Source organism: Salvelinus namaycush, chromosome 35 (assembly GCF_016432855.1).
Source record: "Salvelinus namaycush isolate Seneca chromosome 35, SaNama_1.0, whole genome shotgun sequence".
NCBI lineage: Eukaryota > Metazoa > Chordata > Actinopteri > Salmoniformes > Salmonidae > Salvelinus > Salvelinus namaycush.
In genome coordinates, this window is record NC_052341.1 from 24,376,551 (window position 1) to 24,520,729 (window position 144,179).

General features: G+C 44.0%; 4 protein-coding genes across 10 annotated transcripts in view; all 4 read left to right on the forward strand.

Moving 5' to 3' along the window:
- The first annotated feature begins 1,127 nt into the window (after positions 1 to 1,127).
- LOC120029518 (LLGL scribble cell polarity complex component 2-like) lies at positions 1,128 to 28,247 on the forward strand. Of its 4 annotated transcripts, XM_038974773.1 has the most exons (27): positions 1,130 to 1,412; positions 12,154 to 12,263; positions 12,406 to 12,503; positions 13,161 to 13,242; positions 14,257 to 14,372; positions 14,636 to 14,794; positions 14,968 to 15,130; positions 15,208 to 15,340; positions 15,483 to 15,537; positions 15,675 to 15,829; positions 15,908 to 16,119; positions 19,900 to 19,967; positions 20,141 to 20,294; positions 20,506 to 20,610; positions 21,224 to 21,319; positions 21,457 to 21,653; positions 21,780 to 21,927; positions 22,077 to 22,224; positions 25,388 to 25,504; positions 25,621 to 25,787; positions 25,931 to 26,195; positions 26,332 to 26,482; positions 26,590 to 26,612; positions 26,877 to 26,921; positions 27,257 to 27,299; positions 27,384 to 27,442; positions 27,578 to 28,247. In XM_038974773.1, the coding sequence occupies exons 2-26, from the start codon at positions 12,189 to 12,191 to the stop codon at positions 27,439 to 27,441; spliced, it is 3,033 nt and encodes a 1,010-aa protein (XP_038830701.1). In that variant the 5' UTR covers positions 1,130 to 1,412; positions 12,154 to 12,188; the 3' UTR covers position 27,442; positions 27,578 to 28,247. The 4 variants fall into 4 exon arrangements, 3 of the variants coding, with proteins under 3 accessions (XP_038830703.1, XP_038830701.1, XP_038830702.1); XR_005473590.1 differs by having other exon boundaries at positions 26,877 to 27,299; XM_038974774.1 differs by lacking the exon at positions 26,877 to 26,921.
- A 3,596-nt stretch (positions 28,248 to 31,843) lies between these two features.
- On the forward strand, positions 31,844 to 63,727 carry LOC120029655 (unconventional myosin-XV-like). Its single transcript, XM_038974937.1, has 58 exons — positions 31,844 to 33,520; positions 33,728 to 33,904; positions 34,462 to 34,526; positions 35,045 to 35,108; positions 35,235 to 35,344; positions 35,541 to 35,615; positions 35,738 to 35,935; positions 36,052 to 36,115; positions 36,214 to 36,327; positions 36,482 to 36,661; positions 36,862 to 36,975; positions 38,483 to 38,541; positions 38,663 to 38,786; positions 38,976 to 39,071; positions 39,211 to 39,468; positions 39,569 to 39,635; positions 39,668 to 39,890; positions 39,989 to 40,034; positions 40,129 to 40,253; positions 40,464 to 40,578; positions 42,881 to 43,056; positions 43,184 to 43,274; positions 50,577 to 50,648; positions 50,786 to 50,843; positions 51,059 to 51,279; positions 51,516 to 51,751; positions 53,024 to 53,193; positions 53,378 to 53,624; positions 53,739 to 53,919; positions 54,121 to 54,184; positions 54,289 to 54,321; positions 54,483 to 54,664; positions 54,858 to 54,962; positions 55,376 to 55,454; positions 55,568 to 55,826; positions 56,170 to 56,257; positions 56,444 to 56,714; positions 56,897 to 57,000; positions 57,106 to 57,165; positions 57,249 to 57,324; positions 57,456 to 57,574; positions 57,735 to 57,853; positions 58,004 to 58,145; positions 58,271 to 58,382; positions 58,498 to 58,828; positions 59,028 to 59,164; positions 59,423 to 59,499; positions 59,630 to 59,706; positions 59,797 to 59,927; positions 60,138 to 60,232; positions 60,321 to 60,398; positions 60,487 to 60,583; positions 60,785 to 60,933; positions 61,066 to 61,190; positions 61,394 to 61,527; positions 61,672 to 61,805; positions 61,982 to 62,122; positions 63,143 to 63,727. The coding sequence occupies exons 1-58, from the start codon at positions 31,844 to 31,846 to the stop codon at positions 63,230 to 63,232; spliced, it is 9,012 nt and encodes a 3,003-aa protein (XP_038830865.1). The 3' UTR covers positions 63,233 to 63,727.
- A 3,596-nt stretch (positions 63,728 to 67,323) lies between these two features.
- On the forward strand, positions 67,324 to 105,385 carry LOC120029874 (transmembrane protein 94-like). Its single transcript, XM_038975181.1, has 30 exons — positions 67,324 to 67,427; positions 68,507 to 68,891; positions 80,952 to 81,071; positions 81,411 to 81,538; positions 85,789 to 85,925; positions 86,106 to 86,320; positions 87,096 to 87,247; positions 87,768 to 87,870; positions 87,966 to 88,052; positions 88,219 to 88,335; positions 88,442 to 88,498; positions 89,751 to 89,855; positions 94,765 to 94,941; positions 95,379 to 95,588; positions 95,714 to 96,023; positions 96,158 to 96,331; positions 96,523 to 96,625; positions 96,943 to 97,151; positions 99,448 to 99,629; positions 99,769 to 99,984; positions 100,109 to 100,208; positions 101,540 to 101,648; positions 101,847 to 102,036; positions 102,105 to 102,182; positions 102,371 to 102,456; positions 102,550 to 102,631; positions 103,031 to 103,289; positions 103,467 to 103,560; positions 103,724 to 103,894; positions 104,152 to 105,385. The coding sequence occupies exons 2-30, from the start codon at positions 68,868 to 68,870 to the stop codon at positions 104,222 to 104,224; spliced, it is 4,068 nt and encodes a 1,355-aa protein (XP_038831109.1). The 5' UTR covers positions 67,324 to 67,427; positions 68,507 to 68,867; the 3' UTR covers positions 104,225 to 105,385.
- Positions 105,386 to 135,378: 29,993 nt separating this feature from the next.
- The window catches only part of parp9 (poly(ADP-ribose) polymerase family member 9), an 18,090-nt gene continuing 9,289 nt past the window's right edge, over positions 135,379 to 144,179 (forward strand). Inside the window, exons 1-2 of one of the 4 annotated variants that reach the window (XM_038974871.1) lie at positions 135,379 to 135,546; positions 144,047 to 144,179. The exon at positions 144,047 to 144,179 is cut by the window's right edge and continues 800 nt beyond it. In XM_038974871.1, the coding sequence (XP_038830799.1) occupies positions 144,086 to 144,179 (94 nt within the window). In that variant the 5' untranslated portion in view covers positions 135,379 to 135,546; positions 144,047 to 144,085. Of the gene's footprint in view, positions 135,547 to 141,208; positions 141,244 to 144,046 lie in introns of those variants that run through there. The other 3 variants (XM_038974868.1, XM_038974870.1, XM_038974869.1) reach the window with 3 other exon arrangements.

The window sequence follows — 144,179 nt, forward strand, 5'->3', positions numbered from 1 at the left end:
GGATCGCATTATTCCATACGGGTCATCAGGAGGGATCAGCCAATTAATTATATTCGTCAACCTTGGGTTTATACCTGTTCAAACAACATGCTCTAGGTGACAGTATGCACGCTTTCAGCTTGTTTGCCTTGTTTGCCAACTCATAGAAGTAGAAGAACAAGAAAATGGACTACTTCAAAAATGGAGATGGCCTCAACGGCGCTGCCCATGCTCAAACAATTGCCATAATGGGCCAGATACAATAATGTGATGTCTATCTAAGTATATGGAGAGGAAAGATGCCCGGTTGGAAAACAACCTCTAGCCCCTTCCTCCTTCCCCCATCTACTCAGCTCGCAATGCATCTGTAACTTGCAGATCCAAAGGAAACATATAAAGTATGTGGTAGGATTATGGTCATGGCTTTACTATTATCCTTCCAATACTGTTTTCAGTGTTTTGAATGAACTCAAAAGCAAATGAATGAATTCACTAGCTGTATATTTATCTCTACATGGGCGATACAGTGGATCCCCAACTTTCTACATCACAACTCCCTCACAAGGAGCTGAGGTCCTGAGCTTATGAAGAGCAAACACTGTGCATTTTTCCATTATGTACAACTTGACCACAAAAAAAGCACATTCCTATTGATTTGCAGGGTCTTTTGTTTGCAGATGTAGCAATGTTTAATCAAGCAGATGGGGTTGAAATGAGCAGGTAAAGCAATCTTTTGTATGACTTTTCTTCAGAGTGCCTTAAACTATCATGATTCTAATACAGTTAATTATTGCCAAGCACTAAATCAAGTGAAGTATAATCTCTTGTGGTTGCATCTCAAAGACTGTTATGTTGTATTATACAATTACTCCGAAAAGTGCCATCAATATGAGATTATTGTTTACACTAAGTAATTCTGCAAAATAAACAGAATGAGTTTGATACCTTATACTTCATGCAACATCTGTTCCCAATGTAACATTACTTTCTGAAAATGTACTAGGGGAAATTCCAAAGTTTACTTTAAATTAATAAACATCTGAATCTTTATATTTGGAGCCAAACCTATTTGTATGGTCATGCTTCACTCCCTTGCTGATTCGTATTGCGGAAGGGGATGTGAAGGGAGGAGTCTCAGCGGAGGCTAGCCAGTCAAGTTGCGCTTTGCGGGTCTGGGGCATCATCACCTCGAGGCTGCGGAGACAGGGCAAACGAAAGATAGGTGGACTAGCGAGCCTCCAAACAAACCAACACAGGATCTGCATTTACATACTTCAATACAAGCAGACGACGTGCTTTGGATTCTGATTTGAAATTGGTTTGGGAAGTTGAAACGTGGCAAACTGGACGCCGACCAAGCTTAGTGAATTAGCGGGCGAAAGCGTATTGCTAAGTTATTGGACACAGCTGGGGCAACGGCCGTTGGGAGTCAGGTGAGTTTCGAAGGGCCCGAGCGAGAGAGGAGTGTCGCTTCTACAGGTGTTGTAGCATGTCGTTAGTTAACCAGCTAAAATGCTAATACTTAACCTTACTGCTGAAGTTTAATTTAACTGGATAACACTCGCTAGTTAGCACGTCAACAGGGCAACGTTAACCTCGAGATATTAGTTACTGTGTTAACTTGACTAACGTTAGCTAGTTAGCTTGGCAGTGTTGTTGGTGAACCGCTGCCAAGCCTTTCAGATTAATTTCCATTCGACCAGGAATTAAAGGGTCTATACACTTTAGACATAGATTAAATAATCATATTAACTTTTGGGTACACCGGACTGAAATACAAGTACCTATTAACGTTAGTTAACTTGCTGCACACGTTTATGAAATAGCTAACGTTGGCTAGCTACCTAACGTTAGCTAACTCAGAACGCTACTGTAACAAACTCGCTAGCAGTCGCCATGTCTGTCTATTAGCCAACTAAAAATATTCACCGTTCAGGGCCATCAACATCACGAACCATTCACCACGTTTTTAGTCAGCTGAGCTAGCTAACTGTTGCATAATGATGGAAAGGTAAAACTTTGGCAACAGGAAAGAGTAGGTGGGAGTAAGGTGTCTTCCTCGTCTCGCAGGTAGTTTGAGGCAACGGTAGAGTAGGGTTTCATCAATGAGTAATTGTTTGGGGAGGGGGCGTATGGTTTGTGGTAAGAAGTCATCTGTTAGACCGGTTTGACCGGTTTCAGAAATTCACGACCAAAATAAGACAATATTGTCTTCATTAGAAATGTAAACGAGTGTTTTGGGTTGTCAAGTATTTAGTCAGTGAAGAGTATGAGGCTTACTGTACCTTTTGGACAGTGTTGGTTTCTATCCAGGAAAAAAAGACTGGGACAGACCAGCTACTACTGAAGGACAGACATTCCACTGACACTGCCCAGTCCTTCATTCCCACCTGCAGTTGTGCTAGCCAAACAACACCCCTTTGTTCCCAGCAGACCTCTGCCATTGGGACATGATAAACTTCCACCTGAAACTACTCCCCAGTTTTTAGGCAAAACAAGCACCTGTCCCAAAATGTACAGGTAACTGCCAAAATAAAAAAACAGGAGTGATACAAAGTGTATTAAAAGCAGGTGCTGCCACACAGGTGTCGTTCATGAGTTAAACAAATAAAGTCCCATAATGCTTAGGGTCATGTATAAAAATTTCCAGTATTTTGGTTGCCATGACTAGAAGGAGCATAGGGGGATTAGGCTGTGTGTGAACATTTTGTTCCAAGAAAGTCTCTTCTTATTATTGGTGTACTTTAGCAGTGGTTTCTTTGCAGAAATTCGACCATGCAGGTCTGATTCACGCAGTCTCCTCTGAACAGTTGATGTTGTCTGTTACTTGAACTCTGTGAAGCATTTATTTGGGCTGCAATTTCTGAGGCTGATTTCTGGGGCTCTAATGAACTTATCCTCTGTAGCAGAGGTAACTCTGGGTCTTCCTTTCCTTTGGCGCTCCTCATTAGAGCCAGTTTCTTCATCAGCGCTAGATGGTTTTTGCAACTGCACTTGAAGAAACTTTCAAAGTTCTTGAAATTTTCCACATTGACTGACCTTCATGTCTTAAAGTAATGATGGACTTTTGTGTCTTTGCTTATTTGAGCTGCTCTTGCCATAATATGGACTTGGTTTTTTACTAAATAGGGCTATCTTCTGTATCCCACCCCTACCTTGTCACAACTGATTGGTTAAAATGCATTAAGAAGGAAAGAAATTCCACAAATTAACTTTCAAGAAGGCACACCTGTTAATTGTATTGCAGGTGACCTCCTCATGAAGCTGGTTGAGAGAATGCCAAGAGTGCAAAGCTGTCAAGGCAAAGGGTGGCTATTTTGAATAATCTCAAATATAAAATATATTTAGATGTGTTACACTTTTTTGGTTACTACATGATTCCATATGTGTTATTTTCATAGTTTTGATGTTTTCACTATTATTCTACAATGTGTCAACTTTTGTCTGGTATTGTAAATATATATTTTTGCTACTCTAGGTAGCAGTAGTCAGCTGTACCTGCACTAAAACTCCAGTATTTGTCATCCTAAAACTTATTTTCTATCTTCTTTTTAAGTAGTGAGGCTGCATGTTTTAAGCATTTTTATTTCCCGGACTGATCCAAACTCGTTTTCTCAGGCTCTCTGTCTCTCTGCAGCAGAGATATAGTGAGCAGTATGTTTGGCGCATCAAATCGCAATAGAATTACAGTATTGAATCATTATAGAATCGCAATACATATCATATCGTCACCTAAGCGTTGTGACAATATCGGACCTTGAGGCCCCTGGCAATTCCTAGCCCTAAGTAATGCATCAAAATGTATCTCAACAACAGTTAATAATGAACAACTAGGAAAGAATGTGACAACAATGTGTTGTTGCATAGACTTTATTTTTCTATTCAAGTCGGTGCACTTTGTATAGCTTTTGTCCTGACGGTTGCACAGCCTTAGGAGCTGCTTGAAACATGAAACCACAATAAATAAATAAAATCCTCAAGGGGATGATAATAACAGAAAGTGCACTCTACTCCACACAGTAGGTTATGAGCAATAATACAACCAGTAGCATTGTAACTAAACAGCCGTGAGGCCAGTGTAAACTGTTGTCCTGTCTGTGTGATTACAGGAGAGAGGGGAATGACATCCTGTCGACCAGACCCCCAACAATATTTTATTTCTGTCCAGACAGTGGCAAGAAAAACATCTCTGCTCTGAGTCCCATGAATATATTCTTCCTTGAATCCCTGTAAGCAATTATCCTTATCACTGATTGTAGATGTGGAATTAAGGTTATGGTGTTATTGGTGTCACAAATCCAACCTTACTGGCAGATCAGTGATGAGATCCATTTCTAAAGTATTTGAGGAGTCCGGTCCCATCCGTTGATGCTGAGTGTGAGAGGAGTCATCCCTAAGAATAGGCCTAGCCCTGCAATGAGTGGTTATGGATCAGCCTGTACCAGCGTGACAGCCTACACAGCCGCCCTTCCCTTTTCTGTCTTATTCTCCTTTTTGGACGTTGAGGCCTAAATTTAATTTGTGTGCTGCATTGTCATGCAGGCCGACTCAGTATGAAGGTCTTCTAAACTTTCAGTCCTATGCTCTTGCGTCTTAGGACAAAGGTTAAGAGTCTGTTTGCAAATTCACTGAGAAGCGTGACTAAATTATTTGGGGTCAGTGAAACTCAAATGTCCCACTCTTCCATAGTGAGAGAGTGCAGGAGAGGAGGTAGCTGAGCCTCTGTATGCCATGAGCGAGGGAAGAGAGTGGGAGGAGGACGGGAGAGAGGTGTAGTCTCGTCTCAATGTTTTCATGATCACACCACGTTTGCCAACACAGCTAATTCTCCTTGGCTGTTTTGTCTCCTGCACTCGTCAGACAGGTTTTCTTATTGTTTGTGTGTGAGTGAATTAGGCTTTTTAGTTTTATAGACACACTTTTAACACCAAACATGAACTCCCTCTTCTCGGTTAATTAACTACCGGTACTTGTTTTTGCTTATCGGCCGGTTTCATGGGAGTGACTTATTAGTCGTTTTTTTTTCTACAAGCTCTGACATAGCTGGTGATTGCATAAGAACATAAGTAGAATATTTCAGATGCCAGGCATTTTTCCTGGCCACTCGGTCTGAATTACAATGCCAGCTATGTTTAAAGACAGGGCTTAATGTAACTGTCCAGTGTTTCCAGAATTCTATGAAATATGACCTATAATTAATTACAATATGAGTGAAATGTTTTCCTTCCCAAAAAAATGGTAATTAAATCTGTTAAAGCAGCTTTTCTGTGTTGGAATTGTGTGAGCATACCCCAACAACAGAATGGGGTACATGTATACCGGTCATAGAAAAATATGAATGTGAGTAGACTGCTGATTGGTCATCCCTGATGAGGAATATTTTTTTTAAACGGTCTGTTTTGAGGTTGGGTTTTTGAAGTGTTTTCTCTCCAATTTATTTGTGATTTTGGGGGGGGAGAGTTGATAGTTACATATCTGGATATTCTTTTTTTACGGTATATCAACAATATCGCAATATTTTGGTGCTAGTTGGCTGTACCTGCACCAGAACTTCTTCATAGCTTGTTCTCCTTTTTAAATATGGAGACACATTGTTTTCTGCCGTTTTATTTCCATGCTTGATCCAAACTTGTTTTCTCATGGCTCTCTTGTCCCTCTGCAGCAGATATATGGTGAGCAATATGTTTGGAACATCGAATCGTAATACAATCACAGTATCGAATTGCAATACATATAGAATCGCAATGCAGATCATATCGGCAGCTAGCCTAAGTATCATGATAATATTGTATTGTGAGCTCTCTGGCAATTCCCAGCCCTACAATATATGGGTTGTCCACACATATGAGTATAGAATGAGTCAACAACTTTATTTGAGGACGAGTTAGCCTAACAGAATATGAACTTTTAAAATTGAGATTTTCACTGTAGCTCTAGCAGTAAGTTACTAAGTCTAGTTTACATCTGATGCCCTGTCCAGGCACGTTTGTGTGTATTTTCTTCCCTCTGTACATCCCTCTCATCTCTGATGGTTTGAGTTGGTAGAATGCTGGGAGTTTGATGTCACAGGTGAGTGTTAACTTCTCTGGGATAGGTGGGACGGTAGCGTCCCACTTGGCCAAAATCCAGAAAAAATGTAGAGTGCCAAATTCAAATATACACTGCTCAAAAAAATAAAGGGAACACTAAAATAACACATCCTAGATCTGAATGAATGAAACATTCTTATTAAATACTTTTTTCTTTACATAGTTGAATGTGCTGACAACAAAATCACACAAATTATCAATGGAAATCAGATTTATCAACCCATGGAGATCTGGATTTGGAGTCACACTCAAAATTAAAGTGGAAAACCACACTACAGGCTGATCCAACTTTGATGTAATGTCCTTAAAACAAGTCAAAATGAGGCTCAGTAGTGTGTGTGGCCTCCACGTGCCTGTATGACCTCCCTACAATGCCTGGGCATGCTCCTGATGAGGTGGCAGATGGTCTCCTGAGGGATCTCCTCCCAGACCTGGACTAAAGCATCTGCCAACTCCTGGACAGTCTGTGGTGCAACGTGGCGTTGGTGGATGGAGCGAGACATGTTGTCCCAGATGTGCTCAATTGGATTCAGGTCTGGGGAACGGGCGGGCCAGTCCATAGCATCAATGCCTTCCTCTTGCAGGAACTGCTGACACACTCCAGCCACATGAGGTCTAGCATTGTCTTGCATTAGAAAGAACCCAGGGCCAACCGCACCAGCATATGGTCTCACAAGGGGTCTGAGGATCTCATCTCGGTACCTAATGGCAGTCAGGCTACCTCTGGCGAGCTACCTCTGGCTGTGCGGCCCCCCAAAGAAATGTCACCCCACACCATGACTGACCCACCGCCAAACCGGTCATGCTGGAGGATGTTGCAGGCAGCAGAATGTTCTCCACGGCGTCTCCAGACTCTGTCACGTCTGTCACATGTGCGTGTGAACCTGCTTTCATCTGTGAAGAGCACAGGGCGCCAGTGGCGAATTTGCCAATCTTGGTGTTCTCTGGCAAATGCCAAACGTCCTGCACGGTGTCGGGCTGTAAGCACAACCCCCACCTGTGGACGTCGGGCCCTCATACCACCCTCATGGAGTCTGTTTCTGACCGTTTGAGCAGACACATGCACATTTGTGGCCTGCTGGAGGTCATTTTGCAGGGCTCTGGCAGTGCTCCTCCTAATCCTCCTTGCACAAAGGCGGAGGTAGCGGTCCTGCTGCTGGGTTGTTGCCCTCCTACGGACTCCTCCACGTCTCCTGATGTACTGGCCTGTCTCCTGGTAGCGCCTCCATGCTCTGGACACTACGCTGACAGACACAGCAAACCTTCTTGCCACAGCTCGCATTGATGTGCCATCCTGGATGAGCTGCACTACCTGAGCCACTTGTGTGGGTTGTAGACTCCGTCTCATGCTACCACTAGAGTGAAAGCACCGCCAGCATTCAAAAGTGACCAAAACATCAGCCAGGAAGCATAGGAACTGAGAAGTGGTCTGTGGTCACCACCTGCAGAACCACTCCTTTATTGGGAGTGTCTTGCTAATTGCCTATAATTTCCACCTTTTGTCTATTCCATTTGCACAACAGCATGTGAAATTTATTGTCAATCAGTGTTGCTTCCTAAGTGGACAGTTTGATTTCACAGAAGTGTGATTGACTTGGAGTTACATTGGGTTGTTTAAGTGTTCCCTTTATTTTTTTGAGCAGTGTATTACTATAAAAATCAATCTTTCATGAAATCACACATGAAAGACACCAAATTAAAGCTACACATGTTGTGAATCCAGCCAACATGTCTGATTTCAAAAAGGATTTACGGGGAAAGCACACCAAACAATTATGTTAGCTCAGTACATAGCCACAGAAAAACACAGCCATTTTCCCAGCAAAAGATAGTAGTCACAAAAAGCAGAAATAGAGATAAAATTAATCACTAACCTTTGATGATCTTCAGCAGATGACACTCATAGGACATCATGTTACACAATACATTTATGTTTTGTTCGATAATGTGCATATTTATATCCACAAATCTCGGTTTACATTGGCGCCGTGTTCAGAAATGCCTCCAAAATATCCGGAGTAATTGCAGAGAGCCACGTCAAATAACAGAAATACTCATCATAAAATTTGATGAAAGATACATGTTTTACACAGAATTAAAGATACACTTGTTCTTAATGCAACCGCTGTGTCAGTTTTTTTTATTTTTTTATTTTATTTTAAATCTATGTAAAAAGCACACCATGCAATAATCTGAGGCGTCGCTCAGATTTAACAACATTTCTCCGCCATGTTGGAGTCAACAGAAATACGAAATTACATCAAATATTCCCTTACCTTTGATTATGTTCATCAGAATGCACTGCCAGGAATCCTAGTTCCACAATAAATCGTTGTTTTGTTCGATAATGTCCATTACTTATGTCCAATTAGCTGCTTTTGCTAGCATGTGTAGTACACGTGTCCAAACGCTCGCGCCGATGCAGGCAAACGTCGGACGAAAACTTCAAAAAGTTATATTACAAGTCGAATAAACTGGTCAAACTTAGTAGAGAATCAATCTTCAGGATGTTATCATTTATATCCAATAAGGTTCCAACCGGAGAATTCTTTTCAGTCTCTATAAGTAATGGAACGCATGGCGATTATCATGAGGAATGCGTGTGACCAAGAACTGGCAATCTGCCAGACCACTGACTCAAACACCTCCCATCTGGTCCCACATCACAGTATAGGCTTCATTCAGCGTTCTACAGACTGTTGACATCTAGTGGAAGGCGTAGGAAGTGCAAACAGATCCATATATTACAGGGAATTGAATAGACGATGAGTTTAACAATGACCAGTCTCAGAATTCTCACTTCCTGTTTGTATTTTTTCTCCGGTTTTTGCCTGCCATATGAGTTCTGTTATACTCACAGACATCATTCAAACAGTTTTAGAAACTTCAGAGTGTTTTATATCCAATAGTAATAATAATATGCATATTAGTATCTGGGACAGAGTAGGAGGCAGTTCACTATGGGCACGCAATTCATCCAAAAGTGAAAATGCTGCCCCCTATATCAAATAAGTAATCGAACCAGGAGTGTGATTTTCCTCTCATTCAGTTTGTTTGATCTTTGTCATCAAGAATGACATCATTGTTGTATAAGAGCGAGGCCAGGTAATAAATTCACACCAATGTCAAAACTTCATTGTCTTGTAAATCCTTGACCAAGTTTCTTAACACTGTAAACGGCCCTTGCTGGTTAGGATAATTGCTGTGTGAGGTGGGTGTCTGTCTGTGTACCTATTTCTCAACAAAAGGTCATTGCCCTGCTCTGTCCAAATGGAATTCCTGGGAAAATCCATGTTGGATTTCGCTCAGTTAGTGTAATAGAATGGCTATACTGTCCACTCACTGACACGGTGGATGTTTGCCACTTAGTTTCTGTGTCACTGACTTCAGCATAGCATTGTTTTTCCAAGTAATGAACAAATCCGTGCCCTTTGGGGACTTCCCCTAAGCCTTATTGCCAGAATACTGTCCACAGGGTGTTATGAATGGAAATGTAGGCTATGTCTGTTAGGATATGTCATGTGACATACTGCACATGATTCCCTGGCTCCAAACCTGTCTAACTGTACTGTAGCCTTGAATAAGTCATTTTCAGTTTGCTCCATTTTCCAAGCCTTTTGTACTCTGAAGAAAAGAGCGCCGCAAGGAAGCAACAGGAAGAGGTGGAACTTGTTGTTTGAATTGACAGTTCTAAACACTACTGTTCTGATAGTGAGGTTCTAATGGGAGCGTATGGGATGCATAATCACTGGGTAGCCCTTGCCTAACTGTCACACTGGTTGAAATCCTACAATTAATCACCATGTTGTCTGTTTCAGTAATGATGTAGGCTATGGCTTCCTTGGGTCTGTGTTAACTTTGAGCACTGCCATAAGACTGCCGGGTAGTCCTCATATGATGAAGCCATGGTCCTGCTTTTCCATACTGCGGTGTGCCTGCATGTGCGTTATGTGTGTTCCTCCTACAGCTACCCTCAGTTTTCGTCAGCAGAGCAGATTCTTGTCCGTGCCTAGGAAGCCATTCTGTGTGTGAAGCCCTGAAGAGGACCTCCCACCCAGCCTTTGTTAGCAGGCTTAGAGCACTGAGCTGCTTCTTTCTGCTCTGCTGGGCCCTTGGGTCTACATTGGCGGAGTCAGAGGAACAGAATGGGTACTAGACCAATGGGTACGACACACATTTAACATGGAACTCTCTTCTATGAAAAAAAAAAAAAGTATATTACATTTATTTAGCACAGATCTGGGCTCAACTAGGGTAAGCCTACCCTCCCCAAATCCTTAAGCATGCAACTTCATCCCACTCCCTTAGTCTGCAGGATCCAAACGAGGAAGTTTACTTGGTGAGGGTGTGAGTCAGTCCTCCACTATCCCATAATCCCTCACACGCCTAATGACTAACGGCATCTTGCCGCTGATATCAGGGTAATAATAACAAAAGTATGTCTCACTCTGTCTCGAAGACTGAGTCGGCCAAGACAGAAAATACGGTCTCATATCTTATCCCGGCTTGCAATATTATAATTTGTAGTTTTTATGAAATCATTGGTTAAATTTTTTAAATGTTTACTTTAAAATCATCAAGGACTGAAACACTGGCCTGTTTTTGTGTAGTTTTTTTTTGTAGGTCTTTTGAGGGGAACATTTAATTTTGGTCATCACTTAGGGAGACACAGCTTTGAGTTTGAGTTCAGTCAGAGTAGACTGAGGCTTATATGCTGACCTCAACGCCTGCGTCGCAAAATAAATTTACACATGCATGTTATTCAATCATTGCACCCACATTTCTCGCGCGTGGCTGTGTAGTCAGGCTCTAAAATAGAACATGGTTCTATTTGTGACGCTTGATGCACTGCAAGTCCCCCTCCCATCTCCTCGTTGGTTTTTAGGAGCATGTACCCAAAGATGAACTGCGGTCCACACTCCAGTTGATGGTGGTAATGCACCTTAAAGTTGGTTGCCATCCGCCATATCAAGTCTGAAGAAGAAGCCTGGAGGAGGAGAGCTAGAAACTTACTCGGTTTACCCTTTTATCTGTGGAATAATTGTCGGAGTAGAGGACCTTGTGCATTTCAGGTAAAATAACAACCCAATGTTTATATCCCAGGACAAATTAGCTAGCAACAGCAAGCTAGCTAGCTAAATTGCCAAAAATGTTTAAAGCTTTTCGACATATCCCCAAATTAATATAGTTGTTTCAGAGTTAGTTTAGATTTTTCAACCTGCGTGTCCTGATCGCGTCTGGTGTGGGTGGACAAAAACCAACACGCGTGAGCGGTCTGGTCAGCATGTTAGACCACTGACATTTATGGTCTAACCAACCTGTGGCTTTAACCTCTCCTTCATGGAGTGGGCTAAGGGAATGTGTTGGTATGTGTAGAGATTAAGAGAAAGCTATCCAGTACTCTTCCTTCCTCTTTAGTGAAATGAAAGTCGGAGTCCAGGGGTTTTAAATTGTCTGGAAAAGAGAGGAGAGTTGTTTTTAAAAGGTTGTGATCGGGTCATGGTTCGTTATGCCCTAAACGTCGCGCAAATGTTATTGATAAAGGAAAGAATGAAAAGCAGACACTAGTTCTTTCTCTCACCTTTCCTCTTTCTCCCTGAAGGGCCTATTTGTTAATGGCATGTGTGACAGGTGTTTCCATCAGTGTGTAGGAGTAGAACAATGGTCTCTAGTTGAGCCTCCAGTGACCAACCCCTAGCTCTTGTCTGAGATGAGCCTCGCCCCCTCAGGCAGTGTGTGTTGACCATAAACAAGAAAGCGAAGAGTAGGCCATGCTCCTCCCATGGAATTCCTTTCTCTCATCTGCCCGTCTCTGTCAGTGGCCAACACACACCATCTGAGCTGAGTTTTTCCTGGAGCCCTGGTTTAGTTTTCTGCTCTGTCTCTTCACTCTCTTTTTCTCCTTTTTGTTTTGCTCCAGGAAGTTTTCTCCATCTCTTGACCATCTCCACGCCCACGTTCTTCAGATAGTCGAGTGACTGAGAGAGGAAGAGAGTGGAGACTTGTGAATGCCTGTCGTCCTATTAGGCTATTGCACTTTCCCCCCCTTCATGAATCTCCTCTCTCCCACTGTCTCTCTCTGTAGAGGTGTAGCAGTTGGGCCTGTGTGCTCCTGAGAGGATGAAGAGGTTTAGGAGACATGGCCAAGAGTCCCAGAGAGAGCGGATCAAACAGGAGCTCTACGGGTTCAACAAGGTAAGACTAGTGACAGTCAGTCTGATCTGACAAGGCTTTGATCTCTGGTCTCGACAGGAAGGCTATGATCCCAATTCCAGACAATTATCAGGGAATTTGTCTTGCCAGTTTCCATAATTCTCTCGCTCTCTCACCCACCCAGACAGTGGAGCATGGTTTTCCTCACCAACCCAGTGCTCTGGGCTTCAGCCCCAGTCTACAGCTCCTGGCCATCGGCACACGCTCCGGAGCCATCAAACTGTATCCTCTTCAATAGACACGGGAGAGGTCTGTCTGGTTGTGTAGGAGTGCAGGATTTAAGTGTTCACACGTTTGAACCAGTTTGTCTCAGTCTCCCCTCTGCTATAGCTGTCTGTGGTTAGTGTGTGGGTACATGTGGAGTCATTTTTATATTCCCAGGTTGTTGCTCAACTCTGACTACCAGACAGGCACAGTTGCTGTGTCTATCTCTGTCGTAGTGTGTGTGTTTGATTCATCTTACACAATCGTACTCATTGACAGTGTGGAACCAGTCAGTACACTCCCACCATTCACTCCCAGTCACTATGATAACCCTTGTCTCTCTCTGTCATTATAATTAATTCACACAATAGGGGAAATTGTTCTTTTGATAACACAATAAATTCTATGAATGAATGTATTATTAGCCAAGGGCAGGGCAGCCAGATAAGACACAAAGAAAGACAACAGAAAATCTCTTCTTTCTATAGATGCATGTGGACCGTTTCAGTACAGTAGAAAAATAAGAACCTGTGTCTATGAATGCGTTGGCGGGGGGCCTGTGTGTACACATCATGCTTTGTGTGTGTCTGTGTTTGCTGCGCATGTGTGTACACTGTGTGTTGGTGTGCCATGCTGTGTGTGTGTGTGTGTGTGTGTTCTTTAACCTGTGGTCAGTTACGGTGGTCCAGGTGTAGAGTTCATGGGTCTACATGATGAGAACGCTGCCGTCACACAGGTCCACTTCCTGCCACACCAGGTGAGTGACTGCTCAACACACACGTTGGCAGCACCTTATCACATGCTCCATTCACACCTGCTACTGAAATGATCTTAAATCCAATCGGGCTGGGCGATATGACCAAAATATCATATTACAGTTAAAAATAATAATAATACAAATTACTATTTTATGTTTTTGAATAATTAAGAAACATGAGCTGGCACACACCCAGAAAAATAGTTTGTGTGGAGGTGCTGACTAATGGCGTATAAACTATCAAAATAAAGTCGCACACACTCCATATATAAGCTCTCAGTAATTTATTGCGTATTTACCACTGTTTCGGCATCACTGTGCCTTCCTCAGGGTAATGTCATGAATACTTGAACCAGGTTATGTAGACAAACAGCACTATAACTAGCTACGTTTGCTCCGACTAAGTACATTTATTTGCTAACTAACAATTAGAATTAGTGGTAACAGGTTTTAGGCCCCCTTTCTAAGACACACTAACCTTTTGCAGATGTAAGAAACACAAGCTAGTGGTGTAATTCTGGAATGTTAGTGGATTTATATTAAAAAGCAAAGTGAACATAGCATTGTTATCAACATTGTTGCATGTTCTGTATTAACCATGTAGACTGAATGCAAGTGTCTTGTAGTTGAGAAACCACAAATGTGCTCCTTGAGTGACGGGACGGGCCTAGTTCTGTGTGGAGAGAGATGACTCAAGTAGCAACTTAAACTATAAAATGGACGTTACACACAGCGTATCACATTTAACAAACCGAACATTCAAATAATGTTATAGAAAGTAATATTAAAAACCCAAACCGGTCCGTGCATCAATACCGCGATATCATAAAATACAGTATACCGCCTAGCCCTAGAATCCAATATGTGGATCTAATCATTGCTGGAAAGGTTAGTAGTAAAGCTCTGGCTAACAGCCCCAAAACGTCCTCCTGACAGTCATAACGTGTTCCTAACGTCCTCATAACGTGTTCCTAACGTCCTTTTTAACATCTCTAGTTGCTCTCTCTTGAACAGGTGGAGCTGGTGACTCTGTTGGATGACAACAGTCTCCACATGTGGACCCTCAGAGCCCACCATGGTGTCTCTGAGCTGCTGGAGATAGGACGCTTCACACTCTCTGGACCCCCGGGGTGAGAGACACACCACCACCACCCCACAACTTCTCTCCTACCCCTCTCAAGCTTTTTTATTTTCTTCACACACTAGCACTCATTGGATTGCCCCGGTAAGAGCACCCACTGTGAGACATGCACAGAACTAGAATGAGATTCTATTTCTATGGTGACATGCACACTTCAGTGGCGAACACGTATGCACCTTAAATAGGATTTTTCTGTCTGCCACATTCAACCTGTTTAACTTCATCCCATCTTTCTCTCGTTCCCTCCATCAGTGCTCCCCCCAGTGTAACTCATGTAACAGCGGTGCTAGCCCACTCTTCTGGGGACCTGTTGTTGCTAGGAACAGAGGGAGGACACGTGTTTGTAGTGAAGGTACCAGGCTTCAGAGAACTAGAGGAGAGGAACATCAGCCTGGAGAAAGTCACCAACAGGTACTAACACACACCACACACACTTCCTTTTCATTGAGTCACTAAATTGGAAATATTGGTATCCTAAACAGACGGAAACAACTATTGATTAATGTTTTAAATGGTTCCCACACACACGTCACAAACGTATTTGATGGATAATTGTGCTAAAACGGAACCCCCTCATTCCGTAGTGTACCAGAGGATTACGGAGGTCGTAGGAGCCTGGAGCATGTCGAGTCCTTACAGGAGAATCCCGTCAACCCACGCCAGGTTCTGATTGGCTACGGACGAGGCCTCATGGTCATCTGGGACCTGGACAGCCAATCAGCTGTCAAACACATCCCCGCTACACAGGTATACAATGTGTGTGTCTGTGTGTTGGTGTCTGGATGTTGAGAGCTCTGATCTTGACTCCCTGTTTGCGTCTGTAGCAACTGGAGAGCGTGTGGTGGACGGAGGACGGTGGCCATGTTCTCAGTTCCCATAGCGACGGCAGCTACTGCCGCTGGAAGGTGGCTGGGGATGACCCACAGAGCGAGCAGGAGAAGTCTGAAGTACCGTATGGTGAGGACCCCCAAAAAGTCAACAGCACGTTCCTCTCTGTGGAAGCTGACAAAACACAGCAACAAGGATGTTGTTATTGATTGAATGATGAATAGGTTAATTGATGATTTGATAAATTGATTTGTCTCTCTCCTTTGTGTAGGCCACTTCCCCTGTAAAGCCATCTCTAAAATCATCCAGCTGCCGACAGAACAGGGGTGAGTGAGTCTCTCTTTCTCTTCCCTCACTCTCGCTCTGCCTGCTCTGTCAATTCATATTTCACATCCTCCATTCTTACACATGAATCCATCTGTAATTGTCTTCTAACCTGGTTCTCCTTTATGTCTATATCCAGGCCTCCGTTCCTGTTCCTCAGTGGCGGCATGCCCCGGGCCAGCTACGGCGACAGACACTGTATCAGTGTGATCCACAGTAAAACACACGTGGCTCTGGACTTCACCTCCAGAATCATCGACTTCTTTGTCATCAGAGACGGACCAGACCATACAGGTAGAAAGGCAGGGGGATACGCGTGCACACACAGGTTCAGAAACACACACACAGGCTAACCCCTCTCCCTCTGTCCAGGCGAACCCAGTGCGTTGGTGGTCTTAGTAGAAGAGGAGTTGGTAGTGATAGATCTTCAGACTGAAGGGTGGCCAGTCATCCAGACTCCATACCTGGTGCCTCTCCACTGCTCTGCCATCACCTGCTCCCACCATGTCTCTGCTATACCCCTGAAGCTGTGGGAGAGGGTCCTGTCTGCCGGGGCACTGCAGAACACACACTACTCTAAGAAGGTTGGTGACACACACACTACCCAAGCAAGTTCCTGCACCACACACAAGATTTCACTCCACACTGCCTTCACCCAGGAATACCTATGTAAGAATGCTGTTCATTGACTGCAGCTCAGCGTTCAACACCATTGTTCCCTCGAAGCTCGTCACCAAGCTTAGAACCCTGGGACTGAACACCTTCCTCTGCAACTGTATCCTGGACTTCCTGATGGGCCGCCCCCAGGTGGTGAGGGTAGGCAACATCACCTCTGCCACGCTGACCCTCAACACGGGGGCCAGTCAGGGGTGCATGCTTATTCCCCTTCTGTAATCCCTGTTCACCCACGACTGTGGCCACGCAAGACGCCAGTACAATTAAGTTTGCTGACGACACGGCGGTGGTAGGCCTGATCACCGACGGCGACGAGACAGCCTACAGCAGGGACTTTCAACTATATTCAGCCACAGGCCAATTTCTTCTTGAGCGTTTGGTCGTGTGGGGCCGGAACGCAATCACAAATTATTTGTGGACTGCAAATTAACCACAAGAAGCCCAAACAGAGATGTTTCCCTGAATCATAATACTTTAAAACTTTTCTAACATTTGTATATGATCACGAATACTTGGGAACAGATTTCTTAAATTGAAGTCACTTGGAGCTGATTTCCTGGTGTTTTTACAGTCCAATGCAAATCCTCCCACCCCCCACCGAAAACTTTGGGGGCCAAATAATACCACCGACGTCAGTGCCAGGACAACAACCCCTCCCTCAATGTCAAGACCAAAGAGCTGCAGTGGAGTGACGTCATTAGGACGACAGGGCTGCAGTGGAGCGGGTCTAGAGCTTCAAGTTCCTCTGTGTCCAAATCACTAAGGACTTAAAATGGTCCGCACACAGTCGTGAAGAAGGCGCAACATCCCTCAAATCCTCAAAACGTTATACAGCGGCACCATTGAGAGCATCTTGACTGGCTGCATCACTGCTTGGTATGACAACTACACTGCCCTCAGTCACAGGGTGGTACGGACAGACCAGTACATCACTGGGACCAAGTTCCCTGCCGTCCAATACCTCTATCAAGTGGCGTGAAGGGAAGGACCGGAAAATTGTTCGACTCCAGCCACACACTTAATTTGCTCACACACATTCATACTGACTCTACACACTCACATACAATCATCATCATACACTGCCACCACACTGTTAATGATATTGTATATCCTGATGCCTAGTCACCTAACCCCTATACATACAGTACCATTTAAAAGTTTAGACACACCTACTCATTTTGCTGTGTTTTTTTCTGTGTGGTCCTACTGTTTTCTACATTGTAGAATAATAGTGAAGACATCAACTCAATGAAATAACACATATCGAATCATGTAGAACCAAAAAAGTATTTTAGATTCTTCAAAGTAGCCACCCTTTGCTGTGATCAACTTTGCTCACTCTTGGCATTCTCGCAACCAGCTCCAACCTGAAATGCTTTTCCAGTGGTCTTGAAGGAGTTCCCACATATGCTGAGCACTTGTTGGCTGCTTTTCCTTCACTCCGCGGTCCAACTCATCCCAAAACATCTCAATTGGGTTGAGGTCTGGTGATTGTGGTGGCCAGGTCATCTGACGCAGCATTCCATCACTCCTTCTTGGACAAATAGCCCTTACACAGCCTGGAGGTGTGTTGGGTCATTGTCCTGTTTAAAAACAAATGATAGTCCCACTAAGCGCAAAACAGATGGGATGACGTAATGCTGCATAATGCTGTGATAGCCGTGCCGGTTATGTGTGCCTTGAATTCTAAATAAATCACTGACAGTGTCACCAGCGACGCACCATCACACCCCCACCTCCATGCTTCACGGTGGGAACCACCCATATGGAGATCATCCGTTCACCTACTCTGCACCTGAACAAAGACACGGCGGTTGGAACCAAGAATCTCACATATAGACATATAGACCAAAAGACAGATTTCCACTGGTCTAATGTCCATTGCTCATGTTTCTTGGCCCAAGCACGTCTCTTCTTCTTATTGGTGTCCTTTAGTAGTTGTTTATATGCAGCAATTTGACCATGATGGCCTGATTCACACAGTCTCCTCTGAAAAATGTATGTTGATTTCTGTTACTTGAACTGTGACGCATTTATTTGGGCTGGAATTTCTGCAGCAGAGGTAACTGGGTCTTCCTTTCCTGTGGCGGTCCTCATGAGAGCCAGTTTCATCACAGCGCTTGATGGTTTTTGTGACTGCACTTGAAGAAACTTTGAAAGTTCTTGACATTTTCTGGATTGATTGACCTTCATGTCTTAAAGTAATGATGGACTGTTGTTTAGCTTTGCTTATTTGAGCTGTTGCCATAATCTGGACTTCGTCTTTTACCAAATTGTATTATCACTTATTTATTTTTTACTTTATTTAACTAGGCAAGTCAATAGGGCTATCTTCCGTATACCACCCCTACCTTGTCACAACACAACTGATTGGCGCAAATGCATTTACCTCTTAAGGATCGGACCCTTTTTTCAATTTTCTCCTAAAATGACATACTCAAATTTAACTGCTTGTAGCTCAGGACCTGAAGCAAGGTTATGCATATTCTTGATACCATTTGAAAGGAAACACTTTGAAGGTTGTGGAAATGTGAAATTAATGTAGGAGAATATAACACATTAGATCCACTAAAAGATAATACAAAGAAAAACGTGATTTATTTTTTTATCTAAAAAAGGCTATAATGTAAACTCAGCAAAAAAAGAAACATCCCTTTTTCAGGACCCTGTCTTTCAAAGATAATTCATAAAAATCCAAATAACTTCAGATCTTCATTTGTAAAGGGTTTAAATACTGTTTCCCATGCTTGTTCAATGAACCATAAACAATTAATGAACATGCACCTGTGGAACGGTCGTTAAGACAGTAACAGCTTACAGACGGTAGGCAATTAAGGTCACACTTATGAAAACTTAGGACACTAGAGGCCATCTACTGACTCTGGAAAAACACCAAATGAAAGATGCTGCTCATCTGCGTGAACGTGCCCTAGGCATGCTGCAAGGAAGCATGAGGAATGCAGATGTGGCCAGGTCAATACATTTCAATGTCCGTACTGTGAGACGCCTAAGACAGCGCTACAGGGAGACTGGACGGACAGCGGATCGTCCTCGCAGTGGCAGACCACGTGTAACAACACCTGCACAGGATCGGTACATCCGTTGACAGTGAATTTCTTTTTTTTCTGAGTTTTTTCTGGGGGGGGGGGGGCACCGATCCCGTAGAGTTTCAAAGAAGGAAAGAAATTCCCCAAATTAACTTTAAACACAGCACACCTGTTAATTTAAATGTATTCCAGATGACTACCTCATGAAGCTGGTTATTACATGATTCCATATGTGTTATTTCATAGTTTTGATGTCTTCACTATTATGGAATGAGTAGGTTTCCAAACTTTTGACTGGTACTGTATATAACCACTCCAGTATCCCTGCACATTGTAAATATGGTATTGGCACTGACCCTGTATATAGCTAGCTTACTTCGTGTTCTTCTTTCTATTTCTGTTTTTTTATATATATGTATATTTTAACTTTATTTTCTAGTTCTACTGATATTGATTACTGCATTGTTGGGAAAGCGCTTGCAAGAAAGGCATTTCACTGTGCATGTGAAAATACATTCTGGTAATTGGAAACTTGAATTGATGGAGCACAAATTGAATTGACTTAAATTCTTTCTCTTGCTTTCATCCTTTTTTTGTTTGTTTTTTTGCACCCCCCTCTCCCTTCTCTCTCCCTCCGTCCAGCCGTGGCCTATGACAGGAGGACAGAACCTGGCCCCAGACCCCCCTCAGAGAGACTTACTGCTCACAGGGTCGGTAGACATCCACAGCTCGTTCATTTCTATTCAGAGTCCTCATTTCAATCCAAGTTATGATCTACATTTTAATGTTGTTGTATGGGGACTGCGAACAGGGTTTCAAAGAGTCAGTCATGTTTTTGTTCCTCTGATTTGTTGATCCTCACAAATGTCTTCTCCTCTCACAGGCACGAGGACGGTACGGTGCGTTTCTGGGACGCGTCGGGGGTGTGTCTGTACCCCATGTACAAGCTGAGCACAGCAGGGGTGTTCCTCACTGACTCAGACCCCAATGACAACCTGAACCAGGGCACAGAGGGAGAGTGGCCACCTTTCAGAAAGGTGTGTATCTGTATAAGTAACATGTAAAGCATTTCCACCATTCGGTTGTGTGTATAATCACATACAGGGAGCACAAAGGTCTACAGGGACTCCACTCTACAAGGTGTAGGTGTGTTTTGTTAGAGAATGTGTCTAGTGAATCAGAATAGATACACTGTCTCAGTGTGTGAATCGGCTATGAAACGTGTCCCCATCCTCTTCTTCCCTCCAGGTGGGTTGTTTTGACCCGTACAGTGACGACCCTCGTCTCGGCATTCAGAAAATCCACCTGTGTAAATACAGCGGCTACCTGACTGTAGCTGGCACTGCTGGACAGGTGAGTTTACCAGGGGAAAACCAACCACTACCCCCTCTGGTGGCCAGTTAGCCTAACTGCCGTGTCTGACATTTTTGGACATTACTGGTATAAATCCAGTCTGTTTTTGTCTTAATTTTACGTTCTTTGGCACGTTCATTTCCTGAGGGTATTTGGGTCACGGACGGTCACACATTCAGTGAACGACACATCTTCCAGACCAGGTCATGGCTGCATAGCTCTCTAGTCATTATATAATGTAGTGTGATGAATAAGCCACCTCCTTTAATCAGAATGTGTGGAAATTTAAAGTGATCTCATTCTTTATAGAGCCCCGGATCATCACCGGGAACTCTTATTCCCCTCTTTAAATTATCATCTGTTATTAATGAGGGTGGTCTGATTTAGTTGGCTGGCACATATATACACACACACACACAAGAATCAAACCCACTATTCTGGCATTGCAAGTGCCATGCTGAGCTACAGAGGTCCCCCCCCCCCCCCCCACACACACACTAAGAGATGTGAATGTCTGAGTGGTTCATATAAGTGTCCGATAAGACTGCCTGTTGGTCCAAAACATTACATGTGATGTTACGGTTTGTCCGTCCCTCACCTCTCCCCTCCATAGATCCTGGTGTTAGAGCTGAATGATGAGGCAGCAGAACAGACTGTGGAGGCCACCGTAGCAGACCTGCTTCAGGGACAGGAGGGCTTCCGCTGGAAGGTAAACGACAACAAACAAAAAAATTACATTAGGAGTGTGTGTTTAAAAACTGCAGTGCAATTTTGATTTAATTGGATTTCTGTTAGCATAAAGAAAAGGGTGATCGATACTTTTCTGTAACAGTCTCTCCATGTCAGGGCCACACGCGTCTGGAGGTGAGGGAGGAGCCGGTGACGTTCCCCCCAGGTTTCCAGCCCTTTGCCCTGGTCCAGTGCCAGCCTCCGGCCGTGGTCACTGCCCTCACCCTGCACTCTGAGTGGAAACTAGTAACATTCGGGACCAGCCACGGCTTCGGACTCTACGACTACCAGCAGAAAAACAACGTTCTCGTCAGGTAAGTGTGTGGGGGGGGCGTGTTGTGTGTTTGCATGTTTCTGCCTGTATGACTTCAAAATAACGGAAGGTAATGGAGATCGTATATAGACATGTGTGTTAACCCTTTCCTGTCACTCTCCTGTAGGTGTACTCTGAACCCCAGTGACCAGCTGGCTATGGAAGGTCCTCTGTCCAGAGTGAAGAGCATTAAGAAGTCTCTCCGCCAGTCCTTCAGAAGGATAAGGCGCAGCCGTGTGTCCCTACGCAAACACCATGTCAACAACGCAGCTAAGGTAAACAACTACAAAAATGTATTCTTGGGCCCCAAACATTTACTGCATAAATCTTAATAGAAAGTTCCTAAAGATCACCATTTTTTTGTGCGGTCTGGTTCTGCATTCATCACCAACCCAGTGTATCTAAAACGGGCTTCTGTCTCTAGTTGCAGCAGGCCAATGCTCGTCTAGAGGCGGAGCTAGCTGAGATGGAGTTGGCGCCCGTCCAGAGAAAAATAGAGCCTCGATCCCCTGACGACTCCTTCACCGGCCTCGTGCGCACGCTATACTTCGCTGATACCTTCCTTTCAGACAGTAAGTCACACTAACAATTTTGACTTGACTCTTGAGGTTAGTTTTAGTCAGTGGTACCCACTTTCACTTGAAAGTCACCCAGTAAAATGCTACTTGAGGAAAAGTCAGACTTTTTTGGTTTTAAATCTACTTAATTATCCAAAGTAAATGTAATTGCTGAAATATACCCAAGTATCAAAATAAGTTTAAATTCTTTATTAATTAAGCAAGCCAGGCGGCATCGTTTTCTGGTTTTTATTTTATGTATAGCCAGGGATATTCAAACACTCAGATATCATTTACAAACGCCAGATCAGAGGCAGTAGATGGCCAGGGATGTTCACTTGGTAAGTGCTTGAATTGGACTGTTTTCTTGTCCTGCTAAGCATTCGAAATGTAATGAGTACTTTTGGGTGTCAGGGAAAATCTATGGAGTAAAAATGTATTTTCTTTTTGAATGTAGTGGAGTAAAAGTTGTCAAATTTAAATAGTGAAGTACACAGACCCCCAAAAACTACAAAAGTAGTACGAAAGGTACAGTGCCTTAAAAAAAAGGTACAGTGCCTAAAGTATTTACACCCCTTGTATTTTTCCACATTGTTGTCTTACAGCGTGAATTTACACACACTACCCCGTAATGTCAGTGGACTTATGTTTTTCGAAATGCTTACAAATTAATAAAAAATGTAACGCTGGAATGTCTTGAGTCAAGTATTCAACCCCTTGCATGGACTCAGTGGTTAACATGATTTCTGAATCACTATCTCATCTCTGTGCTATCTATCTGTAAGGTCCCTCATTCAAGCACTGAATTTCAAACACAGATTCAACCACATAGACCAGGGAGGGTTTCCAATGCCTTGCAAAGAAGGGCACCTATTGGTAGAGGGGTTAAAATAATAAAAAGCAGACATTGAATATCCCTTTGATGGTGAAGTTTTTAATTACACTTTGTATCAAAACACAGTCACTACAAAGATACAGGCGTCCTTCCTAACTCAGTTACGGTAGAGGAAGGAAACCGCTCAGGGATTTTACCATAGATTTCTAGAAAACCGTAGACTATATTGACTGAAACTGGTGTTGAGAACAACGTGGTGTAGGCGGGTGGCAGCGGAGTGAGAGGAAAGGGAGGAAAACTCACCGTAGTTATGATAAACTGAATGGTGAAAATATTGGAGCTGGGGTTCACATACTTTTGGTTAGTTAGTGTATTTAGTTAATTGATCTCCGGCAGACAAGTAGAAGTGGTAGCTAATTAATTCGTTTGCTCATCTATCACCGATCAGAAACATTTAGCATGCGATACTGTAGCCTAAATCAAGTGTTATTTATCTATCGACTCACGAGCCTAGGCTATTTTCCTATAGTCCCAATCCCATTGAATCCTGACTCCTGTTTCGCATGAAAATACCTAACTTTATTCTGTATTCCATAGGTTGCATTATCAAAGCACATCTCACCTATGCATGTCAAAATAATACTATAACTTTCCCCCGCTTCTGCGCTGTCTCGTATTGCTGCCCATGTGAGAGCTTCTGTAGAGAATGTGTGATCAACAAACGGTATAAGAGTACATATGGATATTTCTTCTTTTTTTTTAACTGTTACCTTGATATTTAAGCAATTTTCTCTCTTCTCCCCATTATTCATGAGTTGATCTGATATATGTATAATCATCAACTTGATTTAGCCAAGTAGGAGATATTGTCATTCTTTGGAGGTTATCTAACAAGCTAGGCAACTTTGGTCATTTTTACTTTTGTTAGACTGCCGTTACAAAATTTGTATGAACACTGTAGCCTACTCTGGGTGCGCTCTGTGTCGCGATGTGGCGGCAGGTAGCCTAGTGGTTAAGAGCATTGGGCCAGTAACCGAAAGGTCGCTGGCTCGAAACCCCAAGCCGGCTAGATGAAAAATCCTTCAGCAAATTCGCTCTGGATAAGAGCGTCTGCTAAATGACTAAAATGAAAAATGCTCTGAATTCATAGAGGAACATAACGCTCTGAATTTATGATCAGCCTGTTTCGCAATTCACAAGAATGTCATCGTCTATCAAAGTTATTCATTACTAAGTATCAGTTTCATTTACTGTGAAATCTTTACAAAGGGGCGCAGCCAAGCCAACGTTGTGGTGCAACACCAATCTTATTTTGGGAGAACCCTGGCACAGTAACCATATCTTGGGTTTAAATGGGCACTTCCAATTTCCGCTGTATTTCCTGGGACTCTGGATAAATATTAATTATTTCCTGTATTGAAACTTATAAAATATTCATCCCTATTGCTGCATACCACTCTCCATATTTTAAAGCATAGTTGTGGCTGCTTCATGTTATGGGTATTCTTGTAATCGTTTAGGACTGAGGAGTTTTCATGATCAAAAATAAACTGAATGGAGCTAAGCACATGCAAAATCCTAGAGGAATACCTGGTTGTCTGCTTTCCACTAGACACTGGGAGATTAATTCACCTTTCTGCAGGACATTAACCTAAAACACAAGGCAAAATCTACACTGGAGTTGCTTACCAAGAAGACAGTGAATGTTCCTGAGTAGCCAAGTTAGCTTTGACTGCTTGAAAATCTATGGCAAGACCTGGAAATTGTCTAGCAATGATCAACAACCAATTTGACAGAGCTTGAAGAATTTTGAAAAGAATAATGGGTAGATGTTGCACAATCCAGGTGTGGAAAGCTCTTAGACTTACCTAGAAAGACTCACCGCTGTAATTGCTGCCAAAGGTGATTCTAACATGTATTGACTCAGGGTTGAATTCTTATCTAACTAAGATGGCTTTTATGAAAAATTAAAGCTAACCTTAGTAAAAAATTATTATTCCACTATGACAGAATATTTTGTGTAGACCGTTAACAGAAAATTATAATTACAGCCATTTTAATCCCACTTTGTAACACAACATGTTGAAAAAGTGAATGGGTGTGAATACTTTCTGAAAGCACTGTATGAACAAGCTTCAGAGCTGAGGGTTTGAAACCTTCCTCTCTCGCATCGCTGTTTTTCCACAGCTGATGCTGGGTATTTAATGGGGAGTTAAAGGGGAAGCGCAGCATCGAGACTCACTGAGGTGGTTCAGACATAAATTTGGAGCTGTCACAACACACAAAGACAATGGGCAAAGAAACATTTTATGACATCTCATACTGCTCATTCCCCTCATACAGGCTCCCACAACACACCCTCTCTGTGGGCAGGGACCAATGGGGGATCAGTATTCGCCTACCAGCTCCGCCTACCGCCTGTGGAACGCAGAGGAGAGGACCCTGTCACAGCACACCCTGGTGAGAACACACATGTTCTTACACATCGCTCTCTTGCCTCCCTCGTCCACACTTCCAAAACTCTGTTTTAACAACAGACAATGAAGCACAGATCCATTCTCCCACTCTCTCTCCAGCTAAGGAGATCCAGTTGATGCACCGGGCTCCAGTAGTGGGCATCTTGGTGTTGGACGGCCATGGTTCCCCTCTGCCTGAGCCCCTGGAGGTGGCACACGACCTGGCTCGCTCACCTGACATGCAGGGTTCACACAGCCTACTGGTCATATCAGAGGAACAGTTCAAGGTGAGAAGACACACTACAGCGCGCACACACACACACATCTTACCCACACTCATCTGATGAGGGGACATTTTTTCCCCCCCAAGGGTTTATAAAGAAACACAAAATGTGTTTATCCTCCAAGACTATCATTTCTCTTTCTCCAGGTGTTCACCCTGCCTAAGGTGAGCGCCAAAACGAAGTTGAAGCTGACGGCCATTGACGGCTCACGCGTGCGCCGGGTGGGCGTGGCCTGGTTCGGCAGCACCCGTACGGATGACTACGGCGAGAGCGGCCTCACCGTCCTGACCAATCAGGGAGACCTCCACGTGGTGTCGTTGCCGGGGGTGAAATTACAGGTCCAGTACCCCTGTATACGTAGGGAGGACGTCAGCGGCATTGCATCCTGCGTCTTCACCAAGCATGGACAAGGTAGGACGAGAGAGACACACACACACACACACACACACACAGTTTACATCTCACAAGCATTTGGCATTTCATGTATTCAGCTCTTTCATTCCTCTCATGCCATCCATTTTTCTTACTTGCGCTCTTTCTCCCTCAGGTTTCTACCTGATCTCTCCGTCAGAGTTTGAGCGTTTCTCTCTGTCTGCTCGCTGTGTGGTGGAGCCCCGGTCTCTAGTGGAGGTGTCCTCTCAGACACCCAGCACCACTCTGCCACGGGCGCCGCCGGACGGGGCCTCTGTGGAGCGCAGGTAGACACACTGTTTTTATAGCTGTATTCACCATCGACTTTGGAAGTACTGTTTTTGGCACAATTACCTTTTCATGTTTTACTGAACAGCTGTGTCTGTCATTCCAGAAATTCTACGAGGGATGGCGTGGGTAAGATAACATCCTGTTTGTACCGCTTTAAAGAGCTAATATAGTTCTATCTATAGCTATGCAAATAATACTAAAACATGCACGCGTCAATGCTTAACAGAGTTCTTCAGCAAGCGCACAGTATGAAATGCTCTGTTAGGCTGTCAACCTTTTTTTGCTTGTGCTGATCGGTCTGCGAACACACGATCTACACTCACTGTGTCATGCCGTGTGCTTCTGTGCCCTGATGTGCTGACTGTGTGCTGCGATGCTGTTCGTTTACAGAGAGCTCTAGACGTGTGATGGAGCATGCTTTGCTGAATGACGAGAGTGAGTACCTCAGGAACCACCAGACAACCTTAACAGAACTTAACCTTAACCAACTCCCAACATTTGTGCGAGTGATCCCTGCGGGGTTTGAACCCACAATCTTGACGTTGCTAGCGCCGTGCTCTTACCAACTGAGCCACATCGATATGTGTCTGCTTTGACTGTCCTGTTTGGCATCCGGATGTGTAAACCCGACCAGCAGTCTTGAGTGATTGTCTGCTACACAGTGAACCACAACCACCCCATTGCATGTTTCATGATGACCATCCCCAACTCATTGCAACTCATGTCAATCATCATTGTGCATCTGTGGTCTGACGTGTGTTTTCTTACAGCTGTGCTTCAGGAGATCCAGAAATCTCTAGAAGTAGATCAGACGTGAGTATTCACCTCTGAAACGCGACTACAAGCTCTGTTTTTCAGTGTGTTATGCAGGGACTCATTTGTGTGTGTTTGCTACAGGACATTCCTGGAGAATGGGACGAGTGCTCTCGCTGGAGGGAAGGTGCTGAGCAATTGAGGTGAGTTTATGATCACTATCATCAACATTAATCTGCCGGATTATGATACATATCACTATGGTGATGGAATTCAGGTTGCTCATTGTTGGTTCGCTCATCTCTTGTTTTGTCTTTCTCTCTTTCCCTGTTCTTCAGACTGAGCCAGTCATCCCTGTGCCTGAGACATCGTGGAGTCTGCCTAGTGACTCCTGTCTCCTGCCTCGCAATCTACACAAACACTACTATTACTACCACTACTGACCACTTGGGCCCCTAGCCCCCGGAGACTCACCCCTGACCCCTAGCATGAGCGGCTGAACCCTGGCCCCTAACCCCAAAGACTGGCTTTGTCACAAATGGCACTCTATTCCCCAAGTAGTGCACTGCTTTTAACCAAAGCCCATTAAAGGGGGTTGGTGTAGTGTATGAGGAACAGGGTGTCATTTGAGGCCCACCGCTATAGAGAGAGGGAGGGACCACCGCCTGTGCCTAGGGACCAACCACTGTACTGTAATACCCCTGCTACGCTTGGTACCTCTACACCTGCCACACATTAGTAATGATCGTATGGTCATTCCGCTGACGCGCTTATCCAAAGCCACTTACAGTTCTCACACACAAGCCGTACTTGCATTAAACACACCCTAGTCACTCACCCACCCCCTCCTCACGTTCCCTCCTCATCCCAACCCCAGTCACGGCATTCAGCCTTTCACCCTTGAACTCAAGCTGGCCTGTGAAACTCTGATTCGTCCAGTAACAGCCCTGCCTCTGCACATCCTCGCTTGCCTTAGTCTCCTAGAGAGAGACACATAGGGGGGAGGGGGAAGATATAGGGGGGAGGGGGAAGATGTAGGGGGGAGGGGGAAGATGTAGGGAGGAGGGGGGGTGGACTTGTTTTTTTTATTCCTGTGATTCTTTTATTTGTAATGTAATTTTACCTGTGATTTTGTAACCTTTTGTTTTGATTCTGTGTGATTATTGGAGACGTAAAATCTACATGGATGAGAAACTGTACAAGGGAGCCAAGAATGTTTTTTTAGTTTGTTGCCTATGCTGACAAATCATCAAATGTATTCTGGCACTCTAAACAAGGCATTGTTTGTAGTGCGAGAGCAACATGGAGTATCAGTGGAATCAGTACTGTTAATTTTGAACCACACAATATGGTCGAACACCAGCCTGGTAGCCAGACCTATTGTTGTTTTAGCCAGCTTCTCTGCTTTAGCCAACTCAGAAACACATCTGACTACCAGACTAGCAGTTTAAGACCACTGTGCCGTAAAATGTCTCCCCAAGCTTTTGTTGCCAACTGACCTCCCTCCTTACCTCTCCTACCGTCCGCGCATTAATGTGTAATAACCAGTTATAACCTGACGTAGGTATTTGTCCTGTGTAGCACATGACGCTACAACTTTCTATGGTGGCTTGGTTTTTAAAATGTTATGTAAACCCTTTTTTGAACACAGCAATGAGTAATGTTATTTAGGAATGTAATTTTAAGATATTGTAGTCAAATGTTTAATATATATGTACTATATGATTCTCTGCCTGTTAACGGTTAGGTGTGTTTTTAATGGGGGTTGGCTGCTATAGTCGGATCTTGCAACAAAATATTTTGGTACTGTTTCTTGAAATGCTGGGTATTTTAGCATTTCTGTGGTCTCTAGAATATATTTTTGTAGTGAATGATGGAGTATGAGACCCCTACTTTTTTGATTGATAACTTTCACACTACATAATGTCCTGCTGGAAAATGAATACATGTTTTTCACAAGAGTTCACGTGTCTGTCTTTCTATGAAGTTCGATTTCATTCACTGCTTGATTGAACTACAGGGTTGCTGCTTCAAGCCTCGCTCTGACTGTTCCCCACTCAACCTCAACAGTCAAAATAAAGTACATCTGATGGCTCTGCGCTTGGGTTCTATCCTGAGCCTTGTGAGTTTGGTGCTGGCAGGTCAAGTGGATAAATTAGGGATCAGTTGTCATACAAGCACAGCTAAGAGTTTTCAGCACCATTATGGAGCAGTGCTTTGTTCACTTATTGCCTGGGTCACAATCGCTTTGCTGGAACTTTACCTCTCTTATAGGAATGCCCTCAAACACCAGGCAGCTCAAAACAATCTATGTTGGTGGAAAAAGGGAGAAATGCATTTAATTTGTCTGTTCAAATGTGCCAGAAAGCACCTTAGCCAATAGGGACTATGATGATCTATGCCAGAATGCTCTGTTCAGAGTTTATTGTACACCTTGTAGCCAATATAGTGCCTTCACGTTGTTGATACATACCTTGCCCATAATTATAATAAATAAAATGTTTGCATAGGTTTTTATAGATAAGTTATATAATGCTATTCAACTGGAAGATGATGAATTTAAGGTGAAATAGAGAAGCGGGAAAATGGAAGGAGAGCATAGCCCTAATTCCAGAGCACTGATGGAATCTCTTTTCTGAGAAGGCACTGCTCTGTCATTCTCCATCTCTCTCTCCCTTGTCTGTCACCACCTATTGTCAGTGTCTCCACACACCTGCTCTCACATTTCCTCTCCCTCATTCACCAGCTGCCCATATGAATAGCTGTATATCTGAACGGACTGCCAAAGACAGTTAAATTATTCAAATACTGTGTGTGTATGTTGTCTTTGTTTGGGGTTAAGTTGTGTGTGGTGGTTGGTCAGTGTGTGCGTTTGTTGTCGTTATTGGTGTGTGTAGGTGACACCAGTACTTGAGGACAAGCAGAAACACTTTCTGGACCCCCAGCCATGCCTGAGGATCACCTGAGAGGCCAGGTAAGCTATATCACCCTGATACATCCTCTCACTGCGCTACCCCTGCAGGGTAGAACCATTTAGATTGACCTACAGATAAAACATTGTTTAGATCTCTGCAGTGTAACTTTATCCATCTGAGATCAAACATTTATAGCCACTTAGGATGTTTCATTTGTGTTTTGTTTTTCTATACGATAATAATGGTTAACATAAACACAATAACCTTAAATTGTGTTATTGTGGTAGTTAGCCATAGCAAGTACTATGTTGTATTATAATATACTATCCACTATACGACAAGTATGATAGTACTGTTGTGATACTGTAGCTAATGGGGTCAGCAGCTAATCTGTCTCTCTAACCTAAGACTTGTGTGTCAAGTGGCCATCCAGGTGTAAAACGCCTGAAACCCTGTCCTAATGCTGACTGACTATGGTTGACAGACTCATTACTTGACCTGGTGCCCTTGCATTTATTTATTCATTGATCGATCTAAACCTTCATGTGTTAGCACCAGAGTAATTATTGTGCTAACAGGCAAGTTGAAGGTTTCACTGAAAGTAGAGACATGATAAGAAATATTTAAATGTCAATGAAATCCAAACAGTCATTTCAGGCTATTTCTTATTAAAAGAAATGTATGTCTCATACGTTGTTATTCATTCCTGTACTGTGTAACTTGAACTTATCTACCATATTCTTAGTAGTTATGTTCCTATTCTGCAGGTAATCATTTTATTCAAACCAAAGATGAATAATAGCTGATAGAGGACATCCTTCAGACATGTCACTTGTAAAAACCAAAGGTAGGACCAGTAGAGAAAATGAGAGAACCAACACAGGAAAGAAACCGAAGGAAAAAGGAGAAAATAATTGTTCCAAACCACCACCTGCAGTGACAAATGGAAAAGAAACAGTAGACCAGAAAGAAGAGGTCAATGGCAAAGGGAAGACTAAAAAGGGAGAGAGTAAAATGAAAAAGCAAGAGGAGAATAGCAAGAAAGGTAAAGAGCAGACTAAACAACAGCCTAAAGGGAAGAAAACAGTGAATGGGAAAAGTCAGAATGGTAGATCATCCCCTCAGAAGGAGAAAAGCATGACAGTTGATGGCGGTACGAATAAAGCTATCAAATCTAAACCTGGATCAAAAATACCCCCAACCAAAGGAGGGAGGGCAGACACACCTATAACAAAGCCTGTAAAAAAAAGAGGTGTCATAGTGAGTGAAACAGAGGAGACTGAGGAATCTGAGAGCGAAGGAGAGAGTTCAGTGGAGGAGAGCGAGGAGGAGGAGGAGCTAGTTTGTATAGAGGAGACAACTGAGACAGAAGGGCTCGAGACAGAGGCGACACAGGATAGCAGCGAAGAGGAGGTTGAGGTGTCAGACACGGAGAGAAGCACAGGGGGGCAGGTAAAGGAAGAATCAGAAAAGGAACCTCCAGTGCAAATCAGGAAACGATGGGAACTTGAAGAGGAGCCAGTCAGTACCAGTGAGGAAGAGGAAGAATCAGTGGCAGTGACCAGCGATGGGGGTGAATCTGAGAAGGTAACTTCAAGGAAAAGAGGGTCGCCCAAGAAAGCCACCGCTGTGCCACCACTCAGTTTGACGACCAGCGTCACTGCACCGGTAGGGGGTCTGAAATCCAAGATGTTCATGAAAAAAAAGGGCCAAGCTCAAGAGAAGGTTGACAAACCTAAGAAAGCCCAGAAACCCACGAAAGCAGAGAAAAAGAAAGCAGAGAAAGCAAAGAAAGCTGAGAAAAAGAAAGCTGAAAAAGCTGAGGGAAAAAAAGGGAAAGGGAAACAGAAAGCTACTCCAGCAGAGGAAGAAGCCCAGCCTCTGAAAGATGTCTCCCTCAGCAAGGCTGACGCTGCAAAACACAAGGCCCAGATCCTGAAGCTAGCCAAACAAACAAAAACCTCCATCAAAGACAAGAATGCTTCTTCTTCCCCATTGGAGTCGCAGGAGGATGAGGCTGCCTCAACTTCATCCAAAGCCCCTAAAGGCCCATCACGGATGATGCTATTGAAATCAAAAGGAAATGACCTCAAAGCCTGTCTGGTTGAAGGAGAACAGGAACAAGCGAAAGAGGAGCAACAAGATGGTGAAGGAGAAACCAAACAGGGGAGCAGGAAAAACATTGGCCTGGTCCTGGGCAGAGTCAAGATGGCATCTGTTCGACAAAGGAGCAATAAAATGCTGGTCAAGCCTGGAGAGGAAGCAACTACAGCCGGGTCTACAGATGCAGTCTCAGCCAAACCCACGGACAGTCTCGTCACTCGTAGGAAAGGTGTGACGACTCTACGCCATGTCTCGGGTTGGATCAGGGGGAAGATGCCCAAAGGGTTCAACCTGAGGAGTAAACTGAAAGTAGTGACCCAGGCCATTGGCTTCTCCCATTGGCTCCCTCTCCAAGCCATCAAACAGAGGGAGGGAGCCACTAGCTCCAAACACAGCCTGCTTAAACATCGGATGGCCATGCGTGCGGCTAGTAAGACCAGCCTAGCCAGCAAGAAGAACCGAACCTCTGGAAACGGAGCCGAAGATAAGTCTGCTGTCACCCAGAAGAGGCAAGCGGGGGAGTCTGGTGACGACCCCCACTCCACCTCCCCTCCAGCAGCCATCGTGCTCCCCAGGATGAACAAGCTGGGCATGGGAAAGGCCAAAGGAATCCTACCAGCACAGCCATCCCAGACTGCTCAGCAAGCCTCCTCCTCCACCCCAGGCTCCAGCACTGCTGTGGGAGCCACCCTCGAAGCACCCAAGCCCCCCAAACCAGGAGCCAGACTGGTACTCCCGGTCAAACCGGACCTCACCCTCCTCAAGTCCATAAAGAAGCCTGTTCCTGGAGCAGCACCAGAGCCAAGGAGGACTGAAAGTACAAATGGGAGCACAGGAGCACAGAGACCCACACCGGAGACCAGCAACGAGGACAGGAAAAGGGAGGCGGCACTTAAAGGCAATGAGGGTTTCAGCATCCTCCAGGCAGCCAGGGGCAAACTGGGCAACGATCAATTCAAATTGACCAAGCTATCCAAGCCTCTTGCTACTGCTGCAATTGAAGTAGGACCCAGCCGTGGAGCTATAGTCCCAGACAGGGAGACAGGAGCTGCTTTTGCCGGACCCCCCACTGATGGTCCTGAGTCTGGAGAACCTGTCAGACTGACTGGAGAACCAGCCAGAGTTGGGTCTAGGGTGGGGTCGTACTATGAAGAAGAGGCTGATCGAGAGGTGGCCCAGCTGATGGGAGGGGGGGGGCTGTACCCCGTCGGCCCTCTGGAGGTGCACTGGGCTGGGACGACTCGCATGAGCGGAGACCCCCAGGTATGGATGACCTTTTGGTAATGAATTGTTTTCTTTTTATTATAATAATATCTAACAGAAAACATTTAAAATATGTGGATAGGAGGATAGCATTTCAGTTAACCAATTTCCGTAAGCCTCTCGGGTATCACGATATGACTGATGTCGCGATACCGTCACAATTATAATTGTTACACAAAACTCCACTATGATCCCCTCCCTCAACAGGACTGGCTGCGAGCGGATACCCTCCTGCCCCACCAGACAGTGGAGAAGCTGACCAAGTGGACGGTGTACGAGGATGGGAACCAGGCCAGGACTGTACCGACCCACAACGGGAGAGGACCCTGGGAATCTGAGGACCCTGCTCAGGACATGCTGGAGAGTCGCCTCAACAACACAACGGTACTGAGATTGTTCTGGCTTTATTTATTGAACTTACAGTATGTACCCGCGAAGCGCTGGACCAACGTCTTCACAGCACGGATAACTTCATTTGGACATGCTGTAGCTTCAGGGTAAGCATGTTTGAGAGCAAAACAGGCAATATAACTACTAACCCTTGTTCACTAAGCATCCCACTTCCTATTCACCGCTGTCAGTCTCTGTGTGTATTGACTAAAGCCTGTAACACAGACCTCTACTAGTTTATTTATTTTCTCGTCAGTACCAATACAATAGAGCATAGCACAGGCATACAGTGTATCAACTATCACAGTGACTCAGCCTTTCCCATGAATACAGATGTATTGGTTACCTGTGGTAGAGGGGCTCTGGGTGGGGTTACGGGACTGAGGGATATGGTTAGAGTACAATGAAAAGAGAAAAAAACAGTTACTGCTAGACAAGAAATCTAGCTACAGAAAGAAGGCACAGTAAATGGGTTAGGAGAAAGATCCATTGTACATGGTTCTGGAGGGGGACGTGTGGCTGACATGTGCCTGCTCTGGCTTCACCTTCAGGTAGCGATGCCAGGGTCTGACCAGGCTGTGGAGGTGGACGAGGTGGAGGATCTATCCCAGCTTGAGTGAGTGAGAGAGAGCGCGTGCACACAGACAGGGTAATGGGAGTAACTGATTACATGTAATCTGATTGCATTTTGTTTTTTTGAACTGTGGACTTTACCTGCAAAAATATTGTAATCAGACTAGATACTTTTGAAAAACTAGATGAGTACTTCTAGGATAACTTATAATTCAGAAAGGATGTTTGCGGGAAAAAGATATATTAGGACACCTTTCTGTTTTCATAATGACATTCAATTCAGCATTGAAAGGTGCAAGTTTAAGTTTGTTCCACCTGAGCGAATCTGACAACCAGTCAGAGACACCAAATGTGTTTGATGGCTCCTTTGTCTTCTTCTAATGCTTCTTAAGGGAAAAGTCATCCAAAAGAAAGTAATCACGTTACCGATTTGGGGTAATCAAAAAAATTACGTTACTGATTACAATTATGGACAGGCAACTTGTAACTGTGACGGATTACATTTAGAAGGTACCCTACACACACACACACCTCTCTCTGTTAACTGGTGTATGTCTCCAGGGAGGTGTGTGAGAGCTCTGTGCTGCTGAATCTGAAGAAGAGGTTTCACCGTGACTCCATCTACGTATGTAACCTTACAACTGAACACGAGGAAAAACTCAGACTGATCTCTCTCTCCATATAAACATGTATATCTCAGCTCTACCTCTCAGCCATATCAGATAACCATCATCTTCCCTGTGTGTCCCAGACGTACATAGGTAACATGCTGCTGTCACTTAACCCCTTCAAGCCCCTTAACCTCTACACAGAGGACCTCCGACAGCAGTACCAGGGCAAGGAGCAGAAACGCAACCCTCCGTGAGTAACAGCAGAGTAACCCAGGAGTAAATCAAGAGTAAACCCTAGAATGAACCAAAGCCACTGTAATGACAGAATAACACAATTATAACTATGTTGCCAATCTGAGTGACAGCAGAGTAACAAGCACAGAGTAACGCCAAGGGAATCCACCTGTTGCTAATGTAAGTCTGTGGGTGTGTATCTATTTGTGCAGCCATGTCTATGCCATCGCCGATGCAGCCTTCAGCCAATCTCAGAGCTCACCACAAGAACAGTGCATCGTCATAAGGTATGTCAGAGGCACCAGTCTCTTTCTTTCTCTCTTTCCTGTTCTCCTTCTCTCTTTAGAGGACTGTATTGACCTATCATCTTGTCTACAACTGTTCTGAAGTGTATTCTGTCTTTCTACAGTGGTCAGAGTGGATCAGGTAAGACTGAGGCCACCAAGCTTATAGTCCACTACCTCAGCTCCATGTACCAAGGCAGGAACAACAACCTCAGACAGCCCATGGAGGTGCTGCCGATTCTAGAGAGTTTTGGTAATGCCAAGACCATCCTCAACAACAACTCCAGTCGCTTTGGCAAATACCTTCACATCCACATTCTCCAGTATGTCCTCCTCTAGGAACCTCATCTCTTTCACTCTGTAGAGAAACAAAGTTGCGTTCAATTGGCATGAAACTGGAGGGAAAAAATGCATTTTAATCTTTTTAATTGCTCGACAGGGGTGTGGTGGTGGGGACTTCGCTGTCAAAGTACCTTCTTGAGAAGTCACGCGTGGTCTTCCAGGTGAGGTCTTCGTGTGAGACGACTGGGTGCATATTCCTCATAGCCACAGTCTGACACTTTACTCATGGTTTACCTAACTTGTACTGTCTCTGCATTAGTCCGATGAGGAGAGGAACTACCATGTGTTCTATGAGCTGCTGGCGGGGATGAACGACTGGGATAAACAGGAGCTCTATCTGCAGGGAGCAGAGACATACTACTACCTCAACCAAGTAAGCCCCAATTAGTAGAATCAGTAGGATCAAATGAATAGAATCCGTTAGTAGAATCAAAAAACCCTGCACATCCCAGGTGTTCCCTGGACCAGGATTGAGGGAACAATCAGTCGAGCTGAATAGATTACTTCGCCCTCCCTCTCTGTGTCAGGGCGGGTCCTGTGAGCTGAAGGGGAAGCTGGACAAACAGGACTTCCTGTTGTTGGTCCAGTGCTTTGAGACGATTGGTCTACATGCCGACCAGATCTCCACAGTCTGGGCCATCCTCTCCTCCATACTACAGCTGGGGAATATCTGCTTCAGTTCCTACGAGGTGTGTGTGAGAGAGTGGGTAAGGGAGGGTGAGTGTATTCTTAGGGGAGGAGGTGTCTGTCTGTGCTCAAAGAGGATGTGAGTTGTTCAGAGTAGTATGCATTTTGAAGTTTGCACATGTTTTGGATGTTTTTCATTCATTTGTATGTTTGATATACAGTATATGTGAGAAACAGACAGTAAAGAAATATCTAATACTGTACTTTTGTGTGTATCTAGAGTGAGTCGTTTGAGGTGGCCCGTATCTTCAGTGAGGCGGAGGCCAGGAGAGTAGGTTCTCTCTTGCAGGTGTCTTCAGAGGCCCTACAGACAGTCATCACACACAAAGTCACGGTCAGAACAAACCCTTCGCCATGCCTTCACCCTTTAATCTTCTTGAACTATTCATACATTAGCTGATCTACAGTGCCTTCAGAAAGTATTCGTACCCTTTGACTTATTACACATTTAGTTAGTGTGAATTCAAAATGGATTTAATGGATTTTCTTCTCACCTATCTACACACAATACCTCATAAGAACAAAGTGAAAACATTTCCAGTTATTGTAAAAGGAAATATAGAAATACAGTATCTAATTTCCAGAAGTATTCACACCCCTGAGACAATAATTTGTAGAAGCACTTTTGGCAGTGATTACAGCTTTGAGTCTTTCTGGGTCAGTCTCTGAGCTTTCCACACCTGGATTGTGCAACATTTGCCCATTATTATGTTCTACATTTTTTCAAGCTCTGTCAAATCGGTTGTTAATCATAGCTTGACAACAATTTTTAGGTCTTCCCGTAGATCTTCAAGTAGATTCAAGTCAAATTGTAACTTTGCCACTCAGGAACATTCACGGTCTTCTTGGTAAGCAACTCCAGTTTAGATTTGGCCTTGTGTTTTAGGTTATTGTCCTGCTGAAAGGTGAATTCATCTCCCAGTGTCTGGTGAAAAGCAGACTTAACCAGGTTTTCCTCTGGGATTTTGCCTGTGCTTAGCTCCATTCAGTAAAATGTTTTATCCTGGAAAAACTCCCCAGTCCTTAACGATTACAAGCATACCCATAACATGATGCAGCCACCACTATGCTTGAAAATATGGAGGCTGGTACTCAGTAAAGTGTTGTATTGGATTTGCCCCATACAAAACTCTTTGTATACAGGACAAAAAGTTAATTGCATTGCCACATTTTTTGCAGTGTTACTTCAGTGCCTTGTTGCAAACATGAATGATGTTTTGGAAGATTTTTATTCTGTACTGGCTTCCCTTTCACTCTGTCAATTAGGTTAGTATTGTGGAATAACTACAATGTTGTTGAGCCATCCTCAGTTTTCTCCTATCACAGCCATTAAACTCTTCAACTGTTTTAAAGTCACCATTTGTTTTTATTTTTACCCATCTACCAATAGGTACCCTTTGTGAGGCATTGGACAACCTCCTTGGTCTTTGTAGTTGAATCTGTGTCTGAAATTCACTGATCGCGTGAGGGACCTTACAGATAACTATGTGTGGGATACAGAGATGACGTAGTCATTCAAAAATCATGCTAAATACTTTATTGCACACAGAGCAACGTATTATGTTCATTGTTAAGCAAATGGTTACTCCTGAACTTATTTATGCTTGCCATAACTAAGGGGTTGAATACTTATTGACTCAAGGCATTTCAGCTTTTCATTTTTAATTGATTTGTAAAAATGGGAAAAACATAATTCCACTTTGACATTATTGTGTGTAGGCCAGTGAAAAAAAACATCTCAATTGAATCCAATTTAAATTCAGGCTGTAACACAACAGAATGTGGAAAAAGTCAAGGGGTGTGAATTTTTTTCTGAAGGCACTGTACCTGTCCCTCCTCAGGAGACAACCTATGACAGGATCTACTGCCCCCTGTCTGTGGAAAGTGCCATAGAATCCAGGTACTGACCGAGTCATGCACTGCCGTGTGAGTGAGCTCCTCCACCTTATATTTGGAGTTAATCAATACTATCTAGAGCAGCATAGAAAAATAATTAGCTATTATCTATCCCTTTCTCCTAGAGATGCCATAGCCAAGGCCCTGTACTCTGTGTTGTTCGATTGGCTGTTGGAGCAGATCAATGATTGGCTGAGCCCTACAGAAATGGACAGCACCGTGGGGATAGTGGACATCTACGGCTTTGAGGTGGGCGGCAATGAGGACCACAGTAAATGTTTAATGGAGAATGTGCGATTTAATCTAATGATAATATGCTAGATTGTGTGCTAGATTAGGGTTGGAGCGAAAACCTCCAGAACTGCAGCTATCTAGGAACAGGGTTGGGCAGCCCTATTGTATGCATTTATTAAACATATATTTACCTGTGTGTTGTAGGACCTGGGAGTGAACAGCTTTGAACAGCTGTGTATTAACTTTGCCAACGAGCAGCTGCAGCACTTTGTCAACAAGGCCGTGGTGACCCAGGAACAGGTCAGTGGGCTAGGGGTCAGAGTTCACAAGTCAAACAATCAGTAAAGTCATTGTGCGTCTCTAATAGTTAAAGGGGTTGACATTCATGAATCCTGATTAAAAACGGTGGCGCTTGTGCGTTCGTGTGTGTGTTCTCCAGGAAGAGTACAGTACAGAGCAGATCCAGTGGTACCCCGTCCCACTGCAGGACTTCCACTCCTGTCTAGACCTCATCTCCTCCAGACCACATGGTATCCTCCGTATACTGGATGACCAGACCTGCCTACCCCAGGCCACCGACCACACCTTCCTCCAAAAGTGCCACTATCACCATGGGAACAGCCCATACTACACTAAACCCAAGATCCCTCTGCCTGTCTTCACTGTCTATCACTACGCCGGAGCTGTCACGTACCAGGTGGTTCTAGCTTCTTAAGTGTTTAGGAACCACTGAGTTAGGACATGTTTATATGGATGGACAGAGTGATTTTTTTCTTTATATTCCTCTCTCTCCGTAGGTCCATAACTTTCTGAATAAGAACCATGATCAGTTCCGTACAGAGGTGGTTGAGCTGTTTGCTCGGAGTAGACTGAAGGTGAACTTGTAATTCCTGTAGGCTTAAGGGGATTCAATCAATCACTCACTCACTCAATTACCCATTCAATCAATCAATCGATCTCTGTATCTCAGATGGTGTCAGGGCTGTTCCGTAAGGTGCAGGATAATTACCTGCAGCAGAGAGAGTTGGGCTGGAGGGGTAAAGGTCACAGGCAACAGCCCTCCACGGTGGCAGCACACTTCCAACAGTCCCTGACTGAGCTCACCACACGACTAGAGAGGTCAGGGTCTTTTACAAGAAGGCAAAATATATTTTCAATTTGTTTGCTGAGAGAAGCAAGGCAGTGGTGGATGACCTGTGTTTTTTCCTTCCATCCAGGTGTAAAACCACCTTTATTCGGTGTTTCAAGCCAAATTATGTCAAGGTGGGTATGCAACATTAAATGTAGCCAATTGCACCCTTTCTAGGCCAAAAGTTACAAACCTATATGATCTCGTATCCTGTCCGTCTGCCCTCAGCTTCCCGGTATCTTTGATGTGGACTATGTGTCAACCCAGCTGAGGCATGCTGGGATACTTGAGACCATCACCATCAGGAAGGAGGGATTCCCCATCCGCATCCCCTTCTCCTTCTTTATGGAGAGGTACTGGACAAACCAACCAACGCAAACTAATATTCATTCACACGGTTTAACCACCATCCACACACATACAGTACCAACCGTACAGTATACTAGCATCTCACTGGGAGAAAGTAAAGCTCAGAGCCAACCACCACTTGCTGCTTCATAGATCTAGGTGAGCTTCTCCTCAAATGGTTATTATCCCTCTTGTCCCATCTCCCTCTTACCCAGGTATGGGATCCTCCTGGTGGAGCGACCAGCCACCATGTCTGATAAGGAGCAGACCGTGGCGTTGCTGAACTTTGTAGGGGCTGATGAGGGACAGTACCAGCTAGGACTCACTAAGGTACCTAAGAAGCCACTGTAACGTTGTACAGTTGTTTCATAGAAGAAAAATAAGCTCTATCCAAGCAAGCCAAGTCTAGTATCTTAGACCAGGGTCTAAAGAGTAAACTTGATCGTGTGTGTGTGTGTGTGTGTGTGTGTGTGTGTGTGTGTGTGTGTGTGTGTGTGTGTGGCGCTAGCAAAGATTCAACATCTGCTTGCAAATGTGCATATCTCACAGGTTCTGAAGGAAATGAATAACAAAACTGTTCAAGCGGTGAGAAAGTGGATATGCTTAAACACACACACGTGACGTTATCTTCCTGAGCCAAAGAGAGGGGGGTTTGGGTGTCCCGGATTTTGAGTGGATTTACACTGCTACCAGACTGACTCACCTGTTGAACATGCTCAACACTGACGACTCCACAGCTGGGGAGTTAGCCAGAGCTTCCCTCCTTCTACCCCTACGGAGGAGGAAGGTCCAACTGGCCACGGACACTGAGGACAACTTAATGGGCTTCAGGCGGAAGGCCAATGGAAAATTGGACACTTGTGCTGTGGCTTTTGGAGTCTGGTCAGACTAGCTGGACCTCAACGACCTGTGTAACAGGACTGGAGTGGAGCTCAGATGGACACGGTCTCATATGCAAACAGTGCCAGTGACTGCCTCTGTAGTTGTGTAAGACCCCTGTGTAGTTGTGTCAGACCCCTGTGTAGTTGTGTCAGACCCCTGTGTTGTTGTCAGACCCCTGTGTTGTTGTCAGACCCCTGTGTAGTTGTGTCAGACCCCTGTGTTGTTGTGTAAGACCCCTGTGTTGTTGTGTATGACCCCTGTGTTGTTGTGTATGACCCCTGTGTTGCTGTGTATGACCCCTGTGTTGCTGTGTATGACCCCTGTGTTGTTGTGTATGACCCCTGTGTTGTTGTGTAAGACCCCTGTGTTGCTGTGTATGACCCCTGTGTTGTTGTGTAAGACCCCTGTGTTGTTGTGTAAGACCCCTGTGTTGTTGTGTAAGACCCCTGTGTTGTTGCGGAAGCTTCTGTTGCCCATGATGGAACATCTCATCCTACATCGAGGACAACACTCCTTGGTTTCAGATGGATGCAGCTACGACAGCACTGGACCGGCCTGCGTCCCTGATCTGGACTGTGCTGACCACTCTGTCTCCCATTCCATGTAGCACAATACTTTTACTGTTAAAGCGAGGCTGCAAATTCTACAAACAAAATATAATCTATCGCTCTGGTACCCTGCAAACCGTGATCCATTTTTTATTCTACATACATAAAATTCACTAAAGCTCTGATGAAGGCCATGAGGCCGATACGTAAGCTTATTACTGATACTATCAAGAGCAGTGTGCGGTTTCCTTTTTCATTCATCTTGTTCAACTGTTGCTATGCACCTGCAAAAAGTTTGCTCAGATGTGCGAGTGCCTTTTGAATCAAATGTAATGAAGTCTGTTGCCAATGTTATGAATGGTTGCTGTTCGTTGATAGTCGTGACCGATTTCTCTACCTGATAGCCAGCGTTGTGAGACAAGTTGTCTCACCAATAGCACATATCCATAAACATTGCTGTCCCTGCTGGTCATCTATGAACGTTTGAACATCTTGGCCATGTTCTGTTATAATCTCCACTCGGCACAGCCAGAAGAGAACTGGCCATCCCTCAGAGCCTGGTTCCTCTCTAGGTTTCTTCCTGGGTTCTGGCCTTTCTAGGGAGTTTTTCCTGGCCACCCTACTTCTGCATTGCTTGCTGTTTGGGGTTTTAGGCTGGGTTTCTGTACAGCGCTTTGTGACATCATCTGATGTAAAAAAAAAAAAGTTTAAAAAAAGGGGCTTTATAAATACATTTGATTGATTGATTGTGTAAGAGGAACCTGGTTTAATGCTGATGTGTTTTCCTGTGTGCCAAATATGGCAGATGTTGTTGTGAGGGGAGGCGCTCATTTTGGAAGTTGGCTGCTCATTTGACGACTGCATGGAGCAGGCCATTGCTGACAAGCTTCTTAATTGCCAGCCCCTCGTGGCACGCTCGGACAGCCTCGGGTGTAGGTGCAAGCTGCTGGCGCTGATATTTGGCCGTCTCGACCACGTACAGAGGCTTGCAGTGCGTGGCATCCAGATTGTGGGCCTGCCAAAAACTAGGGCAAAGCAATTGGCTAGATACTGCTCTGTTTCAGCTGTCGTGGCAGGCTAGCTGTTTGGAGAAGGAGTACTTTCTGTACACTTGAGTGCCGTTTGAAAAGTTTGGATCCTTTTTGAATGTAAATTGGATTGGTGGATTCAAATGAAGTATTTAATGTGTGGCGTGCGTGCAGGTGTTTCTGAAGGAGGTGCTGTACCAGTGTGTGGAGGACAAGTGGAACAGCACTCAGACCTGGGCTGCGGTTACCATCCAGAGGAACATCAGAGGGTTCATTTGCAGACGTAACTTTAGGTTCTTCAAACAAAAGGCCATTGTCATCCAGAGCCACATACGAGGACATCAGGCCAGGTATGGAGAGATGAGAGAGAGAGAGATGTGTAAACAAGGGAGGAGACAGAAGAAAAAAGAAAAATATTGAGATTGCAGTTTGTGTGTCCACCTGAAAGTGACTGACTGGCGCCCCGTCTGTGTACAGGCAGTATTACAAGCGTCTGAGACTGTCCTTCACTCAGTTCTGGGCTGCAATGATGATCACCAGGAACACAATCAAGAGACGACAGTGGAGGGTAAGATACATGTACACACACACACACACACACACACACACAGAAAATAATCAGCCTATCTATAACTGAGACAATTAACGTGTTACTTGGCAACCATATTATGTTTACAGCCTTTATAGATAGTGCTATAAATTCCTGCCTCAGTCCATTCTGTTGCACAACACCAGTGGTAAAGGATCCCTATCACAGGTGTAAAGGAGGAATGTTTTCCCCCCTTCCCTCTCTCCCACCCTGAAGTCGTTTCCCCCTTCCCTCTCTCCCACCCTGAAGTCGTTTCCCCCTTCCCTCTCCCCCACCCTGAAGTCGTTTCCCCCTTCCCTCTCTCCCACCCTGAAGTCGTTTCCCCCTTCCCTCTCTCCCACCCTGAAGTCGTTTCCCCCTTCCCTCTCTCCCGCCCTGAAGTCGTTTCCCCCTTCCCTCTCTCCCACCCTGAAGTCGTTTCCCCCTTCCCTCTCTCCCACCCTGAAGTCGTTTCCCCCTTCCCTCTCTCCCGCCCTGAAGTCGTTTCCCCCTTCCCTCTCTCCCGCCCTGAAGTCGTTTCCCCCTTCCCTCTCTCCCGCCCTGAAGTCGTTTCCCCCTTCCCTCTCTCCCACCCTGAAGTCGTTTCCCCCTTCCCTCTCTCCCACCCTGAAGTCATCACCTTCCATGTTTTGCCTGAATCCTCCTTGAATGCATCTTGATACTGTTGTTGTACCGTAATATAATACCTTACGTAGTCTACTACTGTAGTTTAATCCTATGGCCTTGGACCAGCGTGGGAGCCTGGCTGTTTTTACGTTTATTGTGCTATATTGTTGCCTTGGTAAAGTTTTGCAAACTGTATGAATGTTGCTTTGGTATTACCTGTTGGTGTTTGTTACTCATGTTTATATTCACCCCTGCCATGGTTAAATAAATAGCCCTGGTTCCTTTTCAGATTCAGTAGACTTTGGACTCTGAGGAGTTGACTGTGTTGAGAACTTCAGTTTTGGAATAAGTTCAAGTATTTCTCATTGTGTTGACATAGTAACTGTTTGTTGAAACCCATATCTTTGTGTTTGGGGAGGGCCGAGGCGTCCATAGTTCCGATCCGTAGGTTACGATACAGTCACTTCCTGTGAGGAGAGACCCTTATAAATACTACAAGGAGTGTTCTAGTTTCCACGGTTACTAAACTAGGATCTTAAGAAGTTGGGACTGATTTTATATCTACGTGTTAATACATATATGGGTGTGGATCCCTTCTGTTTTTAAAGAATATTACTTGACTAAGTTGTCCACTCACTTACCTGGCAAAAACGGGTGACTTTACCCATGTAGTTACAGGAATTGTGTACTTTTGATCCTATAACTGATTTTTGGGATGAAAGGCGTAAGTGAATTGAAGTGAATGTGTCACCAGTTAGCCTGCTGTGCCCTCAATGCGTCACTGCCAGGTAATGGGATGGAAATAGGGTGTGGTCACCCATGTAAATATTTCAGCCCTCTCCTCTCCTCCTCCAATTTACCTACACTTACCACACCCATTCTCTCTCTGTTTCCTGTTACACACAGACACACACACACCTCTAGCCACATAGTCCTATTGTTTTCGGACTTCAACCCTTATTACTGAAATTAGAGGCTGTAGCATCTCTCGTTCTGCCGGTCAGTCTGTCTCACTCTGGAGTAACTCTTACACCTCAGGATTGTTAACAGGTAGGCTCTTCTATTTATAATTCATTATCATGTCGTTTTTTTAATACTTTGATATTAGTTTTCTTCAGCTCAATGCTTTATTTATTATTTTGTCGAATGAAGACTGAATGAGAAGGGGGGATTGCGAGGGAAAAGGAGAGAGAGAGAGAGGGTGAAAGTGAGATGGAAGGGTATACTGTTGATAATAGGTTTATAGGTTTTGCTATGTTACCATGGATGCTTTATTGGGAATTTCTACTCTTCCTCTCTTTATACACTATATATACAAAAGTATGTGGACACCCCTTCAAATGAGTGAATTTGGCTATTTCAGCCACACCCGTTCCGTACAGTTGTAAAAAAACAAATCGAGCACACCGCCATGCAATCTCCATAGACAAATACTGGCAGTAGAAAGGCCTTTTTTTTTTGAAGAGCTCAGTGGCTTTCAATGTGGCACCGTCGTAGAATGCCACATTTCCAACAAGTCAGTCACATTTCTGCCCTGCTAGAGCTGCCCCGGTCAACTATAAGTGCTGTTATTGTGAAGTGGAAACATCCAGGAGCAACAACAGCACAGCCGTGAAGTAGCAGCACGCTGAAGCGTGTAGCGCGTAAAAATCATCTGTCCTCGGTTGCAACACTCACTACTGAGTTCCAAAATACCTCTAGAAGCAAGGTCAGCACAAGAACTGTTCGTCGGGAGCTTCATGAAATGGGTTTCCATGGCCGAGCAGCCGCACACAAGCCTAAGATCACCATGCACAATGCCAAATGTCGGCTGGAGGGTTGTAAAGCTCGCCACCATTGGCACAGTGGAGATGCGTTCTCTGGAGTGATGAATCACGTTTCACCATCTGGCAGTCCGACTGACGAATCTGGGTTTGGCGGATGCCAGGAGAACGCTACCTGCCCGAATGTATAGTGCCAACTGTGAAGTTTGGTGGGGGAATAATGGTCTGGGGCTGTTTTTCATGGTTTGGGCTAGGCCTCGTAGTTCCAGTGAAGGGAAATCTTAACTCTACAGCATACAATGACATACTAGACAATTCTGTGCTTCCAACTTGTGGCAACAGTTTGGGGAAGGCCCCCATGTTTCAGTGTGACAATGCTCCAGTGCACAAAGCGAGGTCCATACAGAAATGGTTTGTCGAGATCGTTGTTGAAGAACTTGACTGGCCTGCACAGAGCCCTGACCTCAACCCCATCGAACATCTTTGGGGTGAATTGGAATGCAGACTGTGAGCCAGGCCTAATCACCCAACATCAGTGCCCAACCTCACTAATGCTTTTGTGGCTGAATGGAAGCAAGTCCCCACAGCAACATCTAGTGTAAAGCCTTCCCAGAAGAGTGGAAGCTGTTATAGTAGCGAAGGGGGGACCAACTCCATATTAATGACCATGATTTTGGAATGAGATGTTTGACGAGCAGGTGTCCACATACTTTTGGTCATGTAGTGATTACTGCCTTGGTTTAAATTATTAATCCACATTCTTCTTTTAGTTTCCTTTAGTTTCCTTATTATGTGCTGTTCATTGAATTTCTTTCATTGGGTGTTATTGTTTTATGGAAATTGTACTATGGACGCTCTTGCCAGGCGAGAGAAAGAGAGGCTATTTGTCAGCACTTATAACCCGTTACTTAATCATGTATATTGTTTGATAAGTGATGTTTGAATTTAAACTTTTTTGTGTGTGTGTGTGTGGGGGGGGGGGGGGGGGGGGGGGGGTAGATCAGCTTTAATATTGCAGATAGATTGTAGCTTCCATCATTGTAATTGTCTGCATCATTTCCAATCCCCATATATGCTTTTTGTAAATATAAACAGAACCAGTCAAAAGTTTGGACACATCTACTCCAGAGTTCTTATTTATCTTTACTATTTTCTACATTGTAGAATAATAGTGAAAACATCAAAACTATGAAATAACACATGGAATCATGTAGTAACCAAAAAAGGGTTCAACAAATCAAAATATATTATATATTTGAGATTCTTCAAAGTAGCCAACCTTTGACTTGATGCCAGCTTTGCACACTCTTGGCATTCTCTCAACCTGCTTTGTGAGGTAGTCACCTGGAATGCATTTCAATTAAAAGGTGTGCCTTGTTGAATTGTGCAATTCCTTTCCTTATTGTGTTTGAGCCAATCAGTTCTGTTATGACAAGGTAGGGGTGGTATACAGAAGATAGCCCTATTTGGTAAAAGACCAAGTCCATATTATGGCAAGAACAGCTCAAATAAGCAAAGAGAAACAACAGTCCATTACTTTAAGACATGAAGGTCAGTCAATGCTTAGCATATGTGGGAACTCCTTCAAAACAGTTGGTAAAGCATTCCAGGTGAAGCTGGTTGAGAGAATGCCAAGAGTGGGCAAAGCTATCAAGGCTTTTTCTCCTGTTTAACACTTTTTTGGTTAGTACGTGATTCCATATGTGTTATTTCATAGTTTTGATGTCTTCACTATTATTCTACAATGTAGAAATTAGTAAAGATAAAGAAAAACCCTTGAATGAGTAGGTGTGTCCAAACTTGACTGGTACTGTACATTTATTTTACAATAGTAATATATTTTTTTGTTTTTAATCCCATCCTTCAGCTACCCTCAACCCCTCCCATCTATCTCTGAAGACCATACGTTTTTATTTCCATTTAACATATATTTTTAACTGTGCTGTTTCAGAAAAGTATATACATTTTACGGACCCAGTATATTTTACATGAGTTATCTTGTTGTTTTTAGTCCCTTCCTTCAGCTTCACACAACCCCTCCCTTCTCTCTTAACACCGTCCGGTTTTGATTTTCATTTGCCATATATTTTTCAACTGTGATGTTTCACAAGAGTTCTGAACCTTTCTATTCTCATAGTTTCAACAGATTGTAAATTAAAGATAAATATTTTTGCTAAAAGTATTATTATATTATTGATTGATTGATGATGACTTTTCAAATCACCCAGCATTGCTATTTTCAGATTTGGCTCCAAGAGTTGGCTCCAAGCTACATATGGAGAGGACCAAAACAAATGATCTAATGATTCTGTTTCTTTCGCAACTAAATCTGTGGAGCTGGGATGGTTGTATCCCCCATATATATAACATTCTACTGGTTGCAAGAATTTAGTATAATAATTAAAAACTTCTACGTTTTGAATATGGTGTTTTGTGTATCAGCTCATAAACCATGTGCCATTTGAATTTTGTCGAATGGATGAATAGACATTACCCCCGTATTACCATAAATGGTGGATTGCAGCAAAGTAATCAAGGATTAAGATAGTTATTGTAGTACACTATCGCTTTAAATCAGTCATCAATACAGACATAGCTGACATGTTTAGTAATCTACCACCCAGCAATCACATTAGTAAATCTCTTAATCAGGAAACTACATTCTATGTGTGTGTGTGCTGTCTAACCCACCCACACCCATCAATACACCTCAGTAAACCTACAGTTAAAGTCGGAAGTTTACATACACTTAGGTTGGAGTGATTAAAACTCATTTTTCAACCACTCCACAAATGTCTTGTTAACAAACTATAGTTTTGGCAAGTCGGTTAGAACATCTGCTTTCTGCATGACACAAGTCATTTTTCCAACAATTGTTTACAGACATATTATTTCACTCATAATTCACTGTATCACAATTCCAGTGGGTCAGAAGTTTACATACACTAAGTTGACTGTGCCTTTAAACAGCTTGGAAAATTCCAGAAAATGATGGCATGGCTTTAGAAGCTTCTGATAGGCTAATTGACATCATTTGAGTCAATTGGAGGTGTACCTGTGGATGTATTTCAAGGCCTACCTTCAAACTCAGTGCCTCTTTGCTTGACATAATGGGAAAATCAAAAGAAATCAGCCAAGACCTCAGAAAAAAATGTAGACCTCCACAAGTCTGGTTCATCCTTGGGAGCAATTTTCAAACACCTGAAGGTACCACGTTCATCTGTACAAACAATAGTACGCAAGTATAAACACCATGGGAACACGCAGCCGTCATACCGCTCGGGAAGGAGACGAGTTCTGTCTCCTAGAGATGAACGTACTTTGGTGCGAAAAGTGCAAATCAATCCCAGAACAACAGCAAAGGACCTTGTGAAGATGCTGGAGGAAACAGGTACAAAAGTATCTATATCCACAGTAAAACGTTTCCTATATCAACATGACTTGAAAGGCTGCTCATCAAGGAAGAAGCCACTGCTCCAAAACCGCCATAAAAAAGTCAGACTACGATTTGCAACTGCACATGGGGACAAAGATCGTACTTTTTGGAGAAATGTCCTCTGGTGGGATGAAACAAAAATATAACTGTTTGGACATAATGACCATCATTATGTATGGAGGAAAAAAGGGGAAGATTGCAAGCCGAAGAACACCATCCCGACCGTGAAGCGTGGGGGTGGCAGCATCATGTTGTGGGGGTGCTTTGCTGCAGGAGGAACTGGTGCACTTCACAAAATAGATGGCATCATGAGGGAGGAAAATTATGTGGATATATTGAAGCAACATCTCAAGACATCAGTCAGGAAGTTAAAGCTTGGGGCTTCCAAATGGACAATGACCCCAAGCATACTTCCAAAGTTGTGGCAAAATTGCTTAAGGACAACAAAGTCAAGGTATTGGAGTGGCCATCACAAAGCCCTGACCTCAATCCTATAGACAATTTGTTGGCAGAACTGAAAAAGCGTGTGCCTACAAACCTGACTCAGTTACACCAGCTCTGTCAGGAGGAATGGGCCAAAATTCTTATTGAGGGAAGCTTGTGGAAGGCTACCTGAAATGTTTGACCCAAGTTAAACAATTTAAAGGCAATGCTACCAAATACTAATTGTGTGTCTGTAAACTTCTGACCCACTGGGAATGTGATGAAAGAAATAAAAGCTGAAATAAATCATTCTCTACTATTATTCTGACATTTCACATTCTTAGAATAAAGTGCTGATCCTAACTGGCCTAAAACAGGGATTTTTTTTCTAGGATTAAATGACAGGAATTGTGAAAAACTGAGTTTAAATGTATTTGGCTAAGGTGTATGTAAACTTCTGACTTCAACTGCACATACATACATTCATATTGCAAGAATACACTATGATACACTTACAGTGCAGTGATATGAGGCAACACCTTTAGCTGTATGAAGCTCAGGCTGTAAACCATTAGATTAAGGTGTGCATTCTGGACTCTGGTATCTGTGTGGCCTGTGTTATGGGCGGAGCGATGGCAGCTGGGATTTATAACAGGTAGTGTTTCTAAGAATAGGACTGGACTTTCTCTCTCTCTCGGTCTGTTAACCTGACAGACCTCTAGATACCTGGCCTGAGAAGGTAGGACAAAAACACCTGAGAACAGGTACAGGAGAAACACTTTTAGAAAAACAGTGGAAGGTTTATTCAATAGTTGAGAAAGGCTGGATATTATTGAATGGATTAAATTAATTTCAGATTCCTGTTTGTGTAAAGGTTTAACAGGTCTGTGACCATGTGTTGTCTGTTTGTTTGTTGTGTTATTGAAAGGAGGGGTCCTCACTCCACATCAGTGCTCTGCATGTCCTGATTGTATGAAAACTAGTTAAGATAAGATGAGATGTAGATAGCTCAGGGCTGAACTCAGTCGAACCTGTGTGTGTGTTTGCTCTCAGGAACAAGAGAGGAACGAGAGGAGCACGGTGAAACCCACCACTGAGACTGAAGATCACACCTCCACAGGAATGGTAAGAGATCACTACACCTGTACAAAATCTATTCCAATTAAAAGGTATTAGTAGATATAGAAATCAAAGCCAAATATTTAAAATGAGCCTCTGGTCCAATAAAGTATTCCTTCCTGATAATTCCCTGCCTTTTCCAGGATGTGGGAATGTTGGAGATCCCAGCTGACCTCTCGGCCAGACTACGCAGCGCAGCAGGTGAGTATGAGCAGCGCTGGGATTGGTGGAGATGGGTTGAGGGCATCTGGTATTGGCAAAAAAAAGCGTATGTAGATAATAATGCTCATATTTAGATGTGTAAACACAGTAGTGGCAGGTAAAGGGTAGACTGTTGCTGGATTGGAACCAGGACTGCCATTGTTCTCTGGGGTCTTTTCTCTGTGTGTGACTGTAGTTATGTGTCCTTGCACCAGGGCGGCAGCATGGCTCTGGGGTAACAGAGGTGGCGCCTCCACAGGTGAAAGCAGGACACACCCTCACCCTGCCCCTCGATATAGACAGCTACCCCTTCTCACGATACGCCAACACTACGCTGAAGGATGGCTGGTGTCAGCCGCAGGGCTACTCCCTCCAGCGACCTCTGACCTATCTGGAGCCTGAAGACGCTTGCATCGCTCTGGAGATCTACAAACTGGTCAGTCCTACACACACACACACAGACACACACACACAGACACACAGACACACACACACAGACACACACACACAGACACACACACACAGACACACAGACACACACACACAGACACACACACACAGACACACACACACACACACACACACACAGACACACACACACAGACACACACACACACACACACACACACACACAGACAATGTCTCATCTCTTTAACCCTTGTCTCTCTCCAGATCCTGCGCTTTGCAGGGGACAGTGATCTGAGTGACTGGCAGGAGCAGCTTTTGGGAAACTACATCGTGGAGCAGGGCCTTACCAGACCCCCCCTGAGGGATGAGATCCTAGCCCAGATAGCTTACACCACCTGGGGCAGGGAGTCAGAGGAGGGGTCCCTACGGGGCTGGTTGTTACTGGCCTGCTGCCTCAGTGCCTTCACCCCTTCCCCAGCCCTTGACAAATCCTTGCTCAAGTACGTAGCTTAGTGGGCAAAATCAGTTTTAAAGATGTCTTTTTTTGTAATTATTGAAAAAGTGTGTTGTGTAGGAATTGAGATTATTATTTTTTCAACTTTTTAGTTTTAGATACCATAAAAATATGTCCTCTTTGTCGGCCATATTTGGTTATTTGGTTTTGTCTGACATGTGCAGGTATGTAAAGTCTGTGTTTCTCTGTCTCACTTGTGGACAGGTATGTAAGTCTGTGTTTCTCTGTCTCACTTGTGGACAGGTATGTAAGTCTGTGTTTCTCTGTCTCACTTGTGGACAGGTATGTAAGTCTGTGTTTCTCTGTCTCACTTGTGGACAGGTATGTAAGTCTGTGTTTCTCTGTCTCACTTGTGGACAGGTATGTAAGTCTGTGTTTCTCTGTCTCACTTGTGGACAGGTATGTAAGTCTGTGTTTCTCTGTCTCACTTGTGGACAGGTATGTAAAGTCTGTGTTTCTCTGTCTCACTTGTGGGCAGGTATGTAAGTCTGTGTTTCTCTGTCTCACTTGTGGACAGGTATGTAAGTCTGTGTTTCTCTGTCTCACTCGTGGACAGGTATGTAAGTCTGTGTTTCTCTGTCTCACCTGTGGACAGGTATGTAAGTCTGTGTTTCTCTGTCTCACCTGTGGACAGGTATGTAAGTCTGTGTTTCTCTGTCTCACTTGTGGACAGGTATGTAAGTCTGTGTTTCTCTGTCTCACCTGTGGACAGGTATGTAAGTCTGTGTTTCTCTGTCTCACTTGTGGACAGGTATGTAAGTCTGTGTTTCTCTGTCTCACCTGTGGACATGTATGTAAGTCTGTGTTTCTCTGTCTCACCTGTGGACAGGTATGTAAGTCTGTGTTTCTCTGTCTCACTTGTGGACAGGTATGTAAGTCTGTGTTTCTCTGTCTCACCTGTGGACAGGTATGTAAGTCTGTGTTTCTCTGTCTCACTTGTGGACAGGTATGTAAGTCTGTGTTTCTCTGTCTCACTTGTGGACAGGTATGTAAGTCTGTGTTTCTCTGTCTCACTTGTGGACAGGTATGTAAGTATGTGTTTCTCTGTCTCACTTGTGGACAGGTATGTAAGTCTGCGTTTCTCTGTCTCACCTGTGGACAGGTATGTAAGTCTGTGTTTCTCTGTCTCACTTGTGGACAGGTATGTAAGTCTGTGTTTCTCTGTCTAACTTGTGGACAGGTATGTAAGTCTGTGTTTCTCTGTCTCACTTGTGGACAGGTATGTAAGTCTGTGTTTCTCTGTCTCACTTGTGGACAGGTATGTGTCTGACAAGGGTCCAGGTGAATATCGTTCTCTGTGCCAGCACAAACTCCTCACCTCCCTCCACCTACCCTCCCCCACCTCCCGCCTCCACCCCCCCTCCCAGCTTGAGTGGACAGCCAATCAGAGGAGAGGAAAGATGGTGCTGGATGTACACACCTTCAACGGTGAGGGGGGGGGGGGGGGTTATAACGTGTTTAAGTCATCTCTGTGTCATGCTTGTCACTTTGTCTTTCTGATGTTGTGGTTCCATTTGCTCGGTGTAATCAGGATATTTCACCTGGCTGGAGTGGTTGCTGTTTGCAGCACCAGGGTTGTATGTTTTATTCCCTCGCTTTCTCTCTCTTCCAGAGGAGAAGATTACAGCTGAGGTAGAGTCCTGGACCACAGGAGAGCAGCTGGCCTCGTGGCTGCTCCACTTCAGAGGGTTACCTGAGGCTCCTCGAGGCTGGTCTGTGTCTCTGCTGGCTGAAGAGGGCTGGTCTGACCTGCCTGGATGTGACTTTGTCATGGACCTGTTGGCTGGAGCAGAGACTGATACTACACTGGGGACCGCACACACACACACTGACTACCTGTTCAACAACGAGGGAAACCGGTGAGGCTGGTGGGCACACACACAGAGATGCACGTACGCGTTGCGCGCGCACACACACACACATACACACACACAGAGGACCCCAACTTCACTCTCCCTCTCTCTCGCCATTAGGATGATGACAGATCTAGATGGGTTCATCCCCCCGGCTCCCTCCATGCAGGCCCCTGGTCTCCCCCAGCAGGAGGCCCCATGGAACGGCGGAGACTACCAGCCGTCAGAGGGTTCTCGTGGTCGTCAGATGGATGCTTATCTGGATGACCTCTTTGACCCAGTGCTGGACCAGGGACCAGGGGTCAGCATCATTCAATGTTATATCTAATAGGATGTGCTCTGTAACTGTGATTATCTGTTACTGGTTGGATTGTGTCTTCTGTTCCTTTGTCTTGGATACAAGGCAAGGCTGGGGATTAGGTAACTACAATTTTGTGGATCGTATTACTGTATGTGATGTGTAGATTGTGTAACAAAACGTTCTGCTGTTGTGTGTGTGTAGGACAGGGAGCGTATGGCCATGTTGAACAGGAGGATGAGAGGAGGAGGAGGGATGTATGGAGCAGGTACTGTATCTCTCGCTTGCTCTGTCTCCCTCATCTCTCCATTTCTCTCATTATTGGGGCAATGGGTTTTCATTTTAATGTTAAATACAATACCTGTGTTGCAGGTGTCCCAATGACAATGCCAGGGTATTCTATGGGTGAGTGAGGGGAACAATGTAATTACACAAACATTCTAATCATGCTTTTAAATATTTTTCCTCAACTATGGTCAAGTCATTTATTTTTCTCTATCGTGCACCATTTTCCCACTTTTTTCCCCCTGCAATTCCAAAATGTCCCATATTTTTTGGTCTCCCAGGAATGCCGATGAACCCGGCCATGCAAGGCTACGGGGCTCAGATGATGCCAAGTATGATGCCAGCTGCCCCCATGCCTATGATGCCAACCATGATGATGCCCCAGCCAGCTGCACCAGCCGTGAACTCCCAGCAGATGGCAGCGCAGCAGCAGGCTTTCATCAACCAACAGGCCCTGCTCATGGTAAGGACAGGGAGACACTGGGGGAAAACTGGGATCCCACATGCCAGGGAAAACAAACCCACCATAACCCTGTCCTTGTTCAACAGTTCTTATGATATTGCCGCTTCTGTTCTAACATGACCACCTAGTGACTGCCCATCCTCTCTCTCCATCCCTCTCTCTCTCTCTCTCTCCTCTCACGCTCCCCTTCTAGGCCCAGCAGATGACAATGCAAGCCATGACCATGTCCCAGCAGCAGGCTCAGGAGCAGCAGCAGAGACAGCAGCAGCAGCAGAGACAGGAGCAGCAGCAGCAGAGACAGGAGCAGCAGCAGCAGAGACAGGAGCAGAGACGCCAGGCTAACCGAACCGTCACACCCCCCCGCGCCCCATCACCCCCACCCCCACCCCACACAAATCCCCCCACCCCACCACCGCTACGCACACCCAGCCAGATGAAACCACAGCCACAGATACAGCACCATATACCTGAGGTGTGAGGGAGGGAGGGGTGTGGCAGTATTGTTTATTTGCTGCTCTGCTTGATTAGTGTCCTTTATGTACTTAGCCAAAAATGTGTAATTTAATTACAAAAGAAACAAATTAATCAACATTAACTTGCAAGCAGACTCAAATGTGTATTTGTCACATGCTTCGTAAACAACAGGTGTAGACTAACAGTGAAACGCTAACTTACCTGTGTCATGTTTTATGTGTACATCTGATTTTCCAGCCGGAGAGGGATGTGGACTTTGCCAGTCCAGACCAGCGTGAGTCTTTCAAGGTGAAGAGAGAGTTTTTCCAGAAGATTGGTGAGTAGAGCTGAATAAACCTTCCAGATACCTAATCAGCATCCGAGAAGCTGATGTTGAGAGTCTTGTCTTGTTTATGACCCATCTGCCTGTGCTGTCATTCACTCTGTCAGGTTCTCAGCCCAAGCCAGCAGCCAAACCGTTAAAGCCTCGCCCTGCTCCCAGCAGCCCCCCCAAACAGACCCGTCCCCGCTCCCCCTCTCCACCCCCAGCCCCCAGGACTTTGCAACCTCCCCCCTCTCCTCCTGCCAGAGAACCATACCCCCCCAGCCCCCCTGCCTCCCCGCCCCCGCCCACCACCAGCATCCGTGACATCATCAAACAATACCAGAACCGCCCCGCCAGTGACCCCAGACCCTTCGAGCCCGTCAGGTCAGTGGGACAGTGGATCCATCTAATTTCTCTCTATTGGGTCTTGTACCATCTATGTACCATATACCATCAACTTCCTCTATGTACCATATACCATCAAATTCATCTATGTACCATATACCATCAACTTCCTCTATGTACCATATACCATCAACTTCCTCTATGTACCATATACCATCAACTTCCTCTATGTACCATATACCATCAACTTCCTCTATGTACCATATACCATCAACTTCCTCTATGTACCATATACCATCAACTTCCTCTATGTACCATATACCATCAACTTCCTCTATGTACCTTATACCATCAACTTCCTCTATGTCTTGCTCCTCTCCAGGGTTCCAGCCCGGTCGTTTGTGAAGAAGAATGATCCTAAAGAGGAGGCCTTGGCGATCCTCATGAATAAAGGACCTGTACAACAGCAGGTCAGAGCTTGGTTGGGGTTTACAAAGGGCCAGAAACGCAAACTAGAAATATTGATTTGGCAGACAGACTAGGAGTATTGCACACAGAAGAACAGTCTTGGCAATCACTTACTGATGGGTTCATTCATAATGAAAGGCTCTAGTCTTACACTTCTCTCGCTTCCTCTCTCCTCTCATCCCCTCCAGAGAAAGTGGGCCCCTCCTCCCCCGATCCAGAGGGAGCCCCCCCGTCAGAGACAGCCTCCCCCAGCGTGGCAATCCTCTCCTCCCTCCACCAGAGGGCCTCGCTCAATCTCCAACAGCATGAAGCAGAAACAGCGCTCCCTGGCCGACCTCTTTGGCACGCAGGGTCGTTCCATGAACCTTCCGCCTGCTCCACCCAGGTCCACCCCTCCTTATCCCCCAGCCATCTTTGAAAGCTTGCCAGACCCTCCCGCCAAGGCTGCCCCCACACTCAGTAAGTCCAACTACCTGAAATGCAGGTGGAAAGGTACAGTACTGTTTCCACATGTTTCCACATGTTTGTGTTTGCACTGCCTGTCCAGCCGTAGTCTCCGATACACGTTCATAACTCATATACTACAGTAATAACTCCACAGAGAAGTAAAGTAACTCATATTGTTTGTTTGTCCTCCATAGATCTGTCTGGGGAGGAGAGTGTTCGCTCCCAGCTCCACAGGTTCTCTGCCAGCGTCTACTTCTCCAACTCTGCCATGCCTGGCAAACTGTTCCTACGCAAGGAGGTGAGCTGGAGCAGCAGGCGAGAGAACGTTGGTATCGTCTCTATTATTCTACATGTGTTGTGTGTTCGCATCATAAGTGAATCCTTATTATCCCTCTGTGTTCAGGTGTTTTACCCCAGAGAGAGGTTCAACCACCCCTACACCCTCAACCTCCTTTGTGAGCAGGTAGGTACTGGTTATTTCCCCGTGGCCCTTTTTCTTCACTGGCTTATACATATCACACCGTCTATTACTATAAATCCTTTTAGATCATGAGAGACACGTACTCTGACACCTGTGTGAGGATCACCAGAGAGGATAGGAGAAAAATGAAAGACCTACTAGGTGAGTTTATTTGTCCTTTTTTTTTAACCAGGTGAGTCAGTTGGCGAGGCCAGGTAAAAAAATGACTGTTCCCCTCCTCCATCCCGCTCTTCTATCCTCATGTTCTTCCCATCCCTCCCCTCTCTCTCCAGCCAGTTTCCACGTGGGCACCAGTATCAGCTCGCTTCAGGACGACACTATGAAGACGAGGATAGTGATGGCTGCCAGAGACAACTGGGAAAACTACTTCACACGACTGTTCCCTGTCAAAGTGAGTTAGCTTTCTCTCTCTCTCTCTCTGACAGACAGACAGACAGACAGACAGACAGACAGACAGACAGACAGACAGACAGACAGACAGACAGACAGACAGACAGACAGACAGACAGACAGACAGACACACGCTCATCTCCCCTGTGTGTGTGTGGTAGGGTGGTACCAGCGGGGACACCCAGCTGTTGGGCGTGTCTCATCGTGGGATTCGACTGATGAAGGTGGCCAGAGCATCAGGCATAAACCCCAAACATCTGCGCCTGCTACGGAGCTACAGGTGTGCCTATTCTTCAAACACAACACCGGAATTAGAGGAACTTTAGCCTTTAGAATTATTGAGTGAGAATATACATCTAGTGTGTGTGTGCATGTCCGTGTATGTTCTCTCTGTGTGTGTACCGTGTGTGCTGTGTCTTTCTCTGTGTAGCTATGCAGAGCTGCTGTCGGTGGAACTGCGGTCTGCAGACATCGTGGAATTGAGTCTAAAGGGAGAACAGCTACAGCTGCAGAGCAACAGGGCTCCACAGATCACTGCCATGGTCAGCCTGTTCCACCAAGAACTCCTCAATGTAACCACCCTCCTCTTCCTCATCTTATATCGTACAAATGATTGTATACATGTGTTTTCTGGTACACTAAATCTTACTGTGTATAGTATCTTTGTTGTGTGTAACATCCTATCAAACCTTCTCAGGGCTCAGATCATGTGATTGCCCTGAAGAGCTTTGTGACCGACGACAAGAGCCTGCTCAGCTTCCGCAAGGGTGACATCATCAAACTGCTGCCCATTGACGGCCTCCAGCCAGGTGAGGTCATCACACTGACCTCTTTCCCCGCTCTTTCTTTCTCTCTCTCTCCCTCTGTCTCTGACTCTGTCTCTCTCTGTGACAGTCCTAAACCTGCTCTCTCCTTATTTCTCAGATTGGTGTTTCGGTTCCATCGGGGGGCACTCCGGCCTCTTCCCCATCGACGTCACTCAGCCGTCTGCCCCTCCTGACTACCACCACGTCCACCTTGACCGCCTCGACGAGAGGAGGAAGAGCATGAGAGCCCCCAAGCCGCCCGCTGCCACCAGACCCCCAGCTCCCAGGTCCACTCCCCACACTGGCTCAGCACAGCCCAGCCGAGAGAGCTCCATGCTGGGGTCAGCTCGTTCCGTCCAAGTATCGGTCCAGGGCAGTGAGATGAGTGAGGTCCAGACGTTCGTGATGACAGAGTTTGCCATGAAATACTTCAGAGACACTGCCACCAGGTGAGAGGGGTAACAAGGTTATACAATGTATGTAATCCTATATTTTCCTGAGTGTAATAACTGTCTTCCGTAACGACACATACTTACCTCTCTTTCTCCTTATGCACTTTCTCTCGGACTCTCTCTTCCTCGCTCCATCTCTCTCACTCTTTCATAATCGCCCCTCCTTCGTCTTTCTCCCTTTGTCTCTCTGTCACAGAATGGAGGGTAAAGGTCTGCTTAATGGAGGTAGAAACTTCTCAGAGATGCTTCAGTACACCGAGGTTCCTATTCAGGAATCCCTCATCCTGTACAATGATCCTGGGCTCAATGGCCTGGCTGTCCAGGCCTTCCTGAGTGAGTCCAAACACACACACACACACGCACATCAGTGGAGGCTGCTGAGGAGAGGACGGCTCATAATAATGGCTGGAACGGCGCGAATGGAATGGCATCAAACACCTGGAAACCATCTGTTTTATGTTTTTGATACCATTCCACTTATCCTCCCCAATTAAGGTGCCATCAACCTCCTGTGACACACACTACTGAGGTGTACATTGCATCTCTTCATCTCAATTTTCCCCTTTCCCACTTCTCTTTCGCTCTCTGAAGGTGTGATGCAGTTCATGGGAGACCAGCCTCTTGGGAGGCACACGTCTGAGGGAGACTGTGTCAGCTATATCTTGATGGTGAGTCTCTCCCGTTACACACACACAGCTCACACACAAACACCATCGCTCACCTTACACTCCTAATGAGGATACAGCTGCTTGAATGGAAACATGGAGTAACGTCTGTCCATTGTGTTTGTGTGTTCAGTTAGGGAAGGAGAAGGAGTTTCTGAGAGATGAGGTTTACTGCCAGGTGATCAAACAGACCACAAACAACACACACAAGTGAGTAGCTGGCAGATTGTGTACGAACCTTTACCTGTGAGTAGTGTACAGAGGGTCAATTCCTAACTTGTGTGTGCATGTGTTATACAGAGAGAGATGTACCCGAGGTTGGCGTCTGTTGAACCTGGTAGCAGGGTTCTTCCCCTGCTCTGGCACCCTGAACCCCTACATCACATGTCATCTACAAAACATCAGCCAAGACCCCACACACCTCTACCAAGGTACGCACACACGCACTCTGAACACCTACGTCACACGCCACCTACGAGACATCAGCCAAGACCAACACACCCCTACTAAGGTACAGCCCTGCACCCCTCACACATTGGCGATGCCACAGAAGAGATCCCTTCACACATGTATCTGTGTCTGTTACCCCAGAGCTTTTCTGTATCTAATGCAATTATGTATGTGTCTATCCTCTATCTCAGAGCTGTCTCAAAACTGTATGGAGAACCTGTTCCGGACTCTGATCCACGGAGGTCGCAGACACGTCCCCTCTCACGCGGAGATGGAAGCCATACTGGTAAGGCAGTGATTCCACATAAGTGTGGAAATCTTGTTGTTATGTAAGATAAGCAGTACAGCTGTCGCTGTGTGTCTGTTCTCTGCAGGCTGGCAGACAATCTCGTCGGTTCCCCATCAAGCTGCCAGGTGGAGTGGAGTTCATCTGTAAGATACGCAGCTTCAGCGTAAGTCAAGTCTCCTTCCCTTTACTTTTCTACTTTCCCCTCCTCCCTTTAATTATCATTATGATAAAGATTGACTCTGTGTACCTAGGTGGCTCTGGAGGTGGTGGAAGATCTGTGTACAGATATGGGCATCCAGGACCCGTCAGAAGTCAAGGAGTTTTCTATCCATGCCAGCCGGGACAAGGGTAGGTGGACATACAGACATGCTCTATCTATTAACCCAAATGACTCCCCAAAACCCTTTACCTGCAATGCACAATAAGTTGATATTAATTGTGTGACAGCAAAACTAAGAAAATCCTAGTTTTCTATGGCTCTTTCTCTTCTTTTCATCCCTTCCTTATCACTACCTCCCTCCTGCCTCTCTTCTTCCTCTCCTACATCAGATGGGATGGTGCGGCCTCTCCACTCAGATGAGTACCTGTTTGACTTCCTATTGGACGACGGCTCCATCTTCCTGTCCTTCCACCGCGTCATATGGACACACCCACTTCACTTTGACAACGACCTCTACCTGGAGTTCCACTTCCAACAGGTACCATAGTAACGACCCCTAGAGTTCTGTTATAACCACTGAAACCACCTTGCGTTATGTCAGGCCCTGGTGACAGCCCTTCTGTCCCTGTAATGAATTAACTCCATCTGGCCCTCTGTCTGTTGCGTGCAGGTCCTGGGTAACTACCTGGATGGCGAACTGCTGCTGCCAGGCAGTGGTGCCGCTGTCGTCCAGCAGACGGCAGAGCTGGCTGTCCTGCAGCACCTGGCACAGGGCCTCACTCAAGAGCCTTCCGTGTGAGTACTACCCCTTAACCCCTATACCCTAACCCCTAGCCTTTAGCCCCCCGCACTCTGCAGCACCTGCCCCAGTGTCTCACTCAGCAGCTCTCACTGTGAGCCACACTGTTGTTTTCAGACCGGACATAAGTTATTCTCTCTATCCTATGTTAAGAGTGATATAGTTTCTGATAGTTGTCTCTCTCTTATGTCCCTGTCAGGCTTGAACTGAAGGGGTACCTCCCCCAACAGGAAGGGGGCAGCACCAACCTGGAGCAGATCCACACTATCTCCCTCAGAGAGATAACCGCCATGCGCTCCCTCAGCCCCCGTGACGCCAAGGCACGCTTCCTCGGTGAGGCACACACACATGCACGCACACAATTACATTTTTGCCTTGCTTGCTGGGAAGAACTTTGTGATAAATGTGTTTGTAACTAGATAATGCATTATAGATACAGTATGAATAGAATTGTATTGATTTGCTCTCTATCCCCAGAATGCCTGAGCTCCCTGCCTCTGTTCGGTTCTAATATCTTCCTAGCTCAGAAGGTCAGCCATCGCAGCTGCCCCTCGCCCTGCCTGGTGGCTGTCAACCAAGAAGGAGTGCTGTTCTGCCATCCCAATACGCAGGTACCGCATTTACACCCAACAACACCATTTATGTAGGGAGGGACACCCCAAACATAGGAAATGCAGGCACCGTGTTTCCCAAAATATGGGTGAAATGATCGATCTTGACTGACTATATGGATCTATAGATGTCTGCTATTATGAATTCTTTATTATAATTTTCCTGTGTTGTTCAGGAGCGGGCATTAATGATCCCACTGGTGGAGGTGCAGTCACTGCGCTCAGTTAAACCCAAGAAAGACAAGAAGGTGCCTGGAGTGGAGATGAACTACGGCAACCCAGGACTCCTAAAAACCATCACCATCCACCTCAAACAGGTCAAGTACAATACACAGCAGTGAACGACGGGGCCACCAACCCCCGGTTGTGTGTAGAACTAGAACAAATTGCTGAACACCCCGTAGCTTTCCAGGAACAAAGGTTGGTGACCACTGGTGGATGGGTTTGTTCTTTAGTGTCCGTAAAGTGTAAGGTTACACAGTGAAAGGGATATGGTCACTAAGGGCCATGCACATTACACACACATGCTACCTGGGAGATAAGATTTCAAGAAGACACTTAAACCGTGCATGGCTACTCTGTGGCATCATGCCCATAAGGGGGCACATGCTCCCTCAGATTTATCCTGTTTAAAAAAATAAAAATAAAAAACATGTATTGTTTTTTCTCTGTAATACTAGTAACAGTTGTATTGAGTTGGCTTTAGCTAGCCTAAATAGGTTCCCAACCTCATAACTAGCTACCAAAAAGCCATTTCAGGCTATCAATCAAATTAGAGTATCTAGCTTGTCTAATTATCTTAGCAAGCAATTACTAGATGTACTGAATAAGACTCACAATCCTTTCAATATTTTACGCAGATTTTAGCAGAGATGCAGAGAAGCATGTTCCGTTTCTGAAAAAGGATTACCACCAGTCAGGCAGATACAGACAGCTCAAGAGGAATGCTTAGATAAGCAGAAAAATAAACCTGATTTTTCACATAGAATTAAGCATAATGATTATGGCTCTAGATTGCAGGAAAAGCTGCTTCAGGTGTTTGAAAAATGCTGATTTATCCAACTTACAGACATGGGGCCTAGCCCCCCTCCGGACCACGCCCTAGCCACCCTCACACACTTTGTGCCCCCTTAGATTTTGAGGTGCATGACGCCCCTGGCTACGCTGATACCTTTAGCCAAAGCAACTTCCGCAATAGTCAACTGATGGAAATGGAAATAATGTAGTCAAATGAAGTGAATTGTTCAAAGGCATGACAACACTATGCAGTACAGTACTGTCCTTGATAAAGTGTGCATTCCATTAATGTGTGTGTGTGTGTGTGCTCTGCCCTACAGGCCAAGAAGCTGTGCCACATCATTGCTGTCATCATGGAGGAGCTGGTGAGACCACCCATCAATAGCTCTGTCTCCAGCCGCAACCCCTAGACACACACACACACACACACACACACACACACACACATCTGCAGTTGGATAGGAAATGAGTTCTACAACTGTCAATCATTGATTCATATAAGCAATGAAAGCGAATCACTTTCCACATCTACCATTCCTTCTCCTGTGTCAGTGATACTCCAGTTGGTGATTGATTGATGAAAATGGTTGAGAAATGAATTCTATCCACTGCAGGTTTCATTTTCTCAATTTCCCAACAAACACGCACTCAGAGAGGGAGCCTATTGATAAGCGGACCTGCACTGACAAATATCAAAACAAATCAATGCCTTCAGATTTTTATCTAAAACATTTCATTATTAAAAAAAACATCACAGCCTTTGAATACCAATGAATGTCCAAATTTGAATATTGCTTAGTACGTGTTAGGTTTCCGTGCAATATATCTTTATATTACCAATTTATCAATATGTTTCTTTGTAGTAAATATTTTTGTAATTTAAATAAAATTATTTTGTAGATGGATGAAACTGTTCTTGTTTACTTTGTGTATAACTTTTTTAAAGTATTGCTGAATAAGGTATTGTTTCAATTATATGTGGTTGGTTTATTGCTAATGGAAAAACTGTCATAAAGAGGTACTGGTTTCCAGCTGTGTTTAATATGATAGGCCTACAAAACCACTCAGTGGCCTTGTGGTTTGATTGTATGCCTTGAGATTGGAAAGTTGGGAGTTTGTTCGCCAGCTGTCATACCAAACACTGTAAAAAACGGACCCGATGCACCTCTGCTTGGCACTCAGAATTAAGGAGCTAGATTGGGGTAAGGTCCTACAATAGACTAGCTTCCTGTCCAGGGGGTATACTTGTACATCAAGCTCATAGGAGCATGGCTACTTACTTAACTTTGCAAGGCTACTTAACTTTAGAAAACCACAAACTGTCCTTTCTCGTTCTGACTTGACTGATACAGCTGAGGAGTGCACCAACAGGATATTTGTAAGAATGGTGAGGTCTGCACAGAAACCATTACAAACATGCATTATCCTAATTTAAAGTTACGAAACCTATAGTTTCCTAGTCATTTGGTTACCTAGTGTTGCAGTTACTCTGCCTTGTACTGTAATCATCCAGCCCTGCCTTGAACTTTGTTCTGAGACTTGTGATTGTTAGTCTTGTGAGTGTGTAGCCAATACAAGGCTGTAAACATAATTTAGATAATTTAATTCAATTGTATTCTATTCAGCCATCAGCCTGGATGAGTTAATTGAGGGGGTCCTGGATGACGAGGGCATACATGTTTGTTAGATGTGCCGTTGTATTCCATCCTCACTCTTTAAAAAAAAGCTCATTAGTGTTTTCTAGCAGACATTTCTTTCACATTAGGAAGTTTTACTTTGTACACAATAGTTAGGCTATATCCTGAATTACACAGCTTGACTTTTCCACATTTTGTGTTACAGACAGAATTAAAAGTTGATTAAATGCACATTGTGTCACTGGCCTACACCCAATACCCCATAATGTCAAAGTGGAATTATAAAAAATGTTTACAAATTTATAGAAATGAGAAACTGAAATGTCTTGAGTCCACAAGTATTCGACCCCTTTATGTCAAGCTTAAATAAGTTCAGGAGTAAAAATGTGCTTTAGTCAAATAAGTCGCATGGACTCACTCAGTGTGCAATAATAGTGTTTAACATGATTTTGGAATGACTTATCTCTGTACCCCACACAAATAATTATCTGTAAGGTCCCTCAGTCAAGCAGAGAACTTCAAACACAGATTCAACCACGTGTTCCTGAATGGCCAAGTAATTTTTTACTTAAATCTCTACTTGAATATTTATGGCAAGATCTGAAAATGGTTGTCAAGCAATGATCAACAACCAATATGACAGAGCTCAAAGAATTTTGAAAAGAATAATGGACAAATGTTGCACAATCCAGGTATGGAAAGCTCTTAGAGACTTACCTAGAAAGAATCACAGCTGTTATTGCTGCCAAAGGTGTGCCTACAAAGTATTGACTCGGGTGTAGAATACTTATGTAAATGAGACATTTCTGTATTACATTTTCAATAGATTTGCTGAAATTTCTAAAAACATGTTTTCACTTTGTCATTATAGGGTATTGTGTAGATAGGTGATAATTCTGGCTGTAGTAAAATGTGGAATAAGTCAAGGGGTATGAACACTTTCTGAAGGCTTTGTACATAAATCTGGATTTATTGTTTTAAGGCTTTTCATCTGTTAACCCACTACCCAGTATTACTCACCTGTGAAAAAGATTACCGACAGAGAGAGTGGAGGGTAGGTGTCGTATTGATCAAATGAAGAGCCATGAGCATGGCGACGCAATCAAGGTAGAGGAAGGTGGAAGCAGAAGAGGAACTGGAATCGGATGGTGGTGGAAATGAAGATGAATGGACTTTTGTCCGAAAGATGGGAAAGGAAATGTCTTGTGTTGATAATACCCCTTCATATCTGGTAGGAGTACATTTTCTGGGAATGTTCGGGCCGACTTGTTGAATCTGTTGGAAATATTCAAAATGGTGGGGAAAGGTTTGGATAAAGTGAAGTTGATGAAGATCACGAGGAGTGGACTTATTTTAATTGCTTATGCTTTTGCTGCTCAGAAAAAGAGTATGGTGGGTCTCACTCGATTTGAAGATTATGCTGTGCGTGCTTTGAGCTACGGAGAAGAAGGTCACCTGTCAAGGGAGTAATTTCTGGAGTCTCAGAAGAACTTGACATTGATATACTGAAGAATACTCCTGGAGTGGCTGATGCTTGTAGGATGAATCATTTTGTTAATGGCAGGAAAGAGAACAGTTTGTTTGTACCTTATGTTGTTTGATATGGAGTCCCTCCTGACCCGAGTGCAGATGGGATATGTGTACAATCTTGTCAGAGCTTTTGTATCCAGTCCTTTGCAGTGTCAGCTCTGTAAAATGTTTGACATGTAGTACGTGTCTGCAGAAGAAAGAAGTCAAGATGTGGATGTGGGACGTGTAGGAAAGATCACTTTGAAGGAGATCCCGACTGTGTAGCATAAAATAATGGCCAAGCAGCAAAGGGTTGTAACTGTGGTGGAGAACATGAGGTGACATTCTTGGAATGCCCGAGTAGGGTATAAGAGAATGAGGTTGCTAAAATCAGGGCAGTGGTGAGTCTCCAATGCAGAGGCTGTCAAGAGGATAGAAAGAATGAGTATCTTTGAAAGTCCGGTGAATCACCAGTGGACCCAGCAATTGTTCATGTGAAGAAAGTGGACTTTGTCTTTTATAGCGATGGTGGTAAACGGCACTGCGCAAGCGGAAAATAAGTCAAGAAAGATAGACATGACATCATTGTTTCTGCGGCTGAAATATTTCTGGGATTAAAAGATTTCACATCTGAAGAGCTACATGGTGTTGTGTGTGTGCAGTCCCACCCTCTCAAGCCCTAAAGCATGAGCAGGGTAGTTGAGTTCTCGAATGACTGAAGGAATGGGCTATTTATTTTTTGTTAGTTTGTGTAGATTAATGTTATTTTTCCCTCCCCGTAATGGAATTACTCTTTGGAGAAATGTTTACCCTCGTCCAGTTGGTGGCGGCAACACGCCACTAAAGGATGTGGTCTGCCATAAAGCCTCAACGAAGAGGAAGTAGCTATCCTATTTCAAAATAGAACGGTTGACTTGGGCCATCGCCCCTTCCACACACGCCAATCAAAAGAGCAGGACTCCACCTATTCCCTTCAGGAATCCCAACCTATCACAACCGTGCTTCATCGCCCCCAACCAAAAATGCCACTCCCTCATCTGTTTTGAATATTTGATTAGGGTTGTTGACGTCAACCGCCTGTATTCAGTGGATATGCTATGCTACTAGCCTCATAACATGAATATGCATAGACATCTCGAAATAACTCCAATATAAAGGTTTTTTTCTTAAAGTTCCCGGGATGTCACGTGTCCTACTTATGTCAGTGCGCTTATAACAACTTAAGCATTATGAAACTGCTAATCAATCAAATAAACCTCATATAGCAAAAAAACCATAAACAAAATGTGACACTCTCATTGACCTTGCTTGGTGGGCGAAACAACGAAAAAACGCCACCTGCTGGAGGGAGAAAGATTTTCTGCCGAGTTGGTTCTCTTGCTTCCTCTCTGTACACTTGATATTTGAGAGATGATTTAGCTTTAAACGGGGTGACGAGATACAGACCGTGTTGCAACATGTACGTGAGTATGATAGATATGCGGATATATGGTACAATAATAGTGCTTAGTGTGCATGTTATCGCAGGCTGTTCTTGACATCGCGAAGAAGACGAACCTGGACGTTGGGTTGCAGATATGGAAACGTCAGCTAGCTAAGTTAGCGCGTACTATTCGCGAGATAGCAATGAGTGAGAAACAGTGCTTAAGTAAGGCGACATTGACACTTGTTTTTGTCACATGTAGATTGTGCGAAGTTTAGCTTAGTGCATTGCATGCTTTTCCATTGCAGAAAATATGAGCTCGCCACGATAGATTCCCAGTTAGCCAGTAAGCTAATTTGCTAGCATGTTAAACGATGATCTCGATATGCACACAAGAAAGTCACTATAATAACATCGTGTGGGATTTGGCTCCTCGCATCGCTCCTGTAGACCAGACAGTCTAACAGTACAGGTAAAATCTGTAAATGAATCCAAGGATAAGCATACGCAGAAAGTGATGACATTAAATATGTTGTACGTCGTCCAGCCAGGTGGATTTAGCGATAGACGGGCATCGGACAAGTTTAGTTCTGTTTCTGACATAGGATGTTGTGACTGAGCTATATTAGTTCCAATGACATGTTTCCGTATATGTACTTTAGCTTGCTCCAGTTGCTTTTTGGGGTGTGGTTCCTGTACTACCTGTTCAGGGTGAAAGTGTCAAAGACTCTTGAATGTCTCTCTGCCTCTATATGTATGTCTGTTTCCCTCTGTCTGTCCTCTCTAGCTCTCTGTCTCTGGGTGTCTGTCTGGCTGGCTCTCTTTTTCTCTCTCTGCTGGTAACTTCAGGCACAATGTTGTGTAGTGTGAGCCAATAGAGCATGCTGACTCAGTTGTTTTTGTATAAAAGAGGAAGAAAGATGCTTATAGTGGTGGCGTGTTGTCAGTAGCTTTAGGGCTTCGGACTAACAATGTTTTCAACAGCACTATTGTTTTCACCTCATGTAGCCCACTAACCTATAGTCTACTGACCAACAGCCAATGTATAATATCACTGCAGACTGAATGCCATATGTCATGCCAACGGCATAATTATTTATCTCTTCCCAACCAAGATCTACCCAGCCATTCGTGTAATGAGGACGATTTCCTCAACACAACTTTGACTGAGCATCTAGCCCCAAACTACAGCTCCCAGTGTGCCCTGCTGTGAGTCCCAGTGGGCGTGCGTGGTTCTCCCCTCAGACTGGCAGAGCAGGCTGGCATAGCGGCACCGGCAGGGGGCCAGTGGGTGACGTTTTCCTCCAGCCTAAGTTGTGGTTGGAGGGGGCATCGAGGAAGAGCGTTGAGAAGACAAAGAGGCGTATCAAGACGACACCGAGAGTATCGAGGGGAGATCGAGAGGGTGAAGTCTCTGCCTAGCCTCGTCAGGTCTGTGTGAGGCTCGGAGCATGGTGAGAGGCAGCGCTGGTTGCCATGGAGCTACAGGATAAGAAGCAGGTGAGTTGCCTAGCGCCAAATGACGTCAGCTGGCTCCCTGGAGTGGTGCTAAACGGAGAGGCTCCTTGGGACGTGTGTGTCTCTGTGTGTGTGTCTCTGTGTGTGCGTCTCTCTGTGTGTACGTGTTTCTATGTGTGTGCTGACTGATCCCCGCAAACTGCCTTCTAGCTGCTCCTGAGGGCTCCTCCTAGGTTTTTGATGTTGGTCAATAAATGTAGGCTATTCATGTCACACATTGAAACTGATGTTTTTGGTCAGGTGTTACAAAAAACTACTGTCAAGTCATTATCATGAGCTTGTACTTTAAAAGACGTGAGCTGAATGTTTATAAGTTGACAAGGGCCAGAAACCACGCCATCCACTTATTTTCACCTTCTTCATTCTCACCCTCTTCCCTCTCGATTTCCGGCGTGTGCTATCAGTTATTGTCAGGGTCAGTAATGCTTGTTAAACATAGAAGTCTAGGAGGAGAGGCATTTCACAGTGAGCTACTGGGTCAACAGCAGCCAGGCGTAGGATAGGGTAGGGATTGGAAAACTGCCAGCCAGTGCTCTTATTCAACAGGTTCAAAGAACACCTCTCCACTTTTATCTCTCTGGTCCCACATACAGTATGTGCTGTGGATTATGTAATGATTAGCTCTTAACAGTCCAGCCAGAAACAAAGCCTACTTTTCTTGACTGCTCAAGGAGAGGAGACACACATGGATGTTCTAGAGACAGTGGCGGTAGATTAGAATCTTCAGTGGTTTTACTGATTTCCTTTAGGCCTATGCCTTTTGACAATATGCTGAAATGAATGGGACATTGGTGATGTCATGTATTGTAGTTTGAAATGGGGTGGTGGTGTGTATAAAGAGGATCTTCTGAGTGGGGCGTGACCAATGGGTGGGTTTTCCTGTGGTTCATACTTTTTATTTTACATCCATGGGCTTATCAGCACTAAATATAACAGTTACATTTGAGAAAAACAATTGCTACACTAGTCCTTCTCTCATGGAATTTGAAAGGCCTTAATATTCCTATCAAGCGTTCCAGCTGGCTTGATATTCTAGTAAGAAACCAAAAGGACACACACAGAATAGTGAACCATTTTTACAAACTGTCTGCTTTTAACAGCCCCAAACAAAACTAAAGGTGTAATCATAATGATACAGAAGAAACTCAATCACCATTCTTGGTAAAGGCGAAGACCAAGAAGGGAGAATCACTTTCCTTAAATGTATCTTGAATGGAAAGAAAATTGCCTTTATGTGTACTTTCCAAATTCATATGATCCTATGTTTTTTGATTGTCTGAACAGCATATTGTTAGAATTAACTGAATTCCATCTGGTTATTGGGAAATAAATAAATGCCATTCTGGACAGATCTAATAAGGCCAAGTACTATCCACAGGCAATCAAAGCTCTCCAACATTATACTTTCTGATTACAACCTCATTAACTTCTTATGGCTGCAGCCCGACGTCGGTACACTTATGACAACAGCCAGCTCAAAGTGCAGGGCGCGAAATTCAAAAGATATTTTTTTTTAAATATTTAACTTTCACACATTAACAAGTCCAATACAGCATATGAAAGGTACACATCTTGTGAATCCAGCCAACATGTCCGATTTTTAAAATGTTTTACAGGGAAGACACCATATGTAAATCTATTAGCTAACCACGTTAGCAAAAGACACCACTTTTTTTACTCCATCAGTTTTTTACTCCATCAGTAGCTATCACAAATTCGACCAAATAAAGATATAAATAGCCACTAACCAAGAAACAACTTCATCAGATGACAGTCTGATAACATATTTATTGTATAGCATATGTTTTGTTAGAAAAATGTGCATATTTCAGGTATAAATCATAGTTTACATTGCAGCTACAATCAGAAATTGCACCGAAAGCAGACAGAATAACTACAGACACCAACGCCAAATAACTAAATATTCATCATAAAACATTTCTGAAAAATACATAGTGTACAGCAATTGAAAGACAGGCATCTTGTGATTCCAGACAATATTTCCGATTTATCAAGTGTTTTACAGCGAAAACACAATATAGCGTTATATTAGCTTAGCACAATAGCCAGAAAGACAAGCCATTTCCCAGTAGCAAAAGTAAGCGATCGTAACAAACAAGCAAAAGATATATAATTTTTGACTAACCTTGATTTTCTTCCTCAGATGACAGTCCTATAACATCAGGTTATACATACACTTATGTTTTGTTCGAAAATGTGCATATTTAGAGCTGAAATCAATGGTTACACCGTGTGCTAACTTAGCTACTTTTTCCCACTACGTCCGGATTTTTCCTGACACTTTTTCTGACACACATATTCTGACCAAATAGCTATTCATAAACATAACTAAAAAATACATGTTGTATAGGAAATGATAGATCCATTAGTTCTTAATGAAATCGCAGTGTTAGAATTCTAAAAATAACTTCATTACGATATGCAGCTTCGGTATAGCTAGAGTACCCAAACGTTGGCCGCCCACGACTAGTACAACATGTTCGACAGATATATGAAATAGCATCATAAAATGTTACTTACTTTTGCTGATCTTTCATCAGAATGTTGGACAAGGTGTCCTTTGTCCAGAACAGTCGTTGTTTGGAATTAGAACGGACACTTTCCCTCTTCATTTAGCACGCGCGATTGCCAAGTGGCACGGATCTCTCCATGTCAACAAACGGAAGAGAACGGAACACGGCAAAACTCCCGAAAAAATTTCAATAATCTGATTAAACTATATTGAAAAAACATACTTTACGATGATATGGTCACATGTATCAAATAAAATCATAGCCGGAGATATTAGTCGTCCATAACGGCAGCTAAACAGAAGGCAAATCCATGTCTCTCCGCGCCTGCCTGAAAACAGGAAATGGAGGATACGTCATTCCATGAGCTGTAATTCGAGTCCAGATCAAGTTACACAGTCCATTTCTTCTCTCACTCCTTGTCGACATCTAGTGGAAGACGTATGAAGTGCATCTAAACTAATAAATAACAAGGGATTTAATAGGCAGCCCCTGGAACAGAGCCTCAATTTCAGACTTTCCACTTCCTGTCAGGAAGTTTGCTGCAGAATGAGTTCTGTTTCACTCACAGATATAATTCAAACGGTTTTAGAAACTAGAGAGTGTTTTCTATCCAATAGTAATAATAATATGCATATTGTACGAGCAAGAATTGAGTACGAGGCCGTTTGAAATGGGCACCTTTTATCTGGCTACTCAATACTGCCCCTGCAGCCCAAACAGGTTAATGCCTGGCTAGCTTATAACCTAAAGCAAAAGAGTACACTTTATATTCAAATAGGCACAAAACATTCTCCCGAATCAGCCTATCAAATCATACTTATTTGTCACATGCGCCAAATACAACAGCTGAGTATAAGCCTGTATCATCTGCATATAAATGGACTAGAGAGCTCCCTACTGCTTGAGCTATGTTGTTGATGTAAATTGAGAATCGCTTGGGACCTAGGATCGGGCCTTGGGGTACTCCCTTGGTGACAGGCAGTGGCTGAGACAGCAGATGTTCTGACTTTATACACTGCACTCTTTGAGAGAGGTAGTTAGAAAACCAGACCAAAGACCCCCCAGAGACACCAATACTCCTTAGCCGGCCCACAAGAATGGGATGGTCTACCGTATCAAAAGCTTTGGCCAAGTCAATAAAAATAGCAGCACAACATTGCTTAGAATCAAGGGCCATGGTGACATAATTTAGGACCTTTAAGGTTACAGTGACACATCCATAACCTGAGCGGGAACCAGATTACATACCAGAGAGAATACTATAGATGTCAAGAAAGCCAGTCAGTTGATTCTTGACATGTGTTTCCAACACTTTTGATTAACATGGCAAAATAGAAATTGGCCTATAACAGTTTGGATCAGCTTGATCTCCCCCTTTCAATAAAGGATGCACAGTGGCTGCCTTCCAAGCAATGGAAACCTCCCCAGAGAGGAGAGACAGGCTTGGCAATGATGGGGGCAGCAACCTTAACCTCTCTGGGATATGTGGGAAGCTAGCGTCCCGCATGGCCAACATCCAGTGAAAATGCAGAGCTCCAAATTAAAATAAATTACTATAAAAATGTAACTTTCATGAAATCCCACATGCAATACACCAAATTAAAGCTACACTTGTTGTGAATCCAGCCAACGTGTCAGATTTCAAAAAGGCTTTACGAAGAAAGCACACCAAACGATTATGTTAGGTCAGTACATAGCCACAGAAAAACAGCCATTTTTCCAGCCAAAGAGAGGAGTCACAAAAAGCATAAATAGAGGTAAAATGAATCACTAACCTTTGATGATCTTCATCAGATGACACTCATAGGACTTCATGTTACATAATACATGTATGTTTTGTTCGATAAAGTTCATATTTATATCCAAAAATCTCAGTTTACATTGGCGCGTTACGTTCAGTAATGTTTTGCTTCCAAAACATCCGGTGATTTTGCAGAGAGCCACATCAATTTACAGAAATACTCATTATAAATGTTGATGAAAATACAAGTGTTATGCATGGAATTAAAGATATACTTGGAGATATACTCCTTAATGCAACCGCTGTGTCAGACTTCAAAAAAGCTTTACCGAAAAAGCACACCATGCAATAATCTGAGTACAGCGCTCAGAGCCCAAACAAGCCAAAGAGATATCCGCCATGTTGTGGAGTCAACAAAGTCAGAAATAGCATTATAAATATTCACTTACCTTTGATGATCTTCATCAGAATGCCCTCCCAGGAATCCCAGTTCCACAATAAACGTTTGATTTGTTCGATAAAGTCCATCATTTATGTCCAAACACCTCCTTTTGTTTGCGCGTTTAGTACACAATCCAAACTGACGACGTGCTGGCAGGTCCAGGCGAAAGTTCAGACGAAAAGTCATATTACAGTTCGTAGAAACATTTCAAACTAAGTATAGAATCAATCTTTAGGATGTTTTTATCATAAATCTCCAATAATGTTCCAACCGGAGAATTCCTTTGTCTTCAGAAATGCGATGGAACGCAAGCTACCTCTCATGTGAATGCGCGTGACCAGCTCGTGGCACTCTGCCAGACCTCTGACTCAATCCCCTCTCATTCCCCCCTCCTTTATACACTGCTCAAAACAATAAAGGGAACACTAAAATAACACATCCTAGATCTGAATGAATGAAATATTCTTATTAAATACTTTTTTCTTTACATAGTTGAATGTGCTGACAACAAAATCACACAAAAAATATCAATGGAAATCAAATTTATCAACCCATGGAGATCTGGATTTGGAGTCACACTCAAAATTAAAGTGGAAAACCACACTACAGGCTGATCCAACTTTGATGTAATGTCCTTAAAACAAGTCAAAATGAGGCTCAGTAGTGTGTGTGGCCTCCACGTGCCTGTATGACCTCCCTACAACGCCTGGGCATGCTCCTGATGAGGTGGCAGATGGTCTCCTGAGGGATCTCCTCCCAGACCTGGACTAAAGCATCCGCCAACTCCTGGACAGTCTGTGGTGCAACGTGGCGTTGGTGGATGGAGCGAGACATGATGTCCCAGATGTGCTCAATTGGATTCAGGTCTGGGGAACGGGCGGGCCAGTCCATAGCATCAATGCCTTCCTCTTGCAGGAACTGCTGACACACTCCAGCCACATGAGGTCTAGCATTGTCTTGCATTAGGAGGAACCCAGGGCCAACCGCACCAGCATATGGTCTCACAAGGGGTCTGAGGATCTCATCTCGGTACCTAATGGCAGTCAGGCTACCTCTGGCGAGCACATGGAGGGCTGTGCGGCCCCCCAAAGAAATGCCACCCCACACCATGACTGACCCACCGCCAAACCGGTCATGCTGGAGGATGTTGCAGGCAGCAGAACGTTCTCCACGGCGTCTCCAGACTCTGTCACGTCTGTCACATGTGCTCATGTGCTCAGTGTGAACCTGCTTTCATCTGTGAAGAGCACAGGGCACCAGTGGCGAATTTGCCAATCTTGGTGTTCTCTGGCAAATGCCAAACGTCCTGCACGGTGTTGGCCTGTAAGCACAACCCCCACCTGTGGACGTCGGGCCCTCATACCACCCTCATGGAGTCTGTTTCTGACCGTTTGAGCAGACACATGCACATTTGTGGCCTGCTGGAGGTCATTTTGCAGGGCTCTGGCAGTGCTCCTCCTCCTCCTTGCACAAAGGCGGAGGTAGCGGTCCTGCTACTGGGTTGTTGCCCTCCTACGGCCTCCTCCACGTCTCCTGATGTACTGGCCTGTCTCCTGGTAGCGCCTCCATGCTCTGGACACTACGCTGACAGACACAGCAAACCTTCTTGCCACAGCTCGCATTGATGTGCCATCCTGGATGAGCTGCACTACCTGAGCCACTTGTGTGGGTTGTAGACTCCGTCTCATGCTACCACTAGAGTGAAAGCACCGCCAGCATTCAAAAGTGACCAAAACATCAGCCAGGAAGCATAGGAACTGAGAAGTGGTCTGTGGTCACCACCTGCAGAACCACTCCTTTGTTGGGGGTGTCTTGCTAATTGCCTATAATTTCCACCTTTTGTCTATTCCATTTGCACAACAGCATGTGAAATTTATTGTCAATCAGTGTTGCTTCCTAAGTGGACAGTTTGATTTCACAGAAGTGTGATTGACTTGGAGTTACATTGTGTTGTTTAAGTGTTCCCTTTATTTTTTTGAGCAGTGTAGTAGAAGCATCAAACAAGGTTCTATAGACTGTTGACATCTAGTGGAAGCCTTAGGAAGTGCAACATGACCCCATTTCCACTGTATCTTGAATAGGCAAAGAGTTGAAACACTACAAACCTCAGATTTCCCACTTCCTGGTTGGATTTTTTTCTCAGGTTTTTGCCTGCCGTATGACTTCTGTTATACTCACAGACAACATTCAAACAGTTTTAGAAACTTCGGAGTGTTTTCTATCCAAATCTACTAATTATATGCATATTGTAGCTTTTAGGACAGAGTAGCAGGCAGTTTACTCTGGGCACCTTTTTATCCAAGCTACTCAATACCGCCCCCTTTCACAAAGAAGTTAAAGAAGGGTCTAAACCATCTGACCCAGATGTTTTTGGGGTAAAGTTTAAGGAGCTCCTTTATCACCTCGGACTCGGTGACCACCTGCAGGGATAAACTTTGTAGCAGGGCAGGGGAAAAAGAGGGAGGAGCATTGGGGCTAGTCCTATTAGAGGGGTGGGAGATGAGGAAGTGTTGGACGGGCAAGGAGGCATGGCGGAGTCAAATAGGAATCCTGACTTAATGAAGTGGTGATTTAAAGAGTTCAGCCATGTGCTTCTTGTCAGTAACAACCACATCATCAACATTAAGGGACATGGGCAGCTGTGAGGAGGAGGGTTTATTCTACAGGTCTTTATTGCCACGGCAAAAAATAAAATAATTGTCTACATCTTCTGGCTATTGGAATAAAATACATAGTGTGATTTCAAAATGTACACTGAACAAAAATATAAACGCAACATGTAAAGTGTTGGTCAAATGTTTTCACGAGCTGATATAAAAAATCCCTGAAATTTTCCATACGCACAAAACGCTTATTTCTCTCATTTTTTGCACAAATTTGTTTACATCCCTGTTTGTGAGCATTTCTCATTTGACAATATAATCCATTCATCTGAAAGGTGTGGCATATCAAGAAGCTGATTAAACATCATGATCATTACACAGGTGCAATTTAAGGCCACTCTAAAATGTGCACTTTTGTGACACACAAATGCCACAGATGTCTCAAGTTTTGAGGGAGTGCGCCATTTGCATGCTGACTGCAGGAATGTCTACCAGAGCTGTTGTCAGAGAATTTAATGTTCATTTCTCTAACATATAAACCACCTCCAATGTCGTTTTAGAGAATTTGTCAGTACTTCCAACCGCAGACCATGTATATGGCGTCATGTGGGCGAGCAGTTTGCTGATGGCAACATTGTGAACAGAGTGCCACATGGTGGGGTTATGGTATGGGAAGGCATAAGCAACGAACACAATTTGCATTTTATCGATGGCAATTTGAATGCACCGAAATACCGGGACGAGATCCAGAGGCCCATTTCTTTTAAGGTACGGTATCTGTGACCAACAGATGCATATCTGTATTCCTAGTCATGTGAAATCCATAGATTAGGGCCTAATGACTGATTTCCTCATATGAACTGTAACTCAGTCAAAACGTTCAAACTGTAGCGGGTTTGCTTTTTATATTTTTGTTCAGTACATATGGCAAGGTAAGCGAGCCCTATAAAATGAACAAACTTGTAAAGCGGAAAATATGTAGGAGGACTAGCCATACTAAACTTTTTAAATTGTAATTCCTGGCACTAGCATTTCATCCCATCCTAAATTGGTTTAGACATGGTTCTTCTGGCCCTTGGCTGAGTATATAGAGAGATATAGTGTCTCCTATTGCCCTGGAAGAGGTGGTCTTCACTGGTATATCGCTTAAACAATGTAAACTATGCTTTGGTCCTATTATTGTTCTCACAATTTCTATTTGGAGCAAAATTTCAAAACAACGTAACTGTGAATAAAAATGACATGCCCATGCTCCAGTATTTCACATTATACAACAGGTGGTTTGGAATTCCCGTTGTTAGAGCCTCTCCTGTCCGTTATACAGTTAATTCAGAAAGTATTCAGACCCCTTGACTTTTTTCACATTTTGTTACATTACAGCCTTATTCTAAAATTGATTAAATATTGTTTCCCCCTCATCAATCTACACACACTACCCCATAATGACAGAGCAAAAACAGATTTGTCGTTTTTTTGTGCTAATTTATAAAAAATTGAATAATGAAATCACATTTACATAAGTATTCAGAACCTTTGCTATGAGCTCAGGTTATCCTTGATGTTTCTACAACTTGATTGGAGTCCACATGTGGTAAATTCAATTGATTGGTAATGATTTGGAAATGCACACACCTGGCTATATAAGGTTCCGCAGTTGACAGTGCATGTCAGAGCCAAAACCAAGCCATGAGGTCGAAGGAATTGTCTGTAGAACTCCGAGACAGAATTGTGCCCGAGCCACAGATCTGGGGAAGGGTACCAAAACATTTCTGCAGCATTTAAGGTCCCCAAGAACACAGTGGCCTCCATCATTCTTAAATGGAAGAAGTTTGGAACCACCAAGACTTCCTAGATCTGGCCGCCCGGCCAAACTGAGCAATTGGGGGAGAAGGGCCTTGGTCAGGGAGGTGACCAAGAACCCGATGGTCACTCTGACAGAGCTCCAGAGTTCCTGTGTGGAGATGGGAGAACCCTCCAGAAGGTAAGCCCGCTTGGAGTTTGCCAAAAGGTATCTAAAGGACTCTCAGACCATGAGAGAGAAGATTCTCTGGTCTGATGAAACCAAGATTGAACTATTTGTCCTGAATGCCAAGCGTCACGTCTGGAGGAAACCTGGCACCGTTCCTATGGTGAAGCATGGTGTTGTTTTTCAGCGGCAGGGACTGGGAGACTAGTCAGGATCGAGGGAAAGATGAACGGAGCAAAGTACAGAGAGATCCTTGATGAAAACCTGCTCCAGAGCGCTCAGGACCTCAGACTGGGGCAAAGGTTCACCTTCTAACAGGACAACGACCCTAAGCACACAGCCAAGACAACGCAGGAGTGGCTTTGGGACAAGTCTCTGAATGTCCTTGAGTGGCCCAGCCAGAGCCCAGACTTGAACCTGATCTAACATCTCTGGAGAGACCTGAAAATAGCTGTGCAGCAACTTTCCCCATCCAACCTGACACAGCTTGAGAGGATCTGCAGAGAAGAATGGGAGAAACTCCCCAATACAGGTTTGCCAAAAGTGCTTCAACGAAGTACTAAGTAAAGTGTCTGAATAAATGTGATAGTATTTTTTTTTTTATATACATTAGCAAACATTTCTAAAAACCTGTTTTTGCGTTGTCATTATGGGGTATTGTGTGTAGATTGATGAGAAAAAACTAACAATTTAATCAATTTTAGAATAAGGCTGTAACATAACAAAATGTGTAAAAAGTCAAGGGGTCTGAATACTTTCCGAATGCACGGAATATGGAAAAACCAAAGCTTGTAACACATTTCAAACTTCACATTTTTCTAGTAGGGCCCTATAGGTTGTTTATCGTAATGAACGATATCAGCAAAATGTCAATGATATTTTGTTTGGTTTGGCCAGTATCGATCATTTTTGGTTTGTCGTCTCTAACAAAGTGTGGAGACCAACAGTTTTTTGTTGTTGAAATATTTTCATTTTTTTAAAGAAAAGTGCAAGGGTGCCAATATATTTGGCCACAACTGTATGTTCTATGTACTCTGACTGTGTTTGACTCTCGTGTTTCTGTGGGTGTATTCGCACTGTTCTACTCTCTTCACCTCTCTGGATCAGAACCCAGGTTCACTGACGTCTCTCTGTCTGTCTCGTTTCTCTCCCTCCATCCCTCCACTGCTGCAGTGTTGAATTATGTGCTGTGTTGGCTGGAACGGAACAAAGCACAACCCTGGATTGGCCAGTTTCTCTCTCTCTTTTGCATCTCATTTTTCCTCTTCCTGCCCATGCACTCTTTTTATGTCTTCTGTTCTTTCAGCTTTCATCTGCCTCCCCTCTCTCTCTCTCTCTCTCTCTCTCTCTCTATTAATCAGTCTTTTTCTCTGGACCTGGGGCCAGGGTTCAGTGAGGCCAGTCTCTCTCCCCCTCCCCTTCTCTCTGTCTCTCTCTCTCTCTCTCTCTCTCTCTCATTCTCTCTGTTGGCAGACCTGGCTTGGTCACTCTCCTGTATCAGCAGTATCATCTAGCCAGCCACTGCACAGAAAGAGGGACATTCAGCCAGAACAGTCCAGCCGGCACTCTGTATTGGGCTGGGGTAGGGCTGGGCTAGACAGAGAAAAGCGCCAGATGAGACAGGCTAGGGAGGCATTAGGATGCTGAAGCAGTGTCACCCAGGCTCTAACGTCAGACTGACTAGTCCCCTGGGTGCACTTTCTCTCTGGTCATCAGACGCTCTCCTTCCCTGCAGATCTTTTCTGTCCTCTCCTCTGCTCACACACACACTTTCCACACCTGGATACACTATTGCTCTTTTTAGTAGATCGATGACAGGTTCACAGAGCAGACAACAGTAAGAGAAAGTGAGAAAGAAAAGGAACAATTGTATCATGGTCCTGGATCTGGAGCTGAGAACTTGGTTCCGGAAGAGGGGGACAGTAAGTAAGAAGTCCGAATGGGGATGAAAGGTCCGTAGAGCTGATGGGTGGGGAAGAGAAATGAGGGGAAAAGTGTCTGTGTGTGTTTGGTTAATCCAGGTCAATTTGCTGGTGGGCGTGTTGTCGGTGCTCTGCTTAAAACAGGGTTATGCGCAGGGTGCGTTTGTGTGTTTATCCATGTCTGGAGGATTTTCTGCAGGCTTCCTCACTCTGGAGAATTGTGAGTTATTTATAGCTGTGTGGGATGTAGAGCTTAAAACCAGCGCAGAGATGAAGTTGTGTGGGAAAAGATTGGGTTCCCACTGACATTTAGATATGGTTGTTTCTCTGCAGTTTGCGTCACTTCCGTTGTGCATAGATGAATCATGAAACGTACATCACATAGTCTCTGCTTTATTACGCTCATTAAAATCATAAAACCATACAATCCTATTGACAGCAGTGAGTTTAGCTCCTTAGTGATAGTAAAATTCAGTTTAGCTTATTAACGATTTAACAATGAGTTTTTTGCTTATTAAAACCATATAACAGAAGCGCAGAAACCCTTGGGGCAACAAATGTGAACTTGGGGTAATGGTTGATTATGGACATCTGTTTATTTTGATTGTTGTGCGTGTCTGTACGCCTGTGCGTAAGACCAAGGCAATGCAGCTAGCATGGTACTGCTGTGTCAGCTGTCATGGGCCGCCTAGCTATATGGAGAAGGTGCTTTTTGTATCCAGTGTCCATGAATCTGTGGCCTTTTGAAATGTTTGAATCTTTCTTGACTGTAATGTGATTTCAAAGTAGGTGTTTTTTGTCTGTGTGTGCGTGTCTGTTCCTGTGTGTTTTCAGGAGGGGGTGGGGACCCTTGGCTTGTCCACTGATCAGGCTCTGGGGACACTGAGAGACCAGCTCACCACTCTGCTTGACCAGCACCAGACCACAGGCCGTGGAAAACAACCAACTGCACAGGTAGTTACACACACACACACACACACACGGACGGACGCATGCGCACAACACACACGTTTGTTTTTCTGTCCTTGTGGGGACCAAACAATTGATTCCCATTCAAAATCATATTTTCCTTAACCCCAAACCCCTAAACCTAACCCTAATTGTAAATCTAACCCCTGAGCCTAAAGTAGCCTTTTTCCTTGTGGGGACCGGCGAAATGTCCCCGCAAATGTTCCTTGTTTTATTATCCTTGTGAGGACTTCTGGTCCCCACAAGGATAGTATAACCAAAAACGGACACACACGCGTATTGAGATGTGTCAAACACGTGTTTTGTTTGTTGATGTTATTATAGGAGCAGTGGGTGAAGAGCTTCCTTCACCATGGTAACCGACACTCCTGTCTCCATTGGCCAGGAGCTGCCCTTACACTGCTGGTGGTGGTGGGACTTCTCTGTTGTTACGGCGACCAGCCGCACGGCAGGTGTGTAACTGTGTGCTTGTGTTAATTAGGGCTCTGACAGTCATGGAATTTTGGATGATACAGTCGTATGAAAAAGTTTGGGCACCCCTCTGAGGCTGCATAATAATTTACTCTGTCGTCACAGAAAATGATCACAGTGGCATGCCATTCATTTTCTAATAAAAGCTGAGTACTGGGGTATTGTCCAGACAAAGATTTTCAGTGTAGCAATATTAAGTTGTATGAAATTAAATCAGATGTGAGAAATAGGCTATGCAAAAATGTGGGCACCCTTGTCATTCTGTTGATTTGAATACCTGTAACTACTTAGCACTGATTAATTGGAACACACAATTGGTTTGGTGAGCTCATTAAGCCTTGAACTTCATAGACAAGTGCATCCAATCATGAGAAAGGGTATTTAAGGTGGCCAATTGCAAGTTGTTGTTCTCTTTGACTCTCCTCTGAAGAGTGGCAACATGGGGGCCTCAAAACAACTCTCAAATGACCTGAAAACAAAGATTGTTCAACATTATGGTTTAGAGGAAGGCTACAAAAAGCTATCGCAGAGATGTAAGCTGTCAGTGTCCACTGTGAGGAACATAGTGAGGAAATGGAAGACCACAGGCACAGTTCTTGTTCAGGCCAGAAGTGGCAGGCCAAGTAAAATATCGGAGAGGCAAAGGCGAAGGATGGTGAGAACGGTCAAAAACAGTCCACAGACCACCTCCAAAGACCTACAACATCATCTTGCTGCAGATGGTGTCACTGTGCATCATTCAACAATTCAGCGCACTTTGCACAAGGAGAAGCTGTATGGGAGAGTGATGCGGAAGAAGCCTTTTCTGCACACACGCCACAAACAGAGTCGCTTGAGGTATGCAAACGCACATTTGGACAAGCCAGCTTCATTTTGGAATAAGGTGCTGTGGACTGATGAAACAAAGATTGAGTTATTTGGTCATAACAAGGGACGTTATGCATGGCGGCAAAAGAACACAGCGTTCCAAGAAAAACACTTGCTACCCACAGTAAAATTTGGTGGGGGTTCCATCATGCTGTGGGGCTGTGTGGCCAGTGCCGGTACTGGGAATCTTGTTAAAGTTGAGTAAATAAATGGAAATCATGGAAATTGTCAGGGGTGCCCAAACTTTTTCATACGACTGTAGTTATTGGCCATCCAAATGGCTGTAGTCACCGTAATAACACTTTACTTGATACCCAGTGTCATAACACGGTCATAACCATGTCATAATGTCTGACATAATTTGTCATAATACTCTTATGACCCATATTCCGTGCATTCGGAAAGTATTCAGACCCCTTGACTTTTTCCACATTTTGTTATGTTACAGCCTTATTCTAAAATTGATTAAATTGTTTTTTTCCCCTCATCAATCTACAAACAATACCCCATAATGACAAAGCAAGAAATTGTTTTGGGAAATCTTATGTAAAACTTAAGTAATCAGACCCTTTACTCAGTACTTTGTTGAAGCACCTTTGGCAGCGATTACAGCCTCGAGTCTTCTTGGGTATGACGCTAGTAGCTTGGCACACCTCTATTTGCAGAGTTTCTCCCATTCTTCTCTGCAGATCCTCTCAAGCTGTGTCAGGTTGGATGGGGAGAGTTGCTGCACAGCTATTTTCAGGTCTCTCCAGAGATGTTAGATCAGGTTCAAGTCCGGGATCTGGCTGGGCCACTCAAGGACATTAATGGACTTCTCCCGAAGTCACCCCTGCGTTGTCTTGGCTGTATGCTTAGGGTCGTTGTCCTGTTGGAAGATGAACATTCGCCCCAGTCTGAGGTCCTGAGCGCACTGGAGCAGGTTTTCATCAAGGATCTCTCTGTACTTTGCTCCGTTCATCTTTCCCTCGATCCTAACTGGTCTCCCAGTCCCTGCCGCTGAAAAATATCCCCACAGCATGATGCTGTCACCACCATGCTTTGCCGTAGTGATGGTATTGGTCAGGTGATTAGCGGTGCCTGGTTTCCTCCAGATGTGACTCTTGGCATTCAGGCCAAAGAGTTCAATCTTGGTTTCATCAGACCAGAGAATCTTATTTCTCATGGTCAGAGTCCTTAAGGTGCCTTTTGGCAAACTCCAAAACGCTCTCATGCGTTTTACTGAGGAGTGGCTTCTGTCTGACCATTTTTTGTTACCCTTCCCCAGATCTGTGCCTTGACACAATCCTGTCTCGGAGCTCTGCGGACAATTCCTTCGACCTCATGTCTTGGTCTTTGCTCTGACATGCACTGTCAACCGTGGTACCTTAATATAGACGGGTGTGTGTGCCTCTCCAAATCATATCCAATCAATTGAATTTACTACAGGTGGACTCCAATCAAGTTGTAGTAACATCTCAAGGATGATCAATGGAAACAGGATGCACCGGAGCTCAATTTCAAGTCTCATAGCAAAGCGTCTGAATACTTAGTAAGGTATTTCTGTTTATTTTTAATACATTTAAAAAAAAACATTTACAACCTGATTTCACGGTGTCATTAGGGGTATTGTGTATAGATTGAGGAAAATTATTAATTTAATCCATTTTAGAATAAGGCTGTAATGTAACAATGTGGAAAAGGTGAAGGGGTCTGAATCTGTTGCGGCATATTGTGTTATTTTATGTCTGGTTATGACACACACACAATTGTCAAAACACGCATTTATTCAAATTAGTTTTTTCCCTGCCAAGCATTTTCCTTTCATTTGAACTTTTTTTTTCTTACATCCTTTGTTGTAATGAATTCTTTAGTCATGTTTTTTTAATCATATTTTTAAATAACTTGTAGAAAATACACTTTATGACACTGTTAAGAAGCATTATAACTATCATAGTAATATAAGCCAGATAGGCCTATCACGTACATGCCCTTATGTCAGCCATCAGTCAAAAAAGAGGGTGTCTTTGTCCTGCTCCTGATATCTCCTCCTGCATTCTTCCCAGTCATCAGCAACAGAGCATTGGGGTAGGTGCATGTCTGACATCAATGTGTGTGCAATTACAATGAAAATGTAATATGGTAAATGTATATATTTAACATAGCATACCTGCCAACAGTATTTTTATGGTGTAATGGAGTGTTTTGCCTTGTGTGGTAGGTTTTGTGGGTTTTCACGCTCTTATGTAGGTGTCATAACCAGCCATAAAATAACACAATATATGCCACAAGTGTTATGACCATATTACAGGTTATGTCAGCTGTTATGACATGGTTATGACCATTATGACGCTGGGTGTCAAGGAAAGTGTTACTGTTTTTTTAAGACACACATTTTCTCCTCCTCCGCTCCTGATTGCTTGTGCTGCCTTAGGAATAGAACCGGCGTCCCCATTCAAGTCAATTGTGGCATAATGGGTGGACTGGTGGCCATTGCCGAGTGTACCCATGAGAGCAAAGCAGGAAGTAAAAGCAAGAAGTGTACTAATGCGATGCACCTCAAAATGTGCTGTGATTTGTTGATTCAACTGTATATACAAAAAGTACATTCCATTGCGTGAGCCACATCGGTATTCACTTGAATGAACATTCTACATTACCAATGAAAATTATTGCATCATAATACCAGGCAGCCATTGTGAGTTTACCAGTCAAATTGCCAGGGTTAGAGCTTCCATGCCTGTTTTATTCATTATTTTCTATGTGTGCTGCTGCTGAAGGGAGAGGGGCATTGCCTAGGACAGTGTTTCCCAACTCCGGTCCTCGAGTACCCGTAAGTACACACACATTTATTGTAGCGCCGGACAAAAACACCTGATTCAACTTGTCAAGGGCTTGATGATTAGTTGACAAGTACAATCAGGTGTGCTTGTCCACAACATAAAAATGTACTGTTTGGGGGTCCCCGAGGTTCAGAGTTGGGAAACACTGGCCTAGGCAACCGAAGACTACAAGGCTACAACACGGAGTAAAACAAAGTTCAGCAAGGAGCAACAAAGTTTCATCACGTTAAGAGTCCATGTTACTGCAGAAACAGACTCAACCTTACGAATTCCTGGCGGTCCCGTCTTCAGTCAGCTGTTCGTTTTTTTTAACGGTTATTTTATTTTCAGGATGTTCTTCATCCGTAACCGTCGGTTACACGATTATAGGGCAATTGTGGCGGCCTTAGTGTTTATTAGTTAGACGGCTCCTCTGTAACTGCAACCCAAATATTCCTATCAGAGATACTTCAAGGTGAACTAAGGTTGTGAAACACAGGAAGACAAAACAGTCAGTGAAATATGTCAATTTTGACACATTGCTCCTCCTCTCCTCTCTCTAGTTCTGGGATCGAGTTGGTGAACGCTGCAGCCCTCCTCCTGCTCTTCACGCTGAGCTTCATGCTGATTGGTCGACAGCAGAGGCTGAGGAGGACTGAGATGGTGCACCGGCTCAACAGCATCATCAATCAGCTCAACGGTGAACGGAAGAGCAGAGATTGGGATGGAGGGAGGAGATATAGAGGAGAATAGTTGACATTGGGACAGTTGGAGGGAAAACATTGTGAAATAAACACTACTTGAGGTTGGCAAGTTTCCACCATTTTTGTTTTGTGGTCCTATCTTTTAAGTTACCCTCCGCACTCTCTCCCTCCTCCAGACTACCTGTCGGGCTGGGCAGATTTTGGTAATGGGGTGAAGTGGTCTCCCTCCCTCTACCCTGACCTGTACACCCCCTCCTCCCCCTCCTGGTCGCTCCACTGGGCCTACCGCGACTCCAAGCTGGTCAACCTGCCTGTGTCCCTACTGGTGGAGGGAGACGTCATAGCACTACGGCCAGGAAAGGAGGCCTTCGCTTCCCTCAGAGGCATCAAGGTACGAAGAGAGGGGTGAAGAGGGTGGAGAAAGAGGGATGGAGGGAGGAGAGGATGGGTAGAGGGAGACATCATAGCACTGAGACTGGGACAGGAGGGCTTTGCTTTCCTCAGAGACATCAGTAATTTTTTTTCTTCTTCCTGGCTCGGAAGTAGAAGAGAGATTGACTTCATCACTACTTGTATTTTGTGAGAGGTATTGACAAGCTGCATGCACCGAGCTGTCTGTTTTAAACTAACACACAGCTCGGACCCCCATGCATACCACACAAGACATGCCACCAGAGGTCTCTTCACAATCCCTAAGTCCAGCACAGTACTACATAGAGCCATGACTACATGGAACTCTATTCCACATCAGGTAACTCATGCAAGCGGTAAAATTTGATTTAAAAAAACGAATCAAAATGCACCTTATGGAACAGTGGGGACTGTGACGCACAGACACACGTTACATTGTTTTAATATAACCTTTATTTAACTAGGCAAGTGAGTTAAGAACAAATTCTTATTTACAATGACTGCCTACACATGATAACATACGCACTATACACACACGTACACATGGATTTTGTATTGTAGATATGTGGTAGTAGAGTAGTGGCCTGAGGGCACACACTTAGTGTGTTGTCATGTTTTAAAAGTTGTATAACTGCCTTAATTTAGCTGGATCCCAGGAAATTGGGATCCATAATACATACAAAATCAAGGATGAGGTATGTGTATGTCTCTCACCTGTATTCACTCCCTGTGTCCTCAACATCTCCCTTCTCTAGGATGATGAGCATATAGTTCTGGAGCCTGGTGACCTTTTCCCACCTCTCTCCCCTCCTCCCTCCCCCCGGGGGGACCAGAAGAGGGGTCCCCAGAGCCCCCAGCAGCACCGCCTCTTCAGGGTGGTCCGCACCCCCATCCTCGACAGTGTCAGGTCGGTAATGCTTCCACTCAAGTCCACCTTTGAGGCTGGACCGTCTGACATACTTTGACTTGAGGTGAACGAGTTTGAGGTAATAATTCACCACTAGCTAGTTTGCTATCCAACAATTGCCGAGGAGGAGGAGCCATCTTTCTTCATTCTCCTTTCTCCCGTCTTTGTTTCTTTGTTAGTGCTTTTATTTTATGATGTGAAGCACTTTGTTATTTATATTGAAAAGTGCTACACAAATGACGTTTATTCTTATTGGAGAAAGTCCAAGAATTGAACTCAATGATAAAGTTTGCGCAAATCATGAAACTAGAGTCGAAGGAAGCCTGAAATTGTCACTTGTGACGGCTCAGTGTGTCCTTTTTAAGCAGTCTCCCATACCCAGATTAAGCCTACGCTTGAACTAAACATCATGCTTTTCTCTCCAGGATTAGGCTTGATCTGCATGGGTCCAGTAAACTGTCCCATAAAGTTATCTAAAATGACTGACACCCCTGGCTGAATTCCACTCTGTACTGTACAGGAACAGTCTTGACCTGGCTCTGTCTCGACCAATCACAGCCCTGGATAATGAGAGGTTCACCGTGCAGTCGATCATGGCCAAGTTCGCCTGCCCTATAGTACTGGTGAGACACAAGCGCGCACACACACACGGATGCACAGTTAATTCTTTATATCTACTGGATGCGGTCCCTCATATGTCATGCATCTCCTTCTATAGGTGGCGTTCTTGGTCGTGAATACAGTGCGTTATTTCTGTGACGCCCCCGGCCTCACTCCTGGACGCTTCAACTTCATCCAGCTGCAGGTATGGAGACTCAACACATCTTCTTGGTCGTGCCTCTTCTCCTTATTTTTCATATATGATATGTCAGGGTAGGCTTAACCTGTGGGGACAGAATCTCATCCAGAGATGATGTGCAATAAGATATAGCAGATTCTCCTTATTGTAGTAAGTGTTGTGTGTATTCCAGCTGATGGGAGTGCTGCCCATCCTTCCCCTGCTGTTTCCTGTCATGTGGGTGCTGGTCAATGCCTATGGAGAGGCTAGTGTCCTGGCTGAGTCCAGCAGAGCTTCTCCTACTGGCCTGGTGAGACACGCGCGTACACACACACACACACACACACACACTCGTGTGCCATGTGAGAGACAGAGAGGCTCCTGTGTGGTTTAACTAGCCTCTTCTCTCACCCCAGCTTGCTAAATTCTCTGAGGACACTCTAAGCAGCTACACTGAAGCGGTGTCCTCCCAGGTATAAACTCTCAACTCCTGCTCCCTCGCCCTCCCCCTGTCCTCACGCTGCCCACTCTCGCCACTGCACCACCCACCATGAAACCCTGTACGCAGCTCACACTCTCACGTATTTTCTTTTGTTGTTCGAGTTTAGTACTCCAATCATGTATTTAGTTTTGCATTGTTTCTCTTATTTTGTTGATTTTCTTCATCTGGCATGACGATATCTTTCTATCAGTTCTATTTGTCAGCCAATCAGATCTTCCCTGATGGGAGGGCAAATTTGACTAATCTTGTTTTGGTCATTTGTCCTCATACCATTTCTTCACCTGATCACGTAACGCTTCGACACCCACAAACACCAGTCCCCACCAGCCCCTGCTGCGCTACTGACATATTGGCCCAGTCATGAACTAACCCCCAGCCCCCTCCCCGCTAGAAGGGGAAGGGCTTGAGCTTGGTTCTGGATTGGCCCCTACCCTGAGCCTGTGACTGCCGACTTTGCCCGCCTGCTTGTAATGCATGATGGGAAAATCAGCCCCACTAGCTGTCTCCTTTTACTCTCAAACACCCTCCTTTCCTCAAGTGCCTTACTTGATGAACACTAATCTGAAAAGGACCTAATTGGTGGGAGCAATATGATTTCATAAGGAAAGGAGTTAAGGAAAGGAAGCATCTGAGAGTGTAAGGTCAGACTCAAGACATCTAAAGGACGTCTACCAATGTAGTGTTTACTCGCATTGAGGTTCCAAAACTTTTGGGAAAGTTTGAGGTGTTCTCACTTTGCCACTAGTATATAGCTAGTAGAATATATGCTGTAGAATAGATGCTACTGACTGCAATCGAGCATAAAGGCTATTTAAGGTGCTTCATCTAACCCTGCAGTCTGTAATTCTGCAGTCTGTAATTCTGCAGTCTGTCCTCCCATACTATGGTAGCAGCTCTACTCAATCGCCTTAGCAGCAAGTCTTGACTGATTCTTTTGAAGACATTATGGATTTCAGTATGTCAATAGCGTTCATAGTCTTTGGAATTTCAGCAGGTTTTTTATTGAGGAATGTAATGACAGTCTTACTGCGTTAATCTTCACCATTCATTTCGGGGTGCGATCTACACAAGCAATGTTGAGGGTTGTCCACTCCTTTCAACATTAGACCAGATTTGCGTTCTTATAATGTCTGACAAACGTAAGATTTAGTCAACTATGACTTGTTTATCTTTTTTCCCAGTAGTGGGTGTAAATGTGATGTAGCGTAACTGTGTGTGTGCAGGAGATGCTGCGGTGTGTGTGGAGACACCTGGTGGGCGTGCTGAAGGGAGAATCCCAGACTCTCTGCTACACCTCCAGCCTGCTACACACACTCGGCTCTGTCACTGTAAGTACTAGTTTGTATGTGTGCGTGTGACCCTTTCTCTCTCTCGCTCTCGCTCTCTCGGTGTTGTTTTGACAATCATGGTATATTATCCTGCCTAACCCCAGTCCGGAGACAGTGTTATTGTTATTGTTGTTGTTGTGTGTGTGTGTATAACAGTGTTCATTTTGGCACTCTTTTTATAATTTTTTTGTCTATTTAGTTTAGTAAAAATAAAAATCAGAGGGGGGTTATAGGTACAAAAACAATCAAATAAATGTTTCCCACCCTGCCTAGCCCAGCAGTAATCTTCTCAGATTGATTGAGAGATTAGTTTGAGTCATTTTGACTAAAATATAATTAAGTCTTAGTCACATTTTTGTCATTTGAATAATGATTTAGTCTCGTTGGACATTTTTGTGAACTAAATGCCCTTTCATTTTAGTCACATCACATTTTTATTGCCTCAATAACCTTTAGTAAACATAAATGACTGACTTCCATGTGCACAAACATACATATCCTTGTCCTACCGACATATTTTTCTGCGTAACATCCTATTGCATGAGCCTCCCGAGTGCCGCAGCGATCTAAGGCACTGCATCGCAGTGCTATCTGCGTTACTACAGATTCTGGTTCGATACTGGGCTGTGTCGCAGCCGGTTGCCCCTGGGAGACCCATGAGGAGAAGCACAGTTGGCCCAGCGTCGTCCGGGTTAGGGGAGGGTTTGGCCGGCCGGGATGTCCTTGTCCCATCGCGCTCTAGCAACTTCCGTGGCACGCCGGGCGCATGCACGCTGACACAATCATCAGGTGTACAGTGTTTCCTCCGACACATTGGTGCGCCTGGCTTCCGGGTTAAGCGTGCATTGTGTCAAGAAGCAGTGCGGCTTGGCGGGGTTGTGTGTCAGAGGATGCACAACATTCGCCTCTCCCGAGTCCGTACGGGAGTTGCAGCGATTGGACATTACTCTGCAGCTGATAAAGAATCACACCCCTTGACAGGGCTCCAAACTAACTTGTTCAGTTGGTGGCACCAGCCCATGATTTGGTCTCACCAATTATTTTCTGTGGTGTCACACAGTATAAAAAAATGTTTAATCACCTCAATAAAGTGATTCATAGTGCTTTTGACTACTGAGATGGTATGCTTTTGACTATGTAATAGACTACTGAGATGGTATGCTTTTCAATAAATATATTTTCATCTAACATGTCCAAACAGCATAATCCAGTATGTTTTGATGTACAACCTAATCCAGTGATTGTCATGAAAAGTGATTGTTGGTTGACAAGGTATTGTTAAATTAGAATTTTAAAATAGGGTTCCAGAATTTTATGAATTTTGTTCAATAGAGATGAATTTGCTTCCAGCTTTATCAGGGTTTGCATTAGGTAAATGTGGCGCAGGACATTTGACCAGGAACATTTTAACTTACCCGGACCGATATACATTGGGTGTGTAACCTGATTAGGCCCTCTACCCATGGTGCTCAGAATGACAGAACATTACCGAATTCTGATGTGCACTTTGAAGATGTTACAATAACTGTCCACATTTACTTTTCCTCAGCCAACAACACCAATAACGAACAGCAACATCACTAGCCTATGTCAAGCTACTGTCCCCATAGTAGAACATTTGAACTATTCTATTGGTCAGCTTGTGGAGAAAGAAATAGCCTATTCTGAACAGACTCTGGGACAGTTGTGGGAGGATAGATCCCAAATTCAACCAGTAGCCCTAGGTTACATTAAAAAAAGGCAAGTGCAACAGATCAGAACGTTTTGCTTAAAGTGTTGAAGTATTATTTCTTATTTTGGGGGGGGGGCTAATTCCCCCCCAAAACAACTTTGCAGTTCCTGCTACCTTATGCACTTGCAAAGGCCGATGCGCATTTCGTACGCAATGATCTTAAAGCCATATCAAATATCTTGGTTGTAAAATAGTTGCTATTGAGCTCAATATTAAGATATGACAAATTAAAATTATACCCACAGAAAGCTGAGAACAACAGTTGCTTCCAAAGCTATGTATCTGCCACAAATGGATTTTGAAATGTTATACAATCAATCACAAGCCTTTTTTATCTCTCGGAGAGTGGCTCGCTCATCACAGAAGCAGGTCCCAGTGAAACAAGCCCAGGGGCTGGGCAGACACTTTCATTAATGGAGTCATGGAGATAATGCACTTTACTGTTGGACCAAATCAAGTTTTGAAACTTTTGAGTGAGGTGACCATTATAATGAATGTTCAGATCGCACTGATGAGACCAAATAAATTGTTTTACTCGTACAGCCAAGTCAAAAGGTCACAAAATGCTACTAAATGGTCATAGTCTGGAGCCCTGCCCCTTGACACGCTGTAGCTATATTATAATCGAAGTTCTGTCGTAAGTAGTCAAATTCCTTGTGACTGTCTAGTCACGGTAACTAAGCTTCTCCAAATTAGTAGCCTAAACGTTTTGTAAAATAAACATTTTGACTCTAGGGGCTGGTGATCACTAACGGTAGGTCACAGGCAGACAATTAAGATATCCTCATGATCTGTGGAGTGCCGGCTTTTGGTGTATATCAACGTATTTTGTTTATGCTTCACAACGTTAACTGGAATGTAGGTAGCAGCCATCTTGAAATGAGGTCATCGGCTCGGCCTGCTCTTATAAATGTGTATGCCCATATATGGTAGTAAGTCACACAAAAGCTTTGAAGGCACCGATCAATAACCAAGATACTCAGCTTTCCGCAGACACCCTGCTTTTGCAGATAGGGGCTACTGTTCTCATACCAGACTAAATAGAATTTTTAAAATCTAATAGGGTTCCCAAATATGGGGGCTTTACATTTTAAGGGGTTAACTTTCCTAATATTAGACATTAGCAAACTTTTTTTTTAAATGCAATAAATTACAGGGTAGCCTACTCTGCTGACACTGACAAATGGATCAATAAAAACGACATTGTCCATATAATAGGCCTATGAGAAGGGGAGACAGAATAAGACGTCCATCTAAACTGCAGGAGGAAATCATTGTCCAAAAACAAACTTTTAAGTAGCACTTACCCAACAATGATAAATAGTGAATATACACAGTGAGGACTCACTGGAGATATTGTCGATGCTGGTGCCAATAAGATAGGCTATACTGTTGTTCGCTCAATTAAGTTGATCATTTTTATAACTAAAAGACAGATTCGTTTTTTCATTGTCTTCTCTTTACAGCAATAAAAACATTTTGCTTTCCAAACTATGTTTTCCCGTGGTTGTATTTAGAAATATTGTAATATGCCCGGCTTGGCCTCTACTAACTTGACCAAATTGTGTGCTGCCTTTCCTTCCGAATGTAGGCAATGCGATTTAAAAGATATATATATACGAATGTAGGCAATGCGATTTAAAAAATATATATATATTTTTTAAGAAGCTAATGATCCTCTGTGGCCAAATCATGCTTTAGTAACCTATTTTGAATTATTTTATTTATTCATGTATAGACCGGAGTAGGCTATATAATTTTTGCAATTTAATTAAATTTACTTTAGGGCAGTGGTTCCCAAATTTGTTATAGTCCCGTACCCGTTCAAACATTCAACCTCCAGCTGCGTACCCCCTCTAGCACCAGGGTCAGCGCACTCTCAAATGTTGTTTTTTGCCATCATTGTAAGCCTGCCATACACACACAATACGTATATTAAACATAAGAATGATTGTGAATTTTTGTGACAGAGGACCACGATATAAATAATAATAATATAACAATCAATAATTTTGCTCTTTATTTAACCATCTTACATATTAAACCTTATTTGTTCACCTGAAATTGTGAATAACTCACCACAGGTTAATGAGAAGGGTGTGCTTGAAAGGATGCACATAACTCTGCAATGTTGTATTGGAGAGAGTCTCTGTCTTAAATCATTTTCCACACACAGTCTGTGCCTGTATTTAGCTTTCATGCTAGTGAGGGCCGAGAATCCACTCTCACATAGGTACGTGGTTGCAAAGGGCATCAGTGTCTTAACAGCGCAATTTGCCAAGGCAGGATACTCTGAGCGCAGCCCAATTCAGAAATCTGACAGTGGCTTCTGATTTAAATTCAATTTTCACAGAACCGCTTGTTGCAATTTCGATGAGGCTCTCTTGTTCAGATATCGGTAAGTGGACTGGAGGCAGGTCATGAAAGGGATAACTCACTCAGGTGCTTCGCTCTATCACATTTGACATAGTCCGTAAGCTTGAGTTCATTTGCACACAAAAAAATCATACAATGATGGAAAGACCTGTGTGTTGTCCTTGTTAATGCAGACAGAGAAGAGCTCCAACTTCTTAATCATAGCCTCAATTTTGTCCCGCACATTTAATATAGTTGCAGAGTCCCTGTAATCCTAGATTCAGAACATTCAGGTGAGAAAAAACATCACCCAGATAGGCCAGTCGTGTGAGAAACTCGTCATCATGCAAGTGGTCAGACAAGTGAAAATTATGGTCAGTAAGAACTTTAAGCTCGTCTCTCAATTCAAAAAAACATGTCAATACTTTGCCCCTTGATTACCAGTGCACTTCTTTCTGTATGTTGTAAAAGGGTTGCATAGTCGCTGCCCATATCATTGCATAAAGCAGAAAATACATGAGAGTTCACGGGCCTTGCTTTAACAAAGTTTTATATATATAACAGAGTTATACCAGTGTTCATTTCGACGACGAAAATAGTAGTCGAAAATAGTCTGGCCAGCATCCCGGAGTCGCCACTTCACTGTTGACGTTGAGACTGGTGTTTTGCGGGTACTATTTAGTGAAGCTGCCAGTTGAGGACGATTTAGTCTTATCGTCCTGTCAATTGCCACTGTAATGTAGGTGTTTGACGAATATTTTCGTCGCTATTTTTGTCGTCGAAATGAACACTGGTATAACTCTGTTCTCTCTCTCTCGCCAGGTGTTGTGTTGTGTGGACAAACAGGGTGTATTATCCTGGCCTAACCCCAGTCCAGAGACCGTGCTGTTCTTCAGTGGCCGCGTGGAGCCGCCTCACAACGACAGTCAGCAAGACCTGCGAGACGACCTGTCAGTCAACTCCTTCTGCCGCATGGAGACCGATGATGACCGTGACGAGGTGCGTGTTTGTGTTTGAGTAGACGAGAGGGTGTGTATTTGTGGTGGAGGGGTGGTGGAGGGTATAGGTCTGTAAATTCCTACTTTTTCATCAATTGCTCTTCATCTTCTCCTGTTCTTGCATACTAAAATCAGATGTATCGTTTGGTTACGTATAAGGGCTCTTATTGTCTACGAGTTCCTGTAAGTCTCATTTTAAACCTCTGTAGTAATAGAATATAGAACGTCAATGATGGTAGTATTGCTCTCTTTTTTAGTATCTAGTTTCCATTGTCTTCTGTCAGATGGCGTCATTCTACCGCGACACGACCGTTATCTGACGTGAGACCATGATCTAGTTCCTTTAAGCATCCGAGGTAGTGACTGAGACGTTTTGATGGTTGGTAGAATCTTTTCAGTGATAGAAAGTCTGATTTGGCTGTTCATCCTGTCTGTCAGACCCAGGAGGGGGAGGCTCTGCTGTGTATGCCAGTGATGGATGGGATGGGGGACGGGCATGAGCCCAGTGAGACTTCACATGACACCGGCCGTTCCGAGGACACAGTTCAGCCTCGGCGGCAGGCGCGGGAGACACGCACCAAACACCCCTCAGGATCTAATGTCAGCTTCAGCCACAACACCGAGGGAGGGGACCAGGGCCCTGAACAGGTAAGGCGCGGGTGCTCATACACACACGTCCTAAATATATCAATCGCTTGTCATCACTATCTTACTACACAGCATTCGTTCCCCTCATTTTTCCCCTTGTCTCTCTCTCGCCACCCCTCTCTCAGGACATGGTGGGTTGCTGTGACAACGACGCGGAGGACTACGTGTGTGACTACCACCTGGAGATGCTGAGTCTGTCTCAGGACCAGCAGAACCCGGTGAGTATCCAGTTTGACGAGCAGGGCTGGCAGTGCCACCTGCCCAGCCTCAAGCCCCTGGGCCTCAACATCCTGCTCAACCTGTGCAACGCCAGCGTCACCCAGCAGCTCTGCCGCTTCTCCGACCACCTCAGTAACCTGGCGCTGCAGGAGAGCCACGGGGCCGTGCTGCCCGTCCACGTGCCCTGGGGACTGTGTGAGCTGTCCAGGCTTATAGGTGAGGAGAAGGAAGGGAAGAGACTCACGCACGCACGCACGCACATACGCACATAAACACACTCACGCGTACGCATGCATACACACACACTGACCCCTTCTCTTCCACTCTTTTTCCTCCTGTGTGTTTCTCAGGGTTCACCCCCGGGGCGAGGGAGCTGTTCAAACAGGAGAACCACCTAGCTCTGTACCAGCTGCCCTGTGGGGAGAAGGCCAAGGAGTCTGTCCCTCGACGCCTACACAACTTCACCAAGAGACAACCTCCCATCAGCCACCTCATCTCCCTCTTCATCAGAGACTCCTCTTCCAGTGAGAATATCTCGCGTTTTCTTTCTCTATAGCTCATTTATTCTTTCTCTTTCTTCCCTCTCTCTCACTTTCACTCCATCTCTCTGGTTTCACACTCGCTCTCTCCATCTCTTACCCTCCTTTTCTTTAGCCTTGACCTCTTTCTTGGAATTGTTTTGTTGCACCTCTGTGACCCCTGACCTCACCCCTAGATAATGTCCAGATGTTGTCTCACGGCTCGGCTGACCTCATCCTGGAGGCCTGCACTGACGTCTGGGACGGATCCGACATCTATCCCCTCTCTGGCTCCGACAGGTCAGAACAGTTATAGCAGCCTGATGACAACCTTATTGCAGCCTTATGTAGTCTTATCACAGTCTTATAGCAACCTTATGTAGTCTTATCACAGTCTTATTGCAGCCTTATGTAGTCTTATCACAGTCTTATTGCAGCCTTATAATAACCTAATGAGCAGACCCGGCGCCAGGATAACGTGGCTAAGGGGGCTGTTGAAATCAGTGAGGGGGCACAATTTTGGGGGGTTCTTGCATTGGAATTATATTGAATTCTGCTTATATCACAATAAACATCTACATGCATTATTAACTCGTTATATGGCTACACCCCTACAGGAAGAAAGTTCTGGACTTCTACCAGCGGGCCTGTCTGTCGGGATACTGCTCTGCCTTTGCCTACAAGCCCATGCAGGTGTCCCTGTCCAACCAGCTCAATGGGAAATGTGTTGAGCTAGCCCCCGGACCCAACATCTTCTCTGGGGTAGAACTACCCTCCACCACCCCTATCAAACACGACTCCCGCAGGAACTCCTGGAGCTCTGATGGTAAGGGAGGAGAGGGTAGGAAGAGAAGAGAGGGTGGGAAGAGAAGAGAGGGTGGGAAGAGAAGAGAGGGTGGGAAGAGAAGAGAGGGTGGGAAGAGAAGAGAGGGTGGGAAGAGAAGAGAGGGTGGGAAGAGAAGAGAAGAGAGGGTGGGAAGAGAAGAGAAGAGAGGGTGGGAAGAGAAGAGAAGAGAGGGTGGGAAGAGAAGAGAAGAGAGGGTGGGAAGAGAAGAGAAGAGAGGGTGGGAAGAGAAGAGAAGAGAGGGTGGGAAGAGAAGAGAGGGTGGGAAGAGAAGAGAGGGTGGGAAGAGAAGAGAAGAGAGGGTGGGAAGAGAAGAGAAGAGAGGGTGGGAAGAGAAGAGAAGAGAGGGTGGGAAGAGAAGAGAGGAGAGGATGGGTAGAGGAGAGGAGAGGATGGGTAGAGGAGAGGATGGGTAGAGGAGAGGATGGGTAGAGGAGAGGATGGGGAGAGGAGAGGGTGGGGAGAGGAGAGGGTGGGGAGAGGAGAGGGTGGGGAGAGGAGAGGAGAGGGTGGGGAGAGGAGAGGAGAGGGTGGGGAGAGGAGAGGAGAGGGTGGGGAGAGAAGAGAAGAGAGGGTGGGAAGAGAAGAGAAGAGAGGGTGGGAAGAGGAGAGGAGAGGAGAGGGTGGGAAGAGGAGAGGAGAGGGTGGGGAGAGGAGAGTAGAGGGGTTGGGGAGAGGAGAGGAGAGGGTGGGGAGAGGAGAGTAGAGGGGTTGGGGAGAGGAGAGTAGAGGGGTTGGGGAGAGGAGAGGAGAGGGGTTGGGGAGAGGAGAGGAGAGGGGTTGGGGAGAGGAGAGGAGAGGAGAGGGTGGGGAGAGGAGAGGAGAGGAGAGGGTGGGGAGAGGAGAGGGTGGGAAGAGGAGAGGGTGGGAAGAGGAGAGGGTGGGAGAGGGTGGGGAGAGGAGAGGAGAGAGGGTGGGAAGAGAAGAGAAGAGAGGGTGGGAAGAGAAGAGAAGAGAGGGTGGGGAGAGGAGAGGAGAGGGTGGGGAGAGGAGAGGGTGGGGAGAGGAGAGGAGAGGGTGGGGAGAGGAGAGGAGAGGGTGGGGAGAGGAGAAGAGAGGGTGGGAAAAGAGGAGAGGGTGGGAGGAGAGGAGAGGGTGGGAAGAGGAGAGGGAGGGGAGAGGAGAGGAGAGGGAGGGGAGAGGAGAGGAGAGGGAGGGGAGAGGAGAGGAGAGGGGTTGGGGAGAGGAGAGGAGAGGGTGGGGAGAGGAGAGGAGAGGGGTTGGGGAGAGGAGAGGAGAGGAGAGGGGGTGGGGAGAGGAGAGGAGAGGGTGGGAAGAGGAGAGGGTGGGAAGAGGAGAGGGTGGGAGAGGGTGGGGAGAGGAGAGGAGAGAGGGTGGGAAGAGAAGAGAAGAGAGGGTGGGAAGAGAAGAGAAGAGAGGGTGGGGAGAGGAGAGGAGAGGGTGGGGAGAGGAGAGGGTGGGGAGAGGAGAGGAGAGGGTGGGGAGAGGAGAGGAGAGGGTGGGGAGAGGAGAAGAGAGGGTGGGAAAAGAGGAGAGGGTGGGAGGAGAGGAGAGGGTGGGAAGAGGAGAGGGAGGGGAGAGGAGAGGAGAGGGAGGGGAGAGGAGAGGAGAGGGTGGGGAGAGGAGAGGGTGGGGAGAGGAGAGGAGAGGGTGGGGAGAGGAGAGGAGAGGGTGGGGAGAGGAGAAGAGAGGGTGGGAAAAGAGGAGAGGGTGGGAGGAGAGGAGAGGGTGGGAAGAGGAGAGGGAGGGGAGAGGAGAGGAGAGGGAGGGGAGAGAAGAGGAGAGGGTGGGAAGAGGAGAGGGTGGGAAGAGGAGAGAGTGGGAAGAGGAGAGGGTGGGAAGAGGAGAGGAGAGGGAGGGAAGAGAAGAGAAGAGAGGGTGGGAAGAGGAGAGGAGAGGGTGAGGAGAGGAGAGGGTGAGGAGAGGAGAGGAGAGGGTGGGGAGAGGAGAGGAGAGGGTGGGGAGAGGAGAGGAGAGGGTGGGAAGAGGAGAAGAGAGGGTGGGAAAAGAGGAGAAGGTGGGAGGAGAGGAGAGGGTGGGAAGAGGAGAGGGAGGGGAGAGGAGAGGAGAGGGAGGGGAGAGAAGAGGAGAGGGTGGGAAGAGGAGAGGGTGGGAAGAGGAGAGAGTGGGAAGAGGAGAGGGTGGGAAGAGGAGAGGAGTGGGAGGAGAGGAGAGGAGAGGGTGGGGAGAGAGGATGATGCAGCTACACTTACAATATGTGTTTTGTGTTGTACCTGGGTGTGACTTTTGCTTATATTTATTTTCATGTCTTGTCCCCCTCATTTCTCTCTCTCTCTCCCCTTACATCTCTCCATAGAAGGTATAGGAGAAGGTGTGGAGAAGGATGACTGTGTTCAGGCTCTGAGTGGTCAGATCTTCATGGGAATGGTGTCATCCCAGTTCCAGGCTCGTCTGGACACGGTCAGGCTCATAGACGCTCTGGTCACCGCCTGCATACGCTTCGTCTACTTCTCTATGGAGGACGAACTACGCAGCAAGGTGGGTGTGTTTGCTGAGATGTTTGTGGTGGTGACGATGTGGTGCTGTATGGTGTGTTTGCTGAGATGTTTGTGGTTGTCACCATTGTCATCAGCTTTACCATCTGCCTGTCTGTCTGTTTCTCCTGTGTATGTGTAAGGTGTTTGCAGAGAAGATGGGCCTGGAGACAGGGTGGAACTGTCACATCTCTCTGACCCCAAACAGGGACAGTCCCTGTGACGGTGCCCCCAACAGCCCAGGCCAGGACTCCCTACATGATGACCTGCACCAAGACTCCCGAGATGAGGCAGAGGGGCCGTTGTTACCAGAGGAGGAGACTGCTGATGTTCCCAGCTTCCTGGAGGACTGCAACAGAGTACAGGACAAATACTGTTTGTCTTTCCTTCTCTCTTTTCTTTTTGTTTTCTCTTCTCAACTGTGACTTACACCTGTTTCTTGCTAACCCTTCTTTCTCTCTCTCTCTCTCTCTCTCTCTCTAGGCGAAGCTACCTCGTGGTATCCACCAGGTTCGTCCTCACCTGAAGAACATTGACAACGTGCCTCTGTTGGTGCCTCTCTTCACCGACTGTACCCCAGAGAGTGAGTCAGAACATAATACAGTTCACTTCACGTACATGAATCAACCCTTTCTGCTTTAGACTATGCTTAGTATTTGGTACAGAGACATTCCTATGTTTTCAATATACAAATCAATTGATCATGGTATATAAGTTAATTTTATCTCAAGATTTGCAATGTAGCTATGCTTGTTACAGGTACACTGAACAAAAATATAAATGCAGCATGTAAAGTGTTGGTCCCATGTTTCATGATCTGAAATAAAAGATCCCCGAAATGTTCCATAAGCACAAAAAGCTTATTTCTCTGATTTTTTTTGGCACAAATTTGTTCACGTCCCTGTTAGTGAGCATGTCTCCTTTGCCAAGATAATTCATCCACCTGACAGGTGTGGCATATCAAGAAGCTGATTAAACAGCATGATCATTTCACGGGTGCACCTTGTGCTGGGGACAATAAAAGGTCACTCTAAAATATGCAGTTTTGTCACACAACAAACACAATGCCACAGATGTCTCAAGTTTTGAGGGAGTGTGTTATTGGCATGCTGACTGCAGTAATGTCCACCAGAGCTGTTGCCAGATAATTGAATGTTAATTTATCTACCATAAGCCGCCTCAACATTGTTTTAGAGACTTTGGCAATACGTCCAACTGGCCTCACAACCACAGACCACGTGTATGACGACTTGTGGGCGAGCAGATTGCTGATGTCAATGTTGTGAACAGAGTACCCCATGGTGGCGGTGGGGTTATGGTATGGGCAGGCAAACACAATTGCATTTTACTGATGGTAATTTGAATGCACAGAGATGCCGTGATGAGATCCTGAGGCCCATTGTCGTGGCATTCATCCGCCGCCATCACCTCATGTTTCAGCATGATAATGCATGGCCCTATGTCACAAGGATCTGTACACAATTCCAGGAAGCTGAAAATGTCCCAGTTCTTCCATAGCCTGCATGCTCACCAGACATGTCACCCATTGAGCCTGTTTGGGATACTCTGGATTGACGTGTACGACCGCGTTCCAGTTCCCGCCAATATCCAGCAACTTCGCACAGCCCTTGAAGAGGAGTGGGATAAATTCAACAGGCCACAATCAACAGCCTAATCACTGCGAAGGATGAGGCAAATGGCGGTCACACGAAATACTGACTGGTTTTCTGATCCACGGCCCTGCCTTCTGTATTCCCAGTCATGTGAAATCCATAGATCAGTGCCTAATTAATTTATTTCAGTTGACTGATTCCCGTATATGAACTGGAACTCAGTAAAATCTTAGAAATTGTTGGGTTCATATTTTTGCTCAGTGTTCATGTGTGAGAGTGTTCTACATCTTTGTGTGTGTAGCCATGTGTGAGATGATAAAGATCATGCAGGAGAACAGAGAGGTGACGTGCTGCCTGGGGAGCTCTGCCAACTTCCGCAATAGCTGCCTCTTCCTACAGAGCGACCTCAGGTACACGCAAAACAAACGCATGTCACAAACACAGCAGCTGTTGCCTAGTTAATTTATAAATAGTCTTCATATCATCCATACATTCACTTACAACCACATAACATGACTGCTTCAGGCCTTAATGAAATTATGAAGAGTCACACACTGTTCCTCATAAACAAAGATAAATAACAACAAAACCTCCTGTCCTTCCCCCAGCATCGCCCTGGACCCCCTGTACCCGTCGCGGTGTTCGTGGGAGACGTTTGGCTACGCTACAGGAGCAGGGCTGAACGGGGAGGTGGAGGGTCTGTCTCCCCTCAGTCTGTCTGGTCAACTCAACACCCTGGCCTGTTCTGTCACCTTCCACCAGGGGGAGTCTGTCAGCATGGTCAAACTCATAGAACAGGTGAGACACATACACGTGTGCACACAGAGATGCAATATATTTATTTTACGTGTACGATTCCCTTCAAGGCGCGTCACACCACGTACGGCATCCGCAAGAGCTTCCTGTTCCTGTTGCAGTGTCAGCTGACCCTGGTCCTCATCCAGGTGAGAGAGAACATGACTATCCTTAGCCTCGCAAAAGCATTCTTGAAATACTAATGCTCTTTTATCACCCCAGTTTCTCATACCAGCCTATTTCCTATTTATTTTTGATATAATAAAAGAGCTGAGGATGCAACAGTTGTAACTGAATATTTGATGAAAGTATTGTTTGTTTCCCTGCCGTTGTGTAGTTTCTGGCCTGCCTAGCCCAGCTCCCTCCTCCCATGAACATCACTGATATCCTCTGGCTGTCCTGCTTCAGCTGTCCACTGCTCAGGTATCACTGCTACTAACCATATGGGTTTCAAACTCAAAATGTTATATAGTAGAACAGCATTACACACGATAACCATGTGTGTTGTGTTGGCAGTGTGTCATTCTTAGGAAAGCCACCAGAAAGTTCTGTGATGAACGTGGCCACGGGGAAGAACCAAGATGCCATCCCCAGAAAGGTACGTATTATAGTTTACCCACACCGGCCCGGTTTTAGACGTATTACTTTACAATAGACCAGGGCTGTTCCTGGAGAGCTACCGTCCTGTAGGTTTTCACTCTGACCCTAATCTAGCATACCTGATTCTAATAATTAGCTGGTTGATAAGCTGAATCAGGTTAGTTACAGCTTGGGTTGGAGCGAACCTACAGGAGGGGAGCTCTCCAGGAACAGAGTTAGAGAGCCCTGCTTTAGACTATGCTAAGTTTATATTGATTTTCATGATTGGCCAACTCTAAATATGCTCCCTTCACCTCTTCTAGTTCTGAATCAGATGTGTGTTATCTATCTTAATCATGACATGTGTACCATGGCATTCCTTTTAACATTTAGATTTGTGTGTATCTACTTCCTGCAGACGCAGAACTACTTCCTGGGTTGTTTCCTTTTGAGGTTTGGCCTGACCGTGTGTGCCTACCTGCTGGGTTTCGGCTTCACGCTGCACGAGGTCTGCCTGAGGGCCAACAACCTGACCCTGGCAGAGAACACCACCATCAGCTGTACTGATATCCTCAGGGTCAGTTCGGCTCAGGACGCTCCCCATTGGTTCAGGGAGCTGTCCAACGGCCTGCTGCTCACTCAGAAAGTCATGGCTGGGTTCCTGGCCCTGCACACAGGTAGGCGGAGCTTTATGTGTCACTCTCACCCCTGCATCTATCAAGTCCGGTATCCCAAATAGCACCTTATTTCCTATATAGTGCACTACTTTTGACCAGGGCCCTGTATAGAGAGCCAAGGTTCATGTGTGTATCTTTACGTTTTATTTTATTTCTCTCGCCCTCCTTCTTTCCCAGTGGTCATCTCTCTGAGCTATGTCCATCGTTCCCAGCCGCTGTGGAAGAAGAACCCCTTCAGCAACACCTGGTGGTGCCTCACTGTCCCCGTTGTGTAAGTGCGTGTGTTTCTGTTTGTGTATGTGCGTGTGTAGCCTAACTGTTTCTGACAAATATTAAACAGCAGCTGCAATGGAGAAGTTCCAGCTTTTTTTGGCATCAACTGATACTCTTTTCTCACTCTTTCGGTCTTCCCCGCTCTTCCTCCCCACCTCCAGTCTGCTGGGTCAGTTGGTGCAGGCCACGGTGGACTACCAGCTGTGGCAGGACCGGTCGGCACATTTGACCTTTGACCTGAAGGACATCCCCATGCTGGCCTGGCTGCTGGTCTCCCTGTCCTCCCTGGTGGTGGTGCTGCTCAATGAGGCTGTCAAACTACACGAGATACGGTAAGATAGACGGGAGGAGGTAGAGGGGGAGGAGGAGTGAAGTAGGAAGGGGAAAGGATGAGTCTTTTTATTTTTTTATTTAGCCTTTATTTATCTAGGCAAGTCGAGTAGGAGTGGTATGATAGGAGGGAGAGAGAAAGGCAGAATATTGTGGATGACCGAATGGTTGGTTGAGAGAAGAGGATTAGGGAAGGGACAGTCATGTGGGGCGAAAAACTGTTCCTATGTGTTGATCTGTCCATTCCTTCTGTCTGCAGGGTGAGGGTTCGCTACCAGAAGAGACAGAAGCTACAGTTTGAGACCAAACTAGGGATGAACTCTCCCTTCTGATTGGCTCAGACAATGAACAGAGGGGCGTGGCAATACATGCTGGGAACCAATCAGACCTCTGGAAAATTGGAGGCACCAGAATCTGGAGTAGGTCGAAGTTGGTTCTAACTGCTGACACTGGGTCAGATCGTTTCTCATCCCTCTTGCTTGTTAGGATTGGAGAAAGGGTAATATGATCCTAGATCTGTGGTTGAGGGGAACTTCTACCTCAAGCTCATAATCGCACTCCTCCTCAGTGCCCATTGACCTAAACCCAGCACTGGCTCCTAGCAGGTAGCGCTAACCTCAACCAGACTGCCACACATGCTGGGTGGTTTATCACTGCGATAATCCAATCTTTTTTGGGGGTGGGGGGGATCCTTGTTTAAATTGTATTATGGTATAATAGATTTTTTTTTATATATATAAAAGAAAGATCCCAAAGCATTTTTCTTTTTTACTTTTAAAAGAAAGGCAAACAAAAACTGAGAACTATTTATAATATTGTGGAATGTTGCTGAAGGCCTAGGGAATGTTTTACTGTAGTCCCTGCTTGGGGATGGGGGGTATGCTCCTCCACTGTCACTGATCTATGAGATTGTCTCACACTGTATCACATAGGGATTATCACACTTCAGCGTGTTCCTCCTTTCTTTTGCCCCAATACCAGACAGGGTTTCCCCTAGGATTTTTTTCAGCAGCGGTGGCTAAGTAAACGTGGGGGGGTAGTTGGCTTGGCCAATGGTGTGGATTTAGAGGCCCTCCTCTTGGCCGCAGAGGCAACATTTAGCTGTTTTAAAGCAAATTTCCTGCAATTTTACAAATTTTGCCGTGGAGTGGAGAGAACATTTTACAGTTTTAAAGCTAATTTCCTATGGCTTATGCCATGTTCTTACTCTGAGTGACTCAGATAACTATAACAAAATCAAAGCCATGACATTTTGGGAATTTTATATTCTAGTTTTATTTTGGTGATTGTTAGTCCTCAAAGATGATCTATGTAAAATAATATTGCTCCATTATTATTTCTACATACATTATATCTGGTTTTAGTCGTTTAAGTTTACACTGAAAATATTTGATCATCCCAAAAATGATATACACTACCGTTCAAAAGTTTGGGGTCACTTAGAAATAAATGTCCTTGTTTTTGAAAGAAAAGCAACAAAATAAATTGTCCATTTAAAATAACATCAAATTGAACAGAAATACAATGTAGACATGTTGTAAATGACTATTGTAGCTGGGAACGGCAGATTTTTTTATGGAATATCTACATAGGCGTACAGAGGCCCATTATCAGCAAGCATCACTCCTGTGTTCCAATGGCACGTTGTGTTGGCTAATCCAAGTTTATCATTTTAAAAGGCTAACTGATCATTAGAAAACCCTATTGCAATTATGTTAGCACAGCTGAAAACTGTTGTCTGAATAAAGGAGCCATAAAACTGGCCTTCTTTAGACTAGTGTATCTGGAGCATCAGCATTTGTGGGTTCGATGACAGGCTCAAAATGGCCAGAAACAAATAACTTTCTTCTGAAACTCGTCAGTTTATTCTTGTTCTGAGAAATGAAGGCTATTCCATGCGAGAAATTGCCAAGAAACTGAACATCTGGTACAATGCTGTGTACTACTACCTTCACAGAACAGCGCAAACTGGCTCTAACCAGAATAGAAAGAGGAGTGGGAGGCCCCGGTGCACAACTGAGCAAGAGGACAAGTACATTAGAGTGTCTAGTTTGAGAAACAGACGCCTCACAAGTCCTCAACTGGCAGCTTCATTAAATAGTACCCACAAAACACCAGTCTCAACGTCAACAGTGAAGAGGCGACTCCGGGATGCTGGCCTTCTAGTCAGAGTTGCAAAGAAAAAGACATATCTCAGACTGGCCAATAAAAAGAAAAGATGAAGATTGGCAAAAGAACACGGACACTGGACAGAGGAACTCTGCCTAGAAGGCCAGCATCCCGGAGTCGCCTTTTCACTGTTGACGTTGAGACTGGTGTTTTGTGGGTACTATTTAATGAAGCTGCCAGTTGAGGACTTGTGAGGCGTCTGTTTCTCAAACTAGACACTCTAATGTACTTGTCCTCTTGTTCAGTTGTGCACCGGGGCCTCCCACTCCTCTTTCTATTCTAGGGAAACACACTAAGCATTTCTCAACAAGCAATCTCAAGGCTACTCTCTATAACCCAGCCTTTTAGCCAGATAATGAACATGGCATTTTCTAAACCAGGATGTAAGAGAATATATTTTGTGAATTTATTTTCTTTCTAACAAATACTTTCTTTGTTTCACACACATGCTCCGACTCCCGAGCTAAGCCAAGGGCAATCCTCCTGCTGTAATGCAATAAAGAATACATATTAATATAATGTACTTTGAAAAAGTACAACTGAATTAGTCTTGTTTAGGTCAGTTGTATTTGAAGAATGTGCTAGCATGCCACTTTGAAACTCATGTACTGTAGGAAAGTTTTGTTGTTTTATAATCATCAATCATCATAGACTGGTTTGATCCCTGTGTACATTCTTCTATCCTATTCTTCCCACCAGAGAACTGTAGTAAAGAGGGGACTATCTTCAACTGTAGCTAACAAGGTTTCGTCTGTGGTGTTCTCGATTTACAATACCTTCTAGAGCGTCCCAGGGTATTCTGAAGGTGCTTCATATCATTCAGTTGCCTTTTTACTAGCCCGGGTGCATGTTTCTGCATTCGACATCAACAACGCACAAGCTGACTAAGTCCGGGATTCAATCAGATCACGCTTGTAGACAATGCTGCTTTCAAAGGCAATTTTACTGGGTTCGTGGAGTTCGCGTTTAAGGTAAACGCTGTCGATGTTGGCTCAATTGGAAATGACCAATGTCAAGCGCGCTAAAGCACGGTTTTGGATTGAATCCCGGCCTAAAAGCAGAAAGACTCACCCACCAGGCTTACCTGTCTGTTGGGTGATCAAATCAGTAGATCCGTTTTTAACTTTTTTTATCCCTGATTACGACTTTCGCTGTGTCCGAAATGGCACCCTTTGTACTACTTTCGACCATGGCCCCATAATGTTCTGGTCAAAAGTAGGGCACTATAGAGAATAGGGTGCCATTTGGGAAGCAGATTGTCATGAGTTGCCATTGCCCATGCAGCTTTTCCCTTTTATTTCTTTCTATCCTGTGTATTTATACGTTGTATTTATTTATTTGTTGATGCCTTCGTTATAGCTGATGTATGTATCATGTGCTGTCAGACAAACTGTCATGCTGCACAAACCGGCCTTTTCCACCGTGCTTTCTGCTTCTGGTGAATTACCTATTCAGGGCCAGGAGTTTTTTCTGACCATGTCATCTGACCGTGAGACCCAGAGTTGTTGCCTGGTTGGCTCACTGGGTCAGGAAAACCTCCCGTCCCAAGTCATACTGTATATATAAATGGATACATTTTATCATGTGTGCGCCATACCTGCTCTCTCTATTTTGATTGTGGGCTACAATGAAGGTAAAATGCTAAGTTGACTAGGAGTCTGTTCCAGGCCTATGATAGCACAAAAACATGGTGCCTAGGATTAACACCTTGACTCAGGGCGCTCGCACACTTGTTCCCTTCATAGGCTCCCTTTGATTGGAGTGTACCACAGGAGGTTGGTGGCACCTTAATTTGGGAGGACGGGCTCATGGTAATGGATTGTGCAGAATAGGTGGAATGGTATCAAATATGGTTTCCATGTGTTTGATGCCATTTACACCGTTCTGGCCATTTATTATGAGCCGTCCTCGCCTCAGCAGCCTCCACAGGAGTGTACGTACTTACTTTTTAAGTACACTATTTCATAGGGTAGTTAGTAGTTGCATAATCTGATAAGAGATGTGTGTGAGGAAGATATCATGTAAAAACACTGATCTAATATGTATCCTAGATAGGGTCGTCTGGTAACCGATTTTGTATTTTATTTTATTGCTCAGAGACCACTTGAACTAAGCCAGTCATTTTTTATAAATAGTAAACTTACATCTGTCTCCTAATCATTCATACCAGGGGGCAATGAACTGTGAACTCTTGTATATATTGTGTAGCATGCTAGCCGCTAATTGTATCCTATCAGGTCCAGATAGCGAATGCAGGGCTGCCGTTGGATCAGCCGATGGCGTTGGGCCTGGGACTGGAGCGTAGTCGGCCGGTGGGTTCAGGACAGGGCCAGACGCTGTGGCGAGGTCAGGGCTAGTTCTTGAGGACTGCAGTTGATGCTGGAACCAGGATCAGGGTCAGCCGACTGCAGGTCCAGAGTACATGGCGCTGGAGGCTCTTGTGCTGGATGGGATGCCAACTGGGACTCTTGCTGGAGAGTCGTCGTGGGTGTCAGGTCCAGGCCGAGCAGGTCTACAAGGGCAACAGGTAGTGTAGGGACCCGCACCAGAGTTGAGTCCGGTTATGGCTGTCCCAGGAGTGACAGTAACTGGAGTGTTGGCTAGGGTGCTGGCTCAGGCACCGGTAGCTGCAGGTCTGGCTGGTTGTCTGCAGGTTGGAGCTCAGACGCTTGCTGGACTGGCTGCAGTCCTGGCAATGGCTTCACTGGCTCAGGTGCTGCTTGTGGTGGCGCCTGCTGGGGTGCAGGTTGGAGCGGTGCTGGCTGCTGGATGTGCTCAGGTTCCGATGGTGGCCATTTGACAGTCCGAGTAACTAGCTTGGGAGCACTGGCTGGAGCACTTGTGACACTGGAGACCGCCGGACGTGCTGGAGTCCTGGTGGTAGTCTTGGCCGAGGAGCTGGCTAGGATACTGGCTGGAGCACCTCCTGGTGCACTAGTGACCACCGGACATGCTGGAGTCCAGGTGGTGGCAGAACTGGCTGGCGTGCCGGTGGCCACTCTACATGAGTGAGGGGTGGCTGGACCGGTGGCCATGGCACCCAAGCCATTTGAGGCTGCTGCACTGTCCTGGGCTCAGGATGCGGTTGGTCGATCCATCGGTGCTCAGGGGCTTTAAAAAATAAAATGTAACCTTTTATTTAACTAGGCAAGTCAGTTAAAGAACAAAATCTTATTCACAATGACGGCCTACCGGGGAACTGCTTTGCTTGAAGTGTAGGCTTTTGGGTGCTGCCAGTAGCCAGGCGGAGGTTGTGGAGCTAGTGGCTGCTGGATAGGCAGGACTCAGGATCGGCGCTGCGGGTTCTCTATGCCCACATAGTGCCTTGGGTTCGTCCTGATGTTACCATGCCACCCCTCTCATCTATCGCCCGCAGTTTCTTGATGACAGCATCTGTGATACGCTGGAGCCTCTTCCATATACACTGGAGTCTCCGGAGTTCCCGGTCCTCCTCTTCTTGCCGGTGTGTGTGCCTCGTCCTGGGCATGGTATGCAGCATGAACTGCATCCCTTCACTACTGGTCATAGTCCAGGACAATTGCTCCTATCCGGCTCGAAGGACCGTGAAAAAGAACCGCACCATTTGGTGGTCTCTGAAAGTGGTACCGGTTAGATTATGGTACCACTTTCCCAGTGCCCTGGTTAGAAGGCGTAAATGACCAGTAGGAGACAGCGATATAATTCACACTTTATTTCCATACACCAAACACACACACGGCAAACAGGAAGAGAACACTAGACTGTTCTCATGGGCCGATGAGGGCCGTGGACCCAGGGCTGGAGCTGGGTCAGCTGGTATGCTGAGGACAGGAACGGACAAGTGCACATGCATGGCAAACAAGAAGAGGAGAAAACTAGTGGAAGTGATAGTGTATAGTGAGTGGTTCATTGTCAAAGACTCACTAACACCAGTTGGGAGGCAGTGTTGTCCATGTGGAAAGGGTCCAGATGTGAGTTGAGGTGGAGGACAGGAGTTTAGAGCTCTTCTCAACCTGCCTACTGGAAAGAACTGAAGAGTTGAGAGGCAGAGTGGGGTTCTGATGCTCCCAGGCTAAGCCACTGATTGGCTGACCAAGTCAGCTGACTCTGTTCCCTGGCAACCTGGTCCCGAGCACATAGGTGTGAAGTGGCCTTCTGCAGCAGGACAATAGATGGGTTGGTTGTTTAGCAACAAAACCGACGCGTGCGCAGCTATGGGTCAAAACAGACAGGATTGACTTAGGTTGTTGACAACATGTAAACTATATTTTGTCTACGATGTTTGTTGAAAACCTAAATAAATGTTGCACAATGAGCACTCGTTACAGTTGTTGGTTAGTTACCGAGCTAATTTTAGCCATATTAGCATTGAAATTAAATCAGTCAAAATTGTTTCTGTGATTTTTGTCAGCTAGCCCATCTATAGGCTACCAACCCTCGACCTCAGAGTCTTATCTCAGCTGTAAGAAGTCAAAGGTTGTCTACAAGTACCAGGGCCAGAAATATGTTTAACAGTAGCTGGCGTCGAATGTAACACCTAAAAAATAAACCAAATTCACTTATTTCATAAACATTCATGTTTTTTTAAGTTATCATAAACGTATGTAATGATTTTGCAACATGAGTATTTCTATGTACGTAACCAATAATTACAGTATGTTTGAGCATGGCCATTCAGTTCCTCTCAAAACATCTGAATAGTCTGATGGTTCCTAGACTACTGTTTACAACTTCTTTGGTACGCTAGTTAGTATTTGTATAATGCATGTAAAAATCACTTGTTTTCATAATTTGGCTCAGGGTCATTTTTAACACTGCTTTACATTTGCCCCCCACCCTAGCAACCATGACAAAACCTCATGTGCCTATCAAGAGACAACAATAGTGTCACATGTCAATGTTCAGCCAGTATATAGTGATGAAAATTATGCTAGTTTGAATTATTGGACCGTAAAAGAAAAATACAGCCGATTGGGGTGGGGGGGGGCACTACATTCACCCCTAAAAAAAAAAAATGCCCATAAACTGTGCAAAGAGTGAGATATTTCGCTGTAACTTTTCAAGCAGGGAGAGACCTTGCATGGGCATGCACTGTGTGAGTTTCATCACAGCAAGCTTGTTTCTGTTTGGAGAAATGCAAGGTGTTACAATTGACCCCCGTTACAACTGCCCCCAGTCTATCCTACTGTTGTTGAATGAACCTAGCTTACGAGGGAAAACAGATGTCTGAAGTAAGCAACTGAATATGTCGATTTTTATACACTACAGTAGAATGCATCCACACGTTGCACATACAGTACATTTCAATGCATTGTTTTAATTTTCCATTTGATATCATTGCTTTGAATATATGCATGAATAAGACCTTATGGATGCCCAGTCTTGGTCATGATAATATTGTTTCAGTTTGAGTATGTAATGTGAACTCAGTGGAGCTTGGGACTGCAGGTGTCGCTAGTGTTTTTTCAGCACACTGACCGACCTAGACACCTACCTACTTAACCCTCTTCTACGGCCCAGCTCCAAATCTACCCCTAGGCACGTGTAGATCTGAAAGGATTGGATCGGCATAAGCAACACGGCGATAAAAATCCATGTTTCTCATACCTTATCCAATCTTTTAGAAAGTTCACACCCCTTTTTCCACATTTTGTTACAAAGTGTGATTTTAAATTGTTTGTTTTTTGTCACAGATCTGCACAAAATACTCTGTTAAAGTGGAAGAAAAATTATTATAAAAGAAAAAGAAACCCTATTAAATCGTGATTAGATTCAACTGACTGTGAGTCTTTCTGGGAAAGTCTCTAAGAGCTTTCCACACCTGTATTGTGCAACGTTTGCCCATTTTATTATTTAAAAAATTCTTCAAGCTCTGTCAAATTGGTTGTTTATCATTGCTAGAAAATCAGATTTTAGCCAAAACTGTAACTCTGCCACTCAGGAACATTCACTGTCTCCTTGGGACTCCCGAGTGGGGCAGCGGTCCAAGGCACTGCATCTCAGTGCAAGAGGCTATAGTACCTGGTTCGAATCCAGGCTGTATCACATCCGGCCGTGATTGGTAGTTCCATATGGCGGCGCACAATTGGCCCAGCATCGTTTGTGTTTGGCCAGAGTCTGTCATTGTAAATAAGAATTTGTTCTTAACTGATTTGCCTAGTAAAATTTCAATAAGCAATTCATGTAGATTTGGCCTTGTGTTTTTGGTTATTGTCCTGCTGAAAGGTGAATTCATCTCCCAGTATCTGGTGGAAAAGCAGACAATCAGGGTTTCCTCTTAGATTTTGCCTATACTTAGCTCCGTTTTTTTTTTTTATCCTGAAAAACTACGCAGTCTTTAACAATTACAAGACTACCTAATAAGATGACACAGCCACCACTATGCTTGAAAATATGGAGAGTGGTTCTCAGTAATGTGATGTGTTGGATTTGCCCCACACATAACAAGCTCTTTGTATTCAGGACAAAAAGTTAAATGCTTTGCCACATTTTTTGCAGATTACTTTAGTGCCTTGTTGCAAACGATGCATGTTTTGAAATACTTTTATTCTGTAAAAACTTCCTTTTCACTCTGCAAATTAGGTTAGTACTGTCGAGTAACTACAATGTTGTTGATCCATCGTCAGTTTTTTCCTATTACAGCCATTAAACTCAGTTTTAAAGTCACCATTGGCCTCATGGTAAAATACCTGAGTGGTTTCCTTCCTCTACCGTAACAGAGTTCGAATGGACGCCTGTATCTTTGTAGTGACTGGGTGTATTGCTACACCATCCAAAGTGTAATTAATAAACTTCACCATGCTAAAAGGGATAATCAATGTTGTTGTTTTTTGCGCATCTACCAACCTGTGCCCTTTGCGAGGCATTGGAATATCTCCCTGGTCTTGGTGGTTGAATCTGTGTTTGAAATTCACTGCTCAACTGAGGGACCTTATAAATATCTGTATGTGTGGGGTGCAGAGATGAGGTAGTCATTCAAAATCATGTTAAACACTTATTGCACAGAGTGAGTCCATACAACTTATGTGACTTAACCTAATGTTTACTCCTGAACTTATTTAGGCTTGCCATAGCAAAGGGGTTGAATAGTTACCTCAATACAATTTTTTTATTAATTTGTGTTAAAAAAAATAATTCCACTATGACATTATAGGTTATGTGTAGGACAGTGATGAAAAACATCTCAATTTTAATCAATTAAATTCAGTCTGTAACACAAAATGTGGAACAAGTCTAGGGGTGTGAATTCTGGAACTCTGTCCATGTTCATACAAATGCTTGAAGCTGAACCCTGTGTCGATTGACTTGCTGTGATTGATTATTTGTTGTGGTTCACAAATGTATATTTTGTATTTTTTTTTAAAGGTCTATTAATGTAAAATTATTTAAGATTTTTTTTTCAAAAGTTGATTTGTGAATCGATTGTCAATAAATATGGTATTTTAAAATTAAACAGTAGGCCTATATGAATTTATTGATTCCACCTAGCTTTGTATACCACATGAATTACAAGCATACAATGCCCGTAGCGATACAAAGGGACGTTGTGGTGTTCAGAAAGGTGGCTGCTTGAGGCTTAGAGAAGGACATTTTGAGATTTGGATAGAATGCACTTATTCAAAATGTCTTTGAATAACAATACATGGGAGTGCAACTATTTTATTCAACACAACAAAACTAGATAAATGTATAAGTTCAATATACTACACTGACCCTATAAATCAGAGCTGTGGCCTATACAGCCTTCAGAGTACAGTCAGATTTGCCTCTTCTCCCATGATACAGGACACACATTAGACAGAGTAACCTAATGGGGTTTAAAGGTCTTGGATGGTACATCACTGTCCAATTATCTACAGTCCGGTCCAAAAGTGTTGGCACCCTTGATAAAGGTGAGCAAAAACGACAAAGAAATGACACAAATAGGGAGCTATATTGTATGCAAAAAAAATATTATTATACTAATACAATTGCTCAGAAAAATGTATTTCTCAAAGATAGGGGTCAAAAGTATTGGCACCTGTTTTCAATACCTCACCTTGTGAGGGTAATGGCACTGAGCCTTTTTCTAAAGTGTTTTATGAGATTGGAGAACACATTGTCTGTGTGTCTGTGTGTGGAATTGTTTGTTTGTTACGTGTGGTTCGCATCAGGCTGGTTTGCGCCGGGTATGTGTTTGACCCGTGTGTTTTGTTTATTGTACCGTTTGTGTACTTTGGGCGTTATCGCCGTTTTCCTTGGGCATGAATAAAGTGCGCCTGTTATCACCCATCTCTGCTCTCCTGCACCTGACTTACCTTCAACCAGTTGCGCACATCGTGACAGGGGACATATAAGCAGACAATGAAAGCTCTTACAATATTTGATGATTACATTTCTCTAAAACAGGCTATATGTGCACCACCAAGTCAGAAGTGCAATTTGGCTAAGTTATGAGGAGGAAAGGGACTAAATTATTAGGGACTTACTACACAACATACACTTAGTATTGCTTTCTTAGCAACAGTATGCAACAGCATACAATACATTTTTGGACTCACCTTGGTGTGCTGTGCTCACTTGAACAGGAAGGTGGCACGGCAGTCCATCTTGTGGGCAAATTTTGTAATCGAATTTTGTTATCAAAGTCTGTCATTCTCTGGATTTATGGCGCTTTCAAGACAACTGGGAACTCTGGGGGAAAAAACAAGGTTGAATCATGACGTCAGGTCGGAGCTCTAGTAAGAGGCCCGAGTTCTTGACTTGGAATTCCAAGTTGGATGACCGTTCAAAACACATTTTCCCAGTTGGAGCTAGTTCCCAGTTTTCTTCAACTCACTGAAGTCTGAGATTTCCGAGTTCCGAGTTATAAATTGTTTTAAACGCAGCATGCTGGATTGAGAGTATGGCCAAGGCATTCAAACTTTTCTGGCCCATGGTGTTGAATGTTTATCCTTTTAAGCTTGGAAAAGAGACCCTTAAACCCAGACTTGGACCACACACCCAATCCACTGAATAGCAGGCTAGTGATTGCTTTGCAACAGTTGCAGTTAGCCACTGATTCCTTCATAACCACTCCTTGTTGAATTTGTGATTTCCCACTTGTGTAATGTTTTTGTCCAATGGCTGATGAGCACCGATACATTTTATCTATAATTTTGAAAAGGATTTGCCAGTATATTGTTGACTTGATTCATGACTGCTTGTCTAGCATGCTAGCTAAGATTTTGAAAGTATGATGTTGACAAGATCAGTATAATTAAAGCTACGGAAAATAGCTTTAATTGATCATTAATATGTCATTTTATCGGCCTTGAGCCTTCTTGGATTGGCACTTCTAATGTAACTCTATGGCAGCACACAAGGCGCTTGAATTTTCGAGCTCCCCGTAGATTTTGCAGTGATGTAGTGACAGAACACTGAGCCAATCACGGCGCAACTAGAGAACATTACCAACCCCTACGCTCTGTATTTTCTGCTGGCTGCCCCAACACCACCACAGAAAGCACTGAGCTAGGCTGAAACACCTGCATTTTTTAACTTCCTTACTCAAGAAAGCCAAAAAGAGAACATGTTTGTATGCGGCTTTATTAACTCAATGATAAAATTAAAAAAAATATTACATTGTTTGCAAACTGATATGTGACACGTATTAATGCCAAAATAACATGCAAAACAGGCAACAGCAACAACAACAAAAGATTTTTGCTGAACAGTTGGGGCTCAAAACAGGCTCTCTCTCACCTGCCCTGAATGACGGGTCGCCACCGTCATTCGATTTTGACGCTCCATGCACTTCAGCACTCACAGTCCCGTTCTGTAAGCTTGTGTGGCCTGACACTTAACGGATGAGCCGTTGTTGTTCCTAGACGTTTACACTTCACAATAACAGCACTTACAAGATGGCGCCGGAAGAAATGGCAGCCGTTTTACGGGCGCCTAACCAATTGTGCTATTATGTGGAGGTTTTTTTGTACATACTGTTTCTGCCACCGTATCTTATGGCAAAAAAAGAGCTTCTGGATATCAGGACAGCGATCACTCACCTCGAATTAGACGAAGACAGGATGTACTTCAGACACCCGACAAGGCCAAAATCCCTGTCACTGGCAAGAGAAAGAGACACAGGTATAGAGGACACAGGGCGGGGTGCCTCGTAAGGATCCGCCGATGGCGAGTGGGAAATCTGCCCTTACCATCAATATTACTTGCCAACATACAATCATTGGACAATAAATTAGATGAGGTACGATCCCGAATATCCTACCAACGGGACATCAAAAACTGTAATATCTTATGTTTCACCGAATCGTGGCTGAATGACGACATGGAAAACATTCAGCTAGCGGCATATACGCTGCACCGGCTAGACAGAACAGCACACTCTGGTAAGACGGGTGGGGGGGTGGGCGGTCTGTGTATATTTGTAAACAACAGCTGGGGCACGAAATCTAAGTGTCTCTAGATTTCGCTCGCCTGAAGTAGAGTGTCTCATGATAAGCTGTAGACCACACTATTTGCCAGGAGAGTTTTCATTTAAAACATTTGTGGCTGTTTATTTACCACCACAGACATTTTTTCGTGGCTGTTTATTTACCACCACAGACGGACGCTGGCACTAAGACCACACTGAGTCAGCTGTATAAGGAAATAAGCAAACAGGAAACCGCTCAACCAGAGGCGGTGCGTCTAGTGGCCGGGGACTTTAATGCAGGGAAACTTACATCAGTATTACCTCGTTTCTATCAGTGTGTTAAATGCGCAACCAGAGGGAAAAATATTCTAGACCACCTTTACTCCACACACAGAGACACGTACAAAGCTCTCCCTCGCCCTCCATTTGGCAAATCTGACCATAATTCTATCCTTCTGATTCCTGCTTACAAGCAAAAATTAAAGCAGGAAGCACCAGTGACTCGGTCTATAAAAAAGTGGTCAGATGAAGCAGATGCTAAACTACAGGACTGTTTTGCTAGCACAGACTGGAATATATTCCTGGGATTTTTCTGATGGCATTGAGAAGTACACCACATCAGTCACTGGCTTTATCAATAAGTGCATCGAGGACGTCGTCCCCATAGTGACTGTGGCAACATTCGCACTGAGCTAAAGGGTAGAGCTGCCGCTTTCAAGGTGCAGGACTCCAACCCGGAAGCTTATAAGAAATCCTGCTATGCCCTCAGATGAACCATCAAACAGGCAAAGCGCCAATATAAGACTAAGATTGAATCGTACAACACCGGCTCCGACGATCGTCAGATGTGGCAGGGCCTGCAAACTATTACAGACTACAAAGTGAAGCACAGCCGAGAGCTTCCGAGTGACACGAGACTACCAGACGAGCTAAATCACTTCTATGCTCGCTTCGAGGCAAGCAACATTGCGGCATGTATGAGAGCATCAGCTGTTCCGGACGACTGTGTGATCACGCTCTCCGTAGCCTACGTGAGTGAGACCTTTAAACAGGTCAACATTCACAAGGCCGCAGGGCCAGACGGATTACCAGGATGTGTGCTCCGGGCATGTGCTTACCAACTGGCAGGTGTCTTCACTGACATTTTCAACATGTCCCTGATTGAGTCTAATACCAACATGCTTCAAGCAGACCACCATAGTGCTCTTGGGCACAGGGACTATGGTAATCTGCCAAAATGACTACAGACCCGTAGCACTCAAGTCCATAGCCATGAAGTGCGATGAAAGGCTGGTAATGGCTCACATTAACACCATTATCCCAGAAACCCTTGACCCACTCCAATTTGCATACTGCTCAAACAGATCCACAGATGATGCAATCTCTATTGCACTCCACACTGCCCTTTCCTACCTGGACAAAAGGAACACCTACGTGAGAATGTAATTCATTGACTACAGCTCAGCATTCAACACCATAGTGCCCTCAAAGCTCATCACTAAGCTAAGGATCCTGGGACTAAACACCTCCCTCTGCAACTGGATCCTGGACTCCCTGACGGGCTGCCCCCAGGTGGTGAGGGTAGGTAGCAACTCATCTGCCACACTGATCCTCAACACTGGAGCCCCTCAGGAGTGCGTGCTCAGTCCCCTCCTGTACTCCCTGTTCACCCACGACGGCATGGACAGGCCCGACTCCAACACCATCATTAAGTTTGCAGATGACACAACAGTGGTAGGCCTGATCACCGACAATGACAAGACAGCCTATCGGAGGAGGTCAGAGACCTGGCCGGGTGGTGCCCTTAACGTAATCAAGACAAAGGAGATGATTGTGAACTACAGGAAAAGGAGGACCGAGCACGCCCCCATTCTCATCAACGGGGCCGTAGTGGAGCAGTTGAGAGCTTCATGTTCCTCAAACCAACAAACTAGAATGGTCTAAACACACCAAGACAGTTGTGAAGAGTGCATGACAAACCCTATTCTCCCTCAGGAGACTGAAAAGATTTGGCATGGGTCCTCAGATCCTCAAAAGGTTCTACAGCTGCAACATCGAGAGCATCCTGACTGGTTGTATCACTGCCTGGAACGGCAACTGCTAAGCCTCCGACCGCAAGGCACTACAGAGGGTAGTGCGTACAGCCCAGTATATCACTGGGGCTAAGCTGCCTGCCACCCAGGACCTCTACACCAGGCGGTGTCAGAGGAAGACCCTAAAAATTGTCAAAGACCCCAGCCACCCCAGTCATAGACTGTTCTCTATGCTACCGCATCGCAAACAGTACCTGAGCGACAAGTCTATAACCCAAGTCTAATTATACATTCATGTACATATTACCTCAATTAGCTCGTCTAACCGGTGCCCTTGCACATTTGCTACCCGGACTATTTGCATTGTGTTCCGCCACCCCCTCTTTAACGCTGCTGCTACTCTCTGTTTATCATCTATACATAGTCCATTGAACTATACCTACATGTACATATTACCTCAATTAGCCAGACTAACCTGTGCCCCTGCACATTGACTCTGTACCGGTACCACCTGTATATAGCCTATTTTTTATATATATATATTTTAATCTGTTGTTTACCTTATACCAATTTTTTACTTAAAGATTGCACTGTTGGTTAGGGCTTGTAAGTAATAATTTCACTGTAAGTTCTACACCTGTTGTATTTTGCGCACGTGACAAATAAACTTTGATTTGATACAGTTGACCTAGGCAGATCTAGGAGGGCAGAAATGTTACAAACTGAGTTGTTGGAAACCTGGCATCCTATGATGGCGCCACGTTGAAAGTCACTGAGCTCTTCAGTAAGGCCATTCTACTGACAATGTTTTTCTATGGAAATTGCTGTGTGCTCGATTTTATACACCTGTCAGCAACGGTGTGGCTGAAATAGCCGAATTCACTCATTTAAAGGGTGAATTATACTTTTGTATATATAGTGTATTTTAACAACTTGTTTTTCAGTTTGGGAATATTGGGGTTCCCCTCCTGCTCAACAAGCATCTGCCATTGCAGCCTGAATAACCTCAACTGGCAGACAACAAATATATTCACTGTAGGTGTGGTAGCCTGTATCAGTTTAGTTTCACTTTTGATTCGTGTGAAATTCTATTATATAAATGACATTGAAACTTGATCGGTATCGATCGTTCGTCTGTATATTTGCTTTATTTTTTGTTGACATCAATACATTAGCACACTGACTGTACACATGCGTTTTCTTACAGTTTGCATGCATCAAGTCTTACATTTATTTTTTGAATTTATATTCTGCCAGCAGCACAAACGACGACATCACGTTTGTATGGTAATGTCGGAACCTTCAAAATAACAGCCCGTATTTCAAAACTCCTTCAAAAGATATAGAATTTTAATCAATTGACACTTTTATTGTGCCAACAAGAAAAGGCAATAAGACATTTTTGAAAACAAATACTAAATATGGTTAATAAAAACTAAAATTAATAATGATAAAATACAATGTTGACTCTGGTATGTTGAGATTATTGAGAGAGAACTTTTCTATCTGTCTCAGCTAAAGTGGGATGGGAAGTACGGTAAGATTTGGTTAGTAAGGTCTCTCTACTAACCAAATATGTGTAGTTTTGGAGGGGGGCTATGTAGCACGGCCTGCTGCTGGCTTTTCACTCCGCCCACTAAATAGCCTCCAATGCAATTATACACTATAATAGTCAGTACATGGGATCGATATTGGCTTGGAGAGAGAACTTTTTGACCTCTCAGCTAAAGTGTGTTGGAAAATAATCCAGTAGGGTCTATACTGTATGTGTAGTTTTGGAGGGGGATTGTGTCCTATATATCCATCAGCACTTTATTGTACACCCCCTCCATAGCCCACAATGCAATACACATTGGCTTGTAGAGATCTTTGGAGTTTGAAATAGTCAGTAGATAAAATGCTAAACTTGTAAACCAGAGAACATGCACTACAAAAGAGAACATCCTTATTTGCATGATGTATATATTTTTTGGCATTTACACAGTTATGCCAATTAAACCACTGTAGGCCTGTACATTTTGAATGACTAACATTAACAAAGAAACAAGCTTTTGATAACTATGTCTACTTGAACACAGAGTAAAACTGTAAATGGAAGTGACTTGGGTAGCCTATGAAACCGTAATGCATTGAGTGCAGTAGGATCCTCATCTCATTTGAGTGTTGGATTTGGGCCTCAGGATTGGGATCAATTTGAATTTAAGGCAATCAATTCAGGAAGATAAACTATATTCCAATGCAATAATTGAAAAGAGGTAGTCATATCTATTTTCATTTACTTCTTAATAAGCTGATAAGGAAAAGCTATTTATGTCAAGTTCTCTCCATTTTGTAAATTCAAAGAACTTCCTCAATTGACCCCAACTCAAGTAGGACTATTAAATTACCAACACATATGCCTACATACACAAACAGTAATAGTACCAACAACATTGACCAACAACAACAAAAGCATTGTTGCCTACCTGATAAAGCAACGAGGTCTCTCACCAATAGTCTCGAAATAGATCAAGTTGAAGAAGATTGAATCACCAAGCTGAGTCAATCAAGGTGTCCAACCAAGGTGTGTGTAAATATCCATTGTCCCATTTCTCTTGTTGGGGGGCTATGACACCTCTCCTCTTTTACAGCTAGGCCTATCAAATGAGAGATTTCTGTAAGAAATGCTATCCAGCAATTGGAAGGAAGGTTGGAAGGAGCGCAAGTTAAAACAACCATTGCTTAGGACTTTAAGACAGGAGTTATAATAAGACGAAGGCCAAGTAATAACATTTTATTTTCACACAAAAGACAATTTGGAGAAATGGGCGATGATTCATGAATCAGTCCAAAACCCAAGTCCAAGAGGCAAACCAAGGGTTTAAGAAACTCGTTGGAAAGCTATGCATAATTGGGGTGATATAAACCTATAGCAAGATGATTTTATTAGGATACTACTTCAAAAATATTTATTTGTCAGGCCAAGACCTGATGCATTTTTAGGCACATTTCAAAGTTGGCCTTGGGCTGATTTACATGTGTAAAGGTGCAGCAATTACCATCACCATTAGGTTAATCTAGGTCGTTAACAGGTATCAAATCCAATTTTATTTGTCACATGCCTCGAATACAACAGGTATTCACCTTACAGTGAAATGCTTACTTACAAGCCCTTAACTTCTACTTCATCACAATCCCGGATCCAGGAGCACCCCCATCAGTAAAAAAGCTGACTAGCATAGCCTAGCATAGCGTCACAAGTAAATACTAGCATCTAAATATCATTAAATCACAAGTCCAAGACACCAGATGAAAGATACACATCTTGTGAATCCAGCCATCATTTCTGATTTTTAAAATGTTTTACAGGGAAGACACAATATGTAAATCTATTAGCTAACCACGATAGCAAAAGACACAACTTTTTTTTCTCCACCATTTTTTTCCTGCATAGGTAGCTATCACAATTTCGACCAAATAAAGATATAAATAGCCACTAACCAAGAAACAACTTCATCAGATGACAGTCTGATAACATATTTATTGTATAGCATATGTTTTGTTAGAAAAATGTGCATATTTCAGGTATAAATCATAGTTTACCATTGCAGCCACCATCACAACTCTCACCAAAGCAACTAGAATAACTACAGAGACCATCGTGTATTACCTAAATACTCATCATAAAACATTTCTGAAAAATACACAGCGTACAGCAAATGAAAGACAAAGATCTTGTGAATCCAGCCAATATTTCAGATTTTTTAAGTATTTTACAGCGAAAACACAATATAGCATTATATTAGCTTACTACAATAGCCAACCACACAGCAGCATTGATTCATGCACGTTAGCGATAGCGAATAAACCAGCAAAATATATTACATTTTTCACTAACCTTCTCAAAACTTCATCAGATGACAGTCCTATAACATCATATTACACAATACATATAGAGTTTGTTCGAAAATGTGCATATTTAGCGGCACAAATCGTGGTTATACAATGAGAAAAGTAGCCCAGCTGCCAACAATATGTCGGGAGAAATCTTGGGAGAGGCACCTAGTCTAATCAGTAACTAATCCTAAACTTGACTAAAAAATACAGGTTGGACAGCAAATGAAAGATACATTAGTTCTTAATGCAATCGCTGTGTTAGATTTTTAAAATTAACGTTACTACAACATACAGCGTGCGTTAAAGCGAGACCGCACCGAGATTAATGGCGGCATATGAGTTTGACATTTTTCAACAGAACAACGAATTAACATCATATATAGTTCTTACTATTTGATGAGCTTCCATCAGAATCTTGGGCAAGGTGTCCTTCGTCCAAAAGAATCGTTGCTCGGTTGTAGATTGTCCTCTTCAACGTTCGAATTAGCAGTAAACATTAGCTATGTGGGCGAGACGTGCCCAAGTCCCTAGAACGCAGCACAAATAAATATCCAAAAATCGCAATAAACTGATATAAACTGATATAACTCGGTTTAATATAACAACATTATGATGTCTTTAACACCTATATCTAATAAAAACAGAGCCGGATATATCTAAGGGCTATAACGGGAGCATTCTAGAACGACAGCCAGAGCTCCTTTCTGCGTCAGGGCGAGGAGAGGAAAGGGAGGACCCCACGTTGCCAGCCCATTTATAAGCTCTCAGATCTGCCCAGCAACTCCATTTCAATTCTCACTATTCGCTGACATCCAGGGGAAGGCGTATGCAGTGCATCTCAACCAATAGAAGACAGGCAGATTTATAAACGGATCTCAGAACAGCCGGCAGATTTCAGCATTCTCACATCCTCATAGGAAAATTGCTCTAACTCCAGTTCTGTTTTACTCACAGATATAATTCAAACGGTTTTAGAACCTAGAGAGTGTTTTCTATCCAATAGTAATAATAATATGCATATTGTACGAGCAAGAATTGAGTACGAGGCAGTTTAATTTGGGAACGAAATTATTACAAAGTGCCAACAGCACCCCCTATTGAGAAAAGGCCTTAACCAACAATGCAGTTTTAAGAAAATATAAAAATAAGTGAGATAAGAAAAACAAATAATTAAAGAGCAGCAGTAAATAACAATAGCGGGGCTATATACAGAGTCAATGTGTCAATGTGTGGGGGCGCCGGTGTTGAGGTAATTATGTACATACAGGTAGGGTTATTAAAGTGGCTATGCATAGATGATAACAGAGAGTAGCAGCAGCGTATGGGGGGTGGGGGGGGGTGGGTGCAAATAGTCTGGGTAGCCATTTGATTAGCTGTTCAGGAGTCTTATGGCTTGGGTGTAGAAGCTGTTTAGAAGCCTTTGGACCTAGACTTGGCGCTCCGGTACCGCTTGCCATGCGGTAGCATAGAGAACAGTCTATGACTGGGGTGGCTGGAGTCTGAACATTTTTAGGGCCTTCCTCTGACACCGCCTGGTATAGAGGTCCTGGATGGCAGGAAGTTTGGCCCTGGTGATGTACTAGGCCATACGCACTACCCTCTGTAGGTTTTGTCATGCCCTTTTCACGACTGTCTTGGTGTGCTTGGACCATGTTAGTTTGTTGGTGATGTGGACACCAAGGAACATGAAGCTCTCAACCTGCTCCACTACAGCCCCATCGATGAGAATGGGGGCGTGCTCGTTCCTCCTTTTCCTGTAGTCCACAATCACCTCCTTTGTCTTGATCACATTGAGGGAGAGGTTGTTGTCCTGGCACCACACGGTCAGGTCTCTGACCTTCTCCCTATAGACTGTCTCATCATTGTCGGTGATCAGGCCTACCACTGTTGTGTCATCGGCAAACTTGATGATGGTGTTGGAGTTGTGCCTGGCCATGCAGTCATGAGTGAACAGGGAGTACACGAGGGGACTGAGCACGCACCCCTGAGGGGCCCCTATGTTGAGGATCAGTGTGGCGGATGTGTTTTTGCCTACCCTTACCACCTGGGGGCGGCCCGTCAGGAAGTCCAGGATCCAGTTGCATAGGGAGGTGTTTAGTCCCAAGGTCCTTAGCTTAGTGATGAGCTTTGAGGGCAATATGGTGTTGAACGCTGAGCTGTAGTCAATGAATAGCATTCTGTACATATGTGTTCCTTTTGTCCAGGTGGGAGAGGGCAGTGTGGAGTGCAATAGAGATTGCATCATCTGTGGATCTGTTTGGGCGGTATGCAAATTGGAGTGGGTCTAGGGTTTCTGAGATTATGGTGTTGATGTGAGCCATGACCAGCCTGTCAAAGCACTTCATGGCTACAGACGTGAGTGCTACGGGTCGGTAGTCATTTACGCAGGTTACCTTTGTGTTCTTGGGCACACGGACAATCGTGGTATGTGTGAAACATGTTGGTATTACAGACTCAGTCAGGGACAGGTTGAAAATGTCGTGAAGACACTTGCCAGTTGGTCAGTGCATTCTCGGAATAGATGTCTTGGTAATCTGTCTGGCCCTGCGGCCTTATGAATGTTGACCTGTTTAAAGGTCTCACTCACATCGGCTACGGAGAGCGTGATCACACAGTCGTCCGGAACAGCTGATGCTCTCATGCATGTTTCAGTGTTACTTGCGGCGAAGCGAGCAGAGAAGTAATTTAGCTCGTCTGGTAGGCTTCTGTAGCTGGGCAGCTCGCGGCTGTGCTTCCCTTTGTAGTCTGTAATAGTTTGCAAGCCCTGCCACATCCGACGAGCATTGGAAACGGTGTAGTATGATTCAATCTTAGTCCTGTATTGACGCTTTGCCTGTTTGATGGTTTGCTGGCGGGGATAGCGGGATTTCTTATAAGCTTCTGGGTTAGAGACCCGCTCCTTGAAAACTGCAGCTCTACCCTTTAGCTCAGTACGGATGTTGCCTGTAATCATTGGCTTCTGGTTGGGGTAGGTACGTAGTCATTGTGGGGACGTCGTCCTCTATGCACTTCTTGATGAAGCCAGTGACTGATGTGGTATACTCCTCAATGCCATCGGAAGAATCCCAGAACATATTCCAGTCTGTGCTAGCAAAACAGTCCTGTAGCTTTCATCTGACCACTTTTTTATTGACCGAGAGACTGGTGCATCCTATTTTAGTTTTTGCTTGTAAGCAGGAACCAGGAAGATAGCATTATGTTCAGATTTGCCAAATGGAGGGCGAGGGAAAGCCTTGTGTGCGTCTCTGTGTGTGGAGTAAAAGTGGTCTAGAGTTTTTTCCCCTCCTGTTTCACCTTTAACCTCTATGGGATCGGTGTCCCTCATCTGAAACGGTTGAGCTAACGTGGGTAAATGTGATTAGCATGACATTATAAGTATCAAGAACATTTCCCAGGACATAGACATGTCTTATATGGACAGAAAGCTTAAATTCTTGTTAATCTAACTACACTGTCCAATTTACAGTAGCTATTACAGTGAAAAAATACCATGCTATTGTTTGAGGAGAGTGCACAACAACAAAAAACTTATCACGGCAACTGGTTTGATACATGTACCTCTGAAGGTAAATAATGTACTTACATTCAGTAATGTAATCCTGTTTCCATTGAGCTCAGGTGCATCCTGTTTCCATTGCTCATCCTTCAAGGGCGGCTGAACAGTTTGTTTGTGTGTTTAACTCTGCCCGTAAACACGCTGGATGATTCAGAATCCATTGAAGAGCTTGAACGATTCATCGACGAGAGATACTTACGAACTCAAAGAAACATGTCGCTGGTTTCGGAGGATTCAAGCATTGTTAAGGACAACAACCCCAATCAACAAAACAAACCAAAACCAGGTTGGCCAATAGCTTTCAAAGATGGGACCAAACCATCCCCTAGTAAGAGGTGTGGCGAGTGGGGAGAGGTTTACTGATATGGATGTTGACTTGTTAAAATCCATCAATGAAAGACTTTCCAAACTTGATATCTTGGATATATTACGAGAGGACATCAATGCATTATGTGCTAGTCTAGAATTCAGCCAACGTCAGATTGATGATCTAAGGAAAGAGAACATGGAGCTGAAAGGTACTGTAGACTCTATTCATAGCAAGGTGGAGGTGGTGCAAAGGGAGAACAAACAACTTAAAGAAAAGTTGCTTGATGTACAGTGTCGATCAATGCGAGACAATCTAATATTTTCAGGGATACCGGAGAATGACAACAGCAGAGGCTGTGAGGACACAGTCCGAGACTTTGTCAACTCAACTAAAACTGCCCACTGATGCTGTGCATAATGTCACTATATCCCATCATGAAGGAAAAGCGTTGCCTGAATCAACGAGTCTCCATGGTGATGGATAAACTTTATATCAACGGGCAATTGTATCAGGACTCTAGAGTAACTCCCTGGCTATTTTAATCCAATGTTCAAATCTGAGTTTGTGTGTTGTGTATCATGACAACTTCAACGATAATGAGTACATGCTCTATTGATTTCCACTTGATAAGGAAAGGGTTGCATATAGCTCAGGTTAATGTATGTAGCCTTCCTAACAAAATACATGAGGTTTTTTAACTTGGTCAACACAAATAATATTCATATTTTGGCTTTGACCGAAATGCATTTAGATGCATCTGTAAATGATGGGCAAATTAACATTCAAGGATATAGTCTACTTAGAAGGGACAGGAATAGGAATGGTGGGGGTGTAGCACTGTATATTCAGTATCATATACCTTTTAATGCATGTCGTCAAGTAGAGGCACTATGGGCTCAAGTACATCTGCCTCACCAGGCACCCATATTGGTGGGATGTGTGTTTAGACCTCCTAGCTCTAAGGTGTCCTATTTGGATGACTTATGTACTGGGTTTGACCAGGCCACAGATAGCAACAGAGATGTATTTATCTTGGGTGATTTTAATATAAATTGGAAGGATCACAATAATTTGAATAGAACAAAATTGATGAGATATGCCAAGAACTGTGGTTTGAAACAAATGGTTAATGCTACTAGATCATCAATTAAGTTGGATCATCGTTCAGACACTGTCACGTTCTGACCATAGTTCTTTTGTATTTTCTTTGTTTTAGTGTGGTCAGGGCCTGAGTTGGGTGGGTATGTTCTATGTTTTTTGTTTCTATGTGGGGTTTCTCGTTTGGCCTGATATGGTTCTCAATCAGAGGCAGGTGTTAGTCATTGTCTCTAATTGGGAACCATATTTAGGTAGCCTGTGTTCTATTGTGTTTTGTGGGTGGTTGTCTTCAGTCTTTGTGTGTCTGCACCAGATAGAACTGTTTCGGTTTTCACGTTTGTTGTTTTTGTATTTGTAGTGTTCAGTGTTGGATTTATTAAAATAAGATGAACACTAACCACGCTTTGCTTTGGTCCTCTCCTTCTTCCACCGACGACAGCCGTTACAGACACATGCATTGATCCGGTTTTCTGTAATATACCATTGCAATGCTTAAAAGCCAGATCAATGCCAGTGGGCTGGACAGACCATAATATTGTGACCATAACCATGAACACCAAGGTTCCAAAGAAACCCCCTAGGATTGTGGTCAAGAGAAATTTTAAAACATTTAATCATGAGCTATTTCTAAATGATTTGGCTGCTGTACCCTGGGAGCTGATTTATCTAGAGGATGATTTAAATCACGCTACAGAATGTGTTATTGATTTGCTCACTGAGGTAATGGACCATCATGCCCCTATAAGAAAGAGTACAGTTGGTGCTCGTCCATCTCCATGGATTGATGATGAACTGGGTGAGGCTTTTTCTCAAAGAAATATGGCAAAAGACTTAGCAGCCAAGTCAAAATTGGAAATTGATGAACAGAATTATAGAACATTACGTAAATATGCAGTTAAATTGAATCGAAAGAAAAAAAAGTTTTTTACAACAATGCTTTTATTGATTGTAAAAATGATTCTAAAAAGGTATGGAACACAGTTAAGGGCTTAGGTACATCTATCTCATCATGCCCATCTAGTGTGGAGGTTGACGGGAGAATAATAACAAAACCAGTTGATATTGCCAATCATTTTGCAGATTTTTTTTTACAAAGAAAATGTATTTACTGAGCAACAATGTAAATATACATTATTTCAGGCAAGCTATTGTCCAAAGGGTTGATGATCATATTATGAGCAACAAGACCTGCTCTTTTAGTCTGCAAACGGTGTCAGTGGAGGAGGTGTTAAACCTATTGAAGTCATTACCTGATGGTAAGTCTACAGGTTATGGTCTTATGGACAATTTTTTGCTTCGCTGTGCTGCTCCCCAGATTGCAGTTCCACTGAGATACATATTTAATTGGTCACTGGAAAAGGGGATGTTTGCAAATGTATGGAAGCATGCGAAACTGTGTCCTATTCCGAAAGACTGCAAAGAACCCATTACTCCTGCCAATAGTCGACCAATTAGTCTACTCCCTACACTCAGTAAGATATTGGAGGGTATTGTGAGTAGACAAATATGGGAGTACATGGAAAATAATGATCTGATCAACAGCCAATCAACATGCTTATCGCAAAAACCATTCCACTACCACTGCATTGGTTGACATGACTGACCAGTGGCTCAATGCTATGGATAATGGCAAGTTTGTGGGTGTACTATTTTTAGATTTCAGTGCAGCATTTGATTTAGTGGATCATGAAATCATTTTGACAAAATTAATTAATTATGGTTTTAAGGAGGTAGCATTGAATTGGGTACAGTCATATCTAACTGACAGGAAACAGTCCACCTATATCAATGGTTAATTTTCTTCCCCTCATGTGTTAAACTGTGGAATACCGCAAGGCAGCTGCCTTGGGCCACTTTTTTATTTAATATATACCAACGACCTTCCATATGCCTTAGCTGAAACTCAAGCTACTATATTTGCAGATGATACTACAATTTATGCAGCAAGACAATCAGTTCAACAGGTACAGCAAGCTTTACAAGGAGATTTGGAGAATATCAGGGAGTGGGTTTGCCAGAACAAACTTGTTTTAAACACCAAGAAAACCAAAGTTATGTTGGTCTGTTCCACTAGGAAAAGGCCAAAACAGCATGGGATACAATTAAGTATGGGAGGAGTACAAATTGAAGAAGTGGCAGAAACCAAACTATTGGAAGTGCAGCTAGACAACTGCTTATCACGGTCATCTCAAATAACTAATCTATGTAAAAAAAATATTAAAACAGCATGCATAATCAGAAGGATAGCTAAATATTTACCAGGAAAAAAATTCTTAAGCAAATAACACAAGCATTAATTGGGAGTCAGGTGAACTACTGTTTTGTGGTCTGGGGAAATACATCCTCAAGTGAAGTTAGGAGGCTGCAGAATGCACAGAACAAAGCAGCAAGGATTGTTTTAAGGTGGAGATATGGTTCTTCTGTTGCAGTCATGCGCAATGTTCTTGGTTGGTCATCAATCAACAAGATAATTGAAAAAAACATGCTTATTTTATTTCATAATATACATAATTTAAAACGGCCAAGTTCTATTCACAACGGTATTCAGTTGGTAAGAGACAGACATTCCGTAAATACTAGGAATAGATTGTCCACCATCTATGCGTTATCCAGACAGAAAAGAGAAATAGGCAAAAGAACATTTAGATTTAGAGCAATAAAGAAATGGAAATAAATTAACTGAGCAAACCAGAAACCTTTCAACATATAAATTTAAACATTATTTTAAAACAATTAAATATAATACATAGAAATGTTGTGGGACTATAGTAGATGAAGAATCAATATTTTTTAGATTGAGTATTTATTGGGTCATTATGTTAGTATATTATGTGTGTTTGTAATAGTGTGTTATATGTGAAAATGTGTTCATATTATAAATTGTATTTTAATGTTAAAGGACTCTTGGAAGATTAGTCCAAATGGGGACTAAAAGAGATCCAAATAAAATAAAATAAAATCTTGCTCTGATTTGTCATCCTGAGGGTCCCGAGATAAAATGTACTATAGTTTTGTTTGATAAAATCAATTTTTAAATTCAAATGTAGGAACTGGGTTCTACAGTTTGAACCCTTGCTGTCTCTGGCTCCACACCCACCCCGCCCGGCCATCTAGATGTGTGAAAGTTTGTGTATAAGCTAATGCATGTATGACATTCCTGGGAATGTGTAAACTTAAATTGTGTATTACCATATAATTTTTGTTTGTTCTCTATAGTTATGTACTTAAATGTATCAATTGACCAATTCAGCACATTTGGGCAGACTTGATACAAAATATTGTCCAGTATTGAAATGCTTTACCTGATCAATCTGAAACTTCGGACACACACTGCCGCCATCTAGTGGCAAAAATTGGGCCTAAACTCCAATAATACATTATGGCCTTTCCTTTGCATTTCAAAGATGATGGAACAAAAATAAAAAACATGTTTTTTTGTTTGCATTATCTTTTACCAGATCTAATGTGTTATATTATTCTACATTAATTTCACATTTCCACAAACTTCAAAGTGTTTACTTTCAAATTGTATCAAGAATATGCATATCCTTGCTTCAGGTCCTGAGCTAGTTAGAATATGGGTATGTCATTTTTGGTGAAAATTGAAAACAAGTGTCTGATGCTTAAGATGTTTAATATGCTGGTAGAAATGAGGTAAAAACGATTTTATTTACCCTTCATTAAAGTCCCCAGCCTCTGGATTAGCGCTTTCCTGTTTGTTTATGGCCGTATACTGCTCATTGAGTGTGGTCCAAGTTTCAGAATCGGTTTGTTGTGGTAAATAGACAGCTACGAAGAATATTGATGAAAACTCTCTTGGTAAATAGTGTGGTCTACACGTTATCATGAGATACTCTAACTCAAGCGAGCAAAACCTCGAAACTTCCTTAGATTTCATGTACCAGCTTTTTTTTTTTTTACAAATATACAGAGACCGCCAGCCCTTGTCATACCGGAGGCAGCTGTTCTATCCTGCCGAAAAAGCGTAAAACCAGCAGCTGTATGTTACTCATGTCGTCGTTCAGCCACCGGCAGCTGTATGTTATTCATGTCGTCGTTCAGCCACGACTCGGTGAAACATAAGATATTACAGATAATGTCCCGTTGGTAGGATATACGTGCTCGTAGTTCGTCTATTTTATTATCCAATGATTGTACGTTGGCTAATAAGACCGATGGTAAAGGCAGATTACCCACTCGCCGTCGTATCCTTACAAGGCACCCAGACTTATGTCCCCGATATCGCAGTCGCTTTCTCCTGTGAATGACGGGATGAGGGCCTTGTCGGGCGTCTAAAGTAAATCCTTCACGTCCGACTCGTACTGTACAGTGACTAATTAGTCACTGATTAGATACAGTGACTAATCGCTGTCCTGATATCTAGAAGCTCTATTTGGTCATAGGAGACGGTGGCAGAAACAATATGTACAAAATAAGTTACAAATAACGTGAAAAAACAAACACACACAATAGCACAATTGGTTAGGGGACTGTAAAATGGCAGCCATCTCCTCTGGCGCCATTATTGTTCATCAAATCAAAGTTTATTGGTCACATACACATGGTTAGCAGATGTTGTTGCGAGTGTAGCAAAATCGTTGTGCTTCTAGTTCCGACTTGTGCAGCAATATCTAACAAGTAATATCTAACAATTCCATGCAAGTAAAGGAATGGAATAAGAATATATAAATATATGGATGAGCAATGTCAGAGCGGCATAGGCTAAGATGCAATAGATAGTATACAAAATACTGCAAAGTTTCCTAAGGACTAGAAGCGAGGCAGCCCTCTCTTTCGGCGCCATTTCCATCCTAATGTCTGAATGTCAGTTCATTATAACATATGTCTGAAAGTTATCAAAGTAACAGTAAGTAATTAGTGGAAATTACCTATTATTACACAGCATGTAAAACTCCCACTAAATCCGCCTGCAACTTACATTTCGATGGTGCACAACATTCAGACATTCGTGTTACTGTCGACAAAAAGTCCTCTGAAAAATTCTCTCTTCTCCCTTTGGTGACGATAACACTCTGACCTCAGTTGGCGGGTGCAGTGTCTAGATGCGCATTTCTAAGCGCTCTGATTGGTTGGGAATGGCAGGTCTACGATGGGTGAGGGATAACTAAGGTAGGCTGAGCAGACAAACTAACGGGATTTAAGGGAAACTGAAGGGACTGTGAGGGGACTCTAGGTAGTGTCACGCCCTGATCTGTTTCACCTGTCCTTGTGATTGTCTCCACCCCCTCCAGGTGTCGCCCATTTTCCCTGTGTTCTCTGTCTGTTGCCAGTTCGTCTTGTTTGTCAACAAGCGTCAACAAGTCAACAAGCGTTTTGTCTCAGCTCCTGTTTTTTCCCCAGTCTCTTTTTTCTCGCCCTCCTGGTTTTGACCCTTGCCTGTCCTGACTCGGAGCCCGCCTGCCTGACCACTCTGCCTGCCCCTGATTCTGCCTGCCGTCCTGTACCTTTGCCCCACCACTCTGGATTATTGACCCCTGCCTGCCTTGACCTGTCATTTGCCTGCCACGGTTGCTGTAGTAAACATTGTTACTTCAACACAGTCTGCACTTGGGTCTTACCTGAAACGTTATAGGTAAATAGGAGAGGAACAGGTCTGCCTTTTTTTACATCCTGGATGATCATCAAGACTCTTGGATGAATGTTCTATCGACAGATGATTCTAAGGTATACCTTTTTAGAGTCGGAAATGTAAAACAGTTCGGGAGTCTTTCAAAACAGGGTTGAGTGAAGTTGCAAATATGTTGTATGAGAAAGTAATGAGCATGGGCATGGAGAGCCTCACGAGTTTGACGAAATTACCTTATATATTTTGGTATAATATGGCTATTTACTTACTTTTGTAGCTCTTTGAAGGAAGCACACTTTTTGCAAGTATATAGTTAATCCTTACTGTCCTCTCCAAATTATGGACATTGACCTACGATCGTCTTGCGCTGTCAGAATATCAAATCTCAACAACTATTGGAGAAGTGTTTAACATCACCAGTACCCAGTGGGGATTTTAGCACAAAAAAAGTGGGATGCATGCCAGCAAAGCCACAACACAACACTAAACAATACATTACTTGCACTCTAACTGTGACAAACAGTGCCCACAAACTGTTAGGGCCTACACAAAGCTGTCTCAACAGCAGAGCCCCAACAGCACTCCCAACATCTTACCACTGCTACACCTGGCTAACAGTGTAACCTTGTCTGGCAGCGAAACAGTTCATTTAGCCTCATTAACTGCCTCTTAAAAAACAGAGCGGATATGGCTGACTTGCTTAAACAAATGTGCTTTCTACTGACAATTGAGATGTGCAAACTATTTTATTAGGGGACGACAAGCGGATTAGAGGCAATCCGTAATTTCGAATAAGACATTAATGACCGAGCCAGTGTAACGGATGTGAAATGGCTAGCTAGTTAGCGGGTACGCGCTAGTAGCATTTCAATCAGTTACGTCACTTGCTCGGAAACCTAGAAGTAGGGTTGCACCTTGCTCTGCAAGGGCCGCGGCTTTTGTGGAGCGATGGGTAACGACGCTTCGTGGGTGTCAGTTGTTGATGTGTGCAGAGGGTCCCTGGTTCGCGCCCGTGTCGGGGCGAGGGGGCGGTTTAAAGTTATACTGTTACACCACAACGGACTAGTCAATATAGCTACTTGTTCAGCACTGTTGGAATATACAGCAACAGACTTCAGAACGTGGGCCGTTGTTACAGTGTTACTTTCTTAGCTGCAGTATACATATCTCCCTGGCATATTACATATCTCCCTGGCATATTACATATCTCCCTGGCATATTACATATCTTCCTGGCATATTACATATCTCCCTGGCATATTACTTAATTTCTGCAGCAGCATATAAGACATTTTTGGACTCACGTTGTTGTAATGTGCTCACTTGAACAGGAAGGTGACGTGGCGGTCCTTCGTGGGCAAATGTTGTCATCAACGAAAGATAAAGGATTTACAATTCCAAGATGGATGAAAAAGTATTTTGAGCTTGTTTATTCCCGACTTCCCAGTTGCAATGCTTGCAGTTAGCCACTGTCACTGATTCCATGCAAACCACTCATTTTTTTTGCGATTTCCAACTTATTGTGTAATGTTTATGTCCAATGACCGATGAGCACCGATACATTTTCTATAAATTCTCTTCATATGACAAGGATTAAAAAAAGATTTGGCAGTATATTGTCTACTTGATTCATGATGATGACTGCTAGCTAAGATTTTGAAAGTAAGACGTTGACATGATCAATCCAATCAAAGCTACTGTAGATATAAAGTGATTTGATGTAATTGTATCTGTGGCCAATGACCTTGAGCCTTCTTGGAAGGGCACTTCTAATGTAAGTCTATGGCAGGACACAAAGGGCTTACATTTTTGATGTCGACTAAGGGCCGGGTGACCTAGTGTCCCCATGAGTGACAGAACACTGAGCCAATCACAGTGCAATGTTCATATTTTCTGCTGGCCAGCACCACCACCACATAAAGCACTGAGCTAGGCTGAACACCTGCATTTTGGAGCTACCTGTTTGTATTCGGCTTTATTAACTCAATTGTATTTTTTTTATACATTGTTTGCAAACTGATATGTGACACGTATTAATGCCAAAATAACATGCAAAACAGGCAAGCCCCCAATTTTTATATATATATTTATATATATATATACTTTTTTTTTTTTTGCTAAAAATGTGGGGCTCAAAACAGGTGGGGCTCTGAATGACGGATGACAGGTCGCCATTGCCAGTACCACATCCGTATGGTATATCTGTCCATAACGTGACTCCAAGAGACAGGTTGGAATGTCTGACTGGAATACGGGAATGTGTTTGAATTTGTTGTTAAAATGCGGACATGATTGCGAGACGCAGGACAAAGGGCCAAAATTCGTGACTGTCCCGCACAATACGGAACATGTGGTCACCCTAGACCGCCCAAAAAATCGACACTACCAAAGTTTAGCATGTCTTTGCAGGGGAACTCTTATTTTGAAGAAAACAAATCCGCGATCGTGTTGCCAGCATAATATCCTGCTGCTAAGAGAACGGTAGCCTAATTATGTTTCGCTTCCAAGACGGGGGCGTGTTTAAATGTCATTTTACTGATCATTTCTTTCAGTTTTGAGCTTTGTCGACGACGACTCGATGCATTGAATTCCATATTTTTTTATATCCAGTCGACTCGTCAGTTGCCTTTGCTATAAACATTAGCTGCCGTCAGGTGAGTAGACTACGCAGCTTCACTATTTCTTTGCAACTTTGCTGGTTGGTTCGATTGATGTAAAAGTACAGCAGATACGTTGTGACAATGTACGTTAGTTGGGAGGGATATTGTCGTCTGGAAACTGATTGTTAGATTAAGCTCGTTTTAAAGATAGCCCGTTTCTGTATTAGGCTAGTGAGTGTGTGTTTTGGATGCATGGATAGTAGGCTATTTGTTGTCCATTTATGGCGCACGTGCAGGATTTTTATTTTGACATGTAAGCAGAGAGGAAGTGTGTCTAACAAGACCGACATTTGGAAAGTGTTTAAAATTGCTTCACATTGTGCATTCGTAAATTCACTCTGGCTATCTACTCCGATGTCATGCGCTCACATCCGAGTGCTAGAGCACAGAATAACTGAGGAATTTACGAACTGGCAACACCCGTTGAATATGACCATGTCAGTAAACGTAATTAAATTGCCTGCAGCACAGGACCAGTCACCAACGCTCTAGATAACATAAACAGCCTAACCGGCTTTGCTATAGGGCGAGAAGAATGGTCAGAGTGCGGTGTTCTCTCATTAGTATCTGGAAGTAGTTAGTTTGGGTGCTGTTGATGTCAGAACGCTCGGATCAACACTACTCCTCGGCCAGAGCTTCCAGTGTGTGCCTTGAACGCTCTCTGAGCGTTATGTATTTACGAACGCTAAGAGCGCACTCAAACATTCCAGAGTGAATTTACGAACACACCCATATAATTTCTCAGGATTTCACCCTGTGAAGAAGCTAGGTGAATTGAAACAGAACTGTATTCCAAACCAATCTCCCCTCCCCCGTATCTTATTTCCTGTAACTTGGCAAAGACTCGCGCTTGAGTCTTTCTCTTTCGGTTTTGGTCCACCAGCTTCAAACGACTAAAACAAAATATTTTTGCTTATTGAAAATATTACATTGCGATTTAGATGATTCCCAGCAGCACCAGTTAGTGCTTGTTCTCTCTCAAACTGAAATTGAGCGAACAGTGTAACTTAAGCAACAATGACAGAGCATTACATACACACCTGCGATTGAAACGCTTGAGTGCTCACATTCTGACGATATAAAAAGTAAACTGGCACTGTGGTAAAGTTGGAACATCTTCTACGTTGGTTTAAAGGCGTTTGGCATCCAATAAATGTTGCATTACCGCCACCTACTAGACTGGCGTAAAACTCCCGTATACTTTCAGGGCTTTGCCACTCCAATACCTTGACTTTGTTGTCCTGAAGCCATTTTGTAACAACTTTGGAAGTATGCTTGGGGTCATTGTCCATTTGGAAGACCCATTTGCGACCAAGCTTTAACACTACTGACTGATGTCTTGAGATGTTGCTTCAATATATCCACATAATTTCCCTCATGATGCCATCTATTTCATGAATGGAACCAGTCCCTCCTGCAGCAAAGCACCCCCACAACATGATGCTGCCACCCCCGTGCTTCACATTTGGGATGGTGTTCGTCGGCTTGCAAGCCTCCCCCTTTTTCCTCCAAACATACTGATGGTCATTATGGCCAAACAGTTCTATTTTTGTTTCATCAGACCAGAGGACATTTCTCCAAAAAGTACGATCTTTGTCCCCATGTGCAGTTGCAGTCTGGCTTTTTTATGACTGTTTTGGAGCAGTGGCTTCTTCCTTGCTGAGCGGCCTTTCAGGTTATGTCGATATAGGACTCGTTTTACTGTGGATACAGATACTTTTGTACCTGTTTCCTCCAGCGTCTTCACAAGGTCCTTTGCTGTTCTGGGATTGATTTGCACTTTTCGCACAAGTACGTTAATCTCTAGGAGACAGAACGCGTCTCCTTCCTGAGCGGTATGACGGCTGCGTGTCCCATGGTGTTTAAACTTGCATACTATTGTTTGTACAGATGAACATGGTACCTTCAGGCGTTTGGAAATTTCTCCCAAGGATGAACCAGACTTGTGGAGGTCTACAATTTATTTTCTAAGGTCTTGGCTGATTTCTTTTGATTTTCCCATGATGTCAAGCAAAGAGGCACTGAGCTTGAAGGTAGGCCTTGAAATACATCCACAGGTACACCTCCAATTGACTCAAATGATGTCAATTAGCCTATCAGAAGCTTCTAAACTTTAGAATCTAAAGCCATGACATCATTTTCTGGAATTTTCCAAGCTGTTTAAAGGCACAGTCAACTTAGTGTATGTAAACTTCTGACCCACTGGAATTGTGATACAGTGAATAAGTGAAATAATCTGTCTGTAAACAATTGTGCATGACACAAGTAATTTTTTCAACAAAGTAGATGTCCTAACCGACTTGCCAAAACTATACTTTGTTAACAAGACATTTGTAGAGTGGTTGAAAAACGAGTTTTAATGAGTCCAACCTAAGTTTATGTAAACTTCCGACTTCAATTGTACATACGTTTTTATATAGGTATGCACTGTAGCTTTGACATCAGTTATTAACGTCGGCATTAAACTAGACGTTGGGCTTATAACAATGTTGGCATTTTTATGTTATTTCGTCCGATCCCGATATGTTCACCGATATATCGTGCATCCCTACCGGTAATCTTCCCCTTCAGTTGGTCAACTTTCACATTTACTGCAACCCCAATATTCACTCCTTTCAATGGCACCTTTTTCTTCAGAGCAAAACAATTCCCATCTCTTGCCACCATTAGTTTAAGGTGGAGCGCCTGCTCCTTCTGATCAGCATAAACAAACTATTACAAGACCACTTCTGGTTACCTTCACCGATTCCACATCACCCAACGCTGTTTTCATCCACCCTGAAACCACAAATGGATCAGCCAAAAGGCAAGGGTCCACTTTTTAAAAAGAAATGTCCCTCCTTCACTTCACTCCAGACTCATCTTTATCCTGACTCTCTGTGCAAGCCTTGGGTTCCGAGACTTCACCACACCTACCACCTCCGATACTTCACCCTCATTCACTTCCATTTCTCCTCCTCTCTCCGATCTGGCGTACAGCTCAGTCTGCTTACACTTTCTACCATTCTTCAACAAACCATCTCCCTTTCGCTTCCTCTTTTCGATGTACAATGTAGTGAAATACTCCACAAAATGTCTAGTTCAACCCACTCTGCTTCAAAAGTTGGGACAGTCCGTAGCTAATGGATGCAACTGGAGACATTATACCCCCCCCCCCCCCTCTACTTATTATACTTATATTATACTTCAGAATGTATAGACTCCTTGACTTTTTCCACATTTTGTTACGTTACAGCCTTATTATAAAATGGATCAAATGTTTTTCCCCCAACCAATCTACACACAATAGCCCATAAAAAACAGAAATACCTTACTTACACAAGTATTCAGGCCCTTTGCTGTGAGACTCGAAATTGAGCTCCGGTGCATCCTGTTTCTACAACTTGATTGGAGTCCACCTGTGGTAAATTATGTTGATTGGACATGATTTGGAAAGGCACACACCTGTCTATGTAAGGTCCCACAATTGACAGTGCATGGTTAGAGCAAAAACCAAGCCATGAGGTCGAAGGAATTCTCCGTAGAGCTCCAAGACAGGATTGTGTCTAGGCACAGACCTGGGGAAGGGTAACAAAACATTTCTTCAGTATTGAAGGTCCCCAAGAACACAGTGGCCTCCATCATTCTTAAATGGAAGAAGTTTTGAACACCGAGACACTTCCTAGAGCTGGCCGCCCGGCTAAACTGAGCAATCGGGGGAGAAGGGCCTTGGTCAGGGAGGTGACAAAGAACCCGATGGTCACTGACAGGGCTCCAGAGTTCCTCTGTGCAGATAGAACAATCATCTCTGCAGCACTCCACCAATCAGGCCTTTATGGTAGAATGGCCAGACGGAAACCACTCCTCAGTAAAATGCACATGACAGCCCGCTTGGAGTTTGCCAAAAGGCACCTAAAGACTCTCAGACCATGAGGAAACAATATTATCTGGTCTGATGAAATGCCAAGTATCACATCTGGAGGAAACCTGGCACCATCCTTACGGTGAAGTGTGGTGGTGGCAGCATCATGCTGTGGGTATGTTTTTTTTCAGCGGCAGGGACTGGGAGACTAGTCAGGATCAAGAGAAAGATGAATGGAGCGAAGTACAGTGAGATCCTTGATGAAAACCTGCTCCAGAGCACTCAGGACCTCAGACTGGGGCAAAGGTTCACCTTCCAACAGAACAATGACCCTAAGCACACAGCCAAGACAACACAGAAGTGGCTTCAGGACAAGTCTCTGAATGTCCTTGAGTGGCCCAGCCAGAGCCCAGACTTGAACCCGATCTAACATCTCTAGATAGACCTGAAAATAGCTGTGCAGCGACACACCCCATCCAACCTGACAGAGCTTGTGAGGATCTGTAGAGAAGAATGGGAGAAACTCCCCAAATACAATGTTTTTTGCAAACATTTCTAAAAACCGGTTTTTGCTTTGTCATTATGAGGGATTGTGTGTAGATTGGGGGATGTTTTATTCTTTTAATCCATTTTAGAATACGGCTGTAACATAAAAATGCGAAAGTCAAGTGGTCTAAATACTTTATTTCCGAATGCACTGTATATGCTGTCTCGAGTAAATAAGTGAAACTAGCTCCAGTAGGCTAATTTTATTTTATAAAAAATAAAAAAATTACCCCCTTTTCTCCCCAATTTTTTCGTGGTATACAATTGCTAGTAATTACTATCTTGTCTCATCGCTACAACTCCCGTACGGGCTCGGGAGAGACGAAGGTTGAAAGCCATGCGTCCTCCGAAACACAACCCAACCAAGCCGCACTGCTTCTTGACACAGTGCGTCTCCAACCCGGAAGCCAGCCGCACCAATGTGTCGGAGGAAACACCGTGCACCTGGCTCCCTTGGTTAGCGCGCACTGCGCCCAGCCCGCCACAGGGGTCGCTGGTGCGCGATGAGACAAGGATATCATATCCCTACCGGCCAAACCCTCCCTAACCCGGACGACGCTAGGCCAATTGTGCGTCGCCCCACGGACGTCGTGGCCGGCTGCGACAGAGCCTGGGCGCGAACCCAGAGTCTCTGGTGGCGCAGCTAGCGCTGCGATGCAGTGCCCTAGACCACTGCGCCACCCGGGAGGCCCCAGTAGGCTAATTTGAGTGTGAACTGTGTTATTGTATTGGAATTACACACACAGTTCAAACCACCATTCTGTTGCAGCCTACAAAGTTACAGGTATAGGCTAGCGAATTTGATTTTAAAATATAATGGGGCCTATTTGTATAATTAGTAGGCTGACTCTTTCTCTCACTGTTGCTTCATTCCTTACTCGCTTTCAACAGAAATGAAATGGGGTTAGTTTAGAGGTCGACCGATTTAATCGGAATGGCCGATTTAAAAAAATAAAATTAAAAAAAAAAAAATAATAAAAAAAAAAAATATATATATATATATATTAATTAGGGATTTTTCAAGTTTTCATAACAATCGGAAATCTATTTTTGGACACCGATTTTACAGATTTTTTTTTTTTACACCTTTATTTAACTAGGCAAGTCAGTTAAGAACACATTCTTATTTTCAATGACGGCCTAGGAACGGTGGGTTAACTGCCTCGTTCAGGGGCAGAATGACAGATTTCTACCTTGTCAGCCCAGGGATTCAATCTTGCAACCTTACGGTTAACTAGTCCAACGCTCTAACCACCTGCCTCACGAGGAGCCTGCCTGTTACGCGAATGCAGTAAGAAGTCAAGGTAAGTTGCTAGCTACCATTAAACTTATCTTATAAAAAAACAATCAATCAATCATAATCACTAGTTATAACTACACATGGTTTATGATATTACTAGTTTATCTAGCATGTCCTGCGTTGCATATAATCGATGTGGTGCGCATTCGCGAAAAAGGACTGTCGTTGCTCCAACGTGTACCTAACCATAAACATTAATGCCTTTCTTAAAATCAATACACAGAAGTATATATTTTTAAACCTGCATATTTAGCTAAAAGAAATCCAGGTTAGAAGGCAATATTAACCAGGTGAAATTGTGTCACTTCTCTTGCGTTCATTGCACGCAGAGTCAGGGTATATGCAACAGTTTGGGCCACCTGGTTCATTGCAAACTAATTAACCAGAATTTTACGTAATTATGACATAACATTGAAGGTTGTGCAATGTAACAGCAATATTTAGACTTAGGGATGCCATCCGTTAGATAAAATACGGAACGGTTCCGTATTTCACTGAAAGAATAAACGTTTTCGAAATGATAGTTTCCGGATTCGACCATATTAATGACCTAAGGCTCGTATTTCTGTGTTATTATGTTATAATTAAGTCTATGATTTGATAGAGCAGTCTGAGCGATGGTAGGCACCAGCAGGCTCGTAAGCATTCATTCAAACAGCACTTTCATGCGTTTGCCAGCAGCTCTTGGCAATGCTTCAAGCATTGCGCTGTTTATGACTTCAAGCCTATCAACTCCCGAGATTAGGCTGGTGTAACCGATGTGAAATGGCTAGCTAGTTAGCGGGGTGAGCGCTAATAGCGTTTCAAACGTCACTCGCTCTGAGACTTGGAGTAGTTGTACCCCTTGCTCTGCATGGGTAACGCTGCTTCGAGGGTGGCTGTTGTCGATGTGTTCCTGGTTCGAGCCCAGGTTGGGGCGAGGAGAGGGATGGAAGCTATACTGTTACACTGGCAATACTAAAGTGCCTATAAGAACATCCAATAGTCAAAGGTTAATGAAATAGAAATAGTCCTATAATTCCTATAATAACTACAACCTAAAACTTCTTACCTGGGAATATTGAAGACTCATGTTAAAAGGAACCACCAGCTTTCATATGTACTGAGCAAGGAACTTAAACGTTAGCTGTCTTACATGGCACATATTGCACTTTTACTTTCTTCTCCAACACTGTTTTTGCATTATTTAAACCAAATTGAACATGTTTCCTTATTTCTTTGAGGCTAAATTGATTTTATTGATGTATTATATTAAGTGTTCATTCAGTATTGTTGTAATTGTCATTATTACAAATAAATTTACAATATTTGTTAAATCTGCCTATTTTATCGGTATCGGATTTTTTGGGTCCTCCAATAATCGGTATCGGCGTTGAAAAATCATAATCGGCCGACCTCTAGTTTAGTTGTCTATCTTCGTCTTTCTAATGACATCCTTGAATAATAGGACTAGAATTAGATGCAGAAGGCGACGCTTTAATGGTTATGGGTCTGACGGTTTAATGGTTATAGCCTACCGCCATCGCGCGTTAGCTCGTCTTTCAAACTACCCGTGAGTTCTATTGGCTGCTGTATTTAACATTCAGCAAAAATAGTCTTTGAATAGTCTATTGGTATAAGAAATGCTAAAAATAAATGAGTCTAGCTTTTCCTGCATAGGTCTCCAAGAGCTAAGGAGTGTTTTTTTGTTGTTGAGGCCAGCAGAGCACAGGTGGTTGCATTTTGCGCAAGAGACTGAGGCTTTAAGTTAGAAGCTTAGTAAGTATAACCCATCATTAATTTGCTAAATATATGGCTAATACTACATTGAATGTATTACCTGAAAGAGGTAGGCTAGGACATGGATATATCTAAAACATGATCTACTTTTGATGCAATTTGAATGGAGTTGATAGAAAGAGTGCTCACGCGTGCACTGATTTTAAAGCAACGATATTCAAGCGATAGGCTGTTTTAAAACTCTGCAACTGCAATAAATAAATACAAATCTTTACAATTATAAAAACAAGTGACCCCCTCCGAAAGCCAGATGGAGATGTGTAAATTAGACACGCATTCTGTCTTTATATTACTGTAGCATAGACTATGCTGCAGCAAATGTAGGCCTACCTGTCACAAAAAAAAAAGTTACGATGTCCCCACCTTAAGCGTTGATTTAATCATGCAGAGGCAGTAGAGAAGCCATATTTAGACATCGCATATCATTTAACAGTTCCATTTCATGCCATGCTGTTCATATAAATTTATCCGTTTCTTGCAATTATTTATCCCGGGGAAAATGGAGTGGTTTTGTGCGGTAAATCTCGGTAATCGGGTTCCCGCCATTCAACCCTAATTTACACCCTGCGATATTTGTGCCTTACTCGAATGTAATATCAAATTCAATATTGCGCTTGTGAGTGATGTTATTGACTATTGTGTATTTTTTTATTTACTTATTTAACCAGATCAGTCAAGTAAGTTTACTTTCAGTTTTGATTATAGCCTAGTCCTCAAGGTCACAGTGTTGTTCCAGCAAAACGGCTTGATCTGATGTTCCAGCAAAGTATTGTTTTCATAATTTGAAATGAATAGGTGATACAATCATATTTAGTTATTAGAACAACATGCACCTTGATAGTTTGTTGGTAATGTAAGCTAGGCCATGTGAATGAAAAAATCAAATCGGAATTACATAATGTAGGCTATTACAAAAAAAAAAACTATATAAAATGAAAGGTTGTGCCATGTTCATAAGAAGCTCATTTGACTTGTGTAATGTATGCCTTAATTGCATATGACATCTTACACTCAAATGTTTTCCTCAGTCCTCAGAACAACATTGGATACCCTGTATTGTGTGAGCCATGGCCAAGTCAGACAATTTGCCTCTGGAGGAGGAGATGGTGAGCATCCTGGGCCAATGTGGACCAGCTCTGACTTACGCCCTGCAAAGCAAGT

Coding starts and splice junctions, on each gene's coding strand:
- LOC120029518 (XM_038974773.1), top strand. CDS start 12,189: ATGAAGAGGTTTAGGAGACATGGCCAAGAGTCCCAGAGAGAGCGGATC. Junction 21,320..21,456: donor AGGAGGGCTTCCGCTGGAAG/GTAAACGACAAC, acceptor TCTCCATGTCAG/GGCCACACGCGTCTGGAGGT. Junction 21,654..21,779: donor AAAAACAACGTTCTCGTCAG/GTAAGTGTGTGG, acceptor ACTCTCCTGTAG/GTGTACTCTGAACCCCAGTG.
- LOC120029655 (XM_038974937.1), top strand. CDS start 31,844: ATGTTCATGAAAAAAAAGGGCCAAGCTCAAGAGAAGGTTGACAAACCT. Junction 43,057..43,183: donor ATACGAGGACATCAGGCCAG/GTATGGAGAGAT, acceptor GTCTGTGTACAG/GCAGTATTACAAGCGTCTGA. Junction 59,928..60,137: donor CCCCACACACCTCTACCAAG/GTACGCACACAC, acceptor CCTCTATCTCAG/AGCTGTCTCAAAACTGTATG.
- LOC120029874 (XM_038975181.1), top strand. CDS start 68,868: ATGGAGCTACAGGATAAGAAGCAG. Junction 68,892..80,951: donor AGCTACAGGATAAGAAGCAG/GTGAGTTGCCTA, acceptor GTGTGTTTTCAG/GAGGGGGTGGGGACCCTTGG. Junction 100,209..101,539: donor CACCGACTGTACCCCAGAGA/GTGAGTCAGAAC, acceptor TTGTGTGTGTAG/CCATGTGTGAGATGATAAAG.